This window comes from Balaenoptera ricei, chromosome 14 (assembly GCF_028023285.1).
Source record: "Balaenoptera ricei isolate mBalRic1 chromosome 14, mBalRic1.hap2, whole genome shotgun sequence".
Classification (NCBI taxonomy): Eukaryota; Metazoa; Chordata; class Mammalia; order Artiodactyla; family Balaenopteridae; genus Balaenoptera; species Balaenoptera ricei.
In genome coordinates this window covers 581,713-720,705 of record NC_082652.1, presented here as the reverse complement: position 1 = coordinate 720,705, position 138,993 = coordinate 581,713, and the positions used below count along the sequence as shown (strand labels likewise).

Here is a 138,993-nt window from a genome sequence, read left to right as displayed (position 1 = left end):
CCACGTTCCCGGGGCTCGTTCCTCACTGAATTCTAATATCACCTTCCTGGTCATCCAAGGCAAGCCAGCCGTCCTGGGCCTCCTGAGCCCCGTTGCGAGGCACTGGCCTCCGTGTGGCACGCCATGTGGCTTCAGGAGGCCACATGTCCCTCTAACCGGATGGCGCCCCCAGGGCAGGGCTCTATCTCTGCTCGCAGAGGCACCCCAGGCGCCTGAGCCGCGTCAGGCACGTGGCCTGTGTGGAGGCGGTGAGGGTCCCGGGCAGAGCCGGCAGCTGGCAGGCCCCCCAGAGCTGCCCTCTCAGCATGCAAGCAGCAGGAGGATGGCTGATTTAATTGAATTCCAGAATCCCTGCAATAAGCTAGGAAATTTATACCTGCAATTTGTGGGGCTGAGCGGAGCAGGCAGACGCCTCAGGCCTTGTTACACATCCCGTGGGAGGCTTTACTGGGGCCAAAGGCACTGCAGCCTGGCTTGGCTCCAGCCAACCAGCTCGCTCTGGGCGGCTGGGCGGCAGGTTTAGGGGCGCCCGCCCAGCCGTGCCCAGCAGGCCTTGGGGCTCAGGACGAGCACCCAGCCAGTCTGGGCAGTTCTCTCCGGTCTGCTCCTTGGCCTGCGTGAGAAGGGGTTAAGGGAACATCTGCCCAGCTACTCAGTTGTGCCAGTGTCATCCAAGGGATCAAGCGGGGGCACACCTGCCAGCTGGCAGGGCAGAGCCGGACAAGGGCTCAGTCCGCAGACTAGCCAGAGTAGCGTCCCCAGGTGGACACGTCAGAGCCCCACGTGAGGGCACAAGGCAGCTGTGAGGCCAGCGCCCAGCGTTCGGAAGGCTCTGTCCCCGTTCCTAGGCCCGGGGGGACCAGATACTCAGCCTCCTGCCACCCAGGGAAGAGTGCCCGCAGAGAGAGCTGCCAGCACAGAAGCCTGGGGAGGCCACCTGGCCGGGGCACAGGAAGGTGGGGGGCAAGGAGGCCGAGAGAGAGCAGGGCCCCCCAGGCCATGTATAAAGACTGGCTTTTATTCAAGTGGGGGGACCGCTCGGAAAAGAGGGAGGGGTGCTGACCAGTGCAGGGTCTCGCCTTTTCTCTGCTCAAAGGCCCAGGGCAGAGGGCAGGGATGTGCCTGGGGGGTCAGCCAGGGGGCACCAGGAGGAGCCGGAAGGGCTTGCTGCCCCCGGCCCTGCACCGGCACTCCGACAGGTGATGCGGAGCCATTAATTTGGAATAAATAGGGGTGTGTGTGGTTTTACGGGTCACGGCTTTATAAAGAAGATTCTGGGTCTGTATGTGAGCATGTGTGAACGTGTGTGCATATGTGCGGGGAGTGTGTGGGCATGTGTGTGAATGCGTGTGTGAGCATTGAATGGTGGGTATAGTGTGTGAATGTGCTGCCTGACTGGGGTGGCCTAAGGTGACGTGTGTGACGCACCCTTCCTGAAGTTCTGAACAACAGAACAATTGAATGCCCCACTGGGCTGTGGGGCGAGGCCACCTGTGTGCCGGCAGATGGTGGCAAAGACGGCCAGGGCGCTCCGGACCCCTGCACCCACGCCCCGTGACTTGTGACAGTCTTCCCATCAAGGTGGTTCGGGGGAGGTATACTTCCCCTCCCCCGGCATCAGGGCTGGCCTGTGTCCACCCGGATGGTCAGATCAGGGAGTGTCATCGCTCGAGCCCCGGACCCAGGCCTCAGGAGGCCCCCGCTTCCGGGGAGCCCCTGGGGAGGCTTCCGGGGAAGACAGAAGACCTGGGCTAGCCAGCCGAGGCGAGAAGCCACTGCTCCACGCCCCCCGTGCCCCAACAGAGCCCCGACAGACCTGGAGCAGCACGTGGAAGGGGTTCCCTTCCCAGCACAGCCGAGCAGCTGAGGCCGGGCCCTCTGGAGGCCAAGGGGGTGTGCGGGAAGCCCCATGAGGAAGGGGAAGCCGGCCCCAGGCCTCCCGCTGCATGAGCTTGCGGCCAACATAGCACAGCACTGGCGGCCGTCAACACTCATCCAAGGACTTGTCACGGGTCGAAGGGTTGAATGGCCTTCCAAAATGATGTGCCCAGCACCCGTCAATGCGACCTCATTTGGAAAAAATCTTTCCAATGTGATCAAGTTAAAATGAGGTCTTACTGCCGCACTAAATCCCCAGAACCAGACACGGCAGGGGATGAAGGTTGCTAATTGGCTGACCTCAGAATAAGATGATCCTGGTGATCAGGCGGGCCCAGCGCCACCACCGTGCCCGTAAGTGGGAAAGGAGGAAGGGAGGGGCTGTATGTAGAGCGGGTGTCACCCCTGCCCCCGTGCGTAAGTCAGAGACGTCTCTAGACATGCCCCGGGGGCAACATCACCCCAGTGAGACCCTTGCCCCGCCTGACGTGCCGGCTGGGGTCCCCACGACCCACACACCCTGAGCCACGTGGGGCTCGAACACAGAGGAGGCGCTGGCCAGGCGCCCTGCACCCACCCCTGCGCCCCATGCACTTACTGAGCGCTTTCCCACCGAGCTAAGGGCTTCATGTGGGCCCTCAGTTCTCTGTTGCCACCTGACAAGTCGCCCAAACTCGGTGGCTCAACCCAACTGCACTCCGTCCTTTTGCTCATGCACCTGCCAGGTGGGCAGGGCTCAGTGACCACACTTGCCTCTGCTCCACACCTGGGCAGCTCAGCTGGGCGGAAGGACCCACTTCCAAGAGAGCGCCGTCACACGGCTGGGGGCCAAGGGCCTCGGTTCCCCCCACGTGGCCTCTCCCCACGCGAGCTGCTGGGGCTTCCTCACAGCACGGCGGCTGGTTCCAAGTGCAAACATCCAGCGTCACACAGCCCAGCACACGGCCCGACACGCACTGTGCTGTGTCGGCCAAGGCATCACGAAGGCCGGCCCGGTCCCAGGGCAGGGAGCAGGCCCCACCAGGACCAGAGGAGGGCACGCAAGTGGGAGATGCTCTGCCGGCATCTTTAGAGACTCGCCTCCACACGTGGATCATCTCACTGTAATCCCCACAGCCCCATCTGAGGCAGACGTGTGCTCCTGGTGAGCAACCGGGGATGCGGCGTGGTCAGTGAGTTGCCCAAGGCCACGCACAAGGACAGCGGAGCTGGGACTGACAGCCAGACCATCCGTCCCCAGCGGGTGGACATTCCCTTGTTACAGCCGAGTGGAATCTTTTGGACAATCAGCACGATTACAGCCACGAGGTTGGTGAGTGTCCCCTAAGGATCCTCGTCCACCTTCAGGACCGGCGAAGGGGCGGCCCGGTTGGCACTCCCCGTCCGTCAGCAGGCGGCGACCCGCGGTCCAGCGGTCACTGTCTCCTTCAGCATCCAGCCTTGTTTGCTGTTCGCCACAGAACAGGTTGGAAGTCTGGCCAAACGCTAAAATTCACACACGTTTCCCCAGCCACCTTATTCCTCGCTGGTCTAACACGGGGGTGGGGGGCAGAGTCACAGCCCCCAGGGATGCCAGGTCCCAATCCATGGGACCTGTGAAGAGTTACCTTATAAGGCAAAAGGGCCTTGGAAGAGATTATTAATTAAGGTTCTCAAATGGGGAGATTGTCCTGGGTGATGAGGGTGGGCCCAGTGTCATCACAAGGGTCCTTATAAGGGGAGGTGGGGGGTCAGTCAGAGAAGGGGACGTGACGGCGGAAGCAGAGGTTGGAAGGATTGGCTCTGAAGTTGCAGAGGGGTGGGAGCCAAGGATGAGGACAGCTTCTAGAAACTGGAAAAGGCAGGGAAAGGACTCTCCCCAGAACCTCCAAAAGGAACCACCTGCCCGGACCTGACGCCCCGGAATGGGATTCGCGGGGAGAAGAAGGATGGGTGGCTTTGAGCCACGAGCTCGTGTGATTGTCATGCAGCAGAGGAGCCTGCCACCCGGTGACTGTTCCCTCTCCCAGGGCCTCCAGTGTCCACTCGAGCTCTGCCCCGGAATTGTGCCCAAGACCACATCCATCTCAGAGGTCTGAGGGCTTGGCCCCCTTTTGCAAACTGAAATCTCACTTTGTTTGGTCCCCAGCCTCCTCTCCTGGCTGCGAGGTCTCTCCCTGAACTGCTGGCTGGGGCGCGGTGAACACCGCCAGGCCAGAGGTGCCCCCGGGGAGGGCTTCGTGAAGGGGTCAGGTGTCTCTGGCCAGCAAACCGCGTCAGTCCGATGTTTGCTGGGAGGGCTGGAGGGCCGGGCTTGCATCCCGTGGTCTGATGGTCACAGGCTGGGGGTAGTGGGCAGGAATCAGGAGGCAGAGGCAGGGAGCCAGCCCTCCTCGGGGCCCCAGTGCAGCAAGCCTGGGGCCCCCATAAAGAGGACTCCCTCTCCCGTGCCGCCAGCTCTCCCTGGCCATCCTGCACCTGCAGCCAGGCCGCCTGGCGGCCAGCACCCACCCCCCCGGCCCCCAGACCAGGACTGGCTTTGGGGGACATCGAGGTGCTGGTGTTCGCATCCTTCTCTCCTATTTGTAGGTCACACTTCGAATTTAAATCTTAATCTGCATTTAATTGCCATCATTGTCCAGGTATTATATGCTCAGAAATGAAGTCTACGATGGAACAAGATGAAAATCGGGGTCCTGCCCCCGACCTCCGGCATCCCCATCTCTCATGCCATCCCCGAGAGGCCCTAACAGAGTTGGCCCTTGATTTACAGTGAAAGCAGCCTCCGCCTGGTGCTACCCATATCATTCCTGCATTTACGAATTCATTTATTCCTGGGCTGGGGGACTCCTGTTCCCCTGAATTCCAGCTCTCTCACTTACCATTTGGTGGCCCCTAAAGGTCATCAGATGAGAAAAGGAGGGGACACAGAGAGGTGGAGGTGATGTGATGACGCAGGCAGAGACGGGGTCAATGCAGCCACCAGCCCAGGACAACGAGGGTGCTGGCAACTCCAGGAGCAGGAGGAGGCCCGGACCAGATTCGCCTCGGAACCCGCAGAGGAACCAGCCCTGCAACCCCTGATCCCAGAGTTCTGGCCTCCAGGCTGTGAGAGGGTAAAGTCTGTTGTATCCAGCCCCCAGTTTGTGGTTACTTGTTGCAGCTGCCCAAGGTGACCAGCGCAGCTGGATGGCAGGTGAGAGCTGGGTGGAGAGCAGGTACAGTAAATGGTGTAGCTGTGTCTGGACGATGGGCTGTGGGTCTGCACTGGAACGTTCTTTCAGCTTCCCCGTGTGTTTGAAATTTTTTCATGACAAAATGTTGGGGAAGAAATGAAATGTTAGCAGAATAAAAACCTGTCTCTCCCCACCACCGCTTAACAAAACCTGAACAAATGTTTAAAGACCAGCAGTCCGAAGGGCAGCTGAACTCTGGCCAGCGGATCCAGGCCACCCGGATGTCCCCGTGCCACCCGTGCAGAGGCCTTCCCCTCCCCGGCTCCACCTCAGCTTGGCGCCCCCTCCTGCACCCCAGCCCTGCCTGACCTCCATCGGGTCACCCGTCCTGGTGAGGCCTTAGCAGGAGGAGCCTGTTTCTCTCCAACGTGTGAGGCTGGACATTCTAGGGACGGAAGGCGGGGCCACGTCCTGCTCCGCCCATGGCGGCCACCCCGAGAGCCCTGGAGCAGGACAACCCCGTGGGAGCAGGGCCTCTCCGTGCCCGGGCTCTGCCTGCTGCCAGCGCCCAGAACAGGGCCTGACCCACAGGCCACGTTCAAGTGACAAGTGAATGACAGCGTCAGCCACCACCCCGCAGTTGCCTCTGTCCTGGGGATGCCGTGGGGACACGAGGGCTCTCACAGCCGTTTAGGTGAGCCCCTGTCTCGGGCAGAGAAAATATCTCTTAGCTCTTTTCATGTCGTTGCTGTTGTTATTCAAGCAGATTAAGTATGACCAGCCAGCAGCTGGAGGCTGGCCTCCTGCCCGCCGCCCCAAGGAGCCGGTGGGCCTCCACCAAGAGCGGCTCTGGTCCTGTCCCCTCCCCTTTGAGATACGGCCTGGAAGCAGGACACAAGCCTCTGTTTGGACCTCAGCACCACAACCTCTTGCTGAGCAATCTCAGGCAAGTCGCTTTGCCTCTCTGGCCCCCATCTTCGTCGTGAAACGGGTGCAGCGCCACCAGCCTCGGAGGCGACCTGAGAGCCAGGGGCGTAATGCGGGTGAAGTGCCATAGAGAGCCTGCAACTGGCTGAGCAGCGTTGCATTGCTGGTGCTCCGACGGCCACCTGGCGTTAGACGTTTCCTCCTGGAACGAAGTCCATGTGGGGGTGAAGGAGGGGAAATCCCTGTCGAGAGACAGGCCACGCCCACACAGACAGATCCAGGTCTTATTCCCGGGCCCTGGGTAAGTAAGCAAGATGCCTGGGAGGGGCCCGCACCCCGGAGAGGAAAAGGGCGGGAGGAGGGCTGGGCAGAGGAAGAAGTCCAGCTGGGTGCAGGTCAGAGACGGGAGTGATGGGGCCACAAGCCAAGGGACACCTGGGGCCACCAGAAGCTGGAAGAGGCAGGAAGGATCCTCCCCTGGAGCCTCTGGAAGGAGCGTGGCCTTGACTTCAGACTTCGGGCTTCCAGAATGGTAAGAGAATGCATTCCTGTTGTTTCTGGTTTGTGGTGCTTTGTTACAGCAGCCCCAGGAAGCAAGTACGACACCCCAAACCTGCCCCTCACGCAGCGTCCCCCCCTTGAGAGACGACTACTCCTTCCTGGTTTCTTAGGTCGATAGGAGGACCTTCGCGCCTTCCCATATTCCTGTCCTCCCGGCCATGTCCAGCGCATTGGCGCGTGCTGGCGCTTCACCGGCGGCTGGGTGCCGGTGCGCACAGTGGGCCAGGAACGTGGTCTCAGGGCAAGTGCATTTGACCGGGACGAGAAGGACTCGTATCCAGACGCACCTCCCCAGCCCCGCCTCTGCTGCCTAGGTTCGCAGTGGCTTTAGCTGGCCTCCTGCTTGTATTCATTCATTCGTTCATTCTAGGAAGGGGCTCACGTGATTATGGAGGCTGGGAAGTCCCACAACCTGCCGTCTGCAAGCCGGCGGCTCAGGACAGCCGGTGGGGTAGATCAGCCCGCGTTCTAAGGCCTGAGAACCAGAGGAGCCGACAGGTGAAGCCCGGTCCGAGGGCAGGAGGAGGTGAGACGAGGTGTCCCTGATCCCCAGCGAGGCGGGAAGAAGGGGCGCGTCCTCCTGCCTGCACCGTGGGCGCTATTCAGGCCCTTCCGGATTGGAGAGGCCCTGCCCCGGCGAGGCCTCTGCGGCAGGGGCCCCCCTCAGTGGCTCATCTCGCCCGGAAACGCCCTCGCTGACCCTGAGCGGTGTTGGGTGTGGGCTCCAGCGGCCAGGCGAGCTGACACACGAGGCGGCCAGGCTGGCGCCGTCTCTGCCTCTCCCGCCTCCCGGGTCTCACGCCCTCCCCGGCGCCCAGGGTTTGGCTCAGAGGCGGTGTCACAGCAGCGATAGGTGCCGGGCCTGCGCACACACCCCGCTGCTTCCCCGCCAACCTCACCTGCACCGCCCACCCGGGCAGCCCTCGCTGACCTTCCCCGGGCGTCATGTGGCTCGCTCCCTCACCCTTCCAGATAAGGCACCCACCTTCTCAGCCGGCCCTGCTCTGCCCTTTGAATACCCTCGTTCCCTACCCTCTTCCTGCTGTATTTCTCTGTGTGACACTGGACAGGACACACAGCAGGCCAGCTGCGTCCCGGGCCCAGAGCACCAGCGCACAGCGGGCACCCAAGCTGTGCCACCCGAGGGAGTGACAGTTGGAGCCCGAGGCACAGCGCTGGGGCAGCACGGAAGCCCCACACCGTGTGGCCACTTAGTGTGTCCCCTGCCCCCGCCCTGGCCCAGAGCACGGTGACGGGACCCAGATGGCACTGTTGCCAGTTGTAGCCGTGAGGCTCTGCCTCATGGAAGGACTTTGTGTGGCAGGTAGCACGTTCTGACCCCGCCTCGGCGATTCTCAGTCTGCCCCGACCTCAGTCTGCTCCAACCAGAGACGCCCATGAAAGCAAGCCAGCTTTGCAGAGGGTGTAGAGCTAACCACCCCCCCACATTGAGGGCTGGCCTTTGTCCGGCTCCAGCAGGGACCCGAGGCCCCGGGCGCCCTGATGGGAGCGCCGTCCGCGGGGCCGCGGCCCGTCAGAGTCCCCGATGCGGTCATGGCGGGGCTTTGGGCTGAGTGGCATCTGCTGCCCCTCCGAGGGGCCGGACACTGGGGGCAGCCACGCGGGTCCCACAGCCCCGGTGGAAACGGGATGCCGAGGCGGGGAGCCCCCGGCTGGCAGCACCCCGTGCGTGTGCTGTCACACGTCAGGGCCCACGGGGAAGACACCGGACGCTCGTGGTCGGGGATCTCCTGGGTCTGTCCTGCGCCCTTCCCTTGGCTGAGGCTACCTCACGCCCCTTCCCTGCAGTGAACCAGGACCGTGAGAACAGAGCCCTGAGGGGGCTCGGGTAGTCCTCCCGGGGGGTTGTCCAACCCGAGGGGATCTCAGGGGCCTTGGACTTGGAGTCGGGGTCAGAAGCAGGGGTCTTGTGTGCACTGGGCTCTCCCTAACTTTGAGGGTGACTAACGCTCACACAATAGCCAGCACAACTGCTTCCAAAACTGACACGGGGGCACCTTCTGGGCTCTGTCTCGCTGCATCCCGGTAATGAGAAGAGAGCCTGACACAGAGCAGGTGCTTAATCAATATCGGTTGGAATCAGTCAATTGGATGTGAGGGTGGGGGAGAAGCAGGGGTGCCTTCCAGATTCCAGGAGCACTGTCTGGGCCTGAGGACCCAGGCACTGGGGCACAGTGACAGAGAGAAAGGCCAGGGGGCGGGTTGACCCAGGCTAGCACCTGGCCCCTTGCTGCTTCCCAGGGAAAGCGTTGGCCCTGTGAGAGTCGGAGATGACCTTCCGTCGCATCTGTGTGGACGGCGGGTCCTCCCAGGCTGCAGGGGCTCCCTGCTCCTGCTCCGAGGGCTCCGTCCCGGTCCTGGGAGCGCCAGGTGGCCTTTGATGGGCCAAGGGGCCCTCAGTGCACGGTCTGACCTTGACCCAGGACGCAGATCACACCCACGTCACATATGCTGAGCCCACTGGGTGCTGGGCCGTCCACTTGTACTCACAGCCTCTGCCCCTCACCCAGTGGTGGCCGCGTGTGCACGCGCTCTCCCCACTGCCAGAGCGGGGTCCGCGCCTCAGGCCTTCACCCAGGCCTCTATCTGAAGCCTCCCCCGCCCCTGGCCTCCTTTTGTTTTTAATATAAATTTATTTATTTATTTATTTATTTATTTATTTATTTATTTATTTTTGGGTGTGTTGGGTCTTCGTTTCTGTGCGAGGGCTTTCTCTAGTTGCGGCGAGCGGGGGCCACTCTTCATCGCGGTGCGCGGGCCTCTCACCGTCGCAGCCTCTCTTGTTGCGGAGCACAGGCTCCAGACGCGCAGGCTCAGTAGTTGTGGCTCACGGGCCCAGTTGCTCCACGGCATGTGGGATCCTCCCAGACCAGGGCTCGAACCCGTGTCCCCTGCATTGGCAGGCAGACTCTCAACCACTGCACCACTAGGGAAGCCCTGGCCTCCTTTTTAACTGTGACCTAAGCCCCCTGGGCCCCGTCTTTGCCAGCCGTCTCCACTGACTGTCACCCATCTGACTCACTTATTGTGTCTCACTGGGGTGAGGATTGGGGCCTGACTGAAGGCAGCCCTCACCAGCAGGGCCAGCCGGCTGCCTGGAGCGCCTGCCGACCCCTCGACCCCTTGGCCCCCGTGAGACCCGCATGGGGCTCCTGGCCTCCAGACCGAGGAGTGCCTCTGGCGTGGCCCCCCCTCCGGCAAACAGGAAACCGCACGCCCGGTGGCAGTTGTGAGAGCACATCCATCCCACGGGCTTTGCCAAAATCAATCTGTTTGAACAACAACCCTCTGACAGAGCCCTGGGGTGGGGGGACAGACGGAAGCAGCTGTCACCAACAGCTGGTGGGTGCCAGGAGCCTCCCCCAGGGCCGCCCCGCAGCCCCAGGATGGCCCTGGGCCGTCCCCACCCTCTGGCTACATCCCTGCTTCTACGCGCCTGTGGTCGCCTGAAGGCTGTGGGGTGGAGAAGGATTGCATTTGTTAGATGAGTAACGTGGCCGATTAAATTTGCTGGGCAGGCTCCTGGCACCCCACGCCGTCTCTCCTTGGTGGGCAGAGCATCTGTTTGAGGTCGTTAAAAAGACGGTGATTGAAACATCCTGAGGACTAGATCCAGCCACGAGAGAGCGCAGCCCCCGAGGACAAAATCCTGGCCCCATCGCTTAGGCTCCAGACCCCCCAAGGGGGGGGCCGGGAATTAAAGCCCAGGAACAGAAACGGGCGTCTAGCAGCTCCCGGGTACTGAGAACGGGGGCAGGTCATCCATCTGTGCCTTTCCTGGAATTTCCCTGCCCCACACTTCACCATCTTGCTGTGGGCCCGGAGAGGGCAAGTCAGGGGCTCCCTGCCCTCCGACCACCATTGAGTCCAGCCCAGGGAGCGCCCGCAGGAGAGCAGGGCCAGGGGCAAGAGAGGGAGGGCCCCTGGCTGCGGCCTTGACCTACCTGGGCCACAGCTCCTGCGGGCACCCTGCCCACGGAGGGTCCCCTCCTCTCTCCCTCCCCGTGTGTCTGCCTCACTCCCTCGGTTCCCACGTCTGTCCCCTCCCCTCCGCCCTTCAGCCCCAGGTGGGATGGCTCCTCCTGTGCCAGTACTGCCCCACCTGTGGACGCCCACGCCCCAAACACACCTGTGTCCCTTTGCAACACGGCAACTGTACTTCCTGTAAAAAAAAAAAAAATGTTTGGTAGTCGCCGTACAGTTTGCAATGTACATTCACAACCAATCCAAGTCCACTTCCAATAACACTGCCGAGCTCCACAGGCACGTCAGCACCTTCATGGAACACTGCTCCCTTCACCTCCCCACAGCTACAATCGCCCGATACATTGTGCTGGTATCATTTTGAAGAAACTGTTACGTGTTAGGACAATTAGAATAAGAAAAGGCGAAGATTTGATTCTGCCTTCATTTATTCCTTCTCCAGCTCTCTCCTCTTCCGCAGACCTCAGTTCTGGCCTAAATCATTCTCCGTCTGCCTGCAGGCCGTCGTCCAGCATTTCTTTCGAGGCAGGTTCCTGGCGCCTGTCTCTTTTCTATACCTTCCTCAAAGGGCCCAGGTGGAGGGTGCCTGACTCATTGCATTTCATTTAAACCTACGATTTTCAACAACCCTATGACATGGGCGTGCTTTTTCGTGTCCTACAGGTGAGGAAACTGAGGCCCAGATTGCTGTGTGCACAGCGTTGGAGGTCATTCACCCACACAATGACTTTAAAGCCAGGCTCTGAACCACTGCATCTGCGCCCAGGAGACGCTGCGGGATGGGTGAGCGATGAGCTTCCGTTGGTCCAGCCCTGCCTGGCCCTCCTGGGAGCCCCCGGCCTCCTTCCGCCTCCTGCCAGCCGTGTCGTTAACGCCGCCGTGGGCCACACCCTCAAGCCTAGCTTTTTCCCTCATCAGGATGCAGGACACGGCCTCATGTCCTCTGAGAGGCTCGTGAAGTGCCTGCCCAGCTGCCAACTGGCCCAGTTGTTGCCATGGAAAAGCCCAGAGCATGTGGGCCGCCTGGCAGCCCGACACCCGCTCCCCTGGGACCCCCCCCCCCCCGGCCAGGCTGCTGGCCCAGTGCCCAGAGCACACACGTGGCTGGGGACCTGCTCCCAGCGGGCCTCACTGAGGACGGCCAGGGGCCTTCCCTGGGAGGGACAGGCAATGCTGGGCCCCTCTGCATCCGTCAGGGCCAGGGGAGCCCCACTGCGGGGGACAGGGCTCTTTCTGCCTGCCCACCTCCCTCCCCCGTTTTGCTAATGGCACCCCAGCCTGCTTTGAGGAGCAGCCTCCCCCTGGGAGTACAGACTCAGGGGCCCCACCCTCACCTTGGTCACACCCAGGTCTGGCCAGTCAGCAGGTGTCACTCCCCCTACCTCTGTCCGTGTCACACAGGTTGGTCCAGGTCTGGGCAGGTAACCTTAGTCAAACCAGTGATACTCCTGGATACGTGCAAACACCTAGCGAAGGCGAATGGCTGAGCACAGAGCCAGGGAGACTCAGATGTGTCGGCCTGGGTTGACCTCTGGTTCAAGCCATACCTGAAACCAGTATCCCTGGCATCTCCAATTGCCTGAGGTAGCACAGTTCCATTTTTGTTCATGCCTGATTGGGTTGGGTTTTTGTCACTTTGGGGAGAGCCCTCACTAACACTCTTTGGGTCCTAAAAAGATCCCTACAGGTAGGCTGTGTCCTGGCTCCACCCTGACCCGCCCTGTGTGCCTTTGAACTAATCACCCCCCAGGAGCTTGGGTCTCTATGTCATGGGGACTGGGTGCTCACAATGGCCTCTCACTCTGACCGTCCTCCACTCTGTGCCATCAGGAGGGCATCAGAAGAATCTCCTTGTGACGTCAGCCTTTCCCCATCTTCAGAAAAATGTCAGGGCACCCAGGGAAGCAAGACGGGCTGAGCGTTATCTCTTTAACAGAGGTTTGAGCTGCCTGCTTCACTGGAGCAAGAAGAGACTTGTCTGTGCGTAGCCAGCCGGGAGGTTCTTTCTTGTGTCCACCCTTGTGTTCCAACTTGTGCCCAGCTATTTGCCTGGGACTCATTCCTTGCTCATTCCTGACCCTGCAGGTAGCACCTCCCAGGCTCGCTTCTGCCTGGGCTCAGCCAGAAGGAGCCTTGGGTGGGAGACTGTGTGTCCATCACCCTGGATGGGAACCCATGGCCCCCTGCACTTCCTGCAAGGCTTGGTGTGGGTGTTCCAAGCGGGGCTCGAGGGACTGGGAAGGAGTCACTCCACATCCAACTCTGCCTTCTTGGAGGAGAATTCCACAACTTACCCCAACTGTGAGCAAGTCCTCATGTCCCCCCCAGCACATCACATCTATGAGTAGTGACACTGCAGAGGAACTGAGCCTGAAGCCAATATATTGATCCATCAGCAAAGGCTTGATATTTCCAACGTGCTCCCCTGACTCTTCCCATGCAGGCAAAGCACTCTTGCCTGACGTCTGGGCTGGAGACCCCCGTGACCAGAGAAATCGTCCCTGCATCCCTCACCACTATCACCGCCTCCGTCTCCATTTTCACTCTCAGGATGTTGACAATGGTGGTGGAGACGATGAGGAGGAGGAAGAGGAGGAGGAAGATGGTGAAACAGGTGATGAAAAAGGTGATGGTGGTGATGACGGTGGTGATGATGAAGGTGAGGGTGGTAATTTGGGGCCCATCATGCCTGGCTCATGACTGAAAGCTACGTGACTTCCAGGTCGAGTTATTCAACCTCTATGTGCTTCAGTGTCCTCAGTGATAAAATGAGGATAAAAAAGGATTGATCTCATTGGGTTGCTATGACGATTAAATGTCTAGGGAGAAAGATGGTACTCCGGCCATTGACGAGCCCTCAGTAACTGCTGACTATTCGCGTCATTGTCATCACCCCCTACTCGCAGTGTGTGATCAAGGATCCCCACGTGAGTCCAATCAGAGTGAACCCCGGGATTTTACTAGGACCGTCTCGCTGGGGTCACTGCCCTGATAGAGTGTGATCGGGCAGCTTCAGTTCCGGGCCATTTTACCACAACCTGCACCCCAGGGTGTGAGCCTGGCCAAGAACAGGGCCAACATAAGGGACAGCAGAGCTGATGGAAGGAGACAGGGTCTTGGCAGATTATCTGAAACCCTAGGTCAAGCCAGGTCTGCCCTTTTCAGCAACATGAATAAAGTCCTTTCATTCTACGTAAGCCAGCTGAGTTGGGTTTAGGTTCTTCACAACAGAAGGGGCCCCAATGGATCCTTGTGAGCCTCTGCTGAGCCCTGAGGGCAGGTGATAAGTGAAGGATGAGACATGCAAGGTCTGAAGAGTGAGGGAAGGAGGGAGAAGAGGACCTGGCCACGGGCAGCAGCTTGAGCTTCCTCACACCATGGTGGCCAGGTTCCAGAATTGGCCCATCTCTCATTCCCCTCCAGACAAGGGTCGCCAAGTACACCCACACAGGTTGTACACTGCACAACTTCAGGAGACGCCAACCTTCAGCACTTAGGCTTTCCAGCCTGTATTTGGAGTGAAAACTTTCAGCCCAAATCTCTAAAGGTCAGCTCAGGTCAGGTTAATCATCAGTTCTCTGGAACCACCTGAAACAAGGCTTAAAGAGTAACCTGGACAAGCAGATAAGGAAATCCAGGGGCAACAGATATCTGCAGAGACAGGTGGGAACCAGATGAGCGAAGCCTATGGTGGAAGGGAAAAAGGAGTGGTGCGGATTGTGGCAGGGAAGCACGGACTCTGCCTAAAGGTGTTCAAATGCCTTGACCTTCCACCTGCCAAAAAAGTGAGCCCACAGCAGAATTCAGATCAAGTTCAGAATCTTTGAAATAGAGACACTGTGCCTTAAGCAAGGATGGAGTCTTGTGTGTCCCACAGAGAACCCAGCAGAGCAGGTGCTCGGTAATAACACTGACCTGGGTTAACCTGAGACTCGAGACCTCGTGTGATCTCTGAAGGACCAGAAAATAGGGCTTCTGCGTACGAGTCCAGAGAGTTATAAGCACAACAGCTGGTACGTATCGAGTCCTGTCTACACTCCAGGACTCGTAAACACTGTTGGAGAGACATCTACTGCTTACAAATACCTGTGAGCTCCTCTCACTTCTCAGCCCTCTCGTGTTTTGGGGACCCATGTGGCTGCTCTGCCCTGTGTCACTTCAGGGCCACCGCACGATGGGTTGGGGCCTTCCCACCCAGCTCCCTCTTACATGGCTCGGGCAACTGATACCGTTCCAGACAGTAGACCCTCCACCGGCCTGGGTCCCTGAATGACCACGTGGAGCAGGAATAGAACGATCCTGTGAGAAGCACCGCACTGCCAGCTCCACTCGCACCGTCAGCTAGCCTGTCACGACTAAGGCCTAGGTGTTTACAAACAGTTCAAGGCAATGGAGAGGGAAACAGCTCCAAGAGCAGCCGCCGCCCCTCAGAGCGCGCGTGGACGTGCGCCTGAGCCCCCATTCCGCTGGTTCCCGAGCACCCCGCCCCGCCCTCCAGGGGTTATTTGCTCAACATCCCTCCCGTGTCCTCCATACGCTCCTCCTGCCCGAGTCAGTGGAACCGGAACTTGGGTGTCTGCCATTTGCAAGAACAGCCAAAGAAAACCTGACACATCCAACGTTGTCCTGCTCTTCTCTGGGTTCTCCATAACCGAAGGTAAGTTCTGGAGTTCCAAGGCGCTCAGGAAATGTTTGCTGGATAAACAAAGAAACCAAGCGTGGCATGGGTGCCTGAAAGCTGCCGGGGCCAGACCCCTCAGGGGCCACTTCCTGCCTGAGGAGGTGGTGGGTGGCATCAGCCCTGACTGAGGGGCAGCCAGGAGCCTGGGAGGGAGTATCAAGCTTCAAGGCACAAGGAACCAGAGACCCCAGGTCCCAACCCCTTTGCTGTGGTTTTCATGGGCTTTTGACAGGTAACGGGGTCGTTTCAGATGCACTCTTTCAGTAAGATGTGCTTGTGGCAGAAGACTCAAACTGGATTAAGCAAAAAGGGAATATACTGAATCATGTGTATGTGAGGTCCATGCGTAGAACTGGCTTCGGGTGCAGCTGGATCCGAAGTTAAAAATGTCGTTAGATCTCAGTCCCCTCAGTCTCCTTGCTCAGATGTCCTACATGTGGGATCCAGTCTCTGGCAGGCACTCCTCTTGTGATGGCAAGACCCCAGCTGACACCTGCCTGCCCCCAAGACCTGAGGGAAAGAGGGAGCCTCCCTCCATGGTCACCACCAAGGCCCTGGGTCATGTGCCCACCCCTGGACCAATCACTGGGCACATAAATGGGATGTTCCAACTGGCAAGGCTGGAGTGACACACTCACACCTGGAGCCAGAGATGAAGTTAACACCTCCTTAATTTCATGGACTGAGTACAGGAGAGGAGGGATTCCCCAGAGGAAAATCAGGGTGCCAGCACCAAAGACATGCTGCACAATGTATGCTGGACGATACTCACTGGCCACCGAATAGCCATCCATGCCCTGCTTCCTGGCTCACAGAGCCCCATTTTGTTCCTTTAGAGGCAGAAACCCCAGGACCACAGGAAAGTCTGACCCCCAACCCCAGCCTTATGACAAATCATATTTGGTTGAAGACAGCCATTAGTAAATCCACCCCCCTTTGCCGGATTTTCACTTTCCCAGCCTCCTTTACAACAATTAATGGCCATGAGACACACTATTCTGGTGATGAGAACTCCTGGGACTTGGCACCACTGTTGCTTTCCTCTCCTCATGGGGTGCTGGAGTGAAGACATGATGGCTGGAACTGCAGCAATCATGTCGTATCAATGAAACATCAAGTAAGATAAATAAAAGCCAGTGCTGTAAGTAACGTTCTATTTCTTGATTGTTACATGGGTAACACGGAACACATAACATTTTATGAGAATGCGTTGAGCCCTGCACTTTTCCAGCTGGAGACAATTAAGAATTGCAATTAAGAATGGCAACCTATAGGGCTTCCCTGGTGGCGCAGTGGTTTAGAATCCGCCTGCCAATGCAGGGGACACGGGTTCGAGCCCTGGTCCAGGAAGAGCCCACATGCCGCGGAGCAACTAAGCCCGTGTGCCACAACTACTGAGCCTGTGCTCTAGAGCCCACGAACCACAACTACTGAGCCCACGTGCAACAAAGACTGAAGCCTGGGCGCTTAGAGCCCATACTCTGCAACAAGAGAGGCCAACGCAATGAGAAGCCCGCGCACCACAGGGAAGAGTAGCCCCCACTCACCGCAACTAGAGAAAGCCTGCACACAGCAACGAAGACCCGATGCAGCCCAAAATAAATAAATAAAATTAAAAAAAAAAAAAGAATGGCAACCTGTAATAAGAACACCTACAAAGAGTCTTGTGTTAGCTCAACTAAGAGATTAAATGAGTTAATGCAGGAAAAGGATTTGGAACCACATCTGATAGATAAGTTCTCAAAAAGCGATGGCTATTAGTGCCCTTGTCACCATCACCACTGCTGTGCCACCACACGGTGCTCCCTCCATGGGGAGCTTCTCCCGGCCCTACCTTCCTCTCCATGTGCCGTCCCACACCATGTTCCCCTTCACTGTCACACTCATTGAAAGAGGTGCCTGTGCTTCCTAACCTCACACCCACAGCCAACCAGCCATGGCAGAACCTGGTAACTTCGAGTGTAATGACTTGCTAACTACCCACCTCCAGTGCAGACCGCAGGCCTCCGCAGGCCAGGTCTGTGCCCCTCGAGGTCACCACTGCCTCTGCTGCACACACAGATGTCCTGAAAGTCACTGCAGAACCAACAGCTGGTTCCCACAGGCTGGCAGAGCAGAAACGTTTCAGTCCCTGACCGCTGGGCTCATCACCCAGCTGTAGCTGAGGAGCTATGTGAGGTCTTTTCTGAGCCTGGCTGCACGTCCCCTCCACCCTCCTCATCCCCATCTGCATCAGTCAGCTAGTCCACAACATGCTGAGTAACAAACAGCCCCAAGATCCCAGCTTCTTTGGACAATAAGTGTTTATGGTTCATGTGTTTGGACGTTGGCTGGACTGCTCATTTCAGCTGGACTCACTCTAGGATGGGCGTGCCCAGCACTGTAGCCAGAGCACTCAGTCCTGGGTGTGTCTCACCCTCCCTATCCTCCTGGGTCCAGTGGGCTAGCCTGGGCACGGCCTTCTCACGGCCCTGGCAGAGGCGTAAGAGAGCAAGTGGAGACACACAGAATCTCTTGAGTCTAGGCTCAGAATGGGCACATGGCCACTTCCATCCCTTCCATGGACCAAGGCGAGGTTGTAGGGGGCTCTAGGAGGGGGTGCTGGTAGGGGAAGCAACGCACCCCCCTCAGGGTAGCAGCCTGTCGTCATTTCTTGTGGCCACAAAGTGGGCAGCTTAAAGCAACAGAAACTCACTCTCTCCGAGTTCTGGGGGCCAGAGGTCTTAGATCAAGGTGCCAGCGGGACTGTGCTCCCTCTGAAGGCTCTGAAAAGACTGCCTCTTTACTGTTGACCTGAACTTAGCAGGATGAGGCTGCTGCACCCCTCACCTCCCCAGGTGAAGCCTGTCTGAGTCCAGCCCGACCTGAGGCCCAGGTGCACACCTGAAGCTCCACAGCAGAGGAAGCCAGGCTGGGTTTGGGTGTCTGTCCACTTCAAGTGGAAAAGCCCCAGGGGTCCCTGCAGCCCTGTCCTCCCTCCCACAGGCTGCCACCCCCAACCTGCTGTGCATACCACTCAGGGCCATGTTGGGGACACAGGGACCGTGCAGACAGGACCTCCCTGGCTTGCAAACACCCCTTTCTTTCTTTTTTTTTTTTAAATAAATTTATTTATTTATTTATTTTTAGCTGTGTTGGGTCTTCGTTGCTGCAAGTGGGCTTTCTCTAGCTGCGGCGAGTGGGGGCTACTCTTCGTTGCAGTGTGCGTGCTTCTCATTGCAGTGGCTTGTCTTGTTGTGGAGCATGGGCTCTAGGCACACGGGCTTCAGTAGTTGTGGCACGCGGGCTCAGTAGTTGTGGCCCGCGGGCTCTAGAGCGCAGGCTCAGTGGTTGTGGCGCACGGGCTTAGTTGCTCCGCGGCATGTGGGATCTTCCCGGACCAGGGCTTGAACCCGTGTCCCCTGCATTGGCAGGTGGATTCTTAACCACTGCGCCACCAGAGAAGTCCCCAAACACCCCTTTCTTGCATGAGCCTTCCACTCCTCCTCCAAGGCTGGACCTGATGGAAGACACTCTCCAAGGAGAATCAGGAAGCCGGGACTCCTGGGGTGCCCCAGACAAAGGATACTCAGGGCCCCCTGTGTGTCCGGCACGGAGTCAGGCCCACAGCTGCTCTTCTGGAGCTGACGCACCCACGAAGGAGAGGATACCAAGATGGTAGGAGGGAGCCTGTGCCTGGAGAGGCCTCGGGCCCAGGGAGGTGCACTGCCTGTGGGACCAGGCACCGAAGCCTGGCCTTCCACGACGGGCGGATAGGGGTGGCGGGGACAGCGCTACGGGGTGTTGCCTGTGTGTCTCTAGCACGGCCAGGAGGCCGGGCAGCAGCTGTCAAGCTAGAGCCTGGACAAACCCGAGCTCCAGAGGGGCCTCTCACGGCCGGCCCAGGAGCCAAGCCCTTCCTTGGGGCTCCAGGAGGGGCCGGAGGTGGAGGAAGCCCCCGGGGCTGCAGCCCAGAGCTGCCTGAGCCTCTCGGGGACGGGGGATGGTGGATCCTGACTCCGTGGGTGACGCTGGCAGGCCGGGCGCCTTGCAGGGCCCCCGGAGGTGAACTGACCGCTCTCGCTCTCACTTCTGCCTGCCAGAGCGCACGGACTTCTCACGTGGGCAGCCCTGACCGGCCACTGGGCGAGGGGAATTCTGAGAAATGTTCCCACTCAGCTGGGTCAACCCAGCACGAAGCGCCCAACTGCACTTCGGGGAGGAGTGACATCTGAGGTAGGCTGATGAAGAGGGAGGCTGTGGGCAGGGCGGGGCAGTAGGGGGTCAGGACGGCTGGGCAGCCCCCGCGCAGCAGTGGGCTCAGAGCCCAAGCACAGAGCAGATCCTGAGGAGCAGGGATGAGTGGGAGGGGCACACTTGGATGAGCACCCCCCAAATTCCAACCCCTCGGATACCCTGCTCAAAGCAGATTCTAGGGAATCCCCTGGCGGTCCAGTGGTTAGGACTCTGCACTTCCACTGCAAGGGGCGCAGGTTCCATCCCTGGTGGGGGAACTAGGATCCCACAAGCCTTGCGGCAGGGCGTAGCCTGGGCCCCTGTTGTGACAAATGGGAATATGGTCCCCAAATCTCTACTTCCTTCCTGTAGCAGGGCCACACACACACCCACCCCCGGCCATGAGAATACAGTGCCACCCTCCCCACCCTCACTGGAGCGGCAGGCCTCAACTTCCTGCCCCACGGGTGGCAGTCTTGGCCGAGTGACTTGCTTTGGACGGGATGTGAGCAGACATGATGAGGCTTAAACATAGACTTTCAAAGTGCCTGTGCAGTGTGGCTTGGCCCCATGAGTTTTGCAAAGAAAATGCCTCAGGTAGCTCACCTCTTGCAGCCTGGCTCCCAGAGAGAGACCCTTGAAACAGACCTGAACTTGACCCACAGGCTGAAGCCGAGCCCCTCCAGGACCCTGCAGCCCCACCGGCAAGAAAGAAAGAGTTGATGTTCCCAGTCACAGAGATTCCAGGGGCTGTTTGTCACACAGCATTAATACGGCAGGAGCTGGGACACCTGCCCATTCCTTGGCTAGGAGGGAGGGGCACGCAGTGAGCTGTCCGCCCCTCCCAGACTGCACCCATGGAAGCGGGCTAGGTGTCCAAGTACACTGAGGCGCTCTCGCCAGAAGGAGGGGGAACGGATACTGGGAAGGTGGAAACCAGCATCATCTCTCACCGTGCTGGAGCAAACAGCTGTTCACAGACGGGGCAGCAGGGGCTGGCCTGTTAGCAGGAACTCATTTTCTGGCTGCCACCCTACAAGCGAAAAGTATGTTTGAACCCCAAAGGAGCAGCTGACTCTGATGATTATAGGGCCTGAAGCGGCTCTGTGAGGGCAGACTGAATTCTGAATACAATTCCACGCCAATTAACTTTGCTCAGAGCCTGACAGGAAAGCAGTGACTCTAAAGCAAAGCCAAACAGCGAGACTGACGGGGCTGACAGGTCACCCTGGAAGCAAATAACTTTCAGCGATGCCTCTCGGAGCTCTGCTGTGTGTGGTGACCAGGCGAGGGCCTGGCTCTGGGGACGGGACCAGGGGAAGGCCGGGCTTCTGGCCTCACGGCAATGGGCCAGCAGGCTGGGGGTGGGATGGGGGGCTTCCCTCTGGCAGCGTCCTGCCCTCGGGGAGGGTCCCCTTTCCCCTGTTGGACTGGGAGGGATGAGTCCTCAGGGATGGGATGAGGCAGGAGAGACCTGGCCTGGCTGCAGACCAGAAAGCTGAGCCCCAGGGGCCTGGAGGGAGCTCGTGGGAAGGCAGAGAAGAGGGAGGAAATCAAGGTCATCAAGAGCCAGGTCCTGAGGGGCGTATCTCTCGGGGGAGGCGGAGCAAGGGGCGAAGGAGCCCTTTCTCACGTGAGCAAGAGGGGCGCACAACCTGTGGTCCCCAGACCCTCAGCCCAGCTTGTCGGAAAGGCAAATCTCCAGGACCGGATGAGTCTCTCCTGCCCCTGTGTCACTCTAGGTGAAGTTCAGACCCCCCCCAACAGGGAGCATCGACATCGCGCCCCCACCCAGGGTTTATGGAAGGGACAGCAGATGCAGAGACGTTAGACCACCTGCCCACAGTCCGATGACAGAAGCTGAGGTTGGAGCCCAGGTCCTAGACCTGCCCTGCCCAGCAGAGTAGCCACCAGCCACAAGGGGCTATTTCATTTCAGATTAAAGTTAATAAATAAAATGTACAATTCAGTTCTTTAGTTGCATGAGCCACATCTCAAGGGCTCAAGAGCCTTGTATGGCTGGTGGCCACTGGACTGGACAGCATAGATCTAGAAAGTTCCCATCACTAGCATGATCTAGAAGCTATCCCTTAGCCACTGTTGGTGTCTGCACTCCAAAGCCCCCCATGTCTCTCCAGGAAGAACAGGGCAAATGTGTGTGCAAGCAAACAGGTCAAAACGAGAAGCACAGGGGCCCTGCCACCCATTACACCAGCAGGGAGTGGAGGCGTCAGGCGCTCAGCTCTGCAGGCCCCTGCAAACCCTGCGGAGCAGGTTTAGAGCCCTGGGAAGGGTACCCAGTCATTCTGTTACGATGTGCATAGCTGGGGGAAAAATGCGCACAAGGCAGGCAAGCAGGCTTCGGCCTCAGATCACCCCACCCTGCCCCTCTCCAGAGGGGAGGTTCCCTGGGCCCAGAATCCTGAGGAGATGGCGGCAGCTGGTCCCTAAGGCGCTGGCCAGCCACCTGGAAATGAATCGAGGGAGGGAAACACCTGGGGGGGAGGGGGGTTGCTCCCCAGGAGAGCTAAGAAACTCAGAGAGGAGTTCCCACAGGGGGTCTACAGAGACCCCATCCTTCACCCTGAACGCACATCCAAGCGTCTTCAAGAACAGATGAGCAGACACAGTCATTTCTACACTTGAAAATTTCGACACTAGAACCTGGACCTTCCCAAGCATTGCTCTAGGAGGGTGGGGAAGGGGTGACAAGAAAGGGCCCATAGGAAGCCCCCTACAGTCCCCAAGGTCAGTTCAGCAGCCCAGGCTGCAGGTCTCTGAGGACTCCGGAGCAGGTATGGGGCCTGGAGACCCCTCTGGGGATGGGCAGGCAGGCCCAAGGGCCTAGATCCAGATGAAACCCGAAAGTATTTCCCTTGGGACCACCCCCCAACACAGATTTTCTGGCCTTCTGTCCTCAGAGGGGAATTAGGGGAGGACGAATGCAAAGAAAGTTTTCCGTCTTCCTAACAAGGCTCTTAAAAATCAAAAGGGACGCTGCTGGGGGTAGTCACAGTTATAACAAAATCTGGAATGGGAAGAGGGGGAGGGGGACCCTGCCCCCACCCCAGGGAGGCTAGGAGAGGCTGGGGGGAGGGCCCAGAGCAGAGGAAGCCTGACAGGATGGGCCTGGGAGGACTGGAGGTTGGTCTGGAGGCCTGAGCTCCCCACCCCCTGTATCCAGAAGCTTGTAGAGCAGCCTTCGCAGCCGCCCCCAGGGACAGCCCTGCCAACAGCCTGTGACAACCCAGACCACTCAGCTGCCTGCCCTGCGCACGCTGGGGCCCTGGGCTGGCTGCTGGCTGGCTCCTTCTCATCTGATAGGTCTCAGCTCAAATTGCCACTCCTCAGAGGTCTTCCGGGACCACCCCATGCCCACTTCCTATGACACTTCCCTGTTCAGTTTTCTTCAAGTTAGCCTTCCATATTACGTTATTTGGCTCTGTGTTCATGTTCTCTCTCACTTCTAAAAGGGCCCTCTGTCTCATCGACCACTGCATCACAAACAGTGCTGGGATGTAGGGCATTTGGTAAATATGTGTTAAATGAATTGATGACCTTAAGATTTGAGGAAGACAGCCGGCCCCTCCCCACCTGCAGTCGGTCCTCACCACAGTCTCCATGGGTGAAAGAGGAAGGTCCTCCTATACCTAGCTTTCAACTCTCAGGCTGCCCTTTCTCATCCGTTCCTGCCACGATGCAGCCCCGGATGGAGAGCAGCCCCTGCACCCCAAATTGCTGTCTCTGTGCCAACCAGGCACGCCCGGGGCCTCCCACCCAGAGGGGTGAGGCGGGGAACTTGACCCAGGAGAAGGGAGAGGGGACGCACTTCGTGTAGAACTCCCCCTTCCCAGACTAGAACCCAGAGGTTGGGGTGCCTGGGCAGGGAGGGGCCGGTGGAGAGCACGGGGAAGCCGTGGAGTGGCAAGACCAGCCTGCAGGAAGACCCCGGGACAAGAGGGGCAAGAGACACGTGAAGAAGTCCTGGATTGGGGTGCAGGGTAGTGAGGGGCCGAGAAACTCTCACCCGACTTTCACACGCCCCCACTCGGGGCGGAGGTGGTCTGTGCCCCTCCACGAGCGGAGTAAGACCCTTACCCGCCCCTGTATCAGGAGTGGCGGCGAGGACGCCCCACCCTCGGCCCTCGCATCAGGGCCGGGACAAGGACGCCTCATCCGTGCTCACCCTGCGGGGGCGGGGTGGGGTGACGGTGAGCGTGGAGAGGCCCCCCACTTTTCTGCTCATGCGCTCCCATTTAAAGATTCTTCGGAACGAGGCTGCGCCTGGGGAGGCGCAAAGACGCCCCCCACCCCGACCCCGCAACTGAAATAGCGGGCAGCACTCCAGCTCCCCACACCTCCCACTTTCAGGGACGCCTGCCCAGGTGCGAGCGGAGGGGCGGGAAGGGGGGCGGCTTCCCAGCTCCCTCCCCCGAGGGGCGGGGTGAGGGCGGGGGCGGAGCGCGGCTTGGGCGGGGCGGGGCCGGAGGCGGGGCGGTGGGGCAAGGCCGAGGGGCAGAACGCGGCCTGGGCGGGGCTAGGAGGGGCGGGGCCATGGAGGGGCGGGGCTTGCGTCGGCCCCGCTGAAGCGCCCACTTCCTCTGGCGCCGGCTGCCTGGCGGAAGTACGTCAGTTGTTATCCGCTCGGGGCGCCGCTGCCATCGCCGCCTCACGAGCCCGGGAGCCTCAGCTCCGGTCCGCGCCCCGCCCGCCCACCGGGCCTCCGCCCAGCCTTCGCCCGCCGCCAGCTGCCCGCCGCCAGTCGCGCATGGGGCGTGCCCCCGGGGCCGCGGCCGAGGGCCGCTGAGCGCCGGCCGCCCCGCCGATGCGCGCGGCCTCCCGCGCCGAGGCGCCCAGGCCGCGCCGGGCCCGGGGCTGAGGCCACCCGCGCGGCATGTCTGGCCCGGCCCGCCGCCCGCCGCCGCCCACGGCCGGAGTCCGCGCGGTCCGCACCGAGCCCGGCGGTGCCGCGTAGCGCAGCGGCAGCGGAGCGGGAGCCCGACGGCGCGGCCGCAAGGTCACCGCGCGCCATGGAGGCCAAGGTCCGCCAGAGCCGGCGCTCGCGCGCGCAGCGGGACCGCGGCCGGCGCCGGGAGGCGGCCCGCGACGCCCGCGACCAGAGCGCGTCGTCGGGGGACGAGCCCGAGCCCGGGCCCGGCAAGGAGAACACGGGCCTGCCCCGCGCGCCCCCGCCCCGCGCCGCCGCCGCGCGCCCCCCGCGCCGCCGCCGCCGCGAGTCCAGCTCGCAGGAGGAAGAGGTCATCGATGGCTTCGCCATCGCCAGCTTCAGCACGCTGGAGGCCTTGGAGGTAGGTGGGCCCCCGCGAGCGTGCTGCCGCGGGGTCGCGAGCGGAAGCCCCTGGGGCATGGGCACACCCACCCCTTAGGGCTCCCCGGGCTGCGTGGGCCCCGCGCGCCCGGCGGGTTGCTCCTGGAGGACCCGGCAACCTGCGTTGGGTGCAGGTGTGTTTGTGTCTTGAGGTGCTGGGGAGAAAAATCTCTAAATTACACTGTCCGAACTGGGGGCCGTTTAGCTACTCAGCCGGTCTTTTTTCAGTTGTGTTTCTGTTGCCAAAATATCACTTGATTCGGTTCAGGATGTGCTAGGGAGGTGGACACTGCTGGACTTGGTGGAGGCCGTGATAAAATGGATACACGGGGAATTCCTCCTGTTCCTCTCCTCCTCCTCGAGGTTTCTGTTCAGACGGGGAGAGGGAGGGTCATGTTTTATCCCCCTCTCTGCGACCGCTGTTTGCTGCGTGGTTAATAGGATGGCAAAAAAATATCGTTTGTCTGGTTATCATGGAAGTATCTGTTGAGCAAATGCTTCCCTTCTCGCCTGGAACCAAGTGAGTGGAGAAGGAAATGGACGCTGTCAGAGTTGGCAAGTGGACCGGTTGGGAGCTGCTGTCTCCTAGAACTGGCCTGGGTAGGAATGCCGCCTGGCCGCGGAGTCCCGTGAGCCGCAGCCAGCTGGCCAGCCCGCCAGCCCCTCCACCCTCCAGGGGCCCCAGGCAGCACTTACTTTGAGGGACCGGCACCCACTGGGTTTGGGGCCCCAGGGGCCGCTCAGTTAACAGCTCCCCTTTTCCTGGGGGTTGGGGGCCAGTGGCCTAGGACTCACCGGTCGCAGAGGCTGAGCTTTGGGGGAAGGGAAGCCCCCACAGTTCAGGTCTCTGCAGTGAGCCCCCTCCCAGGGGTGCCCCGGGTCCGTAGAGAGCCTCAGGGTCGGGTGTTGGCAGCCAGGGAGAGGTGGCCCAGGGACAGGTTTGCCCCTTCTTGTCTGGGCACATGGGTGCACAGAGGTGGGGCACCTGTGTCAGAGCTTGTGCTAACACAGAGCCCCAGGATCGTCTGTTGTGCACATCTGGGGGGCCTGAGATGGCTCCTGGGCCTAGGGGGTCCTCAGCGAACGCGCTTTGGTGGGGTGTGGTGGCACGTGCCTTGGCTCCGTTCTGGGCAGGGGAGGTCCCAGGGCTGAGTTTTCTGCCTTTGTACAAGCCAGGTCCTGCCCTGCGGCCTCTGAGAGGGGATACACCACCCACCTTCCAGGTGTGTAACCGCTCTGCCCCGTGGGGAAAAGACAAAACCCCTACTGCGGCCTCCAAGGCCCTGCGGCCCATCAGCTGGCCTCTGCCACCTGACATCCTCTCACACCAGCATATCAGCCCCTTTCAGGTTTTGCCTCAGGGCCTCCGTACTTGCTGTTCCCTCTGCCTGGGTTGTTTGGCGCCTTCATGTCTCAGGCGCAGATGTCACTCTGAGAGGCCCTCTCCGGGCATGGCCTGAAGCAGCGTGCCTTTCCCCCCAGCTGTCCATCTCCCCGTTTTATTTCACAGACTTTCTTTGCTGTCAGTTACCACTCTTTCCGAAGCTGTCTGCTCTGTTGTGACGCTCTCCCCGCCAGAACTTGCAGCTGAAAGAGAGCAGGCCCCATGTCTGTGTGTGTGTGTCCCCTGCGGGGTCCTAGTGCCCCATACGTGTTTGTGGAATGAACCAGTGAGAGGAGATACTGAGGTTCAGGAAAGCTGCGCCCAGGGTCACTCAGCGCACCCGCTGGGCCCACACGCTGCCTGCAGTGGCTCTGGCTGCACCCCTTCTGCATCAGGGGCCGGAAAGTGCGGCCTCGGCTGTAGGGGACTTCTGCAGGCTCAGACCAGCCCCGGCCGGGTCATAGTGAGACTGAGCTTGCTTTCTGCTTGGCATTCACGCGGCCGCATCACCCCGGGGCCACTCCATGCGCCTTTCTCTGCCCTGCTGGGCCAGGGAGGAGTCTGCCTGCCTTGGAAAGTACGGGACTTCTGGACGAGTCATAACTCCTAGATCAGCCCCGCTTGTTTGGCCTCATTTCTTGCTAAAGTGTAGTGGTTTTCCCCCAGAGTTCAGATAGTTGATAACGAGGCTGATAGTGACAGCTGGCACTCAGCAAATGAGTGCGCTCTACCAGGTGCTGTTCTGAGGCCTGCTTGTCCCCACGGCACAGATGGGGACACTGAGGCCCGGCACCGTGAGCGTGGAGGCCTCAGCCTGCCTGGTCTCAGAGCTCTGCCAGGCCCTTGGGAGTCCGTCTTGGCCTCCATGCGGACACAGGCTGCCACCCCTGGAGCATAACCTAATGTTAGGTGTGGCCCTGCTCCGGAGGTGGGACCTGTGCACAGTGCCAGTGTCCCTCGAGTCCTCCTTGCCTTTGTCCTGGGGATGCAGGCCCCCCCCCCCCGCCGCCGCCACATCCCAACAGGCCCCTCCCCCTCTCTGCCCGGGGAAGGCCTTCCCGCCCCCTGCGTCCCAGGCAGGTCCCAGGCACCCTCACCCTCTACCCTGTGTACCTGAGTGTGCCCCTGAGGGAGGACGAGACCGATCCCTGCCTCTGGGGCAGCCGAGAGGATCACCGGCCGCCTCCGTCAGGTGCTGTGGACACAGCAGGAGCTCCACAACGTGGCAGTGATGTTGTCGGCTGAGGGCAGCACCTGCTTTGGCCTGGCTCAGGATGTGTCCACAGTCCTGGGGATAGAGTTGTCTCCTGGGATCCTGGGTCGGGCGGCTGGAGTCCAGCGTCTGCGCTGAGGGTGTGCAGAGGCCACAGTCTGGGCAGGGGGTCACACAGTTGAGCCCTGGTCCCCATCGGCTTTCTGAGTCTCCATCTATCCGTGTGGGGGCAGTGAGCAGGTAGCAGTGGGACAGCGGTCTTGTGGTTTGGGCAGGACAGGGGCTCTTTCTTCTGTTCTCACTGAGCAGGGACATTTGGGACAGACTGATGGACAGTCCTTGCTGTCCCTCTGGTTCCTGTGATGTCTCCGCCTCCCGGTGTGTTGACCAGAGGTGATGGGAAGGCCCTTGGGGGCAGGCCAGAGCAGCACTGTGGGTCTCTCCCCAGGTCCTCTCAACCTTTTTTCCCTGTGGAAAATCTGCACTCCGACCGCAGGGCAGGTTGTGCGAGCCCCGAGGTCTCCCGAGAGGTCGCCTCGCGGGCAGTCAGGACGTGCCCAGCAGACCTACTGTGCGCCTCCTGGGGCTTTCCCTCAGGGCCGCCAGTCCTTGCCCTCAGCTCCGTCTCTGCAGGTCTGGAGAGAAAGCATTTGCCGCTAGAACCACTCTTCTGGTTAGGCATCCACATGATTCTTTGTTAATTTGCTTTTCGAACAGCAGAATACTTTTACGTGCTTCAGAAGTCAAGCTTTATGACAAGGTATATTTTGAAAAAAGTCAGCTCCAAACTCAGCCTCCTTCAGTGACCACTCTCGCCAGCCCCTGGCCTTTCCAGAGCATGTTGTGCAGCTGTAACCACGCTTTCAGTTTTGTGTCTCCTTTTTTGCAGCAGGAAAAGGTTATTTACCACATCTGTACACATGTCTGGGAGGTGTGTACCCGGGAATAGAGATGGAAAGGAAAAGACCCCCCATTTTAGCTGTGGTCGCAGGTGACTTCCTTTCTCTAATTCTGTTTCCTACACGCTGACCAACACGTGTTACTCTCATGAGCACAAAGCAGACCCCGAGGCCGCACGTGAGCTGCTGCACGTGGAGTCGTGCCTGCTCCACACCACGCGGGGGCTGCCCAGGGGCTCGCTGCGCACTTCCCCTGAAAACAGCGGCGCTCTTCCAGCTTGGGATGCGAGCCTCACGCCCGCGGAGGGGTGGGTTCCGGTCTGGACCTGGCCCCGTGGCGGGTCGGGGAGTCGGTGAGGGGTGCCGAGGAGGCTCAGTGGTGGCGGTCTGTCTGCGAGCCGGGTTCAGCGGCCCACGGGGGCGGAGGGCACGTGGTCTGTGCCGCCTCTGGGTGCTCAGGGCCAGGAGTGTAGGGAGCTGGGGTGTAGTCCCCGCGGCCCGTGGACGGAAGCCCATGCTGTTGGTGTGCCTGGGGGGCCACGTGTCCAGCCCAGCCCTCTGACGGGGAAGCAGGGCTGAGACCACGCAGATGATTGGGCTCTGTGAGGAGAGCCAGCAGCCAGAGAAGCCTTCAGCTTGGAGAGCGCCTGAGCCTCCAGGCCAGAGCACCTCCTCCAGGCTGCCTTCTAGTCTTCAGATGGGGAAACTGAGGCTGGGCCGGGGGACAAGTCCTCGCCCAGGATCTGCCCGCCACAGCCCCAGTCCGCAGACGGGAAGAGGCAGAGGGTGGTCCTGCGCGACATCGAAGGGGCAGCCTTTCCTGGGCTGCAGGAGCAGCACTGTGGCCCGGGCCGGCTGTCCCACCTCTAGGGAAGGGCCGTCCCCTCTGAGCACCGTGGGGATCGACCAGACTGCAGAGCCTGAGGCTGCACCAGGCTGGGAGGGCTCAGCTGCGTCCCCCGCCCGTCACCACGTATCCATCGCGGGCAGTAGGATCACAGAGCAGACACTCAGAGGTGACACCCAGCGTGGAGGCAGCCGCTGTCCCGACGGACAGTCAGCTCATTACCCTCGCCTGCCCCTGAGCACAGGTGAGGGTCTTGAGCCCCATGCGGGGGGCCAGGGCCATCTCCGCTCCGGCACGCTGGCCCACTCCCCTGCTCCCATGGCTGGGGCTTGCGCGCACAGCACTTGTGGCCCCTGGGCCTTGGTTTCCCTGTGTGTCCCACCCACACTGTGAAGGCCGGCGGGGGGCTGACGACAGGAAAGGTGGCAGACGTCCGTCTCCCCACTGCCACCCTCTCCCGGGCGCCTGGAGGCTGTGCTGCGCCTGGGGCAGAGCGTCGTGGACCCCCGCGGCCTGCAGCCTCCCCTTCCCGCAAGCTGAGTTTGCCCCGGTGGCGCGGCCCGGGGGCAGCTGTAGCCCGCTTTCCCTTTGCGCCGCCCTGGCTCTGGGCGGTGTGCGCACGTCTGCGCCGCGGAGGGCTGGGGGGCCGGGTACGCGCGTCAGGCGGGCAGAGTCGGCCTTCTGTAGGAGCGATGCTGGCGCCTGGACACCACCCCTACCGTGGGCGTGGGGTCACTGTGAGCTGGGGCCGCCAGAGTGACAACAGTGGCACGCAGTGAGACACCCGCTGGGGGACACCACCGTCCTGGCCTTGACCCGTGTGGTTTCACGTGCTCTGCGCGGAGCCCTGGGAGCGGGGAGCCGTGGTCACAGGGGCCCTGTGCAGATGGGGAGATGGAAGCATTGGTCTGGCCTCTGCCACTCACCTGGGGCCCGAGTCCAGAGCTGGTCAGGGGCAGGGCCCAGGTGCCTGTTGTGGTCTTGCTGCCCAGGCCGTGCTGCCCGCCGGCCCGCACTCCTCTGCCGAGAGCCCCTTTCTGCCTCCTTGGTGACCGGCGTACCTGCTGGTCCTGGTGCCCTGAGGACGCGTCCCCGGGTGCAATCTCGTGGGGCCCCTGGGCAGCCGGGCCGCCTCCCAGTCTGAGGTTTTCAGCACCGTGGGTTGCGTAGCTGAGCCGTGGCCTCCCTCATCCAGCCCTGGCAGCCCTTCTCTCCTGGACTGCTGCTGCTCGGGACGGTCTCTCGTCGCTCTCGCTCCTTGGGGCCCAGGCAGTGGTGGCCCCGAGGCAGGCGAAGGCAGGCTCGCATGAGGCTGCCGGGCCTCTGGCACGACCGCTGGCCACCAGGGAGGGCTCTGACCCGTCCTTCTCTCCTGACTCACTGAGCATCGATAAGCAGTGGCCATGCCCTGAGCCGGCTGCGGGCTTGGCTCCAGGCGGATAGGTGACTAGACTCGAGGGAGGCTGGGGGGAGGTCACGGGCTGTCGTGACAGCGGCTGCTGGGCGGGAGCCGGCACGGGTGGGGCTCTCAGGTGGAGAGGCCTGGGGAAGGTGGGTGAGGCGCTCGGCGGCTGGGGTGAGGGTGGGGACGTGGGTGGTCACTGGGGTCACCTGAGGTGCTTTCTCCCTCGGGAGCTGGAATCTGAAACCTGCATGGAGTCAAGTGCTTTGGGGACTTGGGGCAAATGTATTTGACTCCAGTTGGGTGTGGAGAACCTTCCAGTGCCCTGGTTTCCCACATTAGTCCTGGAAGGAAAACGCACCGCGCTACTCCCTTCATTCAGCTCACCAGGACTCTGTGTGAATGTGCCGGGAGAGCTGATGGGATCCTGGTGCGCACGGAATGTTTGTGAGGGCAGGGACTGCCGGGTCACACCCTGTCCTGGGGAAGCGTCTCAGTGGCCCCGGCTCTGCTCCTTCCTTGGAGCAGTCGTCTGGGGCAGTCGCTGCCCTCTGGACGCTGCACAGAGCAGCACACGCTGACCGGCCGCAGGTGCCTGCAGGTCCCAGACAAGGGAGGGTTCTCTGGTGAGAGCTTAGCGTCAGCCGGTGGCTGTGGGGAGCAGAGCAGCCATCTGTGCGAGGCACACGTGCGGCCCTGGCAGGGGGCCGCCACTCATACACCGTTGGCAGGGAGGAGTGGGAGGCCCGAGTCCGGCCCGATCCGTGGTGATGCCGAAAGTCACGGAAATAGGAGCGAGAGCAGTCAGGGCCTCGGCTCACTTCATCCTCCTCGCAGCCCTTGCAGTGGATGCTTGCTGTTCCATTGTATAGAAGAGAAAACTGAGGCGTGGGGGTTAAGTCACTTTTTGAGTCTACATGGCTGGCAAGTGGCAGAGCGGGATGGGAACCAGGCACAGGGCGTGGGTCTGTGCTGCACCTTGGGGGCTGGGGGTGGAGGCCATGTGACCAGACAGCGGCAGCGCTCCCACGTGTCCAGCCTGGGCCTCACCTTTCTGGCGTAGGGCTGCGTGTCTGGCCACCCTGCCTTTCCTGTCCTTGGGAGGGACGGTCCTCACAGTTTCACGCTGAGTCAAGAGTTGACCCTATGGGGATCAGGTTCCTGGTGGGTCCTCCAGACCAGCTTCCATGGGAGCTCCAGCCCTGCGTGGCCATCAGCCACGTCCTGAATCCTCTCCCCTGGCCCTGTCCCATTGGTCGCCCCCAATCTGACATATTGTGCCACCTCGGGTGCCTGGCAGCTGCCACCCTCCCTGCAAATACTCTGCAGCCTTGGGTGGGGTGTTCTTGTGGCCCCAGGGGTCCCGCCTCTCTGTACGAGCCAGTCCCCACAGGGACCGTGGGTCTGCCACGACCCCATCACTCAGCTGACCTCACACACCACAGCTGTCCCTTCTGCCCCCCAGCCCTGGACCCACGTGCTGGTCCTCAGACCCTGGCAGGCCCCTGGCCGATGCTTTTCCCACGTGCTGCCTGGCCTGCCCTCAGCCCTGCTCCGCCTGCGGCCCCAGTGAGGATTTGTCAGACAGGAATGCTCATAGACTCGCCTGGATACAGCCAGTGGCCCCTGGCTCCGGAGATCACATCTCTGCCTGGCCCAGATCCCCTAGGGGTCCCCTGTCTGTCATCTGTGGAATGAACCCATGTTCCCCTCGAGGCCTGGCCCTGCCCATCTCCTCACCTCGGTCCCAGCACCCAGGAACGTCTGCCTTGGGGCCTTTGCCCACCTCTCGCCATCACCCAGGAGCAAGTTCAGGTTGCTTCCTCCAAGGCCCTCCCCGCCAGCTGAGGTGGCCAGTGAAGCTAGTGAGTGTCTCCCTCTCCTCACGTGTGGCCCCTGGCAGCCCTGTGCCTGCTCCGGGTCTCAGTTTCCTCTAGAGAGTCTAGGGAGTGACAAGGTGGAAGTACCTGCCGTGTGGTCCTGCGCCCTCCCCATCTCCTCTTCGAGGCCCTTCTCTGAGCTTGTTTCTCTTCGTGCCCCACCCGGACGGAAGGCAGGCACGAGGTGCTTCAGCAGCAGCGGCCCCGGCCCCCGCAGCTTCCCCTGCCGGGCCAGGCAGGCCTCGGCAGCAGCTGTGCACGTTCCGGGGCCGAGGGGGAGCTCCCAGGGCCACGAGCGTGAGAGCAACTGTGGCAGTCGTGGGCGAGTGCGGGATGCGCTGTCTGGGCGTGGAGGGACTGGCGGTCACGCCGAGAGGGGCCTGGACAGACTGACCTCGCAACGTCACTGTCAGGACAGTGGCTGTGACCGTAAATCCCAGTCGAGTGCGGGGCAGAGGGTGGCCCAGGCCGTCGGCCAGGGTCGCGGTGGGGGACCCACACGTGGACGTGGTCTTGGGTGGCGGCTCAAGCGGATCCACAGGGCGCAGACCTGGGCAGGCGGCTGCCTTCTTCCACCAGGCGGCGTCTGGCTTGTCTTCAGCAATGGGGTAGGTCTGTGTTTTGTTTCCAGGTGACTCTTCTCTGTCCCGGCACACGGCGGGGGCTCACTGGATGTGTGAAGGGCCTGGGAGGGGCGTCCCTCCCAGAGGCGCTCCCCACTGGCGTGCAGGCGGCTGGCGCTCGGGAAGCACTCCAGATGCCGTGGTCGTCCTGCTGAAGGCCCGGCTCCTGACTCCTGGCTCCCTGACCGTCTGCCATCCAGCCGTGCCGGCCTCACCAGGTGTTCAGTGCCTGGCGCCCACTGTGGGTGGGTGCTTGGGGCAGGGCACTGAGGAGGAGCACAGCGGGCCAGCGGGAAACGGACCCAGAGGGACCAGGATGCAACGAGTCAGGTTCCGGAAGCTTCTGGAGCAGCTGAGGTGTCAGTAAGGCCTTCAGGAAATGGTCCTCAAGGGCCAGGTGACTCTCAGGCAGGATGACTTGCCTGGGGGGTTGGCGCACTGGGCGTGGGATTGAGGAGAAGACGGGCAGCGGTGCCTGTGCGGTGTGAGTGTGACTTAGGCGGTGGACGGGTCAGGGAGGACAGTTTTGTCCCAGCAGCATAGCTGGAGGGGGTGACTGGACCTGGTCCCCACACCGGAGTTGCGACAGCCGGGCCAGCTCCCAGTTCAGCGTTCAAGCCCGGAGAGAGGTCAGCGGCAGGTGCTGGAGGTGTCCCCAGCCTTCCTGCACCTGGAGCAGGGCCCGGGGTGGGGGTCAGGCCAGGCAGAGGGACCTTCCCACCCCTCCATCCTGGCCCCCAGCCCACTGTGTGGGCAGGGAGGGGCTCTGGTGAAGGCTGTCTAAATGATGGAAGATGCTGTCGTCGTGGTTCACGGGGCCTCCCCAGTTTCTCTAGGACTTCCCTGAATTTGGCACCGAAGTCCCACGTCGTCGCCAGAACCTTCTTAGTCCCAGGTAGGCATGGAGAGTTGGTCACTTGGGGGTGTCGGGCACCAGTTGCTGGTGGGTGGTGCAGAAGCTGCCTCCTGTCTGGCCGCCTGGGGAGAGACCCTGCGCTAAGCCACGTGCTCCCCCGACCACAGGAAAGGAGCACCTGCACGTTGAGTTTCTGAGGAGTGGGGAGGCGGGGCGGGGCATGGGGGCTGCGGATTTACCCTGGGTGGGGTAAGGGAAGTTTGAGCCAGAACTTGCAGGTGAGGGAGAGTGAGCCATGTGGGTGCCAGGGCAGAGGGAACAGCCGCGCCAAGGCCCTGAGGCAGACGTGCTCTGAAGGGCGTCCAGGTCGGGGGATGACAGCCTACCCGGTGAGCCATGGGCGAGGCTCTGAAGTTGGACTGGGTGGGGCCGCACTCAGACTGGACGTGGGTGGGATGTGGCGCGAGCTCCTGGAACCATGGAGAGCAGGTGCCTGAACCATGCGTCGGGAGGGCTGCTGGGGCCCTCAGGTCCAGAGGCTCTGGGAGAAGGCAGCCTCTGCCACCCGCAGCCTCCTGGCACCTTACGGGGACGGGTCTCCAGGCCTGGCCCTGTCCCAGGGTGACATGGACATCCCACAAAGCCTCCCTCCGGGAAGTGGAGCGACAGGTGGGGTGGGGTGGGGGGCAGTGGTGAGGGCTCAGGTGGGCCATCTGCCTTCTTGCCCCCGGCGGCGAGAGTTGCCCAAGTTTGGTGACGAGGGGTGAGCTCTATGGGCTGGAGCCCAGGTACTGGGGAGCAGACCCCAGCGTGGTTCGCAGAGTAGAGGGGCCCCCCGCCTGGTCAGAGGGGTGTGGCCGCGCTTTTGCCTGCAGGGTCTGGGGGCCTGAAAGGGCCTGATCCAGGTGGGAGCAGGCAGCCTCAGCCCCCGGTGAGGGGAATCGTTCCGAGTCTGTGTTTACTAGTTGTCATTGCTTTTCTCTCTCCGCGGTCGGTTTACAGAAGCGAGTTAGAAATTCGGTCGGTGCTGCATAGTAATCGTGTTTAGGGGAGCTGCAGGCGGTCACGTAAAATCGCTGCAGGAAGATCTAGTCTGATTTCACGGCAACATGCACACCGCCGCCCCCGTGGTCCGGGAGGGTCAGAGGGCCTGGCTACTGCGGGGGGCTTCGCTGCAGGGCCGTTGCCTCAGGTCCCAGGGCTTGTCACCGCCGTGCCTGGCAGCGCCTGCTCTGGAGGGTCCCCTGCATGCGGGCGTGGGTGCTGGGGTGTGTGTGGCCGCGTCTGCCCATCTGTCCCTGTGTGCTCACAGGTGTGACTGCACGGGCAGATCTGGAGGGGATGGTGCCCCGAGGCTCTGTGGTGACTGAGGCCCTGCCTGGACACCCCCTTGGGTTTCCCCACTTGCAGCCGGACACCCTCTGGTGATGGCAAGAGCTGGCCACTTCCGGGGGACATGACCCCAGACCCTGGAGCACTGGAGTTCGTCCTGGCTCACCCTGAATTGTCGCAGCCTTGGCGGTGCCTCAGTTTCCCCATTTGTACTCGGGAGCACTCGTAGCACCAACTTTGTGGGCCCGCAGTGTGGCTCAGAAGTGTGGCTGTGGGTAAAACCCCCGCATGCCCCAGCTTCGCTCTTCCCTGCAGGCCTGGGCACAGCTGCCGCGCCAGTCTACAGATGAGGAAACTGAGGCCAGTGAGGGCAGAACTCTGGCACTGCGTGTGCCCAAGCATGGATGAGCCTTCAAAACGGGCCCAGACACAGCCCCCCACGGGTCTGGCGTCACAGGTGAGGGCAGCCCCAGCCTTGGGCACCAAGCTCAGGCCTGGCTCGCGCTCACCAGCAGTGCGGTACAGAACAGAAGCCCAGGGAGCTCCGCGGTCGTTCTCACGGCAGTGGCTCGGTGTAGGAGCGGCTGCATCTGGACCCTGGTAAGCCCTGCTCCAGAGAAATCCTTCTGAGATGGCGATTTTCCTTCCAGGAGAGGAAACTGGCAGGGCCGTCGGCTTAGAGTTCATCCTCTCGAACCTTCAGGCGGGAAACACTATGGGCCTCTCTTGGAGCTGGGACGTGTGCAGCATGAGGCCTCCTGCCTGCGGAAGCCAGGAGAGAGCCCGTGGTCCTGCCGCCCCCTCCGTCTGCACAAGGCCCACGCCTGGTGCACCTCAGCCCGGCCAAGGCAGGTGGCTTTCCTGCTCCCCCAACTCTTCCAGATGCAGGAGGTCCTGCCCTGGGCCCCACCTGCCACTGTGGGCTGTGGCCAGCATGGAGCTGGACTGAGTGCAGGCCAGGGGAGAGGCACTGGTGGTTCAAAGATTCTGACAATCTAGTTGTTTCTAACGAAAGACAACAATGCCAAAAACAGGTTTACAGATGTGACGAGTTAGAACAATCTGTGGTTGACAGATGCGTCCTTTTTACCACATGAACGATGCGGTGGCCGGATGTGTCTGGAGAGATGACCTAGAATTTTCCTGAGGCCCTTCCAGAACCTGTGGAGGGGCCGAGGTGGGCCCCGGAGCGCGGCGGGGGGCGGGTCTGTCTGAGGTGCTCACCACGTAAGTCAGCACCACGCTTGCTTCGCTGCACGTCTGCCCTTCCCTGTCCTTCTTCTTTGTTCACAAATGCTTGTTAGAAAGACAGGTCCCAGGTGTCCCCCTGGGGGAGGCTGCCCCTGGAGATTCATGGTTAGTAGTGGACACGTTCTCTGTGTTTGCTCAGACGTGCCACGGGCAGCCCTGTTCTGTTCCAGGGCTCAGACCTGAGAGCTCAGAGGTTATCCCGCGGGCTAGAAGCAGTCTTTGTGACTTTAGCCAGGTAGGTCAAAAGTGGCCTCGGGCGGCCCTAGAAAGACCCTGAGGAGGGTTCTTGCTCCCTTCCTGCCCTGTAAAGGCGAGGCTCACCCCGCAGTGACGTGGGACATGCGCATCTCGGGACCAGGTCTCACGGGGGCAAGATGGTTAGTTAGTTACTCTTTCTGGAAGGAGGTGGCCCATGGGGAGGTGGGGAGAGATAACTTGCCACTTTCTGTGGCGATGAGAAGGTCAAGGTGGCCCACGGTGGGGGGGCTCCGAGGTGTGGGAGTCGAGAGGCCCGTTGTCAGGGCAGGCTTGGGCCTGGGGCCTGACCAGCACGGCCGCAGCCCAGAGACTCGCGTCCTGCCCGGGGCTCCAGGGTCCCGGGTGTGCGGGGTGGGGCTGTGTCAAAGCCCCGCATCCCCATGCCCGCGGGCCCCTCAGGTGGCACCTGCCGGGCCAGCCGTGCCAGCCTGGCCCCAGACGGGAGGGCGTGTGGACGGGGCTGCGTTTCCACCGCAGACTGAGTGCGGCAGGCGTCCTCTGCATGCGGGCGGGCCTCGTCCTGTCTGCTGAAGGCCGTGTGGAGCCAAAAGGCCCGCCGTGCCCCGAGGAAGACGGGGCTCCTGCCTGAGGGCCTTTCCTCCGCCTCCCGCAGCCCTCTGGGGTCATGAGGCCGCCCGCAGCGGGTCTCGGGACGTCGGCCTGCACGGTCGTGCCGCCGCCTCCTTCTAATCGAGCTTCGCCTGCGCACGCACGCGGGGGGCCCTGACTTGACGCACCCCTTACAGCGTGGTGCCTGGGGACTTGCCCTGTGTCTTCCCTGGGGCCTCTGACCGCAGCCTGCTGGGCCCACCCTCTGCACCACGATGGGGCTGGGGGGAGGTGGGCGCCCACGGGTGGGCAGCGAGGCTCTGAGGCAACGGAGCTGCAGGCTGGCGCCCCGTGGTCGGGAGGTGGCGTCCAGGCTGGACAGGTAGGGACTCTGGGGGCCTCGCTGCGCTCCAGGGCCTGTGTGGCAGCAGCCTGTTAGCAGGGAGACCCTTGCGCGCTGGGTGACCGGGAACGTCGCTGGGCCTCTCTGGGCCTCGGCCTCTGTCTGTGGGGGGTGACATTCACGTGTCACGGGCACACCAGGAGCCCATGCGTATTAAGTCCTTTGCGTATGGAAAGCGAGCCGTCTTCACCAGTGCTTCCTCGCCGCCGGAGGGGCGGCCTCAGCGTTCTTCGCCAGGGAAGCCCTGGCCGTATGCTGGGCCGGCTGCTGACCAGTAGAGCCTCCCTCCTGGCATCACCGTCCTGAGGAGACGGGAGCATGGAACTCCTCGTCACCTCAGGGGCTTGGCACTGGCTGCTCCCTGAGGGAGGCTCCCTGGGCTCTGACCAAGGGTCCTCCCCGAGCAGCTCTGAAGCGGCTCCTTCCTTTCCGCTTCCCTGCCTGTGTCACCCTCCTGCCTTTTTGGGTGTCATGACAACTCGCCTGTTGGCCCAGCTCCCTCCTGATCTGGTCCCAGGTGCCTGGCGCCAAGCTAGCGTAGAGTCGGCGCTCACTGCCAGTTTAATGAGTTGACCTGTGGGCAGGGCAGGCGCTGGGAAGTCCTGGGGTCAGCAGGGGCTCTGTCGGCAGGGCGTGAGGGAGAGCGACCCCCTCGGGCTGAGATGAGCTGGTGCCCTTGGGGATTCCGGCAGTGGCCCCGGAAGTGTAGATGACCTGTGGGTGTCCCTGGGGTCTGATAGCCCAGAGTGTGAGCAGGGGGAAGGGTCAGTCCTGCATCCAGGACGTTGGGGTCCCACCTGCTGCTCAGGCGGAAGCCTGTGGAACTTTGGGCAGATCCACGTGTGGTGGGAGCGCGCTTCTGCGTGGAAGGGTGTCTGACCTCACAGATGCACCAGGACGAGCGCCCTGCCTGCGGCCTCACGGTTCAGCTGACCTTTAGGAGCCCCCACTGGCACACCATCCCTCTCCTCTCTCTCTTCCTGGTTGACGCTGAGTCAACCCCTGAGTTGACACTGGGGACAGGGCAGGGATGCAGGGCGTGCAGGAAGGTGAGTACGCCAGCCCTTGGTGTGGGGTCAGAGGTCAAGGGGTGCCACATGCCCCCTCTTGGGAGGCCGTGGATGGCCCTTCCCTCCCCAGATCCTGCTTGAGCCGCAGGTCTTTGGGCCTGGGAGAGGGGAGGGATCTGCTGCTGCCCGCCGCCTTGTGCAGCCGCGACTGTGTGCAGCCGCCGAGGGGGGGTGGTCAGTCAGCCTGCGATTGGACGTGGCTGCTCCCAGGCCGGGCCGCGGGCCACACCAGGCGGGGCAGCTGGGGGGCTTCCGTCCCTGGAGGGGCAGCTCCAGTCTGGCTGACCTCATTGGCACTCCTCTCGAATTCTGGGAGTTGTGGGCCCCCTTCACTGGACGGGAGGAGGGGTGTGGGGAGTCGCCTTGAGGGAGCTGCTGGCTCCAGGTCAGAGGACCCCGCGCGCCAAGCACAGCACATCCCTTTCCCTGCTGCCGGTCCAGGGGACATTTCCTGGGGGGCCGTGAGGGTGTCACCTGGGACAAGTCACCATTGCCCTCATTCAGGCTTTCTTTCCTCTTTCCCTCCTTCTTGGGCAGATGCTTTCGGAACCTTCTGGGTCCCTTGTTGGCATTTCCTTACCTCTCTCTTCAGCAGCCCAGTGGCGCTGGCGCTGCCCCTGTTTCCCCATGGACCCAAGCAAGAGGCCGGTGGGTGCCCCTTGCCTCTTCACCACCAGTGAATGCCAGCATCTCTGGGCACATTGGCAGAGCTGCAGGTGGGGGCGGGTCCAGGCCCCCTTGGCCCAGTAGGAGCTGCGCGGGCAGTGCAGAGGCCCAGCCGCCCATGCTGCCGTTGTCGGCATCGTTTTAGCACGTGCTTATTACACACCCACTGTGTGTCAGGCCCGGCTCCAGGCACTGGGCACAGCTGTGAGCAAGGCGGGCCCAGGTCCCTGCTCTAGGGATGACATCTGGGGTCGCTGAAGCTCTGCACACCTGACTGACATGGAGACTGCTTTCCCAAGACAGGCTCCCGCATTGGGTCAGGATGCCAGTTGGGCATCCTGGAGTTGGGCTGATAAACCCACGGGTGGCTCAGGACCAGGGGATGGGGCAGCTGGAGTTGCAGCATCTGTGCCTGTGGCCAGCTACTGCGGTGATGGCCCTCAGCCCAGGGCTCGCCCTGGTCTCAGACCAGGGATCCAGAGGGCACCCCCAGGATGGGCCATGCCTCCTGAAGGCCAGCACAGCTGCCGGTCTCAGGAGCTGCTTCCTGCTGAGCTTGGGTGAGGCCTCACACCGGGCCAAGGATCAGGGCCCCACGTTACTGGCTGGGCTCCTCGGGAAACTCACCCCAGTCACCCTCCTCAGACCCCCAGTCCTGACAGGCCCACCCACGCTCATCAGACCCATCTGCCCCCTACCATTCATCCATCTCCCTTCATTCCCCCTCGTGCGGCCCTCCCAGGATGGGAGGCTCCTTCCCGAGGTGTGGCAGCCTGACAGCCCACTGTGGGGGGGTGGCAGGGAGTGGCATCTCCAGGTAGGTGCTGTCACATGCCCAGGGCCCCACCTTTGGCACAACGTAGTCTCTCATGGTGTCACTGGTGGGATAACACTTGGAATCGTGTCACCGCCGATTAACTGGCTTTGTCCTTCCTCACCCCACAGAAGGACATGGCCCTGAAGCCACACGAGCGGAAGGAGAAGTGGGAACGTCGCCTTGTCAAGAAGCCCCGTGAGTCAGAAAACTGCCCGTCTGCAGAGCCTGGTGAGAACGGGCGGCCCCTGGAGGCAGGCAGCTCCGAGCAGGACCTGGAGCCCACCTGCGACCGAGGGGAGAAGAAGGCCCCGCTGCAGCCCGCCAAGCAGGTGAGCGCTGGGCCCTCCCACTCCGAATCAAGGGCTCCCGGGCGGCCTGGGGGCCACAGCCGCACCTGGACACCACCCATCGGCATCTGGGCCTGCCTGGCAACGTGCTCCATCGTTGTCGGGTGTGGGATTAGGGGCACACGTGGACTGGGGCCGGGGGCAGCCGCCTGCTGGAAGTCTGAGGGTTCTGAGCGGAGGCAGGAGGCACCCCGGGAGGGGGGTGGCAAACCAGGCCAGGAACCCAGGAACTGGGGGCAGGGGGTGCTTGGCTCGGGCGGGGCTGGAGGGCGCACCCGCGGATAGGCTGGCCCCGTTTCCCCATTGCGTCTGTCAGGCTCCGCCGACTGTGGGGTGTCCAGCGTGTCTGTAACACGTGGGGACCGGGCTCATCGCTGGGTGCTCTCCACGTGCTAAACTTACGCGAAACGCAGTGGGTCTGCAAGACAGGGAGGGAGTCACGTCAGTTGTGGTTGGTGGACCAGGTGCAAGGAGCAGCCCCGCTGGGAGCGGGCCCTCGGTGGGAGGAGCCATCCTTGCTGTCACCCAGAGCTCAGCTGGCATGGGGCAGGGAGACTGGGGCCAGGGGCTTTCTCCCAGAGTACAGGGTTCTGTCCTAGGTGTCGGCTCAGCACTACAGCTGTTTTCCTCTCCAGGGACTCACTGGTTTGCGCCTTCTTTTCCGAGAGGGGTTTTTCTTGGTGTTTCACACTCCACTTTCAACTCCCTTGGGGATTGGAATGCTGGTGAGGGGGCAGCATGTCTCAGGGGCCTGGGCTGGATGGGGGGTCTACAGGCACACCTGCCCAGGTGGACACGTGCTCTTTCTTCCATGCAGGTGTGCTCCCCAGAAGGGGGGCCGCTCCCAGCCAACCACTGGGACCAGAACGGCCCGGCCCAGCGCCAGCAGCAGCTCCAGCCCAGCCAGCCCCAGGGGTCACTCCCAGCCCCGTGTCAGCGCTGCCAGCCCCGTCGGGCTCTCCCGGACCCTGGGCAGCCCTTCCAGCCCCAGCGGCCACTCCCGGGTCAGCGCAGCTGGCCCCAGCGGTCACTTCTGGGCCCAAGACAGCCCAGCCAGCCCCGGCGGTCACTTCTGGGTCCAGGTCAGCCCTGCCGGCCCCAGCAGCTGCTTCCGGCCCCAGATCAGCCCTGCCGGCCCCAGCGGTCACTCCCGGCTCAGCCCCGCCAGCCGCGTTGGGCACTCCTAGCCCCCAGGCAGCGCTGCCGGCGCCTGCGCTCCCTCCTGGCCCCGTGGCAGCGCTGCCGGCCCCTGCGGTCCATCCTGGCCCCGTGTCACCTCTGTCGACCCCTGCGGTCCATCCTGGCCCCGTGGCACCGCTGCCGGCCCCTGCGGTCTGTCCTGGCCCCATGCCACCTCTGTCGGTCCCTGCTGGCCCTCTGGCACCGCTGCTGGCCCACGCGGTCGTGGATGGGCCCGTGTCTCCGTGGCCAGCCCGGCAGGGCATCCTCAGGACAGCGGTGCCGGCCGCTTCGGTCACTGCTAGCCCAGTGCCAGCGGTGCCAGCCCCCACAGTCACTCCTCATGCTGCGTCCACGTCGCCGGCCCACCAGCTCACTCTCAGGCCAGTGCTGCTGCCCCCGGCGGGTGTCCCTAGCCCCGTGCCAGCCCCGAAGGTCCCTCCTGGGCCAGCCCAGCCGCCCCCGGCGGTCACTCCTGGGCCTAAGTCAGCCCCAGCAATTAGTCGAAACCCCAGAGCAGCCTGGCCCCCCCAAGCCTTCACTGTTGGGCCCTGGACAGCCGTGCCAGCAAAAGCGGCCACTCATGGACCCAGAACAGCCTCACCCGCCCAAGCGGCCACTCTTGGGCCCAGAACAGCCGTGCCGACGAAAGCGGCCACTTTTGGGCCCGAAACAGCCCTGCCAGCCCCTGCGGTCACTTCTGGGTCCGAGCCAGCCCTGCCAGCCCCAGCCGTTACTCCCCATACCTGAGCGCCCGTCACTCCTGGGCCGGCCAGCCCCACCCCGCCGGCCTCTCCTGGGGCCCCCGAGCCAGCCACGGCAGTCCCTGCTGGACCTGGTCCGGGCCCATCAGCCCCAGCTCTCCCTCCTGGCCCCGGGCCAACCCTGCCGGCCCCTGAGGTCACGACGGACTCGATCCTCCACCCCTGCAGTGGCCCGCCAGGCCCCATCTGTGAGCCCTGGAGCCTGACGCTCGTTTTCCCAGACCACCCCAGGTGTGGCTGTGCTGGGCCGGGCCAAGGCCCCCTCAGCCTGTGGCCCGAGATGTGTTGTCGGACTGGCCGGAGGCCTTCTCCGGACAGGCCGGGCCGTTTGCGGCTGGAGGCTGAGGCCCAGCAGACAGGAGCCCCTGCAGGGCCACCAGCGAGCTGAGGCCCCCCACGCCGGGAAGAGCGGAGAGGACCACAGCGCCTTCCCACCTCCCACCAGGCTGGCCCCCGCCGTGCCCGCTGCTTTGTGACGCGCACGCCCCCGGGAGAGAGCGCACAGCCACCCCCAGGGGCTCAGGCTTGTGGGGTGGGGGGTCCCTTGGCATCTGTCTGTGCCTCTGAGTGCCCACGTGTCCTTGACGTTGGCCTTCCGTGCCCGGGTGTGCTGCGCAGCCAGTGTGTGAGTGTGTGCGCGCGTATACGCGGCGTGTGGTCTGCAGGTGTCCGCGTGTGCGTGGAGTGTGTGCCTGTGTGACTTCGGGGGGCGTGCCGGCTGTAGGCCTTGCCCTCCTCGGGCCCCACCCCATCTGGCCAGTGTGCGTTCCCGCCCCCCACCAGGCAGAATGTGGGCACAACCAGAGCCAGGCCTGAGGTCCTGCTGCTTCCCTCTGCAAAGGGTGATGTTTGTCCAGCTCTAGAGTCCTGTGACTGTGGAGAGGGGACACGAGGGGTGCTCAGGGCTGTCTGTGGTTGAGTAGCAACTGCTGCTGAGACAGGAGGCCCCCCGTCAGCACTCTTCTTCCACCCCAGTGACTGAGCACTGAAGCCGGGGGCAGTCTCCTGTCCACCCCCCAGCTTTGGACCAAGAAAGCCTGCAGGGCCTGAGGCCATTCCCACAGTGTCCCCTCCCAGCATCCCATTCGTCCCCTACAGCTTTCCGGCGCCTGGCCCCCTAGGACGTCCCCTATCAGGACAGACCTCACACTACAAAACTTTCTCTGCTGCCCCCCACTCCCACCCGACCCGCACCTGCGCTCAAGGGTCACCACCCCTTGCCCCTGACGTCTGGCTCAGGGCAGCCCCACGCTAGTGCTCCTGGAGTCCTGGGCACAAGGTGGGAGAGCAGCGTCGGCCACCAGGGATGCCCTGGCCAGGCTCCCACTCAGTGCTCTGTGCGCCCAGTCTCATCCGGCTGTGACAGCCACCTCTAATACCGACCCGGTTCATGGAGGCCACGGAGGTGCCCCCCGGTTTCCAGACCCGAGCCTTCCTCCCTGCTTGGTCATGAGGGCCCTGGCCCTCCGGGGGTCCTGACACCTAGAGCAGAGCCTACAGATAACCTGGTCTCCCTCCCAGAAACATGGGGCTTATTTTTCTGATTAAAGAAAATAAAAAGTGCTGTGCCATTATTTTTATAACAGCATCAGTGTTTGTAATTTAACAAAGTATGTGTCGTACGGGAAGTGATTTACTCCGACAAGTGGTTTTCTGCACATCTGGACTTGCCTGTCGTTCATTCCGTTCCGGCTGAGCTGCGGGAGAGCAGCCAGGGGAGGGGGCGCCTGGCCTGGACCTGGCTCACTGCGTCGCATGGTGTGGGCCTGGGGGCACTCAGCTGGCCATAATCGCCCTCCAGGCCTCCCTGGCAGCCTCCTTGATGGACTGGCTCCACCTGTCCTGTTTTGGAGCCCCGGCTCTGGAAGGGGTCTGTTTCTAGATGCCACTGAAGGCGCTTCTGAGGTCTGGTCGTTGACCCTTCACGTTTGTTCCCACTGTTCCCTGTCGTCATGCACTGAGGGTGGCAAGGCTTCAGGCCGCCCCCTCCCTCCCGCTGCCCTGACCTCCCAGCCCGAGGGGCAGCGCGAGCATCGCTGCACCGCCCGCGCCCCCGGCCCCGTGCTCTTGTCTGGGCGTGGCACGGGCAGGCCAGGACTGGACGGGTGCAGCTGCTGCCTTTCTAGGCCTTTCTGCTCTGGGCATGTTGGCTGCAGTGCTTGGGTGCCACTTAGTGGGGCAGAGAGGCCTGTCGGGGCACCGCCTCTGATGGCAGAAGGGGGGTGGGGAAGAGGCCTGAGCCCACAGGGACGCCACGGCTGGGGCCACCCTCCTTCTTCCCCTCCGGAAGTGCTCCGGCCATGGGGGAGCTCCGTGGTGACTGGGGTGGGGCTGTTCCCTGCGTGATCGCTGCTGAGGAAGGGGCTTGGCTTCCGCCTGAACCTGCAGGGGCCCTCTAACCCGTCTGGGGCTCCGCACGGCCGCGGCTGGCCTCAGGTTCAGAGTGCTGGGACCCTGAGGGGTGTGCACTTTGGCGAGGCACCCGCTGGCCACGGAGGAGACTGGACTGCGTGTGTCGTGTCCTGGGGGACCCGTGTTGCCATGAGAAAATATAGGTCCAGTGTGGCCAGATCTTTGTTTCTGCGAACAACTGGAAACCTGGGTTTTTCTGTGGATTCAGTGATTTTTGAAACTTTGGTGGCTAATTCTAATTTGATGACTCACTTTGTTGGCCAAAGGACACAGCTGTGTGGGCTCTGCATGGCCTGGTGGCAGAGGTTGGGGCCCTGGCAATTGACCTGGCCCCGAGGTCAGGGGTGTGGGGTGTGGGGGGTGGCCCACCCCGTCACAGGGAGAGTAGGGCAGCCCAGCCTGATGGGTGGGGCTGGAGTGAGTCTTTGGGGGTGTCGTGGGGCTCTGGGGGAGGCCCCATGCTGCCCCAGGGAGCCCTCGGACGGAGACCAGAGCCTGGGCACAGTGCTCTACTGGGACCTCTCCTCCGGCCCTGCAGCCCACCTCCCCTTCTGCAGACTGGGCCGTGGGGAGGGGACAGGCACCTTCTGGGCAGGAGCCCCTGACTCGGCGCCTCGTCCCTGTTAAACCTGTGATGGGCAAGGGCAGTGGTGGTTGTGATTTGCTGCCAGGTTGAAGGGGGAGGGGAGAGCAGGTGGTCCATCGAAAAGCGGCCAGAGATGGAGCGTACTGTGCAGGTGCTTCGTAAGGAGACCCCTGGGGATCCGCCCCGTGGGCGGCAGGGCAGCCCCGGGAGGTGAGCGTGGGCGACCCCTGACGAGCCCCCGGCCCTCGCGGGGGACCGCACGCCACTTGCAGCGCCCGCCTGGGGCACCCAGTCCAGGCTGGCAGTTTCCTGGGGAAGACGGCTCGTCTGCTGCTGTGCGCAGGCCTTGCCCACGTGCGCGTGTGCACGCACCTCTTCCGAGCACGGAGGTGCTCCACACGTGAACGCCTGGTCGCTCCCAACACGGTCTGCTCCTTCACGTGGGAGACACTCTGGGGAGGACAGGCCCCTGGCCCGGCCGCTCCCCGCACGAGGACTTCGTCAGCACCTAAGGCGCCAACGCTGCGGATGCGTCCCGACTGAAGCAGATCACCCGCGCCCCGTGAAGCCTCTGTCCCAGCAGACGCGGAACGTGACTCAGTCCCCCAGTACGTTAGGAGAGGCAAGCGTGCGTCTGGTGTGCACAGACGTCTGGCTGGCCCGCCTCCTCCCAGCCAGGGGCTGCATTGACCGCAAGACGCCCCTAGCAGCTCGTCAGAGCAGGGGTGGTGGTGTCTAAGGAAGATGGTGTCCATGCCCAGCCACCTGCCCTTGCCTGGGGGGCTTGGCAAGAAACCTATCCCAGGGGTGGGACTGGGGAGCCTGAGACGGAGGGGTGCACCGCCCAAACCCCTGGAGGGGCCCCAGGGGCCTTGTCAAAAGGCAGGTCCTGACCCTGCAGACGAAGCTTGGAGCAGCGCTCTTGGATAGGACTGTAACAGGACCCACAGTGCAAGTGTGAAGAGAAGAGACAAAATTAACCCTAATGTATTTTAAATCCATGTACCGTCAGCTCTGTGTATCCGCGGACGCGGCGGGCTGACTGGGCTACGTCATTTTCTATGAGGGACCTGAGCAACCGTGGATTTCAGTATCTGCAGGGGGCTCCTGGAACCAGCCCCCCACGGACACCGAGGGCCAGCTGCATTCCAAGTAGTATCGTTTCAATATGCAGTCAGTATGAAAACTATCAATGGGATATTCCAGTGTTTTTTTGTACCAAGTCTTGGAAAAGCAGCGTGTATCTTACTCTGCCCTTATGCAGCCCTTCTCAGTTGAGACTGGCCTCAGACTGGTCCAGTGTGTCTCAGAGCCGGCAGGCCGGGGAGGTGACCTTCCCAAGGTCACTTTCTCCCCACACTTGCTGCTCTTGTTGGTTTCCTCATTCTCTCGCTCAGCCAGCCTTGGTTTGACCCCTCACCACTGGACCGCAAAGCCGAGCGCGTGTCAGCCTAGAACCTCCCCTTGAGCACCAGGCCTGTGTATCCAGAGCCGAGACCCTCCACTCAGATGCCACGGCCCCCGCACCGAGCGAGAACAAGCCAGAACACAGCTCTAAAGCTTCCCCGCACTTCAGTGGGGAGCCTTGCGTCTGCCCCGGTGATTGGGCCAGAAACAGGGAGCAGTCTTCCACTGCTCACTCCTACCCAGGCCAGTCCTTCGCTTCTGCCTCCTGACTGTCCTTCTGAGCAGGGTTTCATTAGAAAATTCAAATGGAAACAAAAATTCACCATATAGAATGTGTGGGGTGCAGCTAAAGTAGTGTTCGGAGTGAGACCTCCAGTTTCAGTGCTCGTGTTAGAAAAGAAGACAGGTTCAAGATCAGTGACCTGAAGAAGCTAGAAAGAGAAGAGGAAAGTATCCTAAAGAAGAAAGGGGCGAATACAAATGAGAGCGTAATTAGTGAACCAGAAAGCAAACAATAGAGAAAATAAAGCCAAAAATTGTTTCTTGGAAAACACCAACAAAATTGAGAACTCCCTAGTTAGACTGATCAAGCAAAAAAGAACACAGATTACCAATGTTAGGAACGAAAAAGGAACTACCACTGCAGGTGCTACAGACATGGAAAGGGTGGCACAGAAACAATTTTATTCCAGTAATTGAGCAACTTAGGTGAAATGAGCAAATTTTTTGAAAAATACAACTTGCCAAAACCGACATAAGATGAAATAGGTGATCTGAATAGTCCTGTACCTGTTAAAGAAATTGGCTTTGTCACCGGATGCCGTGCCTACCCGTCACGGCCAGCCCGCCACCGTCTCACCAGCAAAGACAAGCTGACCCCACAGTCGGCCCAGGGGCTGTGTTCAGCGACCACGCCTGTGAGGCAGCGTGTTGCTAGTGCCGTTTTCAGGTGAGGGCACTGAAGCAAAAAACAAGCAATAGCAACACGAGGAAGCATCTCCGTAACTTGCCCAAGACAAGCAGGAAAAGTGGCTGAGCCAGAATTCAAACCAGGTGGCTCGGCTCCAGAGTCTCTGCCCTTGACCCTGACCTTTCCGTGGAAGACAGCAGCAGCTGGCCGGCCCCCGTCTCCCTGCCCTCTGCGGACAGTGAGGTTCCTCTAAGGAGCTCATTTGAGCATGCCCTTCCCTTGCTGAAAGCATTCTGGAAGGTCCCCTCCACCCTCGGGAAGTCCTGGCTCCTGGATATGGCCTGAGCTCCCCCCACCCCCCCCCCACAGCCTGCCTGCCAGCTCACTCACCCTGTGGCTCAGCTCCCGCACCACCCACCCCTCCGCGCACACCCTCCCTCCCCTGTGCCCGTGCCCCTCTCCCGCTTTTTTTTTTTTTTTTTTTTTAATTTTTATTTTGGCGGCGCTGGGCCTTCCTTGCAGCACGTGGACTTCTCTAGTTGCGGTGCGCGGGCTTAGTTGCCCCGCGGCATGTGGGATCTTAGTTCCCTGAACAGGGATCCAGCCCGCATCCCCTGCATTGGAAGGCGGATTCTTAACCGCTGGACCACCAGGGAAGTCCCCTGTGCCCCTCTCTTCAGCTCACACTTCTGCGGTGTGGTTATTTCTCATCTGCACCCCTCCACCAGGCCTGGTAACCCCGAGGCTGGCAGAGGGCTGGGCCCCTGGAGCCTCGGTAAATGCCGAGAGTGAGACAGAGAGGGACAGAGTTCTGGCTGCACTCCACGTTGGCCCGTCCATGCTCCTCACCATCACATCTGTCGGCTGGGCCCATATTTGTTTGCCAGTTTGTTCAGGGGTTTTCTAATCACTTATAAGACAGTTTCCAGACTGGGCTGGGTAGAGTCCTTCCAGAAGATTCACACTTGGCCTCTGGCAGATGAGCATCGTGGTGGGGAATAAGCTCTGACACCTACTAGCGGTGTGGCCTTGGGCAGGTGACTGCCCCTCGGTGCCTCAGTTTTCTCATCTGTACAGTGGGGTAATGACACCCCTCCCTAAGGGTTTTCGGTGAGTCAATTTAAAGTCAGAACCATTCTGGGTCCTGGCTAGCTGCTGTAAATGCCTGGCTCCTTTAATGTGGATGGTTTCTCCCACCTCCACCTGTTCTGAGGCCTGGGCTGCAGCTTGTGGGGAGGGGCAACCGCGGGGGGCTTTCCTGGGTCTCTCTTCATCCTCTCCCCGCCCCCCCCCCATGCCGTCATCATCATCGTCATCGTCATCGTCGGCTCTGCGCCAGCCTGGCTGGGACCACACACGCGGAGGTGCAGTTCCAGGGTTAGGGGCCCGGGCTCTGCAGTGGCCCCAGGCAAGGACTCCTCCTTTCAGATGGCCTGTTTCCTCATGTGTAAAGTGGCGCTGTCACTACTGCATGCGCCTCAGGTTGCTGAGATGAAAAACTGAGTTGGCGTGCACGGTCCGTGCTAGATACGCTTGTTTGCTGCTCTTATTGTGGTTACTGCTTTATCGTTATTCCTTGTAGAAGGGTTCCTCCCGCCTCCCGGGTGAGGCCTGGCCGGGCGAGCCTCAGCTTTGGCCTCCTTGGCAGGCTCACCTGGCCCCATCCTGCGGGGGGAATCCGGCGGCCTGGCAGGGCCTAAGGGCAGAGTGCTTGGCCTTTCCGTGGCTTTGGCATCTGTGCCCGGGGCCTGCAGCCTAGGGAGCCGCAGGCTGGGTGCCGAGGCGGCCTGCAACACGGGCCCCCACCCCAGACAGGACCCTCACGCGGACGGAGCATGGGGGACTTGCTGAGGGGCGCTGTTGGGAGGAGGGTGGAGGGGAGTGGACACCTGGGGCGCGGCCGGCACCCACCCCACGTCCCCGGCCCGCCGTGCTGTCACAGCCCGTTCGGCGTGTACTTCTTTGGGCTCTGTTGTCAGTCCCTGTCTGGACCCAGGAATGCCTCGGTGACTACGACACCCGTTGGAGTTCCAGACAGGCGTGACAGGAGTGGGGAGATTTGGGGGTGACAACAGGCCTGCCTGGAAACGGAAGGGGGCTGCTTTAGACCAGGGGATCGGGGCGGCCTCACCCAGGAGGTGACCCGAGCTGAGGCCCGAGTGACGAGGAGCCAGCTGGCCAGTACCCTGGGATGGGGGTGGCGCAGGGCCTGGGCAAGTGTGAATGCCACTCACCCACAGAGGGCCACTGGGGGGGTTTAAGCTGCACAGTGACATGAGCTGAGTTATGTGTTTCAAAATTCACACTGGAGGAGGGCTGGGCAGCTGCGGGGAGGTGCTTGTGGCTTGACTCAGCAGACAGATGGGGACAGCAATGGAGCAGGCTGAGTGGCTCAGCCAAAGAGTGGAGGTGAGATGGAGCCCAGGGGACCCTGCTCTGGTGGCACACACACCCAGAGTCCACTGGCACGACTGGGGGCGGGACACGGCACACCACCGCTGTCCCCCAGCAAGAGGGACCACACTCAGGCACAGGCAGGGTGTCGCGGACACTCACATGCACTTGCTTACATAGAGCTCCCAGAGCCTGCTGGCTCCCCGGGTTGTAGCCTCAACTCAGCCAGCGTCCCGTATACAATCTGTTGTACGTCTCCATCCCCCATCTGTCCATCCATCCATCAATCACCCACCTGTCCATCTGCCCACCCGGCCGAGTCCCAGGGGAAGGATGTGGAGCAGCGGGAGGGGTGGCCAGCCTCAGAGGGCAGCAGCTCGCTCCCTGACCCTGTGCTGGTGTGGGACCCCTCCTCACTGTGCCGGGCCCCATGCCAGGTAGTGGGGACTGAGGACCGCCCCTGCCTATTGGGCACTCACGGTCCAGCGACCCTGCTTCACTCTCAGAGGGACACCTGGTGACGCAGGAGTGGAGGGAACATCGGGAAGGATTCCTGGGAGAAGCAGGGCCCACGCCCAGAGCCGGGGCTCCTTAGGGCTGACTGCATGGTTCTGGAGCCTCCACCCCCTCGCAGCCCGGAGGACCGCCCCCCTCCCTCCCCCTTCCCCGGGTCACCCGGCAGCTGCAGTACCACACTTCACCAGCAGGCGCTGCTGTCAGTCGCGGGCGCCAGCCTGCAGTGCTGCACTTGGGGTGACCGTCCTCCACGCGGAGCTGGGGGGTGTGCTGTGCGCATGCGGAGGAGAGGCCGTGCCGGCCGCCTTGTCGGGTGGGGCGGGGGCCCTGGCCTTCCTCGCCCACCCCAGCGTCTGACCCGCCCACCAGCCCCCTCGCGGGTGTGTTTGCCCGGTCTGCGAGAAGGGCCCCTCCCTGGGCCAGCCTTGCTCTATGGCCCCGCCCGAAGCCCGGGCTCCCCAGAGTGGAGGTAGAGCACAGACCTGGAGCTCGGAGGGTGGGGGCGGGGGGCTGAACAGAGTAAAGGATGTGATGTCCTCGCTGCTGTCACGTGCCAGGCGGGGCGGGGTGCAGGTTCCGTGGGGTCAGGCGGCCCCCTGAGCGACAGGGAACCGGGTACAGAGCAAGTAGTCAGGCGGCAAGGGGCTTCCTGGGCAGAGCTTTGGGTTTACAGCCCTGGGGCACTGATGTAGTGGGGGTGACAGGGGGGCTAGGCGGCGGGGCACCGGGGGGAAGGGGGCCCCATCCCCGGCACAGCCTGGGCCTCGGACCCTGCTGCAGTCCAGGCTTCAGGTGGACACGACAGGCTGTCGCCCCCCACTTAGCTGTGCCGGGCACCTGCTCCGAGGGGTCACGGAAGGCTTCGGAGCCCCCAGAACGCACTGGACACTGGGGACCGGCTGGAACGGGCAGGGAGCACGAGGGGGGGCGAGAAGGCAGGTGGGTTCTCGTGGATGAGCGCGGCGCGGCCTCGCCGTCCAGCCCGCGGGGGCCACTCAGGGCCATGGGCTTGGCCTGTGGCTGCCCAGTCGCCCTTGAGGTGCCCAGGGGAGTCACCTGGGGGGCCCACACGGTCTCTGAGACCCAGGCCCACGGTGTCCGATCCCTGAGGAGGCCCAGGAGCGCCTGCTTTGCACGGGGGGTGGTCCCTGAGAGGAAACTGGGGTGCTGGGAGGAGTGGGGAGTGAAGGAGGAGGGGCCTCCGCCGCAGGCCTGGGTTGCCATGTGGCCCCGGCACGGAGAGGCCGGGTGTGTGCACATGCGTGTTTGTGCGTGTTTGCTGAGTGGACACGGGATGGGGTGCCTGGGCTGTCGGGAGCCTGTGCTCGGTTTCTGCAGGGGCGTCGTGGAGTTGGCCACGGGGGCACTTTTCCCGACTCCCTTCTCGCTGGAATGTGCCTGACCCTTGCCCCACCTCCCAGAGCCTGTCCCCTGACTGGTTTGAAGGAGACTCTGGGTGGCCTCAGCCGCAGCCCCCTTTGTAGGGTTCCCCAGGGTCTGCACTAGGCCATCCTCCACCCCTTCCCCTCCCAGGCCTGCAGGTGTGGAGGCCAAGTGGGCCTCTCCTTATCCTGGAGGCCAGTGCAGACCGGCCGTGGGCCAGAGGGCACCTCCCACCCCTGGGGGGCAGGGGGGAGAGGCATGGGGCAGAGCCCAGAGCCCCTGAGAACATGTGTGTACTCGCGTGCACTCCCGAGAGCTCCACGGGCTGATGGTCGTCTGCGGGCAGAACCGTCTGGTGGGGCGCCAGCTCCTGCAGCGGCTGTCGCGTGCGGCTGTCCGGGTTGTGCACTGCACAGCTCCAGGGCCGCCACCCCACTGTCGCCAGAGGTGGCGTGTGCATCTGCACGCGTGCAGCAGTCGCGTGTGCGGAGGGAGGGCGCCTCTGTTCCGTCTGCGCGGCAGGGCTCTAGGGGTCGCGGGGGCCCTGTATGCGCCCTGCTTCAGCCAAGGGTCTCGGCCGGGTGGTGTGCGTGCGGGGCACTGGGCAGGTGTCAGGAGCAGGTGGGCGATGGTCGGGATGTGGGCAGGAGAGGCCGGGTTGGGTTCATGCAGGGCCGTCCAGGGCTCTCAGTCGCCCTCGTATCTGTGCGCTCTGGTGGGTGCTGGTCTGTGAAGGGTCTGGACTCCCTGTGAGCCTGCTCACTGCTGGAGAGAGGGGTGCCGGGCGCCCCCAGCCAGCCCCAGGGCATCCCGGGCCCAGGGCGTTTCCTCTCCGCACCAGGGGGGAAGCCACCTGGTGTGCAGCTTGAGGGGCAGCCTGGGGACACCGCTGGGTCCCACCTCTTGAGCCCCTTCTCAGCCGCACCCCCTGGGCTGGCCGCCCGCCCGCCCCCCACACTCTGGGGGTCTGATCACCAAGTGGAACCACATGCTGCCTGTCTGCGGCCAAGTGCGCTTGGCGGCCGGCCCGGGAGACAGACGCTTCCTCCTGGGATGTGCCACAGAACCCAGGGCGGGGAGGGGAGCCCTGCTGGCCAGAAAGCCCAGGACCCCAGGTGCTCCTGGGGTGCTTCAGTCTGAGGGTGGTGCCCCTGACCCTGCTGGTCTGAGGGAAGTGTCCTCTCGCCACCCTTCTGAGGGCCGTGAGCTGACCCTGCCAGCTGGAGAGCAATGCCCTGCTTCCACATATCCACCCGTCTAAAGGGGAGTCCTGGCCCCGCCAGCCTGAGGACACGTTCTGGCGGTGTGCCAGCTTGCACGAGCCGATTGGTACGTGCTCAGGAATTTTGCACACCTCGCGGAAACCGCTAGGGCTCTCCTCTCCCCAGGGAGCCTCATTGCTCCCAGCGGTGCCCTCCCCCCCACTTCCCGATAGCCCCGTGACCCACCTCCTCGCCTTTCAGAAGTGTCACCTTCTCAGTGAGGCCCGCCCTGGCGACCCTTCTTTGCTCTTCTCCGCTGTTGTCCTTCCAAAGCACCTGTGGCCGTCTGCCGACCGTGTGCCGGCCTCTTTGTGGCTTCAGGAGGGCGGGGGCTTGGGTCTCTTTGTGTTCACTGCCCAGAATAGAGCCAGCTCATAGGCACGCAGTAAGCCTTGGGTGGGTGGATGGATGGATGGGTGGACGACGCGTGGGTGAATGGATAGGTGGATAGATAGGTGAACGGATGGTGAATGGATGGATGAGTGGACAGGTAGATGGGTGGATGGATGGATGGATGGGTGGATGGACGGGTGAGTGGATGGGTAGATGGGTGGATAGGTGGAAGGGTGGATGGATGGATGGGCAGATGGATAGACCGCAAGGCCCAGGGGTGGGCACAGGCACAGGGGCTCCCAGCTGCCCTCCCAGGACAGTCAGTGCCCAGGGACTCTGATCTTACCTCTCCAGCCCCAGCTAGAAGTGGAGGCATGGCATCCCTGGCCTAGCTGGCTAGCAGCATTTCTGAGCCGCTAGGAAGCAGGCGGGGCTACAGGACAGCCAGAGCCCAGCTTGGGCTGTTTGGGGTCCTGGCCTAGGAAGAGAAGGTGACCAGCCATCCCAGTCCAGGGTTGGGGTGGTTCCCAGGGCACAGGACTCAGTTTTACAGGACTTTCTGGGAAATGGGGCTTTCAGAGCTAAAACTGACTGCCTGAGGAAGGATGACAGACCCCAGCCTGCCCCCCTCTGCAGGGCACCACCAAGGAGTCAGGATAAGGCATCCTCTCTGAGGCCCAGCTTAGAGAGGAGGAGACAACTTGTGTGCATGTATGAAGTGTAATGTGGCATCCTCCCGCCTCACATTTCAGCTGTGTGTGGGTTGTTCTTCAGCCTCTGCTTCCCCTCCTGCTTCGTTGGGTGTCCTTGTGCAGTGAGCAACCTGCACAACTATACACAGCGGCCCTGCGCCAGGCCTTTCCTGTCCTCGCAGTGTCTCTGGGTCCAGCCTTCTTCTTCTTGGGCAGGGACCCTGCTCTGAGCCCAACCCGAAATACTGTCCCCCAGCAGTGAGTTGGGGCTCATGGGGGTGATTACTAATGATCAGAGCTGTGAGTCTCAACTGGAGCCACAGCAGAATCCCCCAGAGGGCCTGATGGCACAGCAGGTCTGGGGCGGGGCCTGAAGGTGCGCGTTTGCATTGCTAACCAGCTCCTGGGTCCTCCTGCTGCTGGTCCGGGGACCCCACTTTGAAAACCACTGGACTAGGGCGTTTGTTTTCTCACAGAGGCTGCCTGCCAGCAAGGCGGTGAGGAAGGTCCCCCAGGCTCCCATGTTCCCTCCTTTTGGTGAGGCCTGTCACGGGGTCCAGAGGCAAGAAAGGCCCATACCTGCGGGGCAGTTAGAGCCCACTGGGGACAACAGGGACACCTGGTGGCTTCTCGGTGCTGGAGAAGGGTTCCGGCTCACAAACAGAGCCTCTTACCCCCATAGTGCCTGTGAAGGGCTCTGTCGGCACCCCCATTTCACAGATGAGGAAACAGGCTCAAGCACAGTCAGAAGAGGCAGCGCTGGCCCAGGGACTGGGCATTCACCGCTTGGCTGAGCACGATGGAGCTAGTGAAGCTGGGGTGCCACGGGCTCACGATGGGGGTGCTCCTGCCTGGGGTAGGACTGGAACCCCACCCTGGGCCTGCCGTGGGGAGCGAGGGTGGTATTGAGGCCTGGGCTCCCCCCGGGTGTGGCTGTTCCAGCTTCCCAAGAGGGTCCTTGCACCCAGGGCCCGGGCTGCGGATGGACACTGGTTCTGTGTTTTGTCATTACACTCTGCTGGCCACACAGTGTAGGGGCCTGTGGCTTTGGGGAGTTGTACCCCATCTCAGGGCTTAGGTTGGCCCTGGGGAGCAGGGGCTCTGAGGGGCTGCCTCGAGAGAGGCTTCTGGCCGAGCCCACCCTGGGGTCTGCAGGAAGAAGGGCTCAGGCCATAAGGGGGTTTCCTGGGGACTCGAGAATATTCCAGAGCATAGCTGGTCCACCTTGCTGACCCGTCCTGACCTTCCGCCCCGGCTGGGGTCTCTGGGGCTGAAGGATGCTTATGAAAAAACGGCTGGGTGTGGAGGACTGGGCCTGCCTGACCCCGGTCGTGGCGCAGCTTCTCAGCACTCCTGAGCTCCGCGAGCTTGTGCGCTGGGCTGCGAGGCCTGGGGGTGGAGAGGGGGGCAGGCCGTCCGCACGCCCCCCACGCTGCCCCACAGGGACAGTGGCAGCCCCTGGAGCAGGGGTCATCGGGTGCTAGGCAGCGTGCCGGCCGAAAGCCACGGCCTCGGTCTGCTGCTAGGAGACGTCAGACACGCAGACGAAGGTGTGGGCCGTCAGTGCGTGTCCAGACGAAGCTGCGGGAACGTTCCAACACAGGGAGGCTGGAGAGACCGGGAGGTGGTGGGATGGCCGAGCTCAGCGGGTCCTGCCGGGAGGGCACCAGGAGCTGGCAAGACATGGGTGGAGGCTGGCCTGGTTCAGGGGTGGTGAGTTCCTGGGCCTGGGAGGGGGGAGGTCTGGGGCCGTGATGGGCACCCCTGCCCCGCAGTTTTGCGAGGTTTGAAACTATTTCCGAGTAAAAAGAAAGATGCAAGCAGGATTTGGGTCCACTTTCCACACTGTCACGTAACCTCTCTAGGCCTTGGTTTCCTCCTCTAAAGTGGGCACAAAGCATCTAACAGGGCTTTTGTGTGAGGAGCAAAGAGCTGAGGGCCCGCCAGGTCTACAGAAATTCTGGCAGATACATGACCTAGCAGCACCTGTCCTAGTGAGTACTACTTGCTTCGTTCTGCAGATGACAGAACTGAGGCACAGAGAGGTTGAGTAATGGCCCTAGGACACAGAGCGGGGAGTGGCTCTGCAGACCTCGCAGCCCTGACTGCCCACCATGGGTTGTGGTGAGGACTGAAGGGGCCCGGGAGTGGTGTGCATGCCGGGAGCGGGGGTGAACTGCCGCCGGCCTGTCTTGACGCCCCCTGACCGGCCCTGGTGGAGTGGAAAAGGGCAGGGCGGCCCATTGGCCCGCTCCGCATCCAGGAGTCTTTACAGTCATCCACTGGGCCAGCGAGAGGAAAGGAGAGACCGAGCCGGCAGCGGTTCATGCTGCTGAGTGCTCGCCCTTCGCTCTCGGAGGCATTTCTTTCCCATGCTGGGTAGGAATGGGCGGTACTGGGTTGTAAATGTTTGGCTCTGCCCCTGCCGCCCCCTCCCCAGGTTTCAGCCCCGAGGGACCGGCTCGCGGAGGGGGGAGGAGCCCGAGCCTGGCTGTGCCCCGGCCCCACCCTGCAGGGTGTTTGCTGAGCCCGTGTCTCCCGTTCCCCAGATGAAGGTCACAGTGTCCAGAGGGGGCGACCACAACAGTGACGGCGACAGCGTCCGAGAAGCCACCAGCTCCCGGAGGAGCAGTTCTCGGGACCAGCTCAGTGACGTGAGTAGCCCAGCCGCTCACCGGAGCATTTCTGGGTCCCTGGGGTGACTGCCAGACCAACCCCCAACCTTCAGACACGGCAAGCCGTTTGCTTAGGGGCCCAGAGTCTCAACTGAGGGTTTTGTGCTCACAATTAGCATCTGCCTTCATTAAAACATGATTTTTCACTAATTAGGGCTTCCCCGTTAGGAGGGATTTGAATGAGGCGCAGCCACGAGGCACTGGCCAGGGCCCGTGGAGGCGACCGTGCTGGGGTGCAGGTCCTGTGTCCCGCTGGGGGCGGGCTCGGGGTTGGTGCCAGGCAGGCAGCCGGCAGGGATGTGGATGGGGAATGACTCGCACAGATGTGTTTATTAAGAAGGGTAGGGGGAGCGTCTCTGGCCCGGTGAGCAGGTCTGGAACTGCAGGGAACAAGCTGGAAGCACTCCCACCTGCCCAGGCGGACCGGCCTGTCAGCTCAGGCTGGCAGTGGCCTGCGTGTCCAGCATTCCAGGTCTCTGCCTGGATGCTGAGGTGGCCACTGGGGGCCACGTGGAGGGGAGGCTGCCCCGCCGAGGCACAAGCTGGCCTGTCCGGGGACACCCTTCGGTGTCCTGCCTAAAAGACAGGTCCCTGAGCTCAGGTCCCGGGGTGGGTGTTCTTGGGGCCCAGTGTGGGGATGACCCAGGCAGGCAACACACAGGAGCTGCCGCTGGGATTTGGCCCACAGTGGGGATGCTGGGTGGCCCTCCAGGGCCCCTGGGTCTCCCTGGACCTTGGAGAAGGGGATGGGCAGGTGATGTCAGGGCTAGGGGTGGGGACAGAGGGGCCCCAGGGGGAGGGACGACTCAGGCAGAAGGGTTCCCAGGAGGAGGCATTGCTCCTGGAAGAGGCCTTTGTCTTCTTGACCCCCAGCTGCAGAAGTGGCCGCAGAGCAGAGATGGGTTTTCTGCAGGGCTAAATGGAACGAGTCGTCTCTCATTATCATTTAAATGGGGGCTGGGGGAGGGCGGGCACGGGAGGCCGGGAGGAGGGCCTAATTGCCCGGCTCCGATCTTGTTGCCACAAGATGGGAAAATAGGCTGGTAATTGTCTGGGGCCGCGGGGGCTGCCCTAGTTCGAACTCCTCTAATTGCCAGCCGCAGTAAATGAACGGAGACAGATTCTGAGCACAGCGCCAGCGGTGTGAGGGCGCAAGCTTGGGGGCAATTATGGCACCCTACCCACCCCCATTAGCAGGGCCTGGGGCTGGGCCACCCCTGGTGGTAAGGGACCCCCACTGCGGTGAGCTCGGCCTGGCAGACCCCCAGGGGCTGGCCCGGGCCGGCCAGGGTCTGCCTGGGGCGGGGAGGGGTGGCCTGGCCTCAGCTGAGCAGAGCAGAGCGGGCCAGGCTGCAGTGGTCACCCCTCCCAGAAGAATCCGGGCACCTGGACCTCAGCGCGGCCTGGACCCTGGTGACCTCAGTGCGGCCTGGACCCTGGTCTGTGGGTCCCACACACCTCAGACAGGCCCGCCCTCGCTGACTGCGCCAATGTCCCCCGCACACACACCTGCCCGGTCACCATGTCCTGTCCGCCTGGACCTCAGGGCTCAGCCCTGGGGAGCTGGTGAAATGCACTTGACTGGTCTCTCCCATCGGATCCGAAATGCCCTTTTGAACCAGAGGGAGCTCCATCAAGCATTGTTGGGGTCCCCTCACAGGACCTCTGGGGTGGCTGCCAGCCTCCAGGCCACAGCTGACCCCCACATCTTGACATCTGAGGCCCCAGTTGCCCAGCTCCTCCTCCAGGAAGGCTTCCCGAGGTTTCCCGCTGGACCCTGTGACCTGGGAGGCTGGTGGGTGGTGAGGGAAAGGTCGACCTGAGCACAGAGAGGGGGTCGACCCCTGGCCCAGAACCCTGTGTGGAAAGGTGGGGTTGGTCCTCTGGGAGGGGCTGAGATCTGGCCAAGGGCTGAGCCCATCCCCGAGGAACGTGGGGAGGCCCCGCTGGGCTGGACCACATCTCCAGGTCTGGGGGTGGAAGGCTCCTGGTGCAGGTCTTCAAGCCAGGCCCCAGGCTGATCTGGGCTCCATGGTGCTCGGCGTGGCCCCAGGCCAGAGTTCCAGCAAAGACCCCGGAGGGGGCTGCCGGGCTCTGCCTGCTCAGGTCCTCGGAGGAGAGGGTGGCCATCAGGGGCTGCCGCCGGTTCCTGACTGTCCTTCTTCCTTCCCTGCAGAGCTCGGCGCAGGCGGTCTCAGGCAGAGGTTACTCCGTAAGTGTCCCGCCCTGCTTCTGCTGTCTGCTCCCCGCACCCTGGCCCTCAGGAGCCCCGACTGTGCCAGGCGCTGCCCCCAGGCTGGAGCGGGGGCTGGTGCAGGTTGGGGGTGGGGCCAGAGTGGGCGGAGGTTCCGAGGGAGCATCCCTCCTGCAGCCCTGGCCTGCGAGGAGTGTGGGTGGGCCGGACACTCTGCCTCTGGGTCCTGTGGGGCAGCGCCTGGTGTCAGGGGTCCCACCCGTGGAGCAGCTGCCCCCCAGTGCCCTGACACCATCTCCCGGACCATACTCGGCCGGGCCGGAGAGTCTGGACCGGGGTGTGCGGCCCCAGTCCCTTAGCTGTCGTCTGGGGCCCAGGGGCAGGAGGGGGACGGCCTGCTGCCGCCTGATACTCCAGCCAAGGGGGGGCCCCGTCCCTGTCCCCCAGCCTCCTCCTCACGACTTTATTTCATTTCCTCTTAAGTATCAGGAGGACTGTTAATGACACCATAAAACCCAGAGCTCCATAAAAGCCATTTCTGCAGATTTACAGCCGTTTCGGCTCATTGGAGGGCAGGGTCCTGGGCTCCGCCCGCCTCATCCCCGCAGCCCCTGATTTACTGCGAGTTCCAGAGTTCCAGGATTTGACAGGCAGCCTCTCTAAATCACAGGGGCTTTTTATAGGGTGTGTAATTAACCCATTAATTCCCCGGGTGGCAGGGACAGCCATGGATCCCTGGCCGTCCTCTCCCCCAGCTCCCCGACCCCCAGGGTCCGCTGGCCCAGGCAGCTCTGCCTTCTGCCTCTAACCCCGGGCCAGGCCACAGCGTCTTCGAGCCTTTGACCTGGGGGGCTGGACACTTCTGGGTGGTGGTCCCGGGGCCGCCCGAGGGGTGTCTTCCTGGGGAGGCCTCTGCCCTCCTTGGGCAGCCTTGGTGCTCTCATCTCTGGTCACGGTCATGGTCGGTGGCCCGTGCTGCTCCTTCCTCCCGCGGGCCTGGGCGGTCCTGACACACCAGCCTCCCCTGGAGCTGACTGTGTTGGCAGTGGCATTCAGGCCAGGAGCTGGGCCAGGACCAGGGCTGTGGGAGATGGTTGGCAGCGTGGTGCAGGTCGGCACTGGGGTGAGCTGGCACGGTAACGGGGACAGTGGGGGCCAGAAGGCCCACCGGCCTGCATCGGTCCCAGAGGGTCCAGGAGTCCCGAGAGGCTGGGCCCAGGGAGGCCCTGTGTGGAGCTTCCCGCTGTGTCTGAGACGCCCAGGGCAGCTGGGGTCTCCCTGCCCCAAGTCTCCTTGCCAGAGCTGCTGGGCGGCCCTTCTGCTTCCAAATCACCATGTGTCATTCGTGGTTTCTCCCCAGAACGCTGCTTTGAATGTTTCCTGGAGAAGAACCTGTAATTAACATGCCAGCTGCTTGCAGCTTAGCTCCCTGCCGCCGCTGCACGGGAGTGACAGATGGTGGCGGGCAGGGGCCCAGCCTGCTCTTCAGCCGTGGGGTTCCTGAACCATGTCTGCAGACGCCTGCGTGTGCGCACCAGGCCCTGGCGTGAGCAGATGTGTCCGCAGGTCCCTGACGTGTGCCAGCCAGCGCTGCAGGGCACGCGTGGTCAGCCCGGCCCTGGTGGCCCTCTTGCCCAGTTGGCGTGGTAGCGGGGGGGCTGCCCCTGGGGCTGGAGGAATGGAAACGGGCCCAGAGGACCCTTGCCCAGCAGGCAGCGGCTCGGGGCTGGGGCCAGGCAGGCGGCCCTGCCAGGAGCCAGGGGGCTGGGGTTTGGAGGCCAGCTGGGCCGAGCTCAGGGCGGCTGCAGTCCTGCCTCTAGATCCAGATTTCACTGTGGAGGCCTCAGACACACCTGAGGGTGCCACTCAGGTTGGGGGCCATGTCTGTGTGTGGCTCTCAGTGAAAGGGGAGTGTGTGTTGTGTACCCCTGTGTGTTGACATGTGTCGGTCACATGCACGTGCCTTGAGGCGGTGTCTCTGTGTGGCCGTGCGGCTGCACGCCTACGCGTAGAAGCGTAACGTGTTTCTCTCTGGCCATCTGTGTGTGTGTCTGGGTCTTGTCCTCTCGAATGTCTGTCTGGAGGTGCCCGGATGTGTCTGTGGATGTAGCAGGTGGGTGTGTGCCTGCCACACGTGTGTATCTGCATGTAAGTGTCCATCTGAGAGCCTGTGTCTGGACGTGGCACGGGTGCCTCTGTACATGTACAACTGTGATTCTGCAGTACGTGTGTGTGTGTGTGTGTCTGGCCACGTGGCATTGCGTGTAGGTGTGTACCTTGGCCTGTGTGTCCCTTGCCGCCTGTGCGTGTCTGCAGTTGGGGCCTCAGGCCCAGCAGGGGTCATGCTTGTGCTTGCCTCTCCTCGACAGCGTCCCTCCCCCCGTACTAGGTGACAGGGCGGGGGGCGGGGGCATTTGTCGTCTGACCTGGTTTATAGACCGTACTTAAAAGAGTTTAATTTGCCGAGATTTATCCCCAGCAAATCCCCAATTATCGTTCATCCCCAACAGCGTCCGTCCCAAAAGCTCCGTGCAGCCTCCCCAGCCCGCCGTCAGAGGTGCGTTAGCGGCATAGGATTACTTAGAAAGTAATTTTCCTAATTTGGCTGCTTGCAACCAAGGACACGAGGATTCGTCTCCCGCCGAAGCTGGGGACTTGGGGCTTTCCTCTATTAAAGAGAAATGAGTATCTAGACTCCTGCCGAGGCGGGAGGCCGGCCCTGCCCCCACCCCGAGCGTGCTGCCCGGGGACGGGAGCGGAGGACGCCGAGCAGCAGTGACGCCGCAGTGACCCGGGCAGGTGTCCCACGGCCACCCTCCGGGGTGGACGTTGTTATCCTGGCGATGACTGCCCACCCTGTAGATGAGGACGCTGAGGCACGGGGGCAGAGACCCCGCTGCAGCGCCCACTGTCAGGAGGGGTCTCTGCTAAGGGACCCCCGGCACTGGCCACACCCCGGCGTCCCTGCCGTCCCCTCCCACCCAGCCCCGCCCCGCCCCGGCCCCTGGTTGTCACCAATGGGAGGAAGCCTGCCCTCCACCTCGCCCGCCTGAGGCCAAGGCACAGCACCTCTCCCACCCTCACTGGCCAGTCTCAGCTGAGCCGCGGTCCTCCCGCCCTCCCCTGGGCTTGGGTGCATTTGTTTCTTCCCTCCTCCCCTCAACACACCTGGGTTGAGCGTCTGCTCTGCACCGGTCACCGCCCACCGCCCGTCATGGCGGCTGGAAAGGAATCAAACAGCCAACGCCCCTGCCCCGGGGATAAGTAGCGTCCCCCGTGGAGGTGGTGAGCTCTGCGGAGGAGTTTGCGTGGCGTGGCGGGAAGGCCTCCCCACCTCGCCCTGACACCGGAGCGGCCCCGACACACACGCACACACCGGGAGCGAAGGCCCTGGGCCGGGGGGCCCACGTGTGTCGGGAACAGTGCGGGGGCGGCCAGTGAGCCTCTAACTCCGGTTCCCAGTAGAGCGGCGGAGGGCTGGGAGGAAGGGGCACCTGCCTGCACCCCGGCCTCCAGGATGCCCAGGCTCACCTGGGTCGGGCGGGGCCCCACCTGCCGAACCTGCCGGGGTGGCCCCCATACACACAGATACACAAGGCATCGTTAGCTGATGGGCGTGACTGCCTCAAGGGGGTTTCTGGAAGTGACCTCTGAGCTGCCGATCTCACATCACCTGCACTGCAGCACCGGCCCCGGGTCTCAGGGACCGCCACACCTCGCATTCCTGGCGCAAGTGGGCGAGTAAGACGTGTCAAGGCCCAGCTGGCGCCCTGCCCCGGGGCCGCGGAGGGGACTGCTGCTGCGCCCCTGGCTGGGCCCTTCCCCCTGGAGCCTGGGCACTAGGGCAGAGTTAAAACTAGCAGCTGGCGTGGCCCAGACAGAGCCGACACGAGGGCTGGCAGGGCCCAGGCTGGCGCTGTGCCCAGCCAGCTGTTGCCGAGGACGTCTGTCTGGAGGGGCGGGGAGGGGGGGCACAGGGGCTCATTGTCGAGGAAACACCTCGACATCTGGGGGTCACGGGAGGCTCCTTTCCTCCCCCATCTGGGGCTTGCTGCCAGCTCGTGGTTGGTGGCCTCAGTGCCTCTGACGTGGGCCTCGCCCGGCGGGCTGGTTGGGCTTCCTCGAGCGTGCTGGCTGGTTCCCGGGGTCCCGAGAGCTAGGAGGAAGCGGCAGCGGTGCTGTGGCCTCAGCTCCGGGTGGCACGGCGTGGCCTCCTGAGGCTCTGTTGTCGTAAGCACCCCTTAGGCTCATGGGGAGGGGCTGTGGACGCCCCCCCTCTCTGGTGGGAGTGTCAGCACCTCATGAGAGGGTGCCGGCACCTGGGCAGCCTGGGGACGCACAGGCCGCTCACGAAGCGGAGCCCCTACCCACCCTGACGAGGCCTCTCACGCTCGGGGCGCAGCGGCTTCTGCGGGGGAGGTCCGCCGTGCACGCGTGTGTGACAGCTGGCACCAGCCCGCGCACAGCCCTGGGAGGTGCGGCAGTGGACGAGGCCAGCTGAGCTCCAGCCACGCCGGCAGGGCCGTGTCCCATGAGCCGCGTGTGCACGCGCCCGCGCCCTGTGGGTCCTGCCAGCCCTCCTCCCGGCATGCTCGTCGTGGCTCCCGGCTCCACGCTCGGGTTTCTGCCCCGTCACCCTCTCTGGCAGGAGCGAGCGGCACAGCCCTGCCTGCTGGGAGCCCCGGTGTGGGGCTCGGGAGGGCAGAGCAGGTGGCCCGCCGGGGACGGGGTACCTGGTTGGCCGCCTGCAGGTCACTTGCCAGCTTTGCCCGTAAGCCAGGGGCGATCGTGGCTGAAGATGAGGCGCGGCACGTGGCGGGGGAGTCGGCTCCCGTGAGCCCTCAGGGGCGGGAGGGCTGGTGGACGCGGGCAGCGAGTTCTGCAGGCTGGCAGGGGCGCCCGGGGGGCCCCTGGGCCGTCCTGAGGCCTGCCTGCCCCCGTGCCCACCGCGGCCGCGGCTCAGCGCCCTCAGCCCCTGCAGCGGCCCCTGCTCGCTCTGGCGGCCGGGCCTCCTCTGACCCACCCGGCTGCCCCGCTCGCAGCCCTGCGGCAGGCTCCGTCTTTACGAGGCGGGTTTACGACACCCGTTACCCTGCTCCTCGGGCCTCTTCCGAGCAGAGCAGCCGTAATTTGTACAAAAGCAATGGAAGCCCGTCAGGCTCTCCCTGGAGCCGGGAACTGCACCCACCTCCCACCTCTGAGCACAGGACCGTCCTCAGCCGGGAAGGGGCCGCTGGGAAGGGGTCGCCAGGGACGGCGGGTGTGCGGTGGGCAGTGTCCTCACCTGTGATGCAACCCCAGCCCGTGCCCAGCCAGCCTTCTGTCAGGAGGCACCGTCTGCCCATACATCCGTCCGTCTGTTCGTCCGTTCTTCCCTCGTCTGTCCTTCACTTGGCCCACCTCTCCGGGTCCTGGGGTGCAGCCGTGCCCCACATTTGACCAGGTGGAGGACCCAGAAATCCTTCCCTGTGGGCTGATAGAGAGCCTGCGTCCCGCTGCCCCTGTCATTCAGCACCTCTCCTGGCCTGGCCTGGGGCAGGGGGGTCAGCACTGCCTCCTCGGCCAGTTGTGAGGGATTCTGAACATGGCATGTGGGTACATCCGCGGTTGTTATTCCCAGAGAAGCAGACCGTGATGTATTCGCCTTGGGGGCCTTCGCCGCTGGGAGGAGGGCCAGGAGGGGAGAGTGCCCAGGACAGCCGGACCGTTCTTCATCGCTGACCTGGGTCGGTGGATGTAGCACCAGGAAGAGCATGGCCCTCAGGGCCTCTGCTCGGCTTCCTGTGAGCGGGCATTGGGTGGGGGGCCTCTCCAGGCAGGGGGCAGCAGGTTCTTCCTAAAAGGGGTCTAGGCCCCAGATAGAGCAGGGACAGAGTAAGTGATAAATAAGAGAAGCAGGTGACCTGCACGGTGCTGTAGGCGTAGGTGGTGCAGGCAGAGGGGTGCTGGTATGGGGGATGGGTGCTAGCTTTAGAGGGGGTGCTGGTGTAGAGGGAGGAGTGGTCAAGGACTTGGGATTTCACCGACACGAGCGGCCCTGAGTGGAGCCGTGCGCGGCTGACAGGTCTGCCTGCCGGGGCTTCGCGTGGGCACACTCTGGGCCCCTCTGCCTCTGGCCATCCTCTGCAGGCAGCCGGGTCCTTGGCCCCTGACTCTGCTGTCCCGCGCAGAGGTCAACCTGCCAGGGCGGCACGCCCTCCCCCTGAGGGCTCCAGCATCTGGGCCCCTCCGGGGTCCTGGGGACCCGCCCTCCCGGCCAGGAAACTTCCTGCGGCCACCCTCTGTCCGGCCAGATGCTGGGGTGGGAGAAGGAGGCGTCCTGTGCTCCCCGGGGGTCCCTGGCCCAACCTCTTGGCCCTGAGCCCGCATCACTCCCTCCGCCCCACTGCTGTATCCTGCTCACCCTCTCATGAAGCAGCGCCCCAGCGCGTGCTGGGGGGAGGCCGTCTCAGAGCCCCCACGGGTCACAGTCAGGTTGGGGTGGCACAGACCTGGACAGCCACCTGCCTCTGGGAGCCCTGGGCCCGCAGGCCCCTTGGCCTTTGGGCGCTTGACCCAGCAGGACGGCTTGGCCCTCCGGGTCGGTGAATATTCTGGCTCCTAGCTCTGCCCTCTCAGGAACACGCTGGAGCCACCTCCGGGAAGGTCATGTGTGGCCCCCAGGTGTCGAGCAGGGGAGGAGCAGGGATGGCAGAGCCAGAGGCCACTAGCCCCTGCCTGCCTGGAGGCGGCACTGCCAGTCCGAGGTCCTGTGAAGCCTGAGGGGGTGAGCGGCCCGCTGGGCAGGGCCTAGCAGGGTCTCAGGTCGGGAGAGGAGGTGAAGCCGCCGGGCCGGGTGCCACCCGGTGCCCCAGTCTTCTCATCTGTAAGACAGTGGAGCCCCGGGACCCGCCCCACAGGGCTGCGGGGAGAATCCGCGGGCCTGCCAGGCACCTGCTGTTACTCTCTGCGCTGTGCGGCGGGTCGCTGTCACACTTCACGCGTCTGCCTAGGCCTGTGGCCTCTGCGCCGCCCGCCCTTGGGGCCGTGCTCCGCTGGGGGCACAGCAGAGCGAGTCTTGGGGCCCCTGCCCTGGCGGGGAGACGGTGGGAGAAAGCAGATGCATCAGCGGCAGGCGCTTCCAGGAGTGCTGGCGGCTGCGGAGGGCATCTGGGGGCGACTGTGCCAGCGGTCAGGGGCAGCGTCCCAGGAAGAGCCAGCAGGGAGGTCGGGCCAAGGGCAAATGCAAGCTGGGGTGCAGGTGCGCCAGGGGCCCGAAAGGGGGAAGGGAGGGGCCCGCCAGCCCACGGCTCCAGCAAGGCTCGTCCCAGCTGCCCACACACGCCAGGCGTTGGCGCCCCTCTGGGTGGGTGGCTCCGCGGGAGCTCTGGGGAGCAGTCGGCAAGGCAGCCTGGAAGCTGGGGGCCTGAAGCTGCGGGCTGGGTTGTCCGGGCCTCGGGGGTGACATGGGTGTGTCACCCGTGTGTGTCTTGTGCTGTCATCTGAGCGGGGGTCGGATTTAGTGGCAAGAGAGCATTCACTCGTGAGAAAAGCTCAAGTCTCCATGGCATTTTGCAACCAGATTTAAAAGGCTCCTCCCCACCCCCCATTATTTTATTTCAAACCGGCACCAGACCCATGAAGAGGCCTGAGCCCGCTGCAGAGGTAGGAGCTGCGGCGCACGCACCAGCCCGCCTAGCGTTATGGAGCCGCTGACGGGAGAACACCCGCAGCCGGCGCTTGCGGGGTCAGGCCTTCAGTGGGCCTTGGATTTGGGCCCCCCTTGGGCACTTTGCAGGCACTACCAGGAGAAACCACCCCGGACACCCTACCGCGCCCCTGCCCTACAAGCTCCTCCATCCCGATGCCGAGCCCCTGGCCTCCGTACGGGGTCCCTCCCCTCCCCCGCTCTCCATATGGAAGGCTCTGGGACATTCTAGAAACCACTGGTCCCCAGAGCTGCACGTGTTCTAGCTGTCTTGTCGTATCCCACTGCTTTGTGCACTCAGCTCTGGGCGTGCTGCCCCCGTAACTGAGCGGCAGGCCGCAAGGTGGCCTCACTCACACCCTTGGCTCCTGGGTGGGCACGGACCCACCCTCTCCATGGCAGCTCGAGGCCCTCCACGGGGGTCTCCCTGTGGGACAGTGGGGCAGCGCGGGGCTCTCAGAGGGCAAGGCAGCCCTGGGGCTGGCCTGCCTGCTGGCACGTGTGCCGCTTTCCATCGGTCAGCTCAGCCTCGCCAGCCCAGGCCCAAGGGGAGGGGATGGGCCTCGGCCCTCAGTGGGAGGGTGACCAAGAACATGCCTGCTGCGGTGTGGCCCTGCCACCTCAGGACCCCCCTCGCCAGGCCAGCGAGCTTCTTCTCACTCGTGTGTTTGTCATCGGTTGCTAAGTAACCAGTTGCCCTGACTTAGTTGCTTAGGGCAGCAGCGTTCACCATGACCGTTTCTGAGGGCGGGCATTCAGGGGCGCTTGGCCGCGGACCTCTCCAGAGCGCAGCCTGCGGGGGGGTGTGAGGCCGAGCTCTGGACGGCGTGGTCACTCCGCAGTGGGCTCTGGGAGGGCTCGTGGGGGCCACCACAGCCCCCTCCCCAGGTTCCTCCCCCGACCCTCCGGGCAGGCAGCAGCTTCTGCCCCCGGCCCCACCCCTCCCGCCCCTCTCGACCTGCTCCCACCCCGCGGCGGCTGCAGAGGCGGAGATGCGGGGGCGCCCTCCCCTCCTGGCCCAGCCTGGGGTGCGGGCAGACCCTGGCCCCTCAGGTTAGCCCAGAGCAATTCAGGCCCCTGGAGGCCCCGCCCCCCTCGCACCTTCAGGCAGCACGAGCCAAGGACTCTCGTCCAGTCGGGTCCTGTCCCTAGAAGCTGGACGCCGACGCTCTAGGGAACCCCTCAAGGCCACGGCCACGTGTGCCACGAGCCACGGCTGGAGGGACGGTCATTCTGGGGAGCGGGTGGGTGGCGGGCAGGCCGCTGGGAGTGAAATTCAATTATGTGGAACAGGCGGGGCTGCCGGGACCCAGAAGGTTAGGAATTAATGTTAACACCATTCTGGTTAAGACTTTTTGTGTTGATAAATAATTCATAAGGCAGTTAGCGCTTTGAGTCTGACAACAGGAGAATATATTAATACAGTCGACTCCAAAAAGGTCAGCGGCGGGCGGCAGGGCCAGGGGCCATCTTTTATTCATTCCTGACATGGGATCGTTCATTATTCCAGCCCAGCGAGGGCTGCGGGGAGAGCCGCTGATGAGAAAAGGGAGAGCGGGTTTGGTGTGACCCACCGTCCTAGGTGTGGACCCAGGCCCCAGCAAGGCCCCTGAGACGGGAGCCGAAAGCGGCGGGGTCTGCAGCTCAGGCGGGGCCAGGGGTGGGCGGGAAGTGGGTCCTAAAGCGGCGACTGCTGGCCGTCCCCAAGTATTTGTGGCACCCTCGCTGTGGGCCAGGTGCCACTCCAGGCCCCAAGGTCAGAGGATTGAAGAGAACCCAGAAATCCCCGCTCTCGTGGAGGCCATGGAGGGAGGGGCAGATGGGACAGGGGAAGCGAGTCAGAGGGGTGTCGTGTCAGCGAAAGTGCACAGAGCGGATGTGGAGGGCGCCCTGAAGCTCCGGGTCCGAGGGTCATCCATCCGAGGAGAGGCTCGGAGGAGGGGCCCGGCCTCTCGGGGTACCTGCGGCATGGGCGTTCCTAAGGGGAACAGAGTGCATGGGACCCTAGCCATCACGTGAGCATTTGTGTGTCAGTGTGTGTGTGCTTGGGCATGTGTGCAAGGATGTGTACAGGTGTGCACGTGTACACGGCAACGTGAGTACACGTGCGTGCATGCAGGTGTAATTACAGTCACAACGTGGCCGGCCAGAGGTGGGGGGATGTCAGGTGAGCTGGTGGCCCGTGAGGCCTGTGGAGATTCGGGGACGTCACGTTTGCCCCGGGCATGAGGCGATGTCACCCTTGGCACTGAGCAGTGACGTGGCCGCCGCTCTGTTGCCAGGAGCTGCTGGAGGGGACCGATGAGGCACAGAGCGGAGGAGGGGGGCTGCAGGGACAGACACGTTTGGCCCATCTGGGGGCAGCAGATTTGCCAGTCGGCTGGCGGAGCCTGCGGGGAGGGCTCAGGGAGGGCTCTCCGGAAGGACGGGGCTGCCCTCCGCGCCCACTGTCACAGCACCCTGCATCGCCCCTCACGGTGGGACCACACAACCCCGGCACAGAATTAGAAAGCTACAGGGGCAGAACTGATGGGAAGAGAAGTTGCTCGGGGAAAAGGACTCGTTCATGATGTGAGTGCCGGGCCTGAGTCCCGGCGTGGGTGCGCAGAGCAGAGGCCGTGGGGCGCTCTAGTGTATCCTCGTGGCTCTTGGAAAAGTTACCCACAGGGAGGTGCCCCAGTCCTCCTTGGTATCTGTGGGAACTGCACCCGGAGAAAATGAAAAGTAACTTTGTGTTTTTCATAACAGGGTCAAGGCTCTGGTGATATTGGGCAGGCTGTCGGCTTCGTGAACTTTGTCTGACAGAACATTCCAGAATTATGTGAGGTGCTAGGCAATGCTGTGGGGACGGCCCCCAGCACAGGCAGAACCCCACTCTGTGTGACACCCAAAGCACCCTCTGGATGCCGACCCTCGAGACCCCGTGAGGGGAGGGGGGTGGGACCAGTCAGTTGTCAGGGCCTAAGTCATCTATCTGCTCCTTCATTCCTTCCCTGCCTGTGCTGTCCGGGGTCTGTGTACACCCACGAGTCATTCATTCATTCGTTCCCTACCCTTCGCTGTCTGGGGTCTGTGTGTATCCCCCTTGAGTCATTCATTCATTCACTGCCTACCCCCTGCTGTCCAGGGTCTGTGTGTACCCCCCGAGTCATTCATTCAGTCACTCATTCCCTGCCCGCGCTGGACTGCAAGAATGAGATCTTTGTACTTTTTTTTTTTTTGGCCTTGCCGCGTGGCATGTGGGGTCTTAGTTCCCCGCCCAGGGATTGAACCCGCACCCCCTGCATTGGGAGCACGGTGTCTTAACCACTGGACCGCCAGGGAAGTTCCCGAATGAGATCTTTGTTCTCAGGGAACTTGGGTTTCACCGGAAGGAGGCTGGTGATAAACAAACTAGCAACTGACTGAAGATGGCCGCAGGGCGAGGTCAGGACCGCATCCGCGGCTGTGGAGCGCGGCGCCCAAGCTCAGCGCAGGGGAGGGCGGGGAAGGCCCGCCTGGCAGGGTCATGGGGGGCGCGGCAGCAGGCCAGTCGCACAGGCCAGGCGTGGGAAGGCCTGGAATTCTGTTCCAGGTCCTCTTGAGGTTGGCGCGTTGGGAGGGGGGGCTTTTGCTGTGCCGGCCTCTCCTCTCACTGGGCACCGGCTCCACCCCAGACTCTCCCCACTGAAGACAGACCACGCGCTGGCCACCCGTAAGCCGCGGGCGGCGTCCACAGCGACAGCTCAGGCTTGGGGCCTGGGATGACGCCGGGCTGCCAGCGAGACCCGCACCGTGTCCCCGGTGGCTTCCCTCAGAGGCAGCTCTCAGCCGCGTCTGAAAGTGCAGGAGGGGCCCCAGCCCCCCGTCTCTCAGGCCGCGCGAAACCCGCGACCCGGCTGCAGGGCCGTCTCCTCTCAGCCAGGCTTGGCGGCCGCTGTGGCCCCCAGAGCTCCACCCACTGCCACCGCCGGCGGGGAACGGGCTGCGGGGCTCAGCCCTCCTGGCCCGGAGGGGCCTGGGGAAGGCAGGTGGGCCGTGTGGGCTGAGCACCTGGCCCAGGTGACTCGGGCCCCTCTGTCCCCGCTGCGCCCACCCCGTGACGGGTGGCGTCCCCACAGCGCATCCCTGCTCGGTGGTCCCCTCCCCACAGAGGCAGTCCGCGCCCGGCTATTAGGATGCAATAACTTAGTTGCTCGTTAATTGAGTAATTAGTGCTTTGTTTTGCTTTAAAGCCTAAATTCTCACAAAAAGTGACTTAGCTGAGTAAACAAACATGGGATTTTCAGGATCCACCATCCAGGTATCATGCCTAATTAATCAGGGCCACTGTGACTTCCTGGGCCGAGGGGGCCAGGGGCTCTTGGAGGGGCAGTACTGGGACCTCAGTGCGGTCTTGGCCACCACGAGGGAGTCGCTGGCGTGGGGCCCTGACCACATGGGCAGGTTAGGACTGTGGGTTCCGGAGCCTATCACCCACCCTGCAGCCATGCCCTGGGAGGACGCCCAACCGCTCTGCCTCCGTTTCGCCGTCCGTAAGCAGGTAGATCTGTGGTGGGGACTAGTGAAGTGTGTGGAAGCAAGCCCAGTGAGCAAACACAGCATCAGCCCCATGCCCTGTGGTTTTCTGGGCCTCTGCCTCTCTTCTGCCCCCACTCCTGCCAGCCCTACGGTCCCAGGGCTTGCCTGGGGTTCTAGGGCAGGTGGACAGTGGCACAGGGCCATTTGGGGCCTGGACCCAGCTCACAGCCCCTGCTCAGTGGCCATGTGGCCGCAGATAAATCCCTTTACCCTTTGAGCCTCTGCTTTCTCATCTGTGAAGTGGGCTTGTGCCACGGTGAGCACTGGTGGCTGCAGCCGCCCTTGAAAGGAGGGTGGTGCCAGCCTTCTCCAGCCGTGTGCCCAGCTCCCAGCACTTCAGAGCCGGTCACCCGACAACCCCGTGGGCACCCCATTCCGCAGATGAGACAGCGGAGGCCCCAGCACTGCCCTGGTGGCACCCCCGCCCCCGAGGGCCCCCAGGGTCTACTTCTGACGGGGGCGGGGGGGGGGGCGGTGCCTGGCTGAAACCCTCAGCCGCGGTGCTCATTTACATGATGGAGGCGCGCGTACAAGGATGAGAAGTGGCCTTCCCACTGCAGAGCGTAACCAGACAGCGCTGCCTCTTCCCAGGCTGCTTCCTGCCCGGCTGGGGTTCACAGCTCGTTTGGCTCTGTATTTTAGCCGAATCGCTTAATTGGCATGTGTTCTACATCCCCATAGAGCGTTTGCAGCAGAAACGAAGGTGACATTTCCGCCCGGGCTGGGGCCCCTCTGCTCCCCAGACAGCGACACCCCTCTCTTCTCCCCCAGTTCTTCCAAAGCGGCTCCAAAAGCAGAGTGTTTAAGAAGCTGGAGCTGACGTGCGGGCCAAGGGCGGGAGCCCCAAGCGCAGACACGGGCTGTCCACACAGCCACCGCTCCTGGGCCCGCGTGGCCCCATGGCAGGTCGCCTGACTGTTAGGTGCCGCACACTCGTGGGACATCTGGCAGGACTCGCTAGGGTGGAGCGCCCCGGGGCTCACGTGTGAGACGCCTTGGAGCACGACTCCCAGGTCTTGGCGCTCAGGCGTGCACAGGCACACATGAGCCACAAGAACACGCCCAGCGAGCGCTGCCCGCGCCGAGGACTGGTGCCACCCGGGCGTCCCCGGGCACACCTCCGGCCGCGTGGCTACGACCCAGGGCGGGGGTCAGCAGCAGCTGCCCAGCAGCTCAGACCTGCCTCGCCGCCACGCCCAGGTGGCCTGAACAGGACGTCCCGTCACCTTCCGCTCACACACAGACCGCGGATCCTGCCTCCTTTTGCGGTTCGCAGCTGCTCAGGCCTTTGCAGGTGACGGTGCCCACTGGGAGCCCGGCCCAGACCGGGGGGAGGGCCCGGCCCTCCTTGGCCCCCAGCAGCTCTGCAGTCAGGGCCTCCGCGGGCCCTTGTGCAGCTCAGGCCCCGCGGCCGGGCAGGGGCCCGGCCCACCCCCGCCTCCAAGCGCCAGGCCACGCTGGCCCTGAGCCTGCTGGACCCCTGGATGGAGGTGGGGCCGCCTGAGTGAGAAGAAGGGCCGGGGCGGTTTCACACCCTCCTTCCAGCAGCCCCCCGGCAGCCCCTCGACCTGTGTCTCCGTTGCACAGTGGAGACCCCGCAGCGATCAGGAGGGACAGCCCCGCCCCCATGGGTGACCTGGCCCAGCCCTGGGTGCTGGAACGCCTGCTGGGGGCACGGGCTCGGCAGCAGGGCGCCCAGCCCAGGGATTTTTCACGCCTTTGTTCGAGGAGTGGGAGCGGCAGCCTTGCTCAGCGCTGCTGCGACGCAGCGGTAATTAACGTTCGCTCTGAGAGAAGAGCAAGGCCCGTCTCTGCGGCTGCTGAACAACCGTGTCGATTTGTGGAGGCCGATGAGCAGCCCTCGCCCCAAGCAAGTAGCTGCCCAGGTTTCTGGAAGGGTCTCGGTGACGGAGGCCAAGCTCTCCAGACCCGCCGTGCAGGTGCCCCCGGGGAAGCAGGACTGTCGGGCGACACTGTCTGTGCCCAGGCCCGTGGATGACTCAGGTGCCTCCAGGGGCTGGTCGGGTGATAGGGGAGAAGGGGCTGGGGCAGATCACGGTGACGGCGAAGGTGTCAGTGGTGATGGTGAAGGTGACGGTGATGCTGAAGGTGACGATGATGAGGGGGGTGACACTGAGGAAGGTGGAGATGGCGACGACAGTGGCTCCCATTTATGTGCCCGGACTGCCAACCAGCTGCTGCCCTGAGCACCCCACCCACACTGACCGATGTGACCCCAAGCCCCCGCAGCACCGAGGCCCCCCGTCTCGGCGGACGAGGAACTGAGGCCCAGAGGGGTGAAACGAGCGGCCGCCATTACCGAGAGTGAAGGCAGGACGGAGCCCTGGGCTCCGGGACCCACCGTGGGGCTATGTCCCCAGCATGCGACAAGGGCCAGCACTCGGGCCCTGGACGTCAGGAGAGGCGGGGAGGGGGCCCAGCGGAGCCCTGCCTGGCACTGGGCAGGGCTGTCACGCGGGCATGTGGCTCCCCGTTCTCAGTAAGACACAGGATCTCATGAGAAATCTCCAGATTTTTAAATGTTGGCAGCGAATTTTTTTAAAAAATTAAGCCAGTTAGGCCAAACAAAGCCTCATCCAGCTTATGGCTTCTCACGCTGTGTCTCAAGGCCATGTCCGCCCATGGATGGGTCCCTCGTCACGTCACGTCCGTGAACGTGGGCGACACGCAGCTACCCTTGGGCATCCCCACGTCACATCTATTTGCGTGAGTGACACAGTGGCCTGGGACATGGAGGAGCTGAGCTTCGGGGCTTTGGGATGCGGGACCCTGAGCTCACATCTGCCTCTGACCTACACTGGGTGGTCTTGAGCTCCCAGCGGGGTGCCTCTCCCCAGCCCCTCATTAGAGTCACCTGGCCCAGGCTTCAGGCTGACGGGGTCTGAGGCCCCTCGGGTGAGCTGAGGTGCACTCAGGACTGTAAGCCTCTGGGCTGGCTGAAGGGTGGGCAGAGGGGCTGGTCCTGGATGAGTGGGCCTGCTGGTTCATTGTTTGCTGGCTCGACCAGGCTGGGAGGAACCTGGGAGGAACCGGTAGGCAAGTAGAGGGGTGCGCTACCTCCTGAGCGGGATTGGAGCTGGGGGCAAGCAGGGAAGGATAGAGTTGATGCTGGGCTCTCATCTGGGCCAAGGAGTGCTCCCTTTCTGGCCACCAGCCATCAGGGTCAGGGGCAAGAGCCGGCACTTCCAGGGCTGGGAGACACCTCCCTGAAACTCTCAGGTTTGGGCCTTCAGCCATTCCAAAGGGGAACCCCTCATTCTCGGCCTAGTTGGAAGACAATAATAATTAATACTGAGTGATGATGGTGGTGGTGGTGGTGGTGGTTATGGTGATGGTGATGATGGTGGTGGTGATGACGGTGATGGTGATGATGGTGGTGGTGATGATGGTAATGATGGTGGTGACGGTGGTGGTGGTGATGATGGTGATGGTGATGGTGATGGTGGTGGTGGTGGTTATGGTGACAGTGATGATGGTGGTGGTGGTGGTGGTAGTGGCGGTGGTGGTGAAAATACATCCACATGGTATATCATGATGAGTACACACCCAGCGCTGTCCTAGTGCTTTGCATGTATTCACTCATATAAGCTGTACAACAATCCTGTAGGTGGGCTGTTGGCTCCGTTTTACAGAAGCATAACTGAGGCACAGAGAGGTCATGGCACTTGCCCAGGGCTGCACAGCGTAGGTGGCAGCACAGCGTCAGAGAAGGCATCTGCTCCAGAGCCCATATCTTGGGCTCCCACCATACCCAGCACATCCCTTGGGGCCTAGGGTCTGTCCCCTGCTCTGTGGACTCCCCGCCTGGACCCCCACCCATACCAGGATGACGCTCTCCAGGACCGCCCAGCCCAGCCCAGCCCAACCCCGTGAAGGTCGCCTCACTCAGGCAGCTCCCACGAGACAGATGTGGCTCTTTTTCCCTCTTTGTCCTGATTAATTGCCTCATTCAATTCCGACTCTATTGCAGTTAAACATTAATTCAGTAGGACTTAGTAACGTGAATTCATTTGCAGCGCAGCCTGCGCTGGCTGAAAACGGTGAGTTGTTTGGTGAATTATAGGCTCCGTGGACTCTCTGGAAAGCACCCTCACCCCCTCCTCGATGTCAGATCGTTTAGCTGTCACCAGTGGCACCGTCTGAAAGCGCGGAAGGGATGAAACCGGGCCTGGGGTGGAGCAGGGCCAGGCCTAGGGGTGCTTCCAGGCTGCCCAAGGGACAGTGTGCTGGGCCCGAGGCCCGGCCCCCTGATGGTTTGATGGGATTGCAGTTTCCACCTCAAGGGCTTGTTAGGCATAAAGAGGCCTGATTGGGGGTGTCTGGCAGCTCGGCTAATTCTGCAGCATCAGAGGGGTTCCTGTCCCCCACAGCCCCCGACCCCCCGGTTCCCCCCACCCCTCCCTCCTGGCACAGAGAACGTCCGGAAGTGCCGGTCATGTGGCCGCACGACAAAGCTCAGTCCAAGCTCGCTGTGCGGTGAAGCTTTGCATGTTCTGGCCACTCACCTTTCCAGCCTCATCTCCCACCTCCCCTCCTCGCCTTCGTGCTCTGCCTCTGGGTTTCAGCCGCCCTGCTTGAGCCAGCCAGCCATGAGGGGCGGACCTGGCCTCTCACCGTGGCTGTACGGCCAGGAGACTGGGCCCGTGGTCCTTCTGCCATTTGTGAGGGGACACCCGCCCTGGAGGTCTTGGGCCAGGCCCTGCAGGGTGCAGTGCGAGGTTGGGGGGCAGAGGGTCCACGGGGCTGCTGTCAGCCTCAGGAAGATCCCCCCAAATGCCCATCCCCCCTGTCCCCAGGGACACTCTCCGCCTGCGGTGAGTGGCTGATAAAGCACAAGGCAGGTCGCCACAACTCCGTGAACTCTGTCTTTGAACCCACCCCGGCCCTGGGGCGCGGAGGGCGTGTGCCCGATCGCAGAATGGGTCTGGTGGAGGACCCCACAGAAACAGCACGTGTCTGTGGAGCACCTCCACATGTCTGCCTGGGGCCCATCACCCTCCTGTGCGTCCCGGGGAGATTTATTTTCAGCAATATAATTCACTTGACATAAACGTGTCACAATTACAGTTGCTGGGAAGAGATTCTTTATGGTTTATATTCTTTTAGGGGGAAAATTGCTGTGGTTTCTAGAGCAGGCTTTCTTTTTAAAGCTCTGCTCACTGAAAATGGAAAACGAGGATTTGTTTGCACGATTTTCACAATCTTCCCTTAACCAGCTGCGCTAACCCGTGGAGCGGTTTCTGCTGGGGCATCTGCAGGGGCGGGCGGGGGGAGCAGGTGGCCCCCACCCCGGCAGGCAGCACCTGCAGCACAGGCTGTCCTGACTGCTTGTCCTCCACGGGCCCCAGCCCTCACTGCCCCCCGCCCTCCCTGCGGCCCCTTCAGGCCACCCGAGGCTGGGCCTCTCTGTCTCCCTGCCCAGGCGGTGCCCGGAGTCCCTCCCCTGAGCCCTGGTCCGTCGGCCTCGTAACCAGCCAAGGGCCCCTCGCATCTCACCGCGGCCCCCCCACTGCCTGGAGAGCTCAGCACCTGGGAGGGAGCCTGAGGGGCGCGGGGGGCTGCTCCACGTGTGTCCTGGGGTTACCGGGTAGCTCGGGCCTGCTTGGGCGTGCCGGTGCTGGTCTGCATCTGCCTGGTCACGTGCGCTCCTCTGTCTCACCTCTGCCTCGCCTACCCCTACCACCAGCCCCATGCCCCGGTCCTCGATGGAGCTCCCACCCAGGGCTTGCCTAGGCCCCCAGATCCCTCCCAGCTCCCGGCGCCTGGGCCCCTGGTCCTGCTGGCTGGGGACACCCCCATCCCAGACCTGAGGCCCCGAGTCGGGGCGTGGGGCGGCCAGAGCCGCCTCCTCTGGCCCTGCCCTCCAGCCCAGGCCCCTCCCACACTCTCACCTTCTCACCCCCTACCCCCCCCCCCGACCTGCCTGTGGGGCGCTGACTCACCTCTCTCTCTCTCTTCCCCCCACTGCAGTGCGACAGCGAGAGCGACGGGGATGACAAGGTAAGCCTTCCACCCCCTCCCCCACCCCTCCTGCTGACCTGGACCCCAGCAGGCTGGGCCCTGGACACCAGGCAGAAAGGTCGTGGTTCTCCTGTGGGGTGTGCGGGTGGCTGTCGCCTCCCCGACCTGGCTGAGGGCCAGATGCGGTAGACGTCCACGCTGGGACCCGGGACGCTGCCCGGGCCCCTTGGGGCTGCAGGACCGGGCCTCAGCTCCTGGCCTGTCGGCAGCTGTCTCAGTCCAGGGTTCCCTGGGATGGGGGAGCCGTGGGCAGAGCGGGGGCCACACTCTGTTGCGTTTCCATGCTGGGGGCCGTAAACATCACCCCAAAACAGAGACTTCCGCTAATAGCAACAGCGCCTGGCCCCTCGCAATTCCCTCCAACCCCCCGCTTTTCAGGAGCAATGAAGTTTCTACTAACTCGGGATTTATGCAGTGGGAGAGTTAGCACAGGGACAGCCGAGGGGCCTTCCGGCGGTGCCGTCATCCCTCTGTGTTCCTTTCCGCAGCTCCTGCCTTGGCCCTTGGGGTTCGGGAGTCCTTGCTCCTGGCCATCTGCCGGGCCCTGTGTGTCCTGGGGGAAGGGCAAGAGCTCTTGGCTCAGCAGGTATTGGCAGAGCACCTACTGTGTGCTGAGCTCTGTGTGGGCAGGGATACAGCGGGGGGCGCCGCTCGGGACTGCCTCTCGGGGGCAGCGACCGGGGGCAGCGACCAGAAGCAGCGTGAGGCCCAGCGGGCGCAGGCGCCCGGCACTCACCGTCCCAAAGCCCTGTGGGGCAGGGACTGTCGCTTCCTGATGTAGAAGTGGAGACAAGGCACAGAGAGGGTAAGGAACCTGCCCGAGGTCACACAGCTGGAACCCGGGCAGGCTGGGTGCACCGTCCTTGGGGAACGAGCTAGCAGCCCACCTGAAGAGTCTTAGGTGGTGAGACGGGCAGGAGGTGGCCGCGCCAACGTGATGGAGCCCCTTGTCCTCGGGGTGCGGCCCCCCCGGGGGTGGCACCGGGCACCAAGGAGGACAAGTGTCCAGGCAGTGGGGCCAGTGTGCATGAGGGCTCTTCGTGTGAGGCAGATGGAAGGGCAGCTGAATACCGACTGGTGTCTAGGCAAGTTTCTGTGAACTGGAACGTGGTCCCGTCGGGAGGTCTGTGCGGTGTGAGAGCCTCGGTTGCTGCCTCTCTGGCGTGTCCTGGCCTGCGTGGGCAGGAGCTGTGGACGGACAGACGGCCGGCCCCCCTCGTACAGGCTTCACGCTCAAGCACAGAGCCGCCTATAAGCACGTGAGCAAGTGTGGACAGAACCCAAAGGCCGGCTAGCAGGGTGCTCAGGGTCAGGGCAGGCCTGCAGAGGATGCCTGGGGTCCGGATGGCCAGCCTCATGAGGTCGGGTGCTGGGCTGGGCTGGGCGAGTGGTTATCCCAAGGGCCGGGAGGGGGACGGGGGTCGCGTGGTGAATGGAGGAGGGGCAGGTGTGAACGGGTGAGGTTGAGGATGTGCCGTCCGAGGTGAGTTGGCCCAGAAGCCCCGTGTGGAGTCGTTGCTGTGGTCGAGACCGTCCTGGGAAGGTGGCCAGAGGGCAGGGCAGCTAGGAAGTGTCTGTGGTCCCGAGTGCTCCCCGCTCAGCCGTCCTGTGAGTGGACAAGGTGTCGGGCCGCCGGAGGGCACTGGGACAGGTGCCGCGTTTTCGCAGGAGCTGTCGCTCCTGATGTCTTTTTTTTAATATAAATTTATGTATTTATTTTTGGCTGCGTTGGGTCTTCGTTGCTGTGCACGGGCTTTCTCTAGTTGCGGCGAGCGGGGGCTACTCTTCGTTGCTGTGCGCGGGCTTCTCATTGCGGTGGCTTCTCTTGTTGTGGAGCACGGGCTCTAGGTGCACGGGCTTCAGTAGTTGTGGCTCACGGGCTCAGTAGTTGTGGCTCGTGGGCTCTAGAGCGCAGGCCTCAGTAGTTGTGGCTCGCGGGCTTCGTTGCTCCGCGGCATGTGGGATCTTCCCGGGCCAGGGCTCGAACCCATGTCCCCTGCATTGGCAGGCGGATTCTTAACCACTGCGCCACCAGGGAAGCCCCACTCCTGATGTCTTTAATGTATTAGATCGCAGCACCTGGGAAAGTGCTGCGCTGGGCCATCACCTTCAGCACCTCCTTTAATTGAAAAGCTGCAGGAAACGCTCTCTGAGGCCACGGGCTGCTCTGAGGGGGGTGTGGGGAGGGGCTTCTGAGACCCTGAGGCTGCTGACTGCTCTGTCCAGGGGCCCCTTGGTCAGCGCTGGTCCTGGCATGTTTCTCCCTCCACCCCTCGGTCCACCCCTCCTGCCGGAGCGAGGACCCTGGAGTGGAGACCAGGCGCCGGAAGGGGCCGAGCCAGGGCACAGCCCCACATGGCAGCTCCGACCAGGCACGCCGAGAACTTCTGCCCAGGGCCGTCAACCCCGGGCACCGAGGCCGGCAGGCTGTGACCGAGGGCTAGCCGGAGGCCGTGGCTTTGGCCTCCTCTGCATTCACGCCCACCCGCGCACTGGCGGTGGCCCCGAGCTCAGCCTGGCCAAGGACTGACGGCACAGCAGGCGCGGTCCCCAGGGGCGGCCCGGAAGCTCGCTCTGGTCGAGTCTGGGGTGGGGTCTGGAACCAGCAGTTCCTTCTGGCGATTCCCTGTGCAGCGTGCGGGAAGAACCCCACTCTGAGGGTCTTTGGGAAGGCCAGGGTCTGAGTTCCAGAGGCCTCTGCTGGGAGAGACTGGGTTCTGCGCTGGGGCTGACCCCGTGGCACTTGCACCGGGCCTCGGCGGCCGGGGGTCCTCAGGCGGAGGGGCAGAGCCCAGTCTTCCCCATGGTGACTGGGCCCCCAGGGGGCTGCACGGGCGATGCGGGCGTGTGACCGCCCCTGGCTCCAGCGCGGGCAGGCCTTGGTGGGCCCAGGCAGGGGGAGGGAGAGAGAAGCCTCCCACTGTCGCCACCTGCTCCGGGAGTGACGGGGTGCTTCTCCTGGGCTATGGTGAGCTCTGAGTGAGCTAGCACAGGGTGACTGAGCCTGCCATTTGTTTGTGGGGCGGTGGGGCCCCTGAAGTGGGCAGAGCCGGGCCATGCTGCAGAAAGCCTCTTGGCTGATGAGCCAGGGAAAGGTACAGGATTCCTCCCCGGTCACCCGAGTTTGCCTTCTCCATGAGCACATGGGGCTTCTGGGACACCAGGGTGTGTTCCAGACAGCTTGAGATGCAGGCCAGAGGCCAGGGCCAAGATTCCATGGTGCCGCTCAGAGAAGGGGGCCTGGATGGAGCCCAAGAGCTGCCTGGTGGTGGGGAGGTCTTGGGGCTTCCTAGAGCAGCCCCCTGGGATCTGGGCCCCCTCTAGGGCCCCAGGGCTATTCACCAACCAGCATGGACAGATCTTGGTATTTCTGCCACCGGGAGGGGGATGTGTGTGGTCAGCACTGGCTGGGCTGTTGTGACTCGCCAGGCCCTGCACGGCTGCCCGGCTGTAGGTCTGGAGGCCGCCGCTGCCCCCGCCCTGCCCTCACCAGCTCTCCTCTGGGCGTGGCACAGTCTCCTTGCTCGCCAGCTCACATCTCTGCCCTTACCAGAAAGATGCGGAGACCTCTGTTGCCTACATGATAAAGTCCCTACCTCTGTCCTGGCTTTCAAGGTGCAGGCACCAACTGTCTACCACATGGCCCGTGTCAGGGAGGAAGCTGTAATGGAACTGGACTAAAGAAGGAGTTTGCATTTCTCACCTAAAGGCCTGGATGTGGACCCTCCCGGCTGGCATGGCCTGTCTGTGGTCATCAGTCTCCTCTGTCTTTCTGCTTGGCCATTCTTGGCATATGGCTTCCTTCCTCATAGTCACCTCTTAATCCACAGAAGCAGCTGTAGCACCAGCCATCTTATCTGCATTCCCCTTTCCCACATCATTGATCTTACAACCTGACTGATCACCTCCTGCGTGGTGAGGCAGGGATGATGTTGATGTAAAATGTCCAGTGGGGCCGAAGCAGAAGGAGGGAGGGAGTGGGTGAGCTCAGAGAGGCCACATTGTAAAAAGCCATGGCAAGAAATTCAGCTTTTGATCCAAGTGCGGTGGGGAGCCACCATCCTGGGAGGTCCCTGACACACAGCCTCACCCTGGCAGTGCTCCCCGGGGGCACTAATTATGCACCAAGGGTATCACCTGCGGTCCAGACCTCTCTGTTTCCTCCATGGCAGGGACACCCGGTTACTCGAGGCTGTTTGGGTCTGAGTTGGGGTGGTGGGTATGGAGAGACCTTTGGAGTTCCTTCTGTCCTTTACCCGAGCTGGGTTTCTGGGCAATGAGTAACTTCCTCTGGGCCCATCCAAAAGCAGGCGCAGGTCAGAGGGCCACGGTGGACACTTGGCTGGGGCCTCGGCCAAAGTTACCATCCCCCGCCTTCCCCACCCCATAGGGCGGGGAGAGCAGAGAGAGGCGTCCGTCCTCTGCGGCGCTCCGGGGCAGAGCCCTGCCTCTCCGAGGCCGTGCGGGCACAGGTGGCAGGGAGAACACCGTCCGCTGGCAGCAGTGCCCTGGCCTCCCCTGGAGCCTGGCCGCGAACAGGCTGAACGAAGCCGGGACAAGCTTGACTTGTCACACTCCTCGGTGCACAGCAGGCTGGAAGCAGCGGTCGGAAGGCACCCGGGCTGCTCGGGTCGGCGAAGGAGACGCAGCTGGGTGTGCAGGTGGGGCGGGAGAGTGGGGGCGGAGCCCCGTGCCCTGGGCCTGTCGGCGCTGACTCCACACCCGTGCTGGGCGCTGGGGATGGCGTGCCAGGCAGGCGGCCCCAAGGAGGCCTCCTCCCGGGCAGGGCGGCGGGAAGACCAGCGCTCCGTCTCTCCTGGCCAGTTTGCTCCTCCCGCGCCTGCCAGCGTCTGAGGTCAGACGCGCCTGCACCTCCAGGGCCCACTGCTGCCCCTCCTGCCCCGCTTGCCTCCCCGGCCCCGGGCTCCTGCCGGCCCACCCGCCCCTTGCCCGCCGGCCTCGGGCTCTGCCTCTTGGCTCGAGGTACAGACACGCTGAGGACAGTGTGCCTCCCAGACACGGACAGACAGTCGGAAACCAGCGAGGCCTCTCCAACCAGCCCAGCCCCAGAGGCTGACACGCAGACAGACAGACAGACAGACAGACAGACAGATGGAAAACCTCTCCGCCGCCTCCCCTTCTGCGGGACCAGGCCCTGCCCCGGGGGCAGCCCACACCCGGGATGCAGGCCCCCCCGCCCCCCTGAGACGCTCCCCTCGCCACAGAACCCCTACATGCTTCCCCACGCCCCACCCCGGCCCTGCCCTGGGCGCTCAGTGCTGGCGGGGAAGGCGGCCTGAGCTGCCAGGAGGCTCCGGAGCCGGGCGGCCAGATGGCTGCGGTCGGTGTCTAACTGCTTTTTTATTGGAAAAATATGGGGTGAAAAATCGTGTGGGGCTCGTCAGGCAGCCTGCTGGTCCGGGCCGGCTGCCGTCTGCCTGAGCGGCCCGGCCAGCACCCAGCCGCCTCTTGAGGGATGTCTGTCTGGCCTGCCTGCCAGGCTCGCCCCCGCCACCCCGCCAGGACGTGCGCCCCGCACTGGGCCGCAGGAACGGGCAGGGGCAGGGGTGGGGCTGTCAGGCGGCTGGCTGGAGGGCCGGGGGTCCTCTGAGGGCCAGCCCTCCAGCCCCGAGCCTCGGTTTCCTCTTTGCTGAGCGTTGCGAACGGGGGGTCCGGGGTGCCTGCGGCCCGGGGTGGAGGCCGGGGTTCGGGGGTCGGCGCTGGCTGCTGAGATGGCCGGGCGGGCGTCCGCCGCCTCAGGCCCCGGGTCAGCCTGGCTCCTCGGGGCCCTCAGTCCGCGGTGAGCACGGAGCCCGGTCCAGGCTCCTCCGCCTGGCGCCTGACGGGGCCTCCTCTGAGTCCCCGCCCTCTCACCTCTGGCACGAGGCTCGCGGGCCCACCCCTGAGGTCCCTGTGGCAGCGAGGAACGGGCACGGCAGCCCGACAGCAGCTCAGGGCAGCGCCCGGCCTGCGTCCCCGCCGCCCGCCTCGGGGCAGCTCCCCTCTGCATCCCGGGCCCGCTGGCACTTGCGTCCCGCGCCGCCGCCGCCGCCCCCACTTCCCGCGGGACGCCCCTGCTTGCCCTCGGAGCGTCCCTGCTCACCGAGGTTTCCTCTGTGTGCCGGCCCAGCCCCGCTCCTGAGAACACCTTCCCGGAGTCTGTAGGAGGCTCACCCGTCCTCCCCTCTCCCAGCCGCGGGCCCCCCCTCCAAGGCCGGGTGCTGGGGGGACAGAGGTGCAGGGGGCCCTGCACAGGCAACCTCACCGGGTGTCCTCGCGAGGGCTCAGGGCTGTGCACCGTGACCTAGGGCTGCTCCAGCCAGCGTGTGTCTTCCCACGGGTCTGCCCGAGGAAGAGGAAGGGCCTTTGGCAGTTTGCTCACTGAGGGTCCCAGGCAGGCACTGGGGCGGCACATAGGTCCCAGCAAGGACCACGATGCGATGACTGAAATGTAGCCCGCGCCTCCTGGCCCCTGCACGCGTCAGCTCGTTCAGCCCCAGATAACCCTCTGAAGTGGCATCTGTCCTGCAGCCCCACCCTCAGCGAGGGACCCGAGGGACAGAGTGAGCATCTGCTAGGACCGGAGGCCTCAGGGGAGTCGGGCACCGTCAGGCTACTGCAAGAGTCCCAGCAGGCGAGGGCGGAGGCCTGGGCTGTGGATGCAGGGGTGGGAGAGGCACTTGTGTCCTACAGCTGCTGTAACAAATTACCACAGACTGGGTGGCCTGAAACAGCTCAAGTTTGTAGTTCAGGAGGTCAGAAGTCCAAAATGGGTCTCCCTAAGCCAAAACCAAGGTGTCAGCAGGGGTGGTCCCTTCCGGAGGCTCCAGGGAGAACGTGGTTCCTTGCCTGGCCGGCTTCTGGAGGCTGCCGTGTTCCTGGGCTCGTAGCCTCCTCCCGTCGTCACTCTGACCTCTGCTTCTGAGGTCACGTCTTCTTCTCTGACTCTCCTGCCTCCCTCTTGTGAGGACCCTTGTGATCACGTTGGGTCCATCCAGGCCCATTAGGGCCTGTGGGCTGGGACGCTAGAGCCCGCTGATGCCTTCAGGACCCCACTGCTCACCTGGGACGGCCCTGGGTGCGTGGGGGGCCCCAGGACGCCACGGGATAGAGGTAGCGGAGGGTCTCAGTCTGGAAGGTGTTGGGTCTGAGGAGCCTGAAGGGTGTCCCAGCATAGGTGAGACAGATGTGATGGCCGCCAGGGACAGAGAATGGGGGGTGGGCACTGACGCCAGGGTCCCCGTCCACGAGCGCCGTGTAGCGCGAGGCCCAGCACAGCAGCGAGGGTGGGAGTGCCCGCCGTGCTCAGCAGAAAGCTGGGTGCGGAGAGCTTAACTTCCTGCTGGGGTCACACAGACCTAAGTGCCAGGCGGGACCTGACCTGCACCTTCCAGCTGCGTGGGAACGCTGAGGCCGAGGAGAAGCCGGGAGGCTGGAAGAGAAGGCGGGAAGACCTCCACGGTGGGGGCCATCTGCCCCTCCCGCCTCCCCTGCCCCGGCCTTTCCAGAACTAGCTGAGCAGGACCCCGGGCAGCTCCCACATCCACCTCCAGGTCTCCCCGGGCTCCCCCGGGGATGCACCAGGCTGCCTGGGCGCTGACAGGGAGGTTGTCCTCTGGCCCTGGGGTGTCCATACGCCTCTGTGCCCGGAGGGGTCGTAGCGCCTTCAGACCACACCTGCCCTGCTAGCCTCGGAGGGGGCCTCACTGGGCGGGGGCGCCAGGGGCCTGGTGCAGGCTTGCGAGGTGGGTGGTCCTCACCTGGGGGCAGGTGGGAACCATGGGATCGGTCAGGGCACCGGCAGAGGCCCAGCACGCAAAACAAGCAGATGCTTTCCGAAACGGTCAGAGCTTGAGGACCAGTCAGGTGGCTGGGGCAGGGGTTAGAGGGCGGCCGAGACACCCCACCCCGTCCCTGCAGGCCCCGGCCCTGCCACAGCCGGAGAGCTGGATTAGCGCCACGACAGCGCTGGGCCCCCGGGTCCCCAGCAGGCCCAGAGGCGCCGCCCCGAGAGAAAGGGCTTTGCCGTTGTTCTGGCTGAAGAAAGCCAGGCCTCCGTGGCCTTCGTGCAGACGCAGACGCGGCTGGGGACAGGGAGCCGCCGCACGTCCCTGCCCTGCGTCACACGCACACGTGCTCCCACACTCGCACACGCAAGCCTTCACACCCGCACACGTGCGCGTGTTCGCCCACAGAGTGTCGCACGCACGTGCATTCAGCGGGCACTCACGTGTGCGCTCAATGCCCACGCGCCCCTCCTGATACCTGGAGCTCATGGCTTCTGCTTTAGACACCGGCAGAGAACCCACTCCCCTCAGGGATGGGCTGGTCAGGGTGCCCACCGCACACTCAGTGGACCCCAGTACCACACTGGGCAGCTTAAACCACAGGAAGTTATTCTCCTATGTCCCAGAGACCGGGAGCCTGGCATCAAGGTGTGGGCAGGGCCGCGCTCCCCTGGAGGAGGCTTCCTGCCTCTGGTGGCTTCAGGCTTCCCTAGCTCGTGGAATCGCTCCCATCTCCGCCTCCGTGGTCACGTGGCCTCCCTCCCCCACCCCCGTGTCTGTGCCTCCTCTGTGCAGAAGGATGCAGTCATAGGACCTGGGCCCCCAATCCAGGGTGCACTCACCCCAAGATCCTGAATCACAGCTGCAAAGACCCTAATTGCAAGTACGGTCACATCCCGAGGTTCTGGGTGTGCGTGTCTCTGGGGGCCACGCTCAGCCGCTGCAGCAGGCCGCCCTGTCCTCCTGCTCGCAGCCCCCTCACGGACAGCACAGACCACAGAGGGTTGTCGTGGCCGCAGCGCTGAGGACTGCGGAGGGCCCGGGGCCTCCTGCGCCCTAGAAGCCCCGCTCAGCCCCACTCAGCCCCACTCATCATCCACGCGGCTGTTCTCCCAAGCCCATCAGGAGCCCGTCAGCCTCCTCCAAGGCTTTCCAGAGCGTCTTCTCAGTTGCACGAACTCTCACATCTTTGGCACAATCTGCAGTTACCCCTCTGCTGTTTTGCACTGAATTTGCGTTTTCTGGTCAGTAAGGAGGGCGAGCCAGCGTTGAGCGGGGTCTGAGTTCACCCTTGGTCGGCCCATTAGTGAGCATTTGTAGATTTTTCTGGCCTTTGCTTCTTCCCCAACGCTGGACACCAATGATGGACATGCCCAGCTAGCGAGGACCCTCTGGACTCCGCCCCGCCCCCCATGCCCTCCCCTCCGTTGAGCCCGCCAGCCTGGCCGAGAGGGTCTGCGCTCCGGTCCACAGCCACGGGGTCGCTCTGTGTGAGGCCACAGTCGCAGCTCGGCAAGGATGAACCGAGGCTGGGGAGCCCAGCCCAGGAAGCCTGTCCCCCATCCCCCCAGTGACCCCCCCCCCCCCCAGCCACACTGGCCTTCTCACACGCATGGGGCCCTGTCTCGGTAGGTGTCCTTGTCACACGGCCCACGGGCCTTCGTCTGCAGCCCCTGCATCCGCTTGCCTCCCAGAGAGGCAGCCACGAGGGAGCAGGCCAGCTGGCAGCTCCTTAGCCCAGCCGAGGGGAGCCCAGCGATTGGCGTGGCTGATTGGCAGCGGGGTGGGCACTCCCAGTGCCCCCCGGCTGTGGGTGGAGCCCCCTCCATGGCCCCTGTGACGGTACCTCCCCCTTGCTCTGCGTAACGATGACAGATGTGGTTCTAAGATGGGTTGTCGGCCCCTGCCCACCACGTGCGGGCCCTGAGTGGATTACCTCTGTTTGGCCTGGGACGTCCCTGCGCTCTCTGACGGTGGCCTTCATTCCTCCCGGTAATCTAGGCCTGCTCCATTTCCTTCTAGATTTCCAACCTCATTAAATCTTTCATATCACAGCCACTTTCCTCTCTAAACAGAATTAAAGCCAGTCCTGCCCAAAGTCTGATTTTACTCCCAAACCAGAGGGCGGGGCCATGGCTCAGAGGTGGCATGGCAAGGACTGTGGCCTTTTCAAGGACCGTGAGTGCCCAAGGTGGTCTTGAGAACGATGTTTGAAGTGAAGCCATGTCATTACAGGAAGACAGGCTCCTCCAGGGTCAGGCTGTGGTGGGAGAGGAGCCGGGGGGCACATTGAGACCTTGACCATGACCTGATGGTCAGACTCGGGGGCTTGTTCCAGACCTGGGTGACAAGGCCGGGCTGGGGCTGGAGAAGCTCCTAGCTGCTCCCGCTGGTTCCCGGCGCTGGCCCAGCCCTCAACTGCCACCCGCTCTCCCCACTGCCACTGGCTCCAGGAACCTTTTACTGCCAGGGGTGGGGTCTCCAGGTAGCTGGGAGAGACTGGGTGCAGCCCGGCTGCTCATCTGGAGGAGACATGATGATGGAGCGTACCTTTGGGGCCCCGAGGATTCAGCAGCTCGACTGGGGGAGGTTGCCTGACCTGGTGCACCAGGGTCACTGCCCCCAGAGCTCCAAGCTCCGTAACCAACTGCCAGCTGACATCTCCAACGGGACGGTCCCTGTCCCCACCTCTGGAGGGGCCCCACCGCCTGCCCCCTCTCATCCCCACGCCTGCTTGTCGCTGCAGCTCCTAGCCCAGCTCCTTGCGCCCCACCCAGCCCTGTGGCGGATCCTACAGAGGGGGTCTTTTTAAAGACCTCATCATCCCTCTCCTCCTCGGATCCCACACACATCTCTTCCTGTTGCTCAACACAAATGCCCAAGCTCCCTCATGGCCCTCAAGGCCCTGTGCCCCACCCCACCTCCCTGGCTGGCCCTGCCAAGTTGTTCCTGCCTCAGGGCCTTTGCACTGGCTGTGGCCACCCCAGAAGACTCTTCCCTAGAGCTCCCCTCAGCTTAGCCTGGTCCTTCTCATCTTTCAGGTCTCAGCTCAGACGCCCCTCATGGGAAGGCTCCCCCAGCTGCCCTTCAGATCAGTGCCCGTCACTGCTTTTCACATTGCCCTTTACTGTCTGCCCACCCCATCTGTACTCGTATTACCTGTCTCCCTGTGTATGGCCCTTCTCTCCCACTAGGCTGTGAGCTTGACTCAGGCCTGCCGATGGGGCGGCTTGTTCTTCTGCATTCCATCCCCTAATCAGGCTCCTGGCTGTGAGTGTAAGTTGAGTGTGGCTGCGGTGGCAAGTTGTCACCAACTCGGCGGCTGAGTACTACACTATTATCTCTCAGTCTGGAGGCCAGAAGTCCCACAGGAGTGTCCCCGTGGGAGTCAAGCTGTGGGCTGGGCCGGCCCCTCTGCGGCTCCAGGGAGAATCCCTTCCCGGCCTTTCTGAGCTTGTAGAGTCGCCCACATGCCTGGGTTCCCGGCCCCTTCCTCCAGCTTCACAGCCAGAGGGCAGCATCTTCCCGTCTCTCCTCCCACCAGTAAGGACCCTGAGATTAAGCTGTGCCCGTGGCATCGTCTCTCCATCTCCAGGTCAACTGACCAACCTTAATTCCACTTTGCTGTGTAAGGTTCACAGACTTCTGGGCTTAGGGCACTTTTGCTGCTGACCCCAGAGGGGTAGATCAGGACACCCCACTGCATGAACACCTTTCCTCTTCGCTGCCAGAGGCCTTGGAGCTGGGCCAAGTGCAAGAGCTCACGCCCTGCTGGGGCATGGTGCAGTGGGCACGGGGGCACATGGGCCCGCAGACACCCACCCCTGAGGTAAAGCCACCCCCCAGCCTGGGAGTCAGGGCTCTCCCGCCAGAATCCCACGTCCCAGGACCAGTCTCTGCTGCTCTCCTAGAGGAAGAGCACGTCTTGGCTAAGCCCATGGACCCCAGGGTCAGACTGCCAGGTTTCCAATCCCAGCCCTGCCACATACCAGCTCCGTGGCCTCCAGCATGTCACCTCACTTCTCTGTCTCAGTTTCCTCATCAACAAAATGGAGGTGACAATAGTGTGTCCTCAAAGGATAGGCGTGAGGGCCCAGTGATTTCATGGTTAAAAGCCATTCAGCACGGTGCCACATACGTGCTGTTTTTATGGCAGGAAACGGTTTCGTGGTATGACGTTTATGGGGGTGGGGTAAGGGGAATACATGTAACTGGTAAATAATTCAAACAGAACAAAAGGACTTAAAAGCCCCACCTAGAGGCTGGCACCGTTGGCCATTTCTTCTTTACGGTTGGAGATTAACTGTGGGCTGTGTAAGTGCATGTGTCTGCCTGTGTTTTGCCGCCTTTTGAAAAGGGAGCGCTGGCCCCGTGCCCGCGGTTCTGGAGCTGTGTCCCAGGGTCCTGTTTAAATGGCTGTGCGCTTCCCCGCTGAATGGACCCGCCTCTGATCGCCCAGCTTAGGGCAGGCGTATGCAGGCCCTGAACCTGGGCTCTAAGCTGTGGGTCCCTGGATGCCTCAGGAGAGCTGACCTCCTGGTGCCCCTAGCCCCACAGCAGCTTAGAGGTGGGCTCTCAAACTCCTTGCAGGAGCCCCTCGGCCCCCTTACCCTCCGTGGATTTTTTTTACAGCAAGTTTCATGATTGGGAGTTGTGCTGCTGGTGTCCTGGTGTTGCACCTGCGCGCTCTGGAATGTTAGGTGCCACCCCGTGGGCCTGGATCGGTGTGGGGCATATACTCGGCCTTCTCAAGGGGCGGTTGTTCCCCCTGGATCTGAACTCGGTTTGGGCCCACGGAGCGGCCAGGTGGCTCCGGAGTAGTGGTCAGGGTTGGCGTGTACTGCGTAATTCGCAATTACAGTAACTACTTGGACCCCTTCTCCCACTTTGCATCCCCATTTCGCAGATGGTGAAACTGAGGGCGGAGCTTACATCGGACAGATGTGGGGGCTCTGTTGTCCTTCCTTCAAGTCCCAGCTCCTCGACCTCGCCGCTCCGTGACTCAGTTTCCCCCTCTGTAAACTGGGCGTAGGAGCCATGCATATTCGTTGCTGTGAGCGTCGGAGTAGCCGGCCCATACAGCGTTCGGTACAGTTGGCACCGCGCGCCCAGACCTGGTGACGGGGATGGGACGGCGAACGCTTGAACCCAAGTCCGCGGCCCCGTGCGGGCAGATCCGCGCCTCGGGGCTGGATTAATCGGGCCTGCCCGCGCCCCGCCCCCGCCCCGCCCCGCCGCGCTCCCTGGCCGCCGCCTGCGCGCTAGCCAGCAGTGCGCCCGCCGCCGCCGTCCCCGCCGCCTGTGGGACACGCGCCGCGCCCGACGGCCTCCGGGAGCCCGGTGCGCACCGAGAGCCGCCCGGAGCGCGCCGAGTCGGCGCGGCGGACATGCGTGCCCCGCGCGCCCCCGGCCTGGGTTCCGGCTAGGCAGGGCGCCACGGGAGAGGGGCCACCTCGACGGGCCGAGGCTGGCGGGGGCCCGCGTCCATGCCGCCCAGCTTCGACTCCGGCTCCGGTACGAGGACTAGCGGCGGTCGCCTGCAGAGCGCGCCGGACCCGGGGCGCCCGCGCGGTGAGTGAGCGCTGGTGGCTCCGGGGAGGAACTCGGGACTTCGGGGGCCGGGGTTGGGAGAGCAGCCGCCCCCTCTAGAGGAACGGGGAGCGGGAGAGGCCCCCGGCGCTCTGCTCACTCCGTCTCTCACGGGAGCCGGACGCGCGGACACCCCACGTACCTCCGCCTGCGCCCGTGGGGCGCACGTGGCGGCAGACCCGCAGAGAGTCCTGGGCCTCGGCCAGGGCGCTGGGGGGCCCGCGGCGGAGGCGGGGCAGGGCGCTGGGGGACGCGCGCCTTTGTCTGCGCCCTGGCGCGGGCTCGGCCGCCCGGGTTCCCGGCGCCCGCCGCGCTCACCTGCCCGGAGTTGGAGCTCTTTGTCTGGGGCGGGGCGCGGCCGGCGGAGTCTGTGCCGCGTGTCTGGGCCGAGGCTGCCCCGCAGGTCGGGTGTTCGCAAACAAAGCGCGCCTTGACCTCCGCCCGCGGCCGGGATTGCGTATCTCCGGGGAAAGAGTGCTGACCCTGACACTCTCCGTACGGAGCGGGCGCCTTCCACGGGGACCCTGAACTTGCAGCCCGGGGACCTCCAACCTGGACTTTGGCCTGAAGTGACCCTTTTCTTTCACACCCACACCGGCTCAGTGCCAGGATTGGAGGGTGCCGGCGCTGCCTGGGTCAAGTCCCAGTGGATAATCCTCGGGAAGTTATTAGCACAGATCTGGTGGTTGCGCTAGGGCTGCCCACCCGCCTTGGGTCAGCTGGCCGGCTCCAGACCCCTTGTCCTGGAAGGGAAAGAACCGAGGGACCTCGACCTGGGCCAAGTCCCAGCAGGGGTGGCTTTGTGCCTGTGCTGGGAAGGGGGCTGGAACCTGAGCCACGGCCCCAGAGGTCCTGGGAGCTAAGGGTGCCTGTGGGTGTTTCTTGAGAGCCTTCTCCAGTGGGCCTGGCCGTGCCTGGCCCGGTGTCCCGGCCCTTGCCGTGCGGTGGAAGCCTGCCAGGTCCCTGCCCACGACCCCTGTGGGGACTTGGATCCCTCAGCTTCCCTGAGCAAACTTTAATTTGGGCAGTGTGGCTGTGAGGACCGGACAGACAGGGGACAGTGGCCTTCCCACCTGCCTCCCGCCTTTGCCCGGGCGGCATCCCAGGGGTCGGCAGGGCCAGGGAAGACACTCCCCGTCGCTGCTCCTCGCCCCCCTCCCCTCCCCTCCCTTCTCTGCTCCCCATTCACTTTACCAGTGTCTGGGGCGCCACCTCCTGGCTCTGGGGTCCAGTGCTCCAGCCTGGGGCCTTGAAGCGAACCGGAACTGGCCTGGCTGGGTCTCCCGGACAGGGCAGGGGCGCCTGCAGCCTTAACTGGACTTGCTGCTCTTCCTTCCACCCCCAGTCTAGGACCGAGGGCAGTCCTGCCCCACAGGAGCAAACGCATTTTCTCAAGAGTGACGCCTCTACCACGTTCCTTTGCAACACCAGCCTTGGTGGGACGGGCGCCCTGCTGTATCAGAGGAGGGCTCCGGTGAGGGCTGGCACACACGGGGCAGCTGAGGCAGGTGCTCGAGGCCGACCTGCCATGGAGTAGCCCCCTCCCCCTCCCAGTGGCTCAGCGACCACACCCCTGGGAGCTGATGACAGCTTGCAGGCTGAGCTCACTCCCTGCACCTGCTGATGGCACGCGATAAGGCACTGGGGTGGGCTGCTTGCGCGGTCAGCACCACCGCCAGGCCCAGAGGGGCTGTCGGTGCCTCAGGTAGTGGAGAACTTAAGGGGGCGGTTCCGGAGAGCAGAGTGGCTGCCGCTGCTCTGGTCCATCTCATTTGGGGGGGCGCCGGCCCTGCCCACTCATGCCCTTCTCCCGCTGGTGCAGGGCAGCAGGCGAAGAGGATTTAAACGTGCGCCAGTGGGGGCGGGGCACCCTCAGGCTGACGGGGTCTGGGAAGGCCTGGGGGGGACTTGGCCGAAGCCACTGGGTCAAGGGCCCAGACAGGCCGGCCGGCCACACCCTTTTGGGGGCTGGGGGAGAAGCTCACACTGTAGTTTGGGGCAGTGGGAAGGCACTGGAGTGCTTTCAGTCCAGGGTGACTTGTTCTGGTTTGGCTTTTAAAGATACTCTTGGCTGCTGTGTGGAGAATTAATTTGTGAGAGTGTTAAGGAGACCAGCTAGTAATTAAGCAGCTGTCACTCGGGCTGTGTGGCCTCAAGTGGGAGTGGCAACAGGACCCCCTCCTGGGGTCGTGGCGAGGGTCCAGTCCTGTTAGGCCTGGGGGTCTTTGGGTGGGAGGATAGGTGACTCATGGGCCTTTGCGGGAGGATACAGGGCTCTGGGGGCACCTGGCCTCACGCCTGGACACGTGGCCGTAGCTCCCAGCAGAGCTGGGGCCGTGCCTGGTGCAGAGTGAGCGGGCGTGAGGTGTCCCCATCCTGACCCTGAGGGGTGGGCGGGCTGGCACTGCTGACTCTGCCATCCTGACCCCGCAGACCCCCAGCTCAGGTGGGCCCCTCACCCACCCATCCCCCCACCCCCACCCCGGGGTCTCCCCGGGTGAGGCCATGATCCAGGCTGCTCACCCCGCAGGATGCCTCGGGAACACCCTCAGGAAGAGGTCAAGGCACAGCCTCCCTGCAGAGGGCACCCCGGCCTCAGCTCCCTGCTCCCCTGGCGCCCCGGTTAGCAGACTCCCCTCTGGTGCGGGTCCGAGTCCAGCCCGGGGAGCGTGGGCCTGTGTTTTCGGGCTGCGTTTGCCACCTGTTTTCTTCCCAGTGCGGGGTTTCGGGGCGTGGTTAGGCAGGTGGCCCCAACCCAGCACGAGTGTAAGGGGCACAGCGGTCTGTTCAGGGTTCGCTCTGCACGTTGCCGTCAGCAGGCCTGGAGTGACACGGGCCCGGGGAGCCCCCGTCCAAGCAGCTCCTGCCCTTTCCCACAGACCCGGGCCCTGCCTGTGCTGGGCCTCCCGTGGGCGTCGCTGTCTGGGACTCTTGTTTCTGTTCTGTTCACCTGTCAGTCTGTTCTCGCCTCAGTCCCCATCTCATGATTGACTTTCTTGCACCACAATTTACACGCAACAAAATGCGCCTGTTTTAAGTGTACAGTTGGGTGCGTTTCGACAAATACATACCACTACATACCCCCACCGGAGTCCGACAGAGAACGTTTTCATCACCCCAGAGAGCTCTTTCATGCTTTTTTCTTTAAGTTTTTTATTTATCATGATGAGATACACATAACAAAATTACCATCTTAACCATTTTAAGTGTACAGCTCGGGGCATTAAATACATTCATATCGTTGTGCAACCATCACCACCATCCAACTCCAGAATTTCTTCATCTTGCCAAACTGAAACTCTGTCCCCATTAAACACTAATGCCCCCTCCCCTCCCCCTCCCCCAGCACCCACCAGCCTGCTTTCTGCCTCCATGGATTTGCCTGCTCTAGGGACGTCATGTAGCGGAACCGCACAGGATTTGTCCTTTTGTGACGGGCTTACTTCACTGAGCATAGTGCACGCAAGGTCATCCACTTGCAGCATATGTCAAAGTTTCCTCCCTTTTTAAGGCTGCATAATATTTCATTGTGTGCATACACCACGTTTTGTTTATCCAGCCATCTGTTTATGGACACTTGGGTTGCTTCCACGTTTGTTGTTTTTTGGGGTTTTTTAAATATTTATTTATTTGGCCCGCGCCGGGTCTTAGTTGCGGCACTCGGGATCTTCGTTGCCATATGTGGGATCTTTCTAGTTGCGGCGGGCGGGCGGGCTCTTAGTTGCTGGCATGTGGAATCTAGTTCCCTGACCAGGGGTCGAACCCAGGGCCTCTGCATTGGGAGCGTGGAGTCTTAGCCACTAGACCACCAGGGAAGTCCCTGCTTCCACGTTTTGGCTATTGTGAATAATGCTGCTGTGAACACGGGTGGACAGATACATGTTTGAGTTTCTGCTTTCAGTTCTCTGGACATATGCTCCCAAGTGGGATTGCCGCATCATACCGTAGTTCTATGATTGATTTTTTGAGGAACCTCCGTACCGTTTTCCACAGCGGCTGCGCCGTGTTCCAGTTTCTCCACATTGTCCTCGCCAGCCTTGGCTGTTTTCTGTCTTTCTTGACAGTGGCCGTCCTGGGGGGAGGCCTCATGCCCTTTGGTACTCAGTCACCCCACGCCAACAGCAACCACTGTCTGCTTTCTCCCCAAGGAAGTCCACGATGGGGGCATCGGGAGACGCTGGGAGCAGAGTAGCGGCGCCCAGGGCAGGGGGAGATGCGAGGATTGGGGCGATAGCTGAAGGGCATGTGGTTTCTTTCCGGGGTGCTGAGAATGTTCTACAACAGGTGGAGGTGATGGTTGCCCACAGCTGTGTGCCTTCAGTGGGCGTGTTGTATGGTACGTGAATCATATCTCAGCGAAACTGTTTTAAAACAACACTAGCTAGGGAGAAAAGATCTGCTCAGAACAGCCTTACAGGCTTGCGGCTGTGAACCGGCGGGTGGGCCACATCCTCATCCTGACGGTCCTCACCAAGGCCCGGCACACACAGGGGCGTCTCCCCCGGAGGGGAGAGGCCGAGCGGCCCAGGGGCCCATCAGAAACTGCCACGTTCCCTCCTGAAGTGGGTTGAGCCCACTCCACCCTGGACACTCAGTGCATCATGGTGGCCGGGGTCCCCAGACCTGTGACTCAGCATGTCTGGGGCATGGCACGTGGTGTCTTGCAGCCTGGGGCTGGGGGGCGCGGGCATCCCTACTCTGCTCCCCCCACCCTGCCACCTCCAGTGCCAGGCCCAGCGGAGCCCTCAGGTTCCTGGTGCCGGCTCCGCGGGTTGGCGCCCCGATTCCCAAGTCCTAGCTCCCCACCCAGCAGGGCCAGGCTGAGCCCCTGCGTCCCTGCTGAGTGGGGCGTCCTTGGTTCCCTGGTCACAGGCCGAATGACCTGTGTCCGAGTACTTGCAGCTGGGACTGGGCGTGGTCACCCTCCTCCATGGGGGCTGTGGGCCCAGAAGGATGTGTTCTGCCAGGCTGGGCGGCCCTTGTGTGCGCAGAACCTGCCCAGACCTGTTTCCTGGGTGCCGGGGGCAGGGGGTGAGGGCCAGGTTCACCCCAGCCCTGTAGGTCTCTCTGGCCTCTGACCCTCCTCTCTTTCTTTCAGGCGTCTGTGGGCTCCGAGAAGCTCTTTGCCCCGGCAGCCGATAAAGGTAAGTGTGTTCCTGGGCTCCTGGCCTCTAGGAAGGGACAGGACACATTCCTGAAGTCCGTGGCGGCCCCCAAGTTAGGCTCTGTCTTGGGTTTCAGGTGCAGAGCCCCAGGCAGGAGTTGGGTGCTGTCATTTACTGAGGGATGCAGCCCGCCCCCCCCCGCCAACCCCCCGGGAAAACCACAAGGAGACAAGGGAAGCTGGGAACAGGGCCAGTGTCTCGGCCAGAGCTGGGCAGTTCTGGAGCGGCGGTTCCCAAAGTGGGGTCCCTGCACCGCTGGGGACCGTGAGGAGCGCACTTTCCCCGGCCCTCCCCGGGCTCACGGGCTCAGGTGCTCTGGGATGGCCAGCAGCTCCTGGCTCGGGATGCGGCCCCGCCAGCACACCCAGGCCCTGGCCAGTGACCCCCGAGTGGCATGGCGCAGGTACCCAGCATTTCACTGTCCCACAAAGCTCTGGAGGGTGGATGCCTGGCCACGGTCCCATCAAGGCCAGGATAGGCCTTTGTGACCCAGCCTGTCGGCTGTGGGCTGTGGCCGGGAAGGGGGCTTCCCTGGGCCCAGCACAGAGAAGGGGCCCTTTTGCTTGGGGGGCTCCCTCAGGATGTGAGCACACAGGACAGGCCTTGGGGCACCCGCAGCACCATGGGTCCTGCTGGCCTGGTAGCTGGGCACGGCCTCTGCGTGCCTTGACCTCGAGAAGCCCCTTCTTCCAGTCAGAGCATTGCAGCCGAGCAGACACCTGCTGGGCGGCCCACCAGAGGCTCCAAGGAGCCAGCCATGCTCAGCTGGCATTTCAGCCGGAACTAACGTAGGGTGTATCAGTTTCAACAAATGACCGCAAACCGCGTGGCTTGAAACAACAGACATTCACCTGCTCACGGTTCTGGAGATCAGAAATCTGGAGTCAAGTGTGCGCAGGGCTGCGCGCCCTCCAGAGGCTCCAGGGGAGGGGTGCCTCCTGCCTCTTCCAGCTCCTGGTATTGCCTGCAAACCTGGGCATCCCTGGGCTTCTGGCTGCATCCTTCCCATCTCTGCCTCCGCCTTCATGAGGCCTCTTCCTCTTCTGTCCCTTACAAGGACACCGTCACTGGATTTAGGGCCCACCCGATTCCAAGCTGATCTCATCTTGAGATTCTTAGCTTGATTACGGCTGCAAAGACCCTTTTTCCAAATAAGGTCACAGTCACAGGTTTGGAGGTTATGATTCAGCAGAGTTCAGGGAACTCTGGGCCTTGAGGTACCCAGAGAGGTGGCGGGGCGGGAGGGTGATGAGTAGCAGTGCTTTTCCAGTGGCAGGAGGCTCTAGAAGGTTCCAGGCGTCTCCAGAAGGGCTGGGGCACTGGTGGCACACGTGGGGTCACGTCCAGGTCTGCATGGCCCGTGCCTGCCTCTTTCCATCCTGATGGCTGCTCTTACTTTGTGAGGGCCTCGTGTGGAGATGTGAGAGAGACAGGAGGGGAGAAAGGGCTAGCGTCCCTGGGCAGCTGTGAGCAGCAAGTGGGCTGAAGCGAGCGGCCCTCTGTTCCTGTCCTTGTTGCAGGAGTGGTGGCAATGGCCTCCTCTGTAGGTGCGTCCCTAAGCAAACAGACCCAAGGCAGAGGGAGGTGTCGCCCTAGGGAAGGAGACTTCCCAGAGGCTCCAGACCTCTCACCTCTCTGCCAGCCTGGGTCACACTGCCCTGCAGCCGCAGGGGAGTCTGTGGCCAGCTCTTCACTCAGCGTGGCAGCCACGGGGTCAGCCCACAGCCCAGCGACCTGAGTTTCCACTCCTCCTGGGGACCGGGATGCTGCCCCCTGCAGGCAAAGCGGCTCACGTGGGTGGTGCTGCCCCCCGCCTGGCCGCTGGGTATGTGACCTGAGGCCTCCCTTGTAGCCGTTTCAAAAGGAGGGTCTGAAGTGAGCAGGCGGCTGGCTGGAGCTCACGGCCCAAGGGCAGGCCCGCAGCTCGCAGGGGAGCAGAGGCTCTGGGCGGTGAAGAGGGGGGCAGTGTTGGCCCGCGGCAGCTTCCTCCCGGCAGACCAGGCAAGGCTTGTCATCCGGAAGTCTGCCCCAGGGCAAGGGCCCACAGAGGGCTTAGGCCAGGGGTCACCCGGGTGGGTCCAGAAGGAGCAGCTGCTAGCACGAGTGAAGCTCGTGCCGGAGGAAGGAAGGGTGACAGAATGAGCTGGGAGCCCAGCGCCCTGCCTGGCCCGGCTCCCTCGCGCACCTCGGTCTCCCTCTGTAAAATGGGGCCGGGACAGTCCCTGCGCTGGGATCTCCGTGGGCAGGAGGTGCAGGGACACTCCCTGCGGGTCGGCCCTCAGGGCAGGTAGCCTGGGGGGCGGGGGTACCGAGGTGTTGTGGGCAGGAGCTCCGCGCCGCGTGGCTCCCCGTCGGAAACAGCCCTGGACGGCATTCAGTGAGCCGGGACCCCAGCTCACTCCGGCCCCTGTCTCCGCAGGACCCACGCTGGGCGAGAAGTCCGAGGCCAAGGCCGGGGCGGCGCTCAAAGTCTCGGGCCTGGAGCGCAGCCGCGAGCTGAGCACCGAGCCGCCCTTCCTGCCCCCTGTGCGCAGCCCCGCGCCGGTCCTGCCCTCCGCCGGCCCCGCGCCCGGCGCCCCGTCCAGCCCGCCCGTCAAGAAGGAAGCCCCGGCCCTGCCCCGCCTCACGCCGCAGCCGCCGCCCGCGCCCCTGCAGACCCGGGCCCCGCTCCCGACGCACGTGCCTCTCCCCCCGGGCGCCTTCCCGGGCCCCGGCGCGGCAGCGCACAACGGCCTGCACAGCCTCAGGTGGGCGCGGGGCGGGGCCTGCGCAGCAGCAGGCGGGCGCGGGGCGCGCGCGGCCGGCCGGGCACTGAGCGCCCCTCCCTGCAGCAGGAGCAGCAGCGCCAGCAGCGGCGCCAGCCTGGGGCTCGCGAAGCACGCGTCCCTGTCGCCTCACGGGCCGGGCCCCCACCTCTCTACCTCACACTTGGCGCTCCGCTCGCAGGCCCAGCACCAGCACCACGCGGCGGCCATGTTCGCCGCGCCCCCGACACTGCCCCCGCCCCCGGCGCTGCCGGCCAACAGCCTGGTCATCCCAGGACACCCCGCCGGTAGGTCCGGGCGCCGTTGGTGGGGCAGCGGGGTCACTGTTCCCCTGCACTCTGGGACCCTAATCCCCGGGGGGAGGGACGCGGCCCCTGGGGAGGGGGCCAGCCCCCGAGGTCTGTATCCTTAGTGATCACCTGGCCCTCCAGACCCCACCCAGCTGGATGGCAGCCCCCCGGCAGCCCATAGCACTAGCAGGCCACCTTGCCCAGGGCAGAGGAAGCTTCCTGCCAGGGCTTCGGTTGTGCGCGCGCGCGCGCGCACACACACACACACACACACACACAGGTACAGGTGCTCACACACGCGTACACGGATACACACATCCCTTGCTCCATTCTGAGCCCTTGCCAGGCCTGGTCAGGCAGTCTGGGGCAGAGAGTTGGTGAAACCTGGAGCTGCTCCGTGGTCATGGTAGTGAGGGCTCCCGGGGCCTGCCGTGGCTCTTCCCATCCACCGTCCCTGGGCTGCTGGGGGGGCGGGGGAGGGGGGAGGGTTGAATTGTGGAGGAGAGGGGCCCCAGGTGAACAGCAGCTGGCCTGGCCCAGCCTGGCCTCTCCCTCCCTGCCTGATTCCAGCAGGGGCCCCCTCACCGCCAAATCTTAGGTCACTAAGGATTTCTCTGTGGGTCTCCAATTTTTTTCTAAAATCTTGTCGGCCTAGCTTGGGTTGGGGGCAGCTCAGTGCCCCAGGATGGGACCAGGACACTGGTCTGGGGGTGCTGGGACGGGCAGGGCTCCCCTTCAGGGCTGTCTCCGGGGGCTCCCAGGGTGGCTCACGGTGTTCTCTCTTGCCTTTAGATGCCAGCCTGTTGATCTCATTCAGCCAGCCAATCATGTATTGCCAGCCTCATTCGGGGATTCTGATTGGTACTTGGTCACAGGCACCTCTCTTACCTCCACCCTGGGGCCCGCACGTAGCGAGCGGCCACCACGGCTTGGCCTGCCGAAACCGGGAGTGCCAGCAGGTGACTATCCGCCTCGCCCCGCCGGGAGCCCGCGGCCGACGTGCCTCTCTGTCTCTCTCTTTTTCTCTTGTAGATCACGAGCTGCTCAGGCAAGAGCTGAACGCGCGTTTTCTGGTCCAGAGCGCCCCCCTGGGCCCGGGAGCTCTGCTGCGGGCGGAGTTCCACCAGCACCAACACACACACCAGCACACACACCAGCACCAACACACATTCGCCCCCTTCCCTGCCGGGCCGCCCCCGACGCCGCTCCTGCCGCCCGCCGCACCCCCGCCGGTGCGTAGGCTGCGTGCCGGCGGGCGGGCGGGCGGGGGCGGCCCGGGCGCGGGACACGCAGCAGGCACACGCAGACGCTCTCTGCACGCATGCAGGCTGACACCATCCCCTTCCGTCTGGCTGTCCGTCCAGCCCCTCCTCTCGTTCCCCCCCCCCCCACCCCGCCCCGGGTCATGCCATGAGGTTCCCCATCCTGAGCCGTTCTTTCGGGCTTGGGGAGCACCGCGTGTCCACATGGCCATGGGGCCAGTTGCACCCACGTGGGGTCCTCCGTGTCTCCGCTGGCAGCAGGGCGGCAGGTCTGGAGGCCCGACGGGACTGAGGGGCCACGGGAGCCAGGACTCTTCCCATGTTCCTGGTCCTCGAGGTCCCATCCCCTGAGCCAGCTGTTGTGGGGCAGGGTCCCCTCTGCTCCCACCTAGCTTTGCTTTGTCACTGACCAGTCTGCCAGTGGCCTAGGTGTGTCCTGCAGCCTAACCACCAGCCTTGGGCTTCATGCCCTCCCCCCCCGCCCCCCCAGTCATGGCCACAGACACCAGATGGGCGAGTCTGCGCCTCCCGTGCTGGGACCACTAAAACAGGGAAGGCCAAAGGGCAGCACCCTCGGGGAGCCTAGGGGACAGCTGGCCTAAGGCCACCAGCCTCACTCTGGCCACTGCCTGGCCCGAGGGCGTGGGTGGGTGCTTGGCCAGCGGAGGGCGTCCGCGTGGACGGAGGCCTCACTCTCTGCCTCCTTCCCTTCCAGTTTGACAAGTACACGCCCAAGCTGGACAGTCCCTACTTCCGACATTCCAACGTGAGTGTCCCTGCGCGCTCTGGGCTGTCCAGGCAGGGTGAGGGGTGTGGAGGGCGGCGGGGCTGTGCCGTGTCCATGTAGCCTCCCACCCAGCGCAGGGGTGACGGAGTGGGGACCAGAGGGCTGGGCCCAGCGTCCCTGCCCTGGGCGTCCAAGCGTCCGGCGAGGCCCCTGGAATGCCCCTCCTGCCTTCTCTTGCAGTTTTTCCCGCCCTTCCCTCCAGCCGTCCCAGGACTGCCCGCCCTGCTCCCACACCCAGGTCCCTTTGGATCCCTGCAGGGTGCTTTTCAGCCCAAGGTACCAGCTGCTCCCAGGAGGGGGGTGGGCACTGTGGGTGGGGTCTGCAGGACCGCCCCGCCGCCGCCCCCCCCCCCCCCCCCCCCAGCCAGCCCTTCCCATCCCGGGGCAGCTCCAGCCACCTTGCACGTGGTTGTGTGTGTCGTGATCCCGGGTGGCCCCCGAGGGGTCTTCACCTCAGTGCAGAACATCCTGACCCTGGGTGGGGCCCTGTGTGCCCCACGGGGCCGGGAGAGCCTGGCTTCGCTCGTTCTCACCTCTCCCGCTGGCAGCGCTCGGGGTTGGGGGTGGGAGGAGCAGCACAGCAGCGGGGTCTGGCTGGCAGCAGCACAGGGCCATCCTCGCTGCAGGAGGCCCAGGCAGGAAGCACCCCCTGAGGCCCCAGGACCAGGGACGGGGCTTGCTCTGCTCACCTAACCTGAAGCGGGGCTGCCTTGGGCCTTGGGGAAGACCCTGGCCCAGGCACGTCGGTCAAGAGCTTTTTCAGAAACCTCTGGGTAGGATATGGTGGGAGGCCAGGCCGCCCCTGGGTGGCGCCTGGGGGGTCTCGTGCCACCTGGGTGTGGGGCCTGCAAAGTCATCTCGTGCCCTGTCCCTCTCTCCTCTCAGACTTCAAACCCACTCGAGCTAACAGGCCAGGCCAGTGCTGTTCACACCCTCCTACAGAAAGCCCCCGGGGTAGGTGGCAGCGGTGCCCGTGCCTCCCTCCTTCCCTGGCGGGCATTCCCGCCACCGTGGCCCCTCGTGGAGGCCCACATAGTGCTCTCCCCCCCGACCCCCCGGGGCTGGGCTGCTTGCAGAGCCTGGGTCTAATGCTTCTTCCTCTGTCGACGGCAGGTGTCAGACCCGTACCGGACAGCAGTCAGGGTGAGTGTGTGTACGCCTGCTTGCCTCACCTTGGGAGGAAGGGGCCTGGCGGGACCTCAGGGGAGGTCCAAGGCCAGGGAGGACTCTGGGTGCCTCTTGAGTGGCCACAGGGGTGCGCTGTGACAGCAGGAATCTGGCGGGGGGTGGGGGGAGCGAGGGGGTCCTGGCCTCAAAGCTGAGCCCGTCACCCGCCCTGTCGCAGAAGCCCGGGAAGTGGTGTGCCGTGCACGTGCAGATCGCCTGGCAGATCTACCACCATCAGCAGAAGATAAAGGTGAGCCTGACTGCTCATCCTGCGGCCAGGCCCGCGGCTCAGAGGGTGCCCCTCGCCCAGGCGCTGTGCCGGGCTGTGAGGGGTCGGAGCTGGGGAGGGGACAGGACAGCAGTGTGTGGGGAACTCAAGGCCACTTCCCGCCTAGTCACCCAGGGTGACACAGGCAGGGGTTTGGGAGGCGCTGACCCTGCGGGCCTCCCCACCATCAGTCGAGTCCTCCCAGCGAGCCTTCGGCCCTGCCCCCTTCTTCCCCCCAGGTGTCTATTAGCACTTGGGCCTGCTGTGTGCCTGGGTTTTTAGCCAGGGGCAAAGACGACCAAAAGTGCTCACGGAGCCTGCGTGCTCCCTGCGGGGGGGGGGGGGGCGGGGGGACAGGTGGTGAACAGGAACCCAGCTCGAGGCCGTCCCCCTCCCGGCAGGTGGTGCCAGGCGCCCTGGCCGAGCGACACAGGGAAGTGGGAGACCTGGGGACCCACGGCTGGGGCAATGGGCCGGGGCGCTGAGGGGGCCAGGACGGACCCTGCCCTCGTATTGCAGAAGGGTCTCCATGCTCTCCTCTGCCATCTCAGATAACACGTTACCCCACGCACAATATCTTTAACTCATCACGTCCTAAATATGCTACAAAGGACCAGTCACAGAAAGGGGTTTATGACAGATTATTGTGCGTTTCAACATGCAGATGCTCAGACAGGGCCACCTGGAAGGCACAGTGAAGGAGGTGGGCAGGGCCCCCAGCTAGGGCCCAAGCACCCGCTCTGTCACTGCCATCTCGGCAGGTAGAACTCACCTAGCCCCATGCCTCCTGCGGCCCTTGTGACCCAGGGACTGGCTTCTTAGTTTTGTTTAACTTTAATAAATTTGAATCTTAATACTGAAGCTAAATCTAGTCATTGGAAAACTGGAACGACTTGCGTATGGGAATGCTTTTCCAGCCTAATTTTACAAAGTGTAAACAAAGTATTTCCAATGAAAATGTAGCATCCAAATTGAGATGTGTTTTAAGTGTAAACACACCAGCTTTCAAAAAGCGCATGAAAAGGAGTGAAACACCTCAATCAGGAACTTGTGTCATCACACATGGCGTTCGGTTATCCTGCGTCCGCTGAAACGTCGTCAGGATAAATCTTACCTGTCTCTCCGCCCGCTGGGCAAGGCCAGCGGAGCAGGTGGCGTCCCACCTTGCTGTCAGCTCACTGGCAGCCCCTGCGCACACCCTGTCCTGCAGATGCAGCTGGGCCCTCACAAACTGGACGCGGGCGCCAAGCTGGACTTGTTCAGCAGACCCCCCGCCCCGGGTGTGTTCGCCGGATTCCACTACCCGCAGGACCTGGCCCGGCCCCTCCTCTCCAGCTCAGGTAAGGCGGCCTGGCCCGTGGGCGCTGGGGTCTCAGCCGCCATGCAGGCCAGGGGGTGGCCGGGCGGAGGCATTCTCGCCTTTTCCCTCTGGCTGGTGCCGGCGCCAGAGGGCTCCGGCTGCTCGGGCAGCGTTCTTGTTTCTCCGGCCGTAGCCGGAGGGGTCTGGCAGCCCTGCCCTCCTCGAGCTTCTCCCCCCGCGGAGACTTCCCCCCCGCTGACCTGAGTCCCGCATGGACTCTGGCCAGGATGCCCTCCTCTCTGGGGCATCCTTCCCGATGTCCCTCCCAGGAAGGGTCTGGCTTTTCTCCGAAAGGTGGGAAACGGCTCCCGGAACCCCTGTGCTCGCCCCCGCCAGCAGCCGCGCCACAGCCTTGCTGTGTCAGGGTCCCTGGGACTACCCCCAGGCTCGCAGTGCTCCCAGGACTCAGCACAAGTCACACTCCAGCCCTGGCTGTATGCGTTGCAGCCGAGGGACGCACAGCAGTCGGCAAGGAGGAGGGGGAGGGTGGAAACGGGCGGGTGCCTCCTGAGCACTGCCCCGAGGGGCCCCAGGACGCAGTTCATTCCCCAGCGAGGAGCCATGACAGCAGGGCGAGGTGCTGTCTCCCAGGGAAGCTCGTGGAGACCCAGCGCCCAGGGTTCTTACTGGGGGCCGGTCACGCAGACAGCTCTGCCTGCATGGACCAAAACCCGGACTCCCAGAAGGAAAGCAGGTGCTCAGCACAGACCACCTTGTTTGCACAAGCAACCTGAGCGTCCGTGAGGCCTTCCTATCAGAGGGAAGCGAGAAACCTCCTGGAACCCGGGTTCCCAGATGCCGGCCGAGGGCAGCCGAGCAGCAGGCCTTGCTGAGGTCAGCGGCCTTGAGCCCTCGCGCCGGGGCTGCTGCTGCTTCCTCCCCAGCTGTCAGGCCCTCAAAGGACGTCACCTCCTCAGAGAGCCCTCCCTGACTGTTCCTCGGACACCTCCCCCCGCCCTCCTCCGAGCTCATGTATGCTCACCCCCACCCGCTGCCCCTTGCACGTGGACACGTGGTGCATGCGGGCAGCCCGTTGGCGCACTGGCGTGACGGGTGTGGATGGGGTCATGCTGGCTGGCCTGGTGAGCCTGGCGCCTCTTCCCAGCCCCAGCTCCACTGCCCTGATGGCCTCCAGACCCCAGCCAGGCGTCAGGGCCCTTCAGAAAGCAGAGGGCCTCCCATCTGGGCCAGAGCCCACAGGCTGTGTGGCCTGGGCCCCTCTGTGCTCCGCACCCACCCGTGGCCTCGTCGATACACCATCCTCTTTAGCCCTGGGGCCAGCTGTTTTCCTAACTTCTTTGACTCAGGGTCACTTGGAGGTGAGGTCAAGTTTCTAGTTGGGAGCTCTCTGGGAGCTAGAACCTGCGTGTGTCTGGGTGGAGGAGCCCGCCGGTGACGCACACAGGAGCGCGCCACTGTTGGGGTCCCCACAGGTGCAGGGAGCTGGAGGGACACGAGGGGGCGCCCACGTCACTGGTCTCGCCAGGCACTCACCTCTAGGCTACGGGGCGGGGCACCCTAAGCAGCAGAGTTGGCCCCCGACTCAGCCCCGTCTCCAGACTGGGCCCACCGGCTGCCCTCCAGGTTCGGTCCTGGGGGGCGTCGGGGGAGCCGGGGCTGTTGCCGCCGTGACGCTTGTGGGCTGTGGCCTGCAGCCAGGGGACGCCGCAGGAGGAGCTGCGGCCTCTGGCAGCCGTGACTCGGGCCAGTGTCCGTCAGCACCCAGGCCGCATCCACTGTTAGGTGACCGGGGCTGTAGCTCTGGTTGGAAACTCCAGGGCCGCTGGCTTTGGGAGAGCCCCCTGAAGGCTCGATCGCAGGCCGTTCCTCTGCCCTTCTTCCTCTGGGGGCTCCGCTGCTGTCAGCACCTGCCTCCCTGCTCCGCCCCCTCGGGGTCTTCCAGGCTCCAGGGAGATGAAGGCCCACCTCCTACCTGGTCACGTGCTTGGAGTGGGAGGAGCAGCCATCCAGGGCGCACCCACCCTTGGAAGGAGCCGCAGCCGAGGCCCCAGGTGCACTCCGGCCTCCATCAACCTGTCCCCCTCCCCAGGTGCTGCCCATCCCACCACCAACCCGTTCGGACCCTCAGCCCATCCTGGCAGCTTCCTGCCCACTGGTCACTTGACAGGTAGGTGTTCTTTGAGGTCCGTGCCGTCTGGCTGGCCTGTGCTGACCTCAGGGCTGCGGGGATGCAGGTGGGTGGGGAGAGGACCTCAAGAACCCGGGTACCCCTCAGATTGCAGAGGTGGCACCTGCCAGGTTCGGGAGCCACGGGGCGGGGGGAGGGTCCAGTGCGCGCGTGGAGGCCCCTGAGCCCTCGTTTCCCCCGCAGCCCCTTTCAGCAGATCCAGCGCCTTCGGGGGCCTGGGGAGCCTGGGCAGCAGCGCCTTCGGAGGCCTGGGCAGCCATGCGCTGAGTGAGTGACCGCGCCCCCTGCTCTCCCCGCGCATGCGCCCTCACTTCGCGCATGGGCACGCACCTTGTCCTCCGCGCGCGCCTGCGCGGGCCCGGGCCGCCCTGACGCCGGGCGCGCGGACCCCGTTCGCCGCCTCCCTGGGGCACTTGTGGGTCTGAGGTCGGGAATCTCCGTGTGTGTGCGCCTCCCTGGCAACCCGGCCTCACGCTCCCACCGCCACCCACCCCCCAGCTTCCGGTGGCGGCCTCTTTGCCCCCAAGGAGGGCCCCACGCTGCACGGCCTGCCCAGCCCCCGCGAGGCCTGGAACCGGCTGCACCGGGCGCCGCCCTCCTTCCCCACGCCACCCTCGTGGCCTAAGCCTGTAGACGCCGAGCGGGTCTCAGCCTTGACCAACCACGACCGAGAGCTGGACAAGAGCAGGGAGGAGCGGTGAGTGGGGCCCCTCCGCTCCCCCATCCTGCCGGCTTCCCGCCCCCGCATCCCCTAGGCAGCTCCGCCGAGTCCCGGGTACCCGGGTACCCGCCCGCGGGGCACGCTGAGCTCTGCCTTCAGTCTCCTTGGTTGGGAGGGTGTGAAGTCTGCACCCTCAGGACCGGGAAAGACTAGGGGAAGGGGGCCCCCATACCCAAGCACCTTCCATTCCGCCCGCACGGAGGGCTCTTGTTGGCGCAGGGTCTGGGCAGGCACCATGCAGGGCGGGGGTGCGCTCCCTCCGAGGCCCTGGCGGGGACCGTGGGCTTGTGGACCACAGCGGGGCCTCGAGGGAGCTTAGATCAGCAGGGCAGAGAATGCCGTTGCACGCTGCACGGGGCTGCTGAGCCACCAGGGGGACCGAGTCTGGGAGGTACGCCTGTGGGCAGGGCAGGTGGATGGGGGCTGAGCTTGTGCGTGCCCCCCTGCCCCCAGCCCTATGGGCCGCAGAGCTAGGCCAGGGCAGGGGAGGTGGGAGCCACCTTCTCAGGTCAGCGGCAGAGGCTGGGACTTGAGTGTTCTTGAGGAGCCGTGGCCCGCCACATGGACGGGAGCAGAGGAGGGCTCTCTGTCCGGCCCTTCCACCCAGGTCCTGTCCCCCCCAGTCCTGAACTTGGGGCACTTCACTCATGGGTAGTGCTGCGTGCCAGGTACTGGGGGCACAGGGTGGAGCTTGAGAGCGAGGAGGCGACCTAGAATCGGCCTAGAAGGCGGTGGGGACGTGTGTCGCCGGACCCAGGAAGGGTGCCAGGGAGCAGCCCAGGGCCTGCCTGCATCCTACAGCCAGCACTGTCACCACAGAGGGTCAGGAGCCCGGGGAGTTGCAGGTCCCCCATGGGGAACTCAGGGTCGAGTGGGTGGGGTTCAAGTAGAGTGGTGGTGGCCAGGTGCAGCACTGAGGGTTGGGCAGGGGTCTGGGGGACCTGGGGACTCCCAAGGGGAAAAGGAGCCTCGGATCTGACCCACTCAAGCCCAGCTGCTCTCCCAGCCCCTCATCAAGGTGGGGGCCGTGCCCGCTGTGCTCCCAGCTCAGAGGCAAAGAACTGTAAAGTACAGGGTGGCGCCTCGGGTGAGAACCAGCCTGCGATGGGGCGGGCGGAACTATGGTGACCGCAGCCAGGCCACACACTGCCCACGAGGAAGGAGTTGCAGGACCCTGTCCCTGCAGCGGATCTGGGGCCTGGGTGGAACTGCCCTACGTTCCTCACCGAAGGACTTGTCCTGGCTCAGGGGCTCAGCGGCCTGGGTCCCCGTGGAGCATTCTGCGGTTCTGCTGCAAAGTCGGTCTCCGTGGTGCTTGTGGAGGGGAGACGGTCGTGGGGTAACCTGCGTGGGGATGTGGGTTGTGGTCGCCACGTGTGTACGGGGTGCCGCTAGCAGTGATTCCATGGGAGCCCGGGGTGCTAAGCGTACCCCACACGCACGCACGCAAGGACTCTGAGGTCACTACGGTGGGCAGTGGCCTCGCCGCCTTGAGGTGGGAGCTTGGTGTCAGGGGAGCTCGCTGCCCGGTGTCGTGTCCCGCCAGGCTGAGGAGGGCTCTCTGTCTTGTCGCTCCCAGGGACCTCCTGGAGAAGACGCGCCTGCTGAGCCGGACCTCGCCCGCGGCCGCCTTGGGCCACCCGGGCAGCGGCCTCCTGCTCCGCGGCCAGGGCGAGCCGGGCCGGCCCGGGCTTCCTGCCGAGCGCGAGGCCGAGCCCCGCGTCAAGGAGAGCCGCTCCCCGGCCCGGGAGGACAGCGCCAAGCCCAGCAAGGCGGCCCTGGGGGACGGCCTGCGCCTGGCTGGCCTCCTGGGCCGTGAGCCGGCGAAGCCGCTCGAGGCGGCGGCCGAGCGGCCCCAGAGCGACGTGAAGGTCAAGGAGGAGCGCGGGGAGGACGGCGACGCGCCCCCGCAGCCTGGCCCGGGCCCCGCGTGCCGCGAGCGCCCAGCTTTCGCCTGGGAGCCGCTGCGGGAGGCCTACCGCGGCCCAGAGCCGCCCCGCCGCGCCCCGCTCGCCCCGGGCCCCGCCGCCCTCCTCGAGCCGCCCGAGCGCCCCTATCGCGACCGCGAGCCGCACGACTACAGCCCCGAGCGCCTGCGGGAGGCGCGCCGCGACGAGCTGGAGCGCGCCCGGGCCGCGCACCTGGACGGCACGGCGCTGCTTCCCGCGTTGGGCGCCCTGCACTACCCGCGCCTCGCGCCCGCCGCCGCCGCCGCGCTGCACAACGGGCTCCTGGCGCGGACCCCGCCGGCCGCCGCCGCCTCGCTCGGCGCGCCGCCCCCGCTGGTGGCCGCGGCCGGGCCCCCCACGCCCCCGGGGCCGCCGCGGAGCAGGACTACGCCGCTCGGGGCCCGCGCGCCCGGCGAGGCCCGCGACTACTCCCCCTCGCGCAACCCGCAGGAGGTGGAGGCGCGGTAGTGGCCGCGGGGCCGCGCCCGCCGCGTGTGCGGAGGCCCCTCCACGAACGAACGCACTGCTGCGGACTAACCTAAACGTCTGTTTCTAGAACTTAAGCACAGTTCCACCGGCCCTGGGGCGACGCTCGCTCTTCCACTCGCAGCCCGTGGAGTCGGGGTGTCATACACAGCTTTTCTGGGGGTGATCTTTAGTTTTCCGAGCTTGGAATGAGGCTACTGGAAAAAAAATTCAAGTTTGTACCTTTTTTCCCACAGGTGAGAAGCGTTTTTAATAGATTTGTATTTTTTTCAACTTTGTGCTCTTTAGACATTTAAATGAAACAAAAAAGAGACTTTTGCTTTTTAACTTTCAGTTTGGTTTTGCGATTTAATGGCCTCAGAGCCCCAGGGGGTTTTTTTGTCTTATTTATGGAGAAGAAAACGGTCATTTTGTCCAACGCACTGTGAGGTCCCCACTCAGGCCCGGCCCTGGCCCTCCCTTGGTACTTGGAACCGAAGTTACAGATATATATTAGGATAATTAATAATGTACAAAACTTTATTTGCCTTATTATGCAGAAGTGTAAAAGGGTTTCTTTTTCGGTTTGTTTTTTTAAAAAAAAAAAACACAAACTGTAAATAGTCTGTTAATATAAATATATGATGTTATTAAATTCTTAACCTAGGTAGACTTTATAAAAACAGTTTCTAGAAACTCCTCTGGTTATCTGTTTAACATGGTCACAAAAACCCACCCGCTGTCAGTTGGAAATGCCCTCAGACGTTTAACTGCGGCAGCGTCCTTCAACTATGCAAGCGGTCAGGGCGGCCGGGCCGCCGGGGGGACCACGGAGCGGCCCTGGGACGTGTGTGCTGACGGCGGTGTCCGCGGGATCCACCCCAGACAAGTAGGCTTTGGGAGGTGAAAAGGCTAAAGGCACAAAAGAAATAACTTCTGTCTCTTCTCACGGAGGACATCAGCAGACGTTTGTCTCATGTTTTCCCACCGGCCAAGGCCTTGGCATGATTTCCTTTTGGTTTCAGTCTTACTTTCGTAACCCCGTGAATGTCACCATGCCCTGTCGTCAGCGTACCTTGTTTCCTGGCATCCACACCTGTGTCCTCGGCGTGTGAGCCTTGGTTCGGCCATCTGTAGCTGTTTGCTTTGTTCGGTTCTGTATCTTCCACCCCGTGTTTCCACTGTAGACTCCGGTTATTTTAAACATTCTGTTCTCACATCAACCAATGAAGGTAAATACAGCCTTGATTTTGGATGGACAGGTGGTTGAGTGTTTTGTGGGGCTTTGTGACAGCTGGGGGTCGCGCACCCACCCTCAGTTCCCTCCCGCACCCTGGCTGCTACCTCCACCAGGGCTGCCCAGTGGAGCGCCGTCCTCGTCACCAGCCTCACCTCGCCCCGCTCCCCCAGGCCGTTCCGTTCCCCCGGGGCCGTTCAGGCTCCTCCCTCTGACCTTTGCCTGGCACCTCTCGCTTGGCCTTCAACTCTGCTCCGGTCACGTGGTCCCCACCCTGTCATCTGCCACATCTCCCCTGTATGGAACTTGTCCGCTGGGTTGGTCTTCTCTGTGCATTGGCTGTCGGGGTGCACGTCCTGGGCGGGGCGGGTGGCGGCTGTTGGAGAGGGGAGAGCTCAGGAAGGAGGGGAGCAGGGGAGCAGGGCCACAGCTGGCTGCCGCCACCTGCCGGAGGAGAAGGGCGAGGGGGCGCCTGCCCTGCAGTGGGGACCGCAGCTACTTGCGCTGAGCGCTGGGCCCTTAGCCCTGCCCTGGCCATGGTTTAGAAATGGGGCCCTGGCACTGTACCCCAAGTGGATTGGCCTCCTTGGGTGAGCAGCCAGGGCCTAAGCAGGGCCTCTGAGCCCATGACGGTCCCCATGGAGAGTTGGGGGTGCCCTTCATCCCCGGGGACAAGCTGGTCACCGTTGTGCCCTGGAGCACCAGCCAGGGGCTTCTCCAAAGAGGTTTGGTTCCCGGGGACCAGCCCCACCGGGCCGCAGTGCCTTCCTCTCTCACTCCTTGGTTTTCCCTTGTCTCAGTTGTAGCCTACACAGCAGAGCTCCAGGAGCAACCCGTCACCGAGTTCTCCTGTGATGGACTGGGGAGGCTCACGACCACGCCCACCCTGGGCCGGTCCACCCAGTGGCCTGGGCTACGCCCCACCCCACTGCAGGGTCCCTGCGGAGCAGACAGAAGCAGAGGCCCAGCCGGCCGGCACCCAGGGCTCTGGGACCCCACCCATAGGTGTAGTTGCAGGGTGGATGCAATTCAGGGTCTGCCCTTGACCGAGACCACTTGGGAGTCCAGGGATAATCACGTGAAGGAATAAAATACTTGACTTAAAGCCAAAGGACACAGTCTGCATTGAACCGTAGGGACCAGGAGAGTAGGCCTTGCTGCTTGCCTTTTCCCAGACAAGGGCCCCTAGTGGCATGTCACCTGCAGGGTAGTGTTGGTATCTGCCCTGGGGCAGGCCATCCCTAAGGGACATCCTTTTCAAGGGATCGTGTTCTCTAACGGAGTGTCAACCAGAAGGGCATGATTTTTGGTGGAGCAAAATCAATAACGGAATTCTGCCCACTGGGGAGCGCCCTCCGTGCTGGCACATCACCCAACAACGACCGTGGTCTACGCAAGTGGCCCATAGGGACCGTTGTCTGTAAGGCAGCACCAACCTCCAGGGACCCACAGTCCGTGCTGGAGTGCCACCCCCTGGGAAGCGTCTGTGAAGTTAAATGATTGTCAAATAAAATTTTTCAATAAAAGGATTAAAAGATAGAAATTATAGTTTATAAAATCCCCTAGAAGGTAAAACAAAAAGACAGTGAGTTGAAAATGTGAGAAAAGGTGAACGACTTAGACGGCCTTTCCAGGATGTCCATCATCCAACTAATAGAATTTTGGGGGGCGGGGGTGGGGGAAGAAAGCTAAGTGCAGTGGGACATTTTAAAGAAGCGATTTTAAAACATCCTGGCCAAATACCAGTCAAGAAAAAGACGTATCAGACACGCAAGGATTCAGACATACATTCATTCCCTGCGTCTTTTGTTTGCAAGCCACTGGAGGAAATATTCCAGTAAAATAAGGGTGTAAACCAAGTGAAAGAGAAAGAGAGGGGCCCAGGAGGACGCCCTCCTGACCCAGGAAGGAGGTGGGAGGCCTTGAGGGAGGCTGTGAGCGCGAAGTTTGCTGCTGTTCTTGCAGACAATTTCTCTATGTGAACTTTAGGGTTAGCTTGTCAAATTTTGTTAGTTTTTTCCTGTCACTTTTATATTGGGATAGCATTGGATTTATAGACAAATTTGGGAGGAATTGACACTTTTACAATGTTGATCCTTCCTGATCCATCACAGGACTCTCACTAATGTATTTAAGTTTCCTCTTCTGTCTCTTGGTAAAGGTTTTAATTCTCTCCAGCTGTCTCTCGCAGCTTCTCGTGTGTACTCCTAGGTGTTTCATGCTTTCGGTAAAGCTGCGTGTCGCGCTGGTCATTACGACGGTGCAGAGTAGCTCCTGGTTCGCGTGTCTGCCGTGGGTCTCGCTCCCTTCCTGTGGCATCGGTGCTGCTTGCCGAGCACCCCCCAGCCTCCAAGTGCACGGGAAGGCCGTACCACTGGCCCCCGTGGGTGGACGGAGCTGTGGGACTCGCCCTGGTTGTCGTCACCTGCGGAAAGGTATAAGCTGCTTCTGAGCAGGGGCGCTCGATCGCTGGTGTGGCACCCCCCAGGGCCTCAGCGCCCAGGACTGTTCCCAAGGGGGCTGCTCTGTGGGGCTCGTGGTGGGAAAGCACAGAGCAGAGCCCTGAGACGTGGGGCTGTTCATCAAGGCAACACAACCGGACCTCTCCCGACCGAGGTGCTGACCAAACCTCCTACCAGCTCCGCCGGCCTTTCTGTTGGCTCTCTTACGTTGCAGGTAGACTGGGAGGTCATCTTCAGGCGAGAACAGTGGCTGTCCTCCAGCGTCTTTGCGCTGTCCCCTTGTGCCCCCCTCCCGGGGCAGGCACTTCCGTGCTGTACATAGACAGTGTGTAGTTTGATGTTCAGCCACCAGGTTTTCTTCTTTGTTAGCTCCCTTTTTAATTTTTAAATCAGACACAGGTGTTTTATATCTATTAGCTGGCCGTGTGGGTTTTCTCCTTGAGTCGGTAACGTCACACATCGCACAAACAGCTGTCCTGACGCTGAACCGCCTTTGTGCTTACACACTCAAGTTCTTGTGAAATGGCCAAGTCTGACCAAGCAAACCCTGTGCTCTCCTGCATGACCATCGCTGCCTTGAGCCAGGCACTCAATTTTAAAATGGTTTTGTAAGTTGCACACTTGACCGCTTTAACCCAACAGGTCTTCTTTTTTTTTTTGGCTGCGTTGGGTCTTCATTGCGGTGTGTGGGCTTCTCATTGCGGTGCCTTCTCTTGTTGCGGAGCACAGGCCCTAGGCGCCCGGGCTTCAGTAGTTGTGGCGTGTGGGCTCAGTAGTTGTGGCTCGTGGGCTCTAGAGCGCAGGCTCAGTAGTTGTGGCGCACGGGCTTAGTTGCTCCGTGGCATGTGGGATCTTCCTGGACCAGGGCTCGAACCCGTGTCCCCTGCATTGGCAGGCGGATTCTTAACCACTGTGCCACCAGGGAAGTCCCGCAACAGCTCTTTGGTGACCAAATTTTATTCTGCTTCTCCGAGTCCTGAGGGGGAAGTTGAGACTTAGTTTCCTGTGCCTCCGTGGCTGTTTAACGCGTTTCCTGGCAACCTTGCCGACATCTTTCTGAGGATGTCGCGTTCATCTGTGACCACATCTGTCCCCCAAGGAGGTCCTGGCGAGCCTGCCCCCGGCCAGGCAGGGGCACTGACCGTTTCTGATTTTAGGGGGTAACCAGTCTCTTCAGCATTACTACCTGGTTTTAGAGACAGTTTGGGCAGTTTTTATCTTCCTGGGAATGGGTCTGCTCTCTGAGGAATGTGGGCGCATCAAGTGAATGGGTCCACACAGCACGCTTCTTACAGTTTTTAAAACTGCCTTTCCGGAGATTAACCAAGATGGCGGAGTAGAAGGACGTGCTGTCACTCCCTCTTGCGAGAGCACCAGAATCACAACTGACTGCTGGACCATCATTGACAGGAAGACCCTGGACTTCACCAAGGAGGATACCCCACGTCCAAGGACAGAGGAGAAGCCACAGTGAGACGGTAGGAGGGGCGCAAGCAGAGTAAAATCAAACCCCGTAACTGCTGGGTGGGTGACTCACAGACTGGCGAACACTTATACCACAGAAGTCCACCCACTGGAGTAAAGGTTCTGAGCCCCACGTCAGGCTTCCCAACCTGGGGGTCAGGCAACGGGAGGAGGAATTCCTAGAGAATCAGACTTTGAAGCCTAGTGGGAATTGGATTGCAGGACTTTGACGGGACTGGGGGAAACAGAGACCCCACTCTTGGAGGGCACACACAAAGTAATGTGTGCATCAGGACCCAGGGGAAGGAGCAGTGAGCCTGGGGGAGACTGAACCAGACCTACCTGCTGGTGTTGGGGGGGTCTCCTGCAGAGGCGAGTGGTGGCTCTGTTTCACCGTGGGGATAAGGACACTGGCAGCAGAGGTTCTGGGAAGTTCTCCTTGGCGTGAGCCCTCCCAGAGTCTGCCATTAACCCCACCAAAGAGCACGGGTAGGCTCCAGTGTTGGGTTGCCTCAGGCAAAACAGCCAACAGGGAGGGAACCCAGCCCCACCCATCAACAGTCAAGTGGATTAAGGTTTTACTGAGCTCTGACCGCCACAGCAACAGGGAGGGAACCCAGCCCCACCCATCAACAGTCAAGTGGATTAAGGTTTTACTGAGCTCTGACCGCCACAGCAACAGTCAGCTCTACCCACCACCAGAGCCTCCCATCAAGCCTCTTAGATAGCCTCAACCACCAGAGGGCAGACAACAGAAGTAAGAAAAACTATAATCCTGCAGCCTGTGGACCAAAAACCACAGTTACAGAAAGATAGAGAAGATGAAAAGGCAGAGGGCTATGTACCAGATGAAGGAACAAGAAAAAACCCCAGAAAAACAACTAAATGAAGTGGAGATAGGCAACCTTCCAGAAAAAGAATTCAGAATAATGATAGTGAAGATGATCCAGGACCTTGGAATAAGAATGGAGGCAAAGATTGAGAAGATGCAAGAAATGATTAACAAAGACCTAGAAGAATTAAAGAACAAACAAACAGAGATGACCAATACAATAACTGAAATGAAAACTACACTAGAAGGAATCAATAGCAGAATAACTGAGGCAGAAGAACGGATAAGTGACCTGGAAGACAGAATGATGGAATTCACTGCTGCGGAACAGACTAAAGAAAAAAGAATGAAAAGAAATGAAGACAGCCTAAGAGACCTCTGGGACAACATTAAACGCAACAACATTCGCATTATAGGGGTCCCAGAAGGAGAAGAGAGAGAGAAAGGACCAGAGAAAATATTTGAAGAGATTATAGTCGAAAACTTCCCTAACATGGGAAAGGAAATAGCCACCCAAGTCCAGGAAGCGCAGAGAGTCCCATACAGGATAAACCCAAGGAGAAACACGCCGAGACACATAGTAATCAAAGTGGCAAAAATTAAAGACAAAGAAAAATTATTGAAAGCAGCAAGGGAAAAACGACAAATAACATACAAGGGAACTCCCATAAGGTTAACAGCTGATTTCTCAGCAGAAACTCTGCAAGCCAGAAGGGAGTGGCATGATATACTTAAAGTGATGAAAGGGAAGAACCTACAACCAAGATTACTCTACCCGGCAAGGATCTCATTTAGATTTGATGGAGAAATCAAAAGCTTTACAGACAAGCAAAAGCTAAGAGAATTCAGCACCACCAAACCAGCTCTACAACAAATGCTAAAGGAACTTCTCTAAGTGGGAAACACAAGAGAAGAAAAGGACCTACAAAAACAAACCCAAAACAATTAAGAAAATGGTCATAGGAACATACATATCGATAATTACCTTAAACGTGAATGGATTAAATGCCCCAACCAAAAGACATAGACTGGCTGAATGGATACAAAAACAAGACCCATATATATGCTGTCTACAAGAGACCCACTTTAGACCTAGGGACACATACAGACTGAAAGTGATGGGATGGAAAAAGATATTCCATGCAAATGGAAATCAAAAGAAAGCTGGAGTAGCTATACTCATATCAGATAAAATAGACTTTAAATTAAAGAATGTTACAAGAGACAAGGAAGGACACTACATAATGATCCAGGGATCAATCCAAGAAGAAGATATAACAATTATAAATATATATGCACCCAACATAGGAGCACCTCAATACATAAGGCAACTGCTAACAGCTATAGAAGAGGAAATCGACAGTAACACAATAATAGTGGGGGACTTTAACACCTCACTTACACCAATGGACAGATCATCCAAAATGAAAATAAATAAGGAAACAGAAGCTTTAAATGACACAATAGACCAGATAGATTTAATTGATATATATCGGACATTCCATCCAAAAACAGCAGATTACACGTTCTTCTCAAGTGCGCACGGAACATTCTCCAAGATAGATCACATCTTGGGTCACAAATCAAGCCTCAGTAAATTTAAGAAAATTGAAATCATATCAAGCATCTTTTCTGACCACAACGCTATGAGATTAGAAATGAATTACAGGGAAAAAAACGTAAAAAGGACAAACACATGGAGGCTAAACAATACGTTACTAAATAACCAAGAGATCACTGAAGAAATCAAAGAGGAAATCAAAAAATACCTAGAGACAAATGACAATGAAAACACGACGACCCAAAACCTATGGGATGCAGCAAAAGCAGTTCTAAGAGGGAAGTTTATAGCTATACAAGCCTACCTAAAGAAACAAGAAAAAGCTCAAGTAAACAATCTAACCTTACACTTAAAGAAACTAGAGAAAGAAGAACAAACAAAACCCAAAGTTAGCAGAAGGAAAGAAATCATAAAGATCAGAGCAGAAATAAATGAAATAGAAACAAAGAAAACAATAGCAAAGATCAATAAAACTAAAAGTTGGTTCTTTGAGAAGATAAACAAAATTGATAAGCCATTAGCCAGACTCATCAAGAAAAAGAGGGAGAGGACTCAAATCAATAAAATCAGAAATGAAAAAGGAGAAGTTACAACAGACACTGCAGAAATACAAAGCATCCTAAGAGACTACTACAAGCAACTTTATGCCAATAAAATGGACAACCTGGAAGAAATGGACAAATTCTTAGAAAGGTATAACCTTCCAAGACTGAACCAGGAAGAAATAGAAAATATGAACAGACCAATCACAAGTAATGAAATTGAAACTGTGATTAAAAATCTTCCAACAAACAAAAGTCCAGGACCAGATGGCTTCACAGGTGAATTCTATCAAACATTTAGAGAAGAGCTAACACCCATCCTTCTCAAACTCTTCCAAAAAATTGCAGAGGAAGGAACACTCCCAAACTCATTCTATGAGGCCACCATCACCCTGATACCAAAACCAGACAAAGACACTACAAAAAAAGAAAATTACAGACCAATATCACTGATGAATATAGATGCAAAAATCCTCAACAAAATACTAGCAAACAGAATCCAACAACACATTAAAAGGATCATACACCACGATCAAGTGGGATTTATCCCAGGGATGCAAGGATTCTTCAATATACGCAAATCAATCAATGTGATACACCATATTAACAAATTGAAGAATAAAAACCATATGATCATCTCAATAGATGCAGAAAAAGCTTTTGACAAAATTCAACACCCATTTCTGATAAAAACTCTCCAGAAAGTGGGCATAGAGGGAACCTACCTCAACATAATAAAGGCCATATATGACAAACCCACAGCAAACATCATTCTCAATGGTGAAAAACTGAAAGCATTTCCTCTAAGATCAGGAACGAGACAAGGATGTCCACTCTCACCACTATTATTCAACATAGTTTTGGAAGTCCTAGCCACGGCAATCAGAGAAGAAAAAGAAATAAAAGGAATACAAATTGGAAAAGAAGAAGTAAAACTGTCACTGTTTGCGGATGACATGATACTATACATAGAGAATCCTAAAACTGCCACCAGAAAACTGCTAGAGCTAATTAATGAATATGGTAAAGTTGCAGGATACAAAATTAATGCACAGAAATCTCTTGCATTCCTATACACTAATGATGAAAAATCTGAAAGAGAAATTATGGAAACACTCCCATTTACCATTGCAACAAAAAGAATAAAATACCTAGGAATAAACCTACCTAGGGAGACAAAAGACCTGTATGCAGAAAACTATAAGACACTGATGAAAGAAATTAAAGATGATACCAACAGATGGAGAGATATACCATGTTCTTGGATTGGAAGAATCAACATTGTGAAAATGAGTATACTACCCAAAGCAATCTACAGATTCAATGCAATCCCTATCAAATTACCAATGGCATTTTTTACGGAGCTAGAACAAATCATCTTAAAATTTGTATGGAGACACAAAAGACCCCGAATAGGCAAAGCAGTCTTGAGGCAAAAAAATGGAGCTGGAGGAATCAGACACCCTGACTTCAGACTATACTACAAAGCTACAGTAATCAAGACAATATGGTACTGGCACAAAAACAGAAACATAGATCAATGGAACAAGATAGAAAGCCCAGAGATTAACCCACGCACCTATGGTCAACTAATCTATGACAAAGGAGGCAAAGATATACAATGGAGAAAAGACAGTCTCTTCAATAAGTGGTGCTGGGAAAACTGGACAGCTACATGTAAAAGAATGAAATTAGAATACTCCCTAACACCATACACAAAAATAAACTCAAAATGGATTAGAGACCTAAATATAAGACTGGACACTATAAAACTCTTAGAGGAAAACATAGGAAGAACACTCTTTGACATAAATCACAGCAAGATCTTTTTTGATCCACCTCCTAGAGTAATGGAAATAAAAACAAAAATAAACAAATGGGACCTAATGAAACTTCAAAGCTTTTGCACAGCAAAGGAAACCATAAACAAGACGAAAAGACAACCCTCAGAATGGGAGAAAATATTTGCAAATGAATCAACGGACAAAGGATTAATCTCCAAAATATATAAACAGCTCATTCAGCTCAATATCAAAGAAACAAACACCCCAATCCAAAAATGGGCAGAAGACCTAAATAGACATTTCTCCAAAGAAGACATACAGACGGCCACGAAGCACATGAAAAGATGCTCAACATCACTAATTATTAGAGAAATGCAAATCAAAACTACAATGAGGTATCACCTCACTCCTGTTAGAATGGGCATCATCAGAAAATCTACAAACAACAAATGCTGGAGAGGGTGTGGTGAAAAGGGAACCCTCTTGCACTGTTGGTGGGAATGTAAATTGATACAGCCACTATGGAGAACAATATGGAGGTTCCTTAAAAAACTAAAAATAGAATTACCATATGACCCAGCAATCCCACTACTGGGCATATACCCAGAGAAAACCGTAATTCAAAAAGACACATGCACCCGAATGTTCATTGCAGCACTATTTACAATAGCCAGGTCATGGAAGCAACCTATATGCCCATCAACAGACGAATGGATAAAGAAGATGTGGTACATATATACAATGGAATATTACTCAGCCATAAAAAGGAACGAAATTGAGTCATTTGTTGAGACGTGGATGGATCTAGAGACTGTCATACAGAGTGAAGTAAGTCAGAAAGAGAAAAACAAATATCGTATATTAATGCATGTATGCGGAACCTAGAAAAATGGTACAGATGAGCCAGTTTGCAGGGCAGAAGTTGAGACACAGATGTAGAGAATGGACATATGGACACCAAGGGGGGAAAACTGCGGTGGGGTGGGGATGGTGGTGTGCTGAATTGGGCGATTGGGATTGACATGTATACACTGATGTGTATAAAACTGATGCCTAATAAGAACCTGCAGTATAAAAAAACAAACAACTAATACTAAACTTTCATTGGGTTATTTGTATGGAAACATGTTAATATAAATGTTTCAGACATTACATGAAATTTCTAAAAATCTTATATTTGTATTTGTATGGAAATATGTATGGAAATATGTTAATATAAATGTTTCAGACATTACATGAAATTTCTAAAAATCAAAAAAAAAAAAAAAAAAAAAAAAAAAACTGCCTTTCCTCTGAGACTCTGTCGTCTTTCACGTTCCTCGGGCTCACCGGTGTCTCCTCTTTCGTCAGTCACACTCTCAGAGGTTCGCCTATTCTATTATATTTTGCAAAAACCAAACCTTCGGGTCTTCCCTCCCTCCCGCGCCCCTCACGCCCACAGGACGCAGCGCCCCCGCCCTCCTGCTCCCCAGCAAACCTCCCAGCGCTCGGGGCTCCCTGCCCGCGGGTCCTGCAGGGACCACGCCGCCCCGAGGCTCTAGCCACCGGCGTTCGCCGCTCGCCACCTCGGTACCACAAAGCGCCCGCTTTCTCTCCAGCCACGTTACTGAAGCCACAAAGCGCTTCCAGGGGCGTGCTTGCCCTCAGCCCGCGGCACCTCGGGGATTAGCCGCCTAGAGACTTAATCTAAAACCCTACCCGGGTAGCCGACACCTCTTGTCACTTCTCATCAGAGTTTTGGGGGAGACCACGCGGAGTAAGTCTCTCCAGTGACGGCCACTTGTCCCGAGCGCAAAGCTCCCCTCCCCTGGCCATCTCCCCATCGTGGCCCCGCGTCCCGGGGAATTATCGATAGTTTCGTGACCCACTGGGCTTTAAGCCAGAGCTTCTTAGCGCAGGGAGAGGCCGCAGCAGGGAGGTGGCTTCGTCCCTCCCCACGTGGATGGAGAGACGGCGCCGACCGCTCACAGGCAGGGCGGCCACGGGCTGCGGGCCCGGCCTTTCTCGGCGCTGGAAGCCTGCCAAAGTGTCAGGGGTCTGAGGGGGCAGCTTCCGTTTGGGGAGATGAGAATTTGTGGAGATGGTGGTGGACGGTCGCTCAGTGCGAATGTACTGAATGCCCCTGAGCTGTGCGCTTCAAATGGCTGAGAGGGAAACTCTTATGTCATGTGTATTTTACCACAATTTTTCAAAAATTGCATTCCATGACTACAGAATAAAAAGTTTGGGGGAAGAAAAAAAGCCAGGAAAACTGTAGACCCACTTCCTCCCCACGGTGGGCAGGCGTCTGCGACATTTTGCATGTGAGCTTGGGGGCGAGGACGCCTGGGGGGCACCCGTGGAGACCGCTTTCTTGCCTGCAGAGGAGGTCGTCCCGTCCTCCCCATGACGTGGGAGACGTGCGACTTGCTCCGGACGAAGAATCACCCAAGTCCCTTCCGCAGGGTGGTGCCCGGGACCATGTCCCCCGGCCCCCAGCACCGCGGCAAAGTCCCCGCGGCCGCCCAGCGACCAGGCCTCAGAGACGGGGCCGTGAGCGGGGCCACCACCATCGGGTGACCCCCGTGAGCCCCTTTGGAAAGTGGTCCTCGGATCACCTGTCGCCAGCTCCCTTGCAGACCCCCTCCTCCCACTCTGCCTGGCCCTGGACCCGAGGTGGATCCCAGGGTCCCTCCTCCGAGGAGCTCTCGGTCTGCCATCAAATCAGGGCCACCCAGGATGGCGAGGAGGCCAGCGGGGGGGACCCGGAGGACCTTCAAGGTGACAGACGAGAACCCGACCCGGGGCCCCTCCGTGAACCGCCCCTTCCTCTCCCTCCCTTCCCAGGGCCTGGGGCCCAGCAGCTCTTCCCGCGCATCTACGGTGTTTCTAGAACGACTTGGAGGGTGTCACGGGCTGAACTGTGTCCCCCAGGTTCACAGGTTGAAGCCCGACCCCAGGACCTCAGGATGTGACTCTGCGTGGGGACGGGGCCTTTAAATGGGTGACTGAGGTAGAACGAGGTCATTAGGGTAGGGCCGAATCCCACAGGACGGGCGTCCTGAGAACAGACACAGGGAGGACCACGTGGGGACACGGGGAGGACGCGGCGTCCGCGCCGCCCCGAGGCTCTGTCAGCCGTGCGCGCGGGGGCAGCTCACGCCCCGGACACCACGTTCTCCGAGGAGTGCCCGGCCTCGAGGGGACCAGGCTCTCCTGGAGGGGGAGGAGCGGGGGCTCTGGCCGATCCCCGCGGAGGGACCCCGCCAGGAATCCCCTCGCGTGCGGCGCTCACCCGGGCTAACCTGCGCGAGGCCGGCAGCCAGTGGGCACACTGCTGTTTTCCTGCTGCAAAGGGGAAACTTCGGGGTCTGTCCGCATCCCCGGAGGAGCGAGCCGCTGGGGCTCCCCGGGGCCTGGCCGGCTGCCGACCCCCAGCGCCACCTGGCGGCCGCGGGCGGAACTTCCCTTGTGCCCGCGGGGTGCCGGCGGGTGGGGCCGCTGTGGGTGCATCAAAGAACAGAACAGGCAAGACGCCCGCGCGGCGGGCCCAGCGCCCCAGGAGCTGAGGCACCATGAAGCAGGCGGAGCGTCCGCAGCATCGGAAGGCCCCGCACCTGAGGACACACGGAGGGGCCGGCACTAGGGTGGCCGGGGTCCCGCTGAGAACCAGGCGTCTGAGTACGGACTCGGCTGCGGGCGCCGCGTGGCTCTGCGGGCCGATCCTGGGAGGCCCTGCGGCGCGAGACCGGCTCCCGGAGAGGGAGGGGTCGGTGGGCAGAACCTCAGGGAACGAGGCGGGGACAAGGTCGGACACTGCTGGCCGTACGGGGGACCCTGCGCCTCTACCCCAGAGTCTCCAGAATATTTTGAGCTAAGGAGAGCGATCCTTCTGGTTTTGCTGTTTTTATTTTATTTATTTATTTTTGGCCTTGCCGGGAGCGGGGCCGGGCGGGCATGCGGGATCTTAGTTCCCCAACCGGGGACCGATCCCGTGCCCCCTGCAGGGGAAGTGCCGAGTCTTGACCACTGGACTGCCAGGGAAGTCCTGGTTTTGTTGTTGTTGTTTTTTATTTATTTATTTATTTATTTTTGGCTGCATTGAGTCTTCGTTGCAGTGTGCGGGCTTCTCATTGCGGTGGCTTCTCTTGTTGTGGAGCACGGGCTCTAGGCACGTGGGCTTCAGTAGTTGTAGCACGTGGGCTCAGTAGTTGTGGCTCGTGGGCTCTAGAGCACAGGCTCAGTAGTTGTGGCGCACGGGCTTAGTTGCTCTGCGGCATGTGGGATCTTCCCGGACCAGGGCTCGAACCTGTGTCCCCTGCAGGCGGATTCTTAACCACTGCACCACCAGGGAAGTCCCTTAACTGGGTTGTTTCCACTTAAGTTTTTTTTTTTTTTTTTTTTTTTTTTTTTTAATAAATTTATTTATTTATTTTTGGCTGTGTTGGGTCTTCGTTTCTGTGCGAGGGCTTTCTCTAGTTGCGGTGAGCGGGGGCCACTCTTCATCGCGGTGCGCGGGCCTCTCACTATCGGGGCCTCTCTTGTTGGGGAGCACAGGCTCCAGACGCACAGGCTCAGTAGTTGTGGCTCACGGGCCCAGTTGCTCCGTGGCATGTGGGATCTTCCCAGACCAGGGCTCGAACCCGTGTCCCCTGCATTGGCAGGCAGATTCTCAACCACTGCGCCACCAGGGAAGCCCTCCACTTAAGTTTTGAGAGTTTTTTGTGTAGTCTGCATCCAAGCCCTTTGTCAGATGTGTCATTTCTTCTCGTCTGTGGCTTGTCTTTTCATTCTCTTAACAGTGTCTATCACAGAACAAAAGTTTTTAATTTTTATGAAATCCAATTTATCTAATTTTTCTGTTATGTGTGGTGTTTGGTCATGACTAAGACCTCTTTGTCTAATCCAAGATCATGAAAGTATTCTCCTCTTTTTCTTCTAAATACTTTACAGTTTTATGTTTTACATTTAAATCTATTCTTTTTTTTGTTTGTTTTAAACTATCCTTTGTGGCTTACCTGGCTTGTTCTCATTATTAGGGTGGGAGCAACGGCTTCTCATGACTTACTCTGCAAGGACCGTCATAGTCAGCTCCAGCCCAGGAGGAGCGGGGAGAAGGGGAGGAGGAGAAGGGGAGGAGGGAGGGGGAGGAGAATTTTTTTTAACAGAGCCCAGAAAAGCAGCCTGGTGTCTGCAGGGTGGGTGCTGGGCACAGAGGAAGGTGACAGTTAAATTTCTGGCACTCTGGGCACAGAGCCGGCTCTGGTGTTTCCCCCGAGAAGCCACCAGAGGGAACAGATTCTGGATCAGCCAGGACTTCTGCTCCAGGGGAAGGTGGGGGACCTGGGGGCCAAGGGGGCAGGAGGAGGGACCAGTGGGAGGCCCCCTCCGCCCAGGGGTCTTCAGCGGGCTCCAATGTCCTCACTGCGCCATCCGCAAGGTCAGGGGAACCTTTCCAGTTGGAACGGCCAGCTGATGACTTTTACCTGCAGTGACCTGTGTGCGCCTGCGGGGGAGGGATGTGTCTGCACCTGCCCTTCCCTCTGGGGAGACTTGGTCTCTGGTTAAGGGGGCTCCTTAGGATGGCGCTGAGCTGAGACCCGCTGTCTCCACGTCCACAGAAACTCGCTCAGTCGGGAGGTTTACTGATGCTAAGTTGTCACCTCGAGGTTCCAGTAGGTGCCACCCGGATACGGGTGGTCTCAGGAGGTCACAGCTAGACATCTAATACCTACAGGTTTTCGTCGTCCCAGGAAGAGCAGCCTGAACACGTGCGGGGCTCGGGGTCCAGGGAGGTCTCCAGGGCACAGACCGGGTCCAAGTCACTAGAAGACACAGCAGAACTGGGAAACGCACAGGGAGACGCATCCTGCAAGGCAGGAGCAGGAGGCTGGCCTTCGGGCCGGCTGCATCGTAAGGGCCACACCCTCCTCAGGACCGGCAGTCAGCACCTCTGGGCGGGGCCGCCGGCGGGGCCGCCTTGTTGGCTCCGACACCCTCGGGACACCCGTGGGCTCGCTGTCGTGGCACCCGCGGCGCCCAGTGCTGCTCCGGGTGCGGATGGGCCAGGCGGGCGTGCTCAGAAAGCTCTGGTTCTCAACCTCGGGGCTCAGACACACCTTTACGGTCAGACTGAAGCCACGGGTCCCGGCGTCCGACACCCCTTTACGGTCAGACTGAAGCCACGGGTCCCGGCGTCCGACACCCCTTTACGGTCAGACTGAAGCCACGGGTCCCGGCGTCCGACACCTTTACGGTCAGACTGAAGCCACGGGTCCCGGCGTCCGAGCTCGGGCACCAGGGTGTCGTCTCCCAGCCGCTCGCCGCGACCCTCCGGTCACCGTGCCCCACCTCCCTCTGCCCCCCCCCCCCCCCCGTTCTCCGTGCCGTCTTCAGGTTCTGCGTCCTGGGGGGCCGCCTCACTGAACTCCTTCCTCTGGGGAAGGCGATGGGAGGGGAGGAGGGGGGAGGAGGAGGTCCTTCCCTTCGTCCAGCCCGGGGTGCAGCCCCACAGGAGTCAGTCCCGGCGCCGCCCCGTCCCGTGGGTCCGCCACCCGCCGCTGTGCTGGCCCTCCACCGGGCGTCCAGCGCCGTGTCCTGCTGCGACCCTGGTGGACCTGAGAGCCCACCACCCATGACCCGTGTCCTTTTCTGACGCCTCATCCAGGCTCTGCTTCAGGGAACGGGAACGGAGGCCGATCTGCAGAGGCAGTTGGCGGCCTCTCCTGGGAGGGGACACACCACTTCCAGGTCACTGCCCACCCGCCCTCAGGCCAGTCACCGGAGTTAGCCCCACAGGCGGGCCGGACCCGGTTCCAGGACTCACCCAGGGCAGGCACTGGACCAGGACGCCGCTCCGGCGGACGCAGCGGTGGGGGCCGACCTCGCTCGCCTGGATGCAGCACTTACTGCGGCACTCGCTGTGGTCCGTGCGGTGGTCCCCGTTGGGCTGGGGACAGCGGTCAGAGGTCAGAGCCAGCAGGCGCCACCCTGCGGCCCCGCGGCCCTTGGCCTCACCTCGCGCCACGGCACGCGCTGCAGGAAGGCGGTCTTGGCCGCGCAGTACGTCTGCGGTGACGCAGCAGCCGCTCCGGCGCTCCGCGCGGTCCAGGCAGGTGTGCCCGTTCGGCTGCGGGAGAAGGAGACCTGGTCCCTCCCGCCAGGCCCCTGGCCCTCCTTCCCAGGGTCCGCCCTCCCCGGCCCCTCGCCCCTCGCCGGCCGGGGCAGGGCACACCTTCTGCCAGGACAGGCACTGCTGGAAGACGGTCTGGGGGCTGCAGAACTTCTGGGGACTCAGGCTGTTGGTGACACAGCAGTCGCTCTGGCACTCCGAGTGCTCCTTGCAGGCCTCCCCGATGCCCTGCCAAGTCAAGGCTCACCCACCTGTGCCCGCCGCAGCCCCGTGTCCTCCCCCACCCTTCAAACTTAGCTCGCCCGCCTGACACTGTTCTGGAACATCCGCAGACAGCGCGGGTCCAGAAGACGGAGAGCCAGGGGAGGGAGGCAGAGGGTAAACTGAGGCACAGAGGATGGAAGAGGCGGGCAGGGAGGAGTGCCACGAATGAAGCTTCCAGGCCCCCTCCCCACGCTCTCATGTTTTACAGGTGAGACGCTGCGGCTCAGAGAGGGTAGGTGACTGGCCCGGGATCACAGAGCCAACAAGGAGTTGGACTGAAGCCCAGGCCTGCCGCCCGCCCACCACCTGTGAGGGGCCCTCCACTCGGCTCTCAGAAATCTCCTTCACAAACTCAAAATTACTGAAGGTCCCAAAGAGCCGTTGTTCCGCGTTTACTGTTCTGGGTAAGTCACTTCAGCTCTCGAGGGCTGAGAATAAAGCCGTCTGGGCTCAGGGTCGGGGCGGCCCAGCGGGTGAGACCCGAGGACGGAGGAGGAGCAGCTTCTGAGCCGCCCGGAGACAAAGCAGACAGGAGGGCCCCAGGGAGGGGGCTACACAGTGCGGGGTCCTCCCTGCTGCATCCTGCGCGGGGGCCACCGCGGACCAGGCAGGACGTGGGGACCAGGGAGGTGACACACAGCCCCCAGCACAGACAGATCGCGTTGTCTCTGCTGTCACAGCACGATGCACACGAGCTGACCACTGTCACCCCGGCACCCGCTGCGCCCTCCTCCCCCCCTCCTCTGGGCCCGCCCCCTGCCATTCCACCCCACGCTGCCGGGGCCCTGGAGCAGCTTCTGTCCCAGGTAGCAGGGGCCACTGGACTTGGGACTTGGCGACGGGCCTGGGTGTGAGGCAGGAGTCAGCTGTCCTGGGGGCCTGAGAGCCTTGGGAGGCGGATGTGCTCGCAGGCTGGGCGCGGGAGGGGGGACGGAAGAAGGAGCACAGAGCCCGGGGCAGGAAGGCGGGCTGGGAGCCAGGGAGCCCCCGTGGGCCTGGGTGCGGGCAGCCCCGGACCGTGCGGCGACAGGGGGCAGGGACGTGTAGCTCACCTTGTGGGACTGCGGCAGGTGCTTCCCGCGCGTCGCCACCAGGGTCGCGGGCAGCAACCAGAGCAGCAGCAGACGCCCGGCGCCGGCCATCGCTCCTGGCCTGTTGGCCCCAGAGGGCGTGGAGTCCCTGCCCGCAGGGCTCCTGCCGCTCCCCTTGCCAGTCTTTCTCCAAGTGGATTTTTAAACATGAGTAGACATTGGTTTCTTAGAGGGGTTTTGTTTCCAAGATGGGGCAGGAAGTGCAGAGAGTTCCCATACATGCCCCTGCCCCGCCTCCGTTTCCATTATCAATATCTTAGTCGGTGTCATGCATTTGCTGCAATCCATCAAGCGATTTTGATACATTATTATAAACCAAAGCCCGCCGTTTCAGGAGGGTTCGGTCTTGGTGTTGTACATGCGATGGGCTTGGACACATGTCTGAAGTGTACCTACGCTTGAGAATCATACGGGGTTGTTTCTCTGTGCTCTGCCTGTTCATCCCCCAGCCCTGGCACCGCCTACCCCGATCCCTTCACGTCCCCATGGCCCTGCCTTTTCCAGACCGTCCCAGGGTTGCAGTCGTGCAGTGTGTCACCTTTCAGGTGGCTTTTCCCACTTCCTAATATGCACCTGAGGGTCCTCCGTGTCACTTTAGGGCTTGGTAGCAAATTTCTCTTTATCACTGCGTGGAAAATATATTTTCAACAGCCTTTCTCTGGGGAACGATCGAGCCCTTTATTGGTTTAGACAAGAGCGTCTCTGAGGTTAGCACGCCCAGAATCTCTCCTCGCTTCTCTTTTGGGCCCACCGTGGCAGCGGCCCCCTCTGGTCTCCAGCTCTGGACCCTGCGATGTGACAGGACGAGTGTCCTCAGGGCCCACGGGCCTCACCCTCAGACTGTCCCAGGTCACTCTATTTGTTGTGGGGCTCTGGGGAGACCGCCGGGCCTTTCTGGGCCCTAGTTCCCCTCCCTGTGAAGTGAGGGGTGGGCCCCCTTTGAACTGTCGGTTTTCAGATGATTCCGTGAAGCATGGGGTCATCTGCCTCGCAAAGCACCGTGGAAATCTGCTTTTTAAGTTCCCGCAACTGTTCAGGAGCACGCCCAGCCCTCCAGGATGAGCCCCGGCTGCCCGTGCTGGGAATTTGGGAATTCAGAGCCTTCCGGAGAACAGAGCTGGGTTGAGCACAAGACAGGGAGGCGGGGTGGCCTGGGGGTGGCGCCCCCCGCCAACCCCCCCGATTGGGACAGATTCTCAGACCAGGAAAGTCGTCGTGGGCAGGGGCCTGGTGGGGCAGCGGTGTTGGGTACCTGGGGGCGGGCAGGCAGGGCTCTGGTTTGTCTCCTGCTCATTGCACCTCACGCAGAGCACCCGACCCAAACAACCAGGGCTGGTATTTGCTCCAGAGCCATTCCTGTCTGTCAGCACAGACTCCTTGGGCCCCATGCAAATATCCAGAAGTTACCCTGTGCTTTCAGTAAGGACAGAATCGAGCAGCACAGAACATCTCAGAGCGGCTTCGTTTATACTTTTGTTGTTAATGAAAATGGCAAGTCACAGGACACATCAATCACTTCTCTGAGTTTTGGTTTTCTGTAATTTTAGATTTAAATTTATCTGCAGTAAACCATAGCTCATGAGCCACAAAAGCAGTGCTAAAGCATTTCATTCAGAAGTTTTGCTGTTTCAAAAGAGACACAATAGCATGAACTCAGAGCCCTATTTGGATCTGCGGATGCCGAAAAGTGATAAAGATGCAGAGAAAAGAGAGCAGAGGATGCCGGTCTTAGTGACAACAATACCATTTCTCTTTTAAATTTTACCTTTGAAAAAGCACCTCGAAGTCTATTTCAACCTGTGTACGACAACAGTGTTTTAAACTTTTCCCCTCAAAAAAAAAGCACCTGCAAAGCTGGGATGTACCTTTCCCACACGTGTGTCCTACGTGCCGGCAGAGGTCCAAGTGTGTCTGCAGGTCTCCCCGCAACCCCATCGCAGGTCGGCAGATGTGAGCGGGCCGTTCTGGGTTCTGGGGCCTCACCGGGCGCCGCTGCCCGCATATCCCAGGCCCTGGCCCCGCCCAGGCTCCTGTCCCTCCACTCAGAATCGGCCCTTGGGAGGAGGACAAGCGTTTCCACAGTGGAACCCAAGACACACTCTCTGGTCCTGGGAGACTAAACCTACAGACAGACCCACAGCCTGGAGCAGCCAACCTGGGGAGCTGGCCAAACCTCTCAGTGACCCCAGATGCCAGCCCCGGGTCAGTGACCCCAGCTTCCCTGGCTTTGCCCCTCCTCCAACTCAGGACCAGCCTGAGAAGCCAAATGTGCCCCCTAACCCATCACACGGGATGCCCATATCAGTCTGCCAGGCTGCATAACAAACCCCACAGACAAGGATGGCCTTGCATCCTGGAGCCTGGCAGGCCTAGGTCAAGGTGTGGGCAAGGCTGGTTCCCTCTGAAGCCTCTCTCTTTGGCTGTCTCCTCCCCGTGTCCCCACGCGGCCGCCCCTGTGTGCCTGTCTGTGTCCTGATCTCCACTTATAAGGACACCAGTCCTATGGGATCAGGGTCCACCCTAAAGACCTCATTCTACCTCAGTCACCTCTTTAAAGGCCCCGTCTCCGCATAGTCACATCCTGAGGTCCTGGGGTCAGGACTTCAACATATGGATTTGGGGGGACACAGTTCAGCCCATAACAACACCCCACATCTAGTCAGCTGCCTCACTTTCCCCACCAACACCCTGCCCTCGGTGCGCTGGAGCCGACCCTCTCAGCTGTCAGCGTCCCGTCCCACCGCCCGCCTGCGGGTCTGGTGCGGGGTGGACCAGCCCCCATGCTGGGCAAGCTCTGGACAAGCGCCCTTGTGCTGACCACTGCCCTCTGCCTGCCTGCTGATCTGTGAGGGCCACCGGCCACAGGCTGCGGGGACGGCGCAGGAACTCATTTGGTTTCCTTCATAGCAGGTCAAAGGTCTTGGATGCCTCAAATCACATGATTCAAGGAAAATGACACCAGACAGTTGAGTCATATAAGCAGTTTCCAAGATAAATGGCAACCCCACAGCCATTGTAGGAACTTTGTAAACCCTGTTCCCACATCATATCAAACCTATGAAATATAATCATTATGCCACAACTACGTAAGAGCTAAATTTCAATCACACCTTGAACACCTTTAACTTTCAAACCTGCAGTGTTCTTTTTGTACTTTAAACCAGGAAAAAAATATTTTCTGGTCTCAAACCTTTTCTCAGGCCCTTGAAAAGTTCGCAGACCCAGTGCACGCAATTGGGTACGATGTGCCTGATCAACCAAACAGCCCACGCGGCACGGGAACACCGTGCCCCTGGGAGAAAGTCCAGTTCACGGAAGGTCACAGCCCACCTGTGCTCACAGCCCATCACTCACAACAGCCGAGGGGGGAGCAGCCCGAGGGTCCACCGATGGATGATGGACAAGCAAAATGTTTGTCCACATAATAGAATATTATTCTCCTTAAAAAGGAAGGACACTCTGGCATCTGCTACAACACAGAAGAACCTGGAGGACATGATACTCAGTGAAATAAGCCAGACACCAAAGGACAGATTCTGTGTGGCTGGTTCCACTATATGATCCTCCCTGGAGGAGTGACATCCACAGAGACGGGAAGCAGGATGCTGGTTTCCAGGGTCTGGTGGGGGGGGGGGTGTTATTTTATGGGGACAGAGTTTCCGTTTGGGAAGATGAAAGAGTCCTGGAGATGAGGGTGGTGAAGGTTGCACAACAGTGAAAATGAGCTTAATGCCCCTGAGCTGTACACCTAAAAATGGTTAAGATGGTAAATTCTGTATTGCACACATTTTACCAGAATTAAACTCAGGGCCCTGGAGGCGTAGCTGGTCCTGAGCTTGAAGAACAATGCATTCGCAGCCCCTAGTTATTCTGAAATATCTTTCTATGTATAGCATCTCTTTTCTTGGATATTTGTCTATAAGTCTCTCGGCTCAGGCATCTTTCCACAGTTTTGCCCTCCAACATCAACGTCAGGTGTGGTTCCACAGTGTCTCAATCTGACAAAAGCCCGATGCCAAATCTTGTGAAAAACTTTACACATCCTGATAAATTAGATTATACAACCACAGGTACCGTATTTAGAGCATAAACCCCTCGTGTTGGTCCCATACCCACCCGGCCTCATTAGTCTCCAAGCGGGGAGGCCGGCTGAGCCTCTGGTGCCCACGAGGAAAGGTGACCCGAAGGTGCAGCCCTGACGAGCGCTCGCCTGCAGGCCGCCCAGCACCCTCACACGCAGAAGAATAAGACGTGCCAGCAATCGTGTGCGAGTGGACATTCCCTGCAGAAAAACGCCCTCTGGTAGCTGATAATGGCTTAAATCCTCAGCGGCCCTACCTTTGAGTCTTGGGTCCCACCGGCTCCTCTGTGTAGAAGTGAGACTGGCCAGGCTGTGGCTTCCGGAAAAGACTCCCAGCCCCAAACAGAGATTCACACAGGAGCCAGGCTCCAGGGAGCCTGGGGCAAAGCCGCCGCAGAATCGCCGGAGCAGCTCCCAGCCCCGCCTCTGTTCCCGAAGTCTCCTCCCTCCTCAGGAGAGACCAGACGCACAGTGGGCGGTGGCCGGGCCACACAGGACGGCGGGACGCTGGCCCACGTGGGAACCCCAGGAACCAGCCGCAGCCTCTGCAGCCGGGGGCCCAGACGGCCGGCCCCGGGCCAGTGACCGCAGCTCCCCCGGGTCTGCCCGCCCCGACTCAGGACCAGCCCCTGACCCACCCCGTGGGACGTCCCGCTGCCGGTCAGCCGCCCTGCCCTCCCCACCAGCACCCCTCAGGGCCCCTGGAGCCGACCTCCTGCACTCTCAGGGTCCCCACCCGCCTGCCAGGGGAGCTGCTGATTCCCAGCCCTGCTTGTCCTCATGGGGGTGGTCTGAACACAGTGTTCATTCAGTTACATTTCCTGACTTACTTATTAGTGACGACAGGCCAGGCTCTGCAGAAGAGGACTGTGTGTCCCCAGCCACCTTATCACCTAGGAGGGGGTTCTTGGCCTCGTGTGGGAAGTGGACCTGTCGACAGATTACGTAACGTGTGGAAGATGCCTCTCGGGGGGCAGTGGGGATGCTGGGAGGCAGGACTGGGGATCCCCAGGTGGTGGGATGCAGGACAGGGGTCCAGGCAGAGGAGGGGGTGGGCCGGGAGGAGGCTCGGCCTGGGAGCTGGGGACAGATGGGAGGGTCGGGCCTGGAGGGCTGGCACAAGAACCTTCACGGGACCAGAGGGTGTGTCAGAAAGCTCTGGGCACCACGCAGGACAGGACGAGAGGCTGGCACTGCTGGACCAGTGCAGTGGGTGCTGCCTGGGTGTGTGGGGCGAGGGCACCAGGGACCCAGGACAACTCTGGGCTCTGGGGATGGGGGTGTGAAGGGCTCGGTTCCACACAGCGTTTCAGGGGTCCACCACTGCCTAGCGGGCCCCCAGAACTCCGTGGCCCAGAGGTCAATTTGTGACTGCCTCTCGGGTCCTGTGGGCTGACTGGGCTCAGCAGGGCGGTTCTCGCTTGGACTCACGCGGCAAAGGGCAGTCAGATGGCACCGGGCTGGCGAAGTGACCTGAAGCCGCGACTTCTCCGCCTGCTTGTCCACGGTGGCTGGAAGGCAGGGGCACCTCCCCAATGTGACTGCCTCACATCACTGAGTCCCAGGGGGACCAGCCCAGGAGCCAGCATTACCCCAGGGACGCCCGGGTCAGTGTGGGAAGAGCAGTGGCCAGAGCCAGAGCTGAACCCAGGAGTGGACACGAACCACCCAGGAGTAGATATGACCCCCAGGAGTGGACACGAACCACCCAGGAGTAGATATGACCCCCAGGAGTGGACACGACCCCCCAGGAGCGGACACGAAACCCCAGGAGCGGACACGAACCTCCCCAGGAGCGGACACGACCCCCCAGGAGTGGACACGAACCTCCCCAGGAGCGGACACGACCCCCAAGGAGTGGACATGAACCTCCCCAGGAGCGGACACGACCCCCCAGGAGTAGACACGAACCTCCCCAAGAGCGGACACGACCCCCCAGGAGCGGACACGAACCTCCCCAGGAACGGACACGAACCTCCCCAGGAGCGGACACAACCCCCCAGGAACGGACACGACCCCCAGGAGTGGACACGAACCTCCCCAGGAGCGGACACGACCCCCCAGGAGCGGACACGAACCTCCCCAGGAGTGGGCACGAACCTCCCCAGGAGTGGGCACGAATCTCCCCAGGAGTGGGCACGACTCCCAGGAGTGGACACGAACCCCCAGGAGTGGACACGAACTTCCCCAGGAGTGGACACGAACCCCCAGGAGTGGACACGAACCTCCCCAGGAGTGGACACGAACCCCCAGGAGTGGACACGAACCTCCCCAGGAGTGGACATGTCCCCCAGGGAGATGGCAGAGGGTGAGGAGGGGCAGCTAGTGACAGGATATGGTTTCTTACAGGTGTGATGTCTGCACAACTCTGTAAATATACTAAAACAATGAATTATACACTCTAAATGGGTAAATTGTATAGCATGTGAATTTTATCTCAATAAAGCTATTTAGAAAAGGAAATCTATTTGAACTTTTAGTTATAACTTCATTGTTTTACTTCATTGTTTTATTGTTATTTATACGTTTTTAAAATTCTGTCCTTGTCAGAGAGTAACATTTCCTTTTAACCAAAGAATTAGAATTCAATTGAATAACTTGCTTTTTTCACTTGTAAAATGCCTTTTTAAGTAAAAAAAGAAAAAAAATCAGTCCTCCTAAAACTAATTTCTTTAACTTATTATTTTTTTTAACCATTTTTTAAATTGAAGTATAGTTGATTTACAATGTTGTGTTTGTTTCTGGTGTACAGCAGTGATTCAATTATATATATATATATATATATATATATATATATATATAAACTTCCCTGGCAGTCCAGTGGTTAAGATTCCACGCTTCCACTGCAGGGGGCACGGGTTCAATCCGTGGTCAGGGAACTAAGATCCCACATGCTGTGCCCCGTGGCCAAAAAAAATTATATATATTCTTTTTTAGATTATTTTCCATTATAGGTTATTACAAGATATTGAATATAGTTCCCTGTGCTATACAGTAGGACCTTGTTGTTTACCTGTTTTATATATAGTAGAGTGTATCTGTTAATCCCAAACTCCTAACTTATCCCTCCCCCACTTTCCCCTTTGGTAACCGTAAGTTTGTTCTCTATGTCTGTGAGTCTATTTCTGTTTTGTAAATAAGTTCATTTGTATCATTTTTTTAGATTCCATATATAAGTGATATCACATGATATTTGTCTTTCTCTGTCTGACTTACTTCACTTAGTATGATAATCTCTAGGTCCATCCATGTTGTTGCAAATGGCATTATTTTATTCTTTTTTATGGCTGAGTAATATTCCATTGTATATATGTACCACATCTTCTTTATCCATTCATCTGTTGATGGACACTTATGTTGTTTCCATGTCTTGGCTACTGTAAATAGTGCTGCAATGAACATAATCTTTTCAAATTATGGTTTACTCTGGATACATGCCCAGGAGTGGGATTGCTGGATCATATGGTAGCTCTATTTTTAGTTTTTTAAGGAACCTCCATAGTGTCCTCCATAGTGGTTGTACCAATTTACATTCCCACCAACAGTGTAGGAGGGTTCTCTTTTCTCCACACCCTCTCCAGCATTTATTGTTTGTAGATTTTTGATGATGGCCATTCTGACTGGTGTGAGGTGATATCCCACTGTAGTTTTGATTTGCATTTCTCTAATAATTAGTGATGTTGAGCATCTTTTCATGTGCCTGTTGGCCATCTGTATGTCTTCTTTGGAGAAATGTCTATTTATGTCTTCTGTCCATTTTTTGATTGGGTTGTTTGTTTTGATATTGAGCTGTATGAGATGTTTGTATATTTTGGAGATTAATCCCTTGTCAACTGAATCATTTGCAAATATTTTCTCCCATTCTGCAAGTTGTCTTTTCATTTTGTTTATGGTTTCCTTTGCTGTGCAAAAGCTTTTAAGTTTAATTAGGTCCCATTTGTTTATTTTTGGTTTTATTTCCATTACTCTAGGAGATGGATCCAAAAAGATCTTGCTGTAATTTATGTCAAAGAGTGACCTGCCTATGTCTTCCTCTAGGAGTTTTATAATATCCGGTCTTACATCTAAGTCTTTAATCTGTTTTGAGTTTATTTTTGTGTATGGTGTTAGAGAATGTTCTAATTTCATTCTTTTACATGTAGCTGTCCAGTTTTCCCAGCACCACTATTGAAGAGAATGTCTTTTCTCCATTGTATATTTTTGCCTCCTTTGTCATAGATTAATTGGCCATAAGTGCGTGGGTTTATTTCTGGACTCTATTCTGTTCTGTTGATCTATGTGTCTGTTTTTGTGCCAGTACCATACTGTTTTGATTACTGTAGCTTTGTAGTATAGTCTGAAGTCAGGGAGCCTGATTTCTCCAGCTCTGTTCTTCTTTCTCTAGATTGCTTTGGCTATTTGGGGTCTTTCGTGTTTCCATACAAACTTTAAAATTTTTCGTTCTAGTTCTGTGAAAAATGCAATTGGTAATTTGATAGAGATTGCATTGAATCTATAGATAGCCTTGGGTAGTATAGTCATTTTGACAATATTGATTCTTCCAATCCAAGAACATGGTATATCTTTCTATCTGTTTGTGTCATCTTTGATTTCTTTCATCAGCATCTTATAGTTTTTAGAGTGCAGGTCTGTGTCTCCTTAGATATGTTTATTCCTAAGTATTTTATTCTCTTTGATACGATGGTAAATTGGGATTGTTTCCTTAATTTCCCTTTCTGATATCTCATTGTTCGTGTATAGAAATGCAACAGATTTGTGTGTATTAATTTTTTATCCTGCAACTACCGAATTCATTGATGAGCTCTAGTAGTTTCCTAGTAACACCTTTAGGATTTTCTATGTATAGTGTCATGTCATCTTCAGTGACAGTTTTACTTCTTCTTTTCCAGTTTGGAACCCTTTTGTTTCTTTTTCTTCTCTTACTGCTATGTCTTGGACATCCAAAACTGCATTGAATAAAACTGGTGAGAGTGGGCATCCTTGTCTTTTTCCTGATCTTAGAGGAAATGCTTTCAACTTTTCACCATTGATGTTAGCTATGGGCTTGTCATATATGGCTTTTATTATGTTGAAGTATGTTCCCTCTGTGCCCACTTTCTGAAGAGTTTTTGTCATAAATGGATGTTGAATTTTATGATATTTATAGAGATTTCCATCTGAAAGCAGTAGAATACATGTTCTTCTCAAGAGCACATGCAACATTCTCCAGGATAGATCAAATGCTGGGCCACAAAGCAAACCTTGGTAAATTTAAGAAAATTGAAATCATGTCAAGCATCTTTTCCAACCACAATGCTATGTGGCTAGAAATCAACTACAAGATAAAAAATTGCAAAAAACACAAATATGTGTCCAGGCTAAACAATATGCTACTAAACAACCAATGGCTCACTGAAGAAATCAAAGAGGAAATCAAAAAATACCTAGACAAATGAAAATGAAAACACAATGATCCACAACCTATGGGATGCAGCAAAAGCAGTTCTAAGAGGGAAGTTTACAGCAATACAAGCTTACCTCAGAAAACAAGAGAAATCTCAAATTAACAACCTAACCTTACATCTAAAGCAACTAGAGAAAGAAGAAACAAAACCCAAGGTTAGTAGATGGAAAGAAATCATAAAGATCAGAGCAGAAATAAATGAAATAGAGACTAAAAAAAAAAATAGAAAAGATCAATGAAACTAAAAGCTGGTTCTTTGAAAAGATAAACAAAACTGATAAATCTTGCAAATAGAGATTATCATACTAAGTGAAGTAAGTCGGAAAGAGAAAGACAAATACCATGTGATATCACTTATTTGTGGAATCTAAAATATGACACAAATGAACTTATCTGTGAAACAAAAAACAGACTCACGGACATAGAGAACAGACTCGTGTTTGCCAAGGGAGAGGAGGGGATGGGGGAGGGATGGAGTGGGAGATTGTGGTTAAGAGATGTAAGCTTTTATATATAGAATGAATAAACAACAAGGTCCTACTGTATAGCACAGGGAACTATATTCAATATCCTATGATAAACCATAATGGTAAAGAATATTATATAAAATGTATATAAATAGCTGAATTAAATTCTTTATGTAATAAAAAAAGAAACAATAATACTTTGGATGTATTAGGTTAAATAAAACATATCAAAATGAAAAAAAAATGATAAAACTTTAGCCAAACTCATCAAGAAAAAAAGGGAGAGGGTCCAAATCAATAAAATCAGAGATGAAAAAGGAGAAATTACAACCAACACCACAGAAATACAAAGGATCATAAGAGCAACTATATACCAATAAAATGGACAACATGGAAGAAATGGACAAATTCTTAGAAAGGTACAATCTTTCAAGACTGAACCAGGAAGAAATGGAAAATATAAACAGACCAATTACCAGTACTGAAATTGAATCAGTATTTTTGGCCACGCCATGTGGCTTGCAGGATCTTGGTTCCCTGACAAGGGATTGAACCTGGGCCCACGGCAGTGAAAACGCGGAGTCCCAACCACTGGACCACCAGGGAATTCCCTGAGTCAGTAATTAAAAAACTCCCAAGGAACAAATGTCCAGGACCAGATGGCTTCACAGGTGAATTGTACCAAACATTTAGAGAAGAGTTAACATCTATCCTTCTGAAACTATTCCAAAAAAAATTGCAGAGGAAGGAAGAGTTTCAAACTCATTCTATGAGGCCACCATCATCACCCTGATACCAAAATCAGATGAAGATATCACAAAAAAAAGCAAGTTACAGGCCAGTATCACTGATGAACACAGATGCAAAAATCCTCAACAAAATACTAGCAAACTGACTCCAATAATACATTAAAAGGATCATACACCATAATCAAGTGGGATTTATCCCGGGGATGCAAGGGTTTTTCAATATTGGCAAATCAATCAGTATGATACACCACATTATCATACTGAGGAATAAAAACCATATGATCATCTCAATAGATGCAGAAAAAAAGCTTTTGATCAAATTCTTTAACTTATTTAAATATGTTTATGCAATTGATTTTAACTGACACCTTAACTGTCACCACTGACTCTGTGGTTGGGGCCACGCTTGTTTTCTCCCAGCCTGAAGTTTGCATTAGGACTTTTCACTTTTAATTTTCCTTCCAGGACGCTTCGAGACAACTCACCTAAACCTCACAATGAGCGGTTGGGGTCCAGACACAGGCTTCACACTGACTTTGAGAGGCTGCTAACGGGAGAGTTCTAATGGGATGGGTGCACATGGCAAAGCCACCTTCCTGGGGGCACCCTGCAGCTGTCCTGTCGTCCTCAGCATGAT

At 60.8% G+C, this 138,993-nt stretch overlaps 1 protein-coding gene across 13 annotated transcripts; it reads left to right on the top strand.

Moving 5' to 3' along the window:
* Positions 1-24,284: 24,284 nt before the first annotated feature.
* On the top strand, positions 24,285-110,527 carry FBRSL1 (fibrosin like 1). Of its 13 annotated transcripts, none has more exons than XM_059893571.1 (20): positions 24,287-24,731; positions 40,330-40,530; positions 56,936-57,040; positions 59,238-59,273; positions 77,494-77,523; positions 96,019-96,064; positions 98,505-98,832; positions 98,920-99,137; positions 99,933-100,001; positions 100,173-100,372; positions 101,118-101,168; positions 101,370-101,465; positions 102,075-102,143; positions 102,303-102,332; positions 102,535-102,606; positions 103,835-103,964; positions 106,035-106,112; positions 106,317-106,400; positions 106,632-106,830; positions 108,434-110,527. In XM_059893571.1, exons 1-20 carry the CDS (start codon positions 24,453-24,455, stop codon positions 109,269-109,271), a joined length of 3,159 nt encoding a protein of 1,052 aa, XP_059749554.1. In that variant the 5' UTR covers positions 24,287-24,452; the 3' UTR covers positions 109,272-110,527. The 13 variants fall into 13 exon arrangements, with proteins under 13 accessions (XP_059749561.1, XP_059749554.1, XP_059749555.1 ...); XM_059893572.1 differs by having other exon boundaries at positions 98,917-99,137; positions 102,538-102,606; XM_059893570.1 differs by having other exon boundaries at positions 24,288-24,731; positions 98,917-99,137.
* The last annotated feature ends 28,466 nt before the right edge of the window (positions 110,528-138,993 follow it).

Coding starts and splice junctions, on each gene's coding strand:
- FBRSL1 (XM_059893569.1), top strand. CDS start 24,453: ATGGAGGCCAAGGTCCGCCAGAGCCGGCGCTCGCGCGCGCAGCGGGAC. Junction 102,333..102,534: donor CGTACCGGACAGCAGTCAGG/GTGAGTGTGTGT, acceptor GCCCTGTCGCAG/AAGCCCGGGAAGTGGTGTGC. Junction 106,113..106,316: donor GCCCACTGGTCACTTGACAG/GTAGGTGTTCTT, acceptor TTTCCCCCGCAG/CCCCTTTCAGCAGATCCAGC.